This window comes from Diabrotica virgifera, chromosome 7 (genome assembly GCF_917563875.1).
Source record: "Diabrotica virgifera virgifera chromosome 7, PGI_DIABVI_V3a".
Taxonomy (NCBI): Eukaryota; Metazoa; Arthropoda; class Insecta; order Coleoptera; family Chrysomelidae; genus Diabrotica; species Diabrotica virgifera.
The window spans coordinates 163,763,824-163,885,719 of record NC_065449.1 but is presented as its reverse complement, the minus strand read 5'-3'; the positions used below and the strand labels follow the sequence as shown (position 1 = coordinate 163,885,719).

General features: G+C 33.9%; 3 protein-coding genes across 3 annotated transcripts; 1 reads left to right on the top strand and 2 right to left on the bottom strand.

Annotated features, from left to right (window-relative positions):
• Positions 1–3,840: 3,840 nt before the first annotated feature.
• LOC126888851 (uncharacterized) lies at positions 3,841–58,801 on the top strand. Its single transcript, XM_050657281.1, has 3 exons — positions 3,841–4,171; positions 21,077–21,276; positions 55,122–58,801. Exons 1-3 carry the CDS (start codon positions 4,118–4,120, stop codon positions 55,345–55,347), a joined length of 480 nt encoding a protein of 159 aa, XP_050513238.1. The 5' UTR covers positions 3,841–4,117; the 3' UTR covers positions 55,348–58,801.
• A 10,657-nt stretch (positions 58,802–69,458) lies between these two features.
• LOC126888845 (uncharacterized) lies at positions 69,459–76,593 on the bottom strand. Its single transcript, XM_050657270.1, has 9 exons — positions 76,349–76,593; positions 75,832–76,286; positions 75,481–75,742; positions 74,406–74,492; positions 74,275–74,343; positions 70,583–70,873; positions 70,334–70,524; positions 69,923–70,226; positions 69,459–69,867 (listed from the first exon to the last, which is right to left on the bottom strand). Exons 1-8 carry the CDS (start codon positions 76,426–76,428, stop codon positions 69,928–69,930), a joined length of 1,734 nt encoding a protein of 577 aa, XP_050513227.1. The 5' UTR covers positions 76,429–76,593; the 3' UTR covers positions 69,459–69,867; positions 69,923–69,927.
• Positions 71,478–74,242, bottom strand: LOC126888852 (uncharacterized). The gene is made up of 2 exons (XM_050657282.1): positions 73,915–74,242; positions 71,478–71,816 (listed from the first exon to the last, which is right to left on the bottom strand). The coding sequence occupies exons 1-2, from the start codon at positions 74,069–74,071 to the stop codon at positions 71,590–71,592; spliced, it is 384 nt and encodes a 127-aa protein (XP_050513239.1). The 5' UTR covers positions 74,072–74,242; the 3' UTR covers positions 71,478–71,589.
• Positions 76,594–121,896: the final 45,303 nt, after the last annotated feature.

Sequence of the window (121,896 nt, the reverse complement as noted above, 5' to 3'; positions counted from 1 at the left end):
TAAATCGGATGGATGTACATGTGTACAATCCTGTACCATTTTCTATGCACCCAAAATAATAAAAATGTCACTGGATGTACCCAAAACGATAAACATGTCACGATGCTGACTGAAAGGTAATCAATCATAATTACCTTTCGAGCCCTTCGAAGAGCGTACCTGGTTTACCTGCTTTTAAAAGTTAAACCTGGTTAAATTAGGGCAGTCAATGAGGGTATGGGACTCCGAATTCTATCCTACTATATCGATTTACTTGATATTTTCACAATAAGTAGGGAACAGCTCAAGAAACAAAGTCTACCCTATGCCGATGTGTGCTTTTGTCTTGGGGGCGGTTCCCACCTCTTCTCGGGGGTGGAAAATTTTTTGGTTAAATAACTACGGAAGTTGCTAGAGAACCCAATTCTAAGCAAAAACTGTTCTATATTTTTTTTTTTCGAAAACTCAATAGTTTTTGAGTTATTCGTGGTTGAAAATTGGTTATTTTCATTGAAACATAACACCTTTTCAAACGGTTTTTTGCGAATACCTTAAAAACTATGCATCTAACTAAAAAAACTATATAAAATATTTTTGTAGCTTATAAAATAACAGAGATTGTTTCCTTTATGAATCTTCTAGTTATAATACAAAAAGATATATAGTAAGTGAAAAGAGTTTGTTTTCTTAATGCATGCTCAAATCAGTTTATTCAACTTGAAATAACAGAGAAACGGTCGATTTTAGGTGTCGACCAATAATTTTTGTTGTGCTTGAAAAGACCTTTAAAATTTTTTTTTTTTATTATTAACTCCATTGAGTACAACAATCTGCCCATTGGGCATTAAGCATTTGTTATGGTAAAAAATATAGACATGTAGAGAGTTACTCCAGTGAGTAACCTCTTTACAATTTTAAAACTAAAATTTTATCAGTCTGAATACACTTTTGATTACGTTCAGTTGGTTAAGTCGGACGGCAGTTGCCGTTTTAGTCTACGCACTTCAAAGACGTCCCGCACATTTAATTGTCTGGCAAACGCATTAGGATGCACTAACACTCGTTCAAAGTATTTAACACTAAAACGTTGTATGGCTTCTTTCACGGATTCTAGGGGGATGTCGTGTTGAATCACCTCGTTGGATACATAGTATGGCGCATTGACTATGGAACGCAGCACCTTGTTTTGAAATCTCTGTAAGATGTTTGTATTGGAGACGCTAGCAGTGCCCCATAGCTGAATCCCATAAGTCCATATGGGCTTGAGGATGGACTTGTAGAGTAAAATTTTGTTATCCAGAGATAGTTTGGAATTGCGTCCAATGAGCCAATACATATTTCTCAATTTAAGTCCAAGCTGTTTTCGTTTTGTAAAAATATGTTTTTTCCAAGTAAGGCGGCGGTCCAAGTGCATGCCAAGATATTTGGCGTCCTCGGATTGAGGAATTAGACAATTATCAATATATACAGGGGGGCATGTTTCTCTGCGTAGCGTGAATGTTACATGTAATGATTTAGTTCCATTAGATTTGATGCGCCATACTTTCATCCATTGCTGAATTCTATTTAGGTTTGATTGAAGATTCCTTGATGCTGTTGTTGGATCTGTGTGGGATGCCAGGATAGCAGTGTCGTCTGCATACGTTGCAACTGTAGTTGTACTAGATGTTGGAATGTCCGCTGTGTATAAAAGATACAGAATTGGGCCGAGAACGCTGCCTTGTGGGATGCCTGAGTGAATGGGATATATCTTGGTGTGCTCGGTACCGTGCTTCACAAGGAAGTGTCTATTTTCTATGTAGGATTTTAAGAGCTGGAAGTGAGGATAGGGTAGGAGCTTCTTTAATTTTATTTGTAGCCCTATGTGCCATACCTTGTCAAAACCTTTAAAATAAGCAATATTAAATGTCGATTACATTCAAACTAAGCGAGATAAACTGCAAAAAATTTGATGACTTACGTATTTTAAGTAAAAAAAAAGAGAGGAATATTTAACCCCTCATCCACAAGAAGTTAAATGCATCGTTTTCCCTCTACAATACATTTTACTATAGTGTTATTTTTATGTTCAAATAGTTGGGCGGGTTTAACATGAGTGGTTTTTGAAAAAAATAAAAATTATTGAGCGCATTTTTAAATTTTCTTAAAAATCTTCCTGTTCCTCCATGTAACATGTAACTTAAATGCCATACAAAAATGTAGGTTTCTTTTAGATAAACATTTTAATTTTATTTTTCATAACCGTATCTCTTATCATTTTCAAGTTACATGGAGAAAAAGAAGATTTTTAAGAAAATTTAAATATGCGCTCTATAATTTGATTTGACATTTTAAAGCCGCTCAACTTTTTGAATATATAAATAATACTATAATAAAATGTATTGTAGAAGGAAAACGATGCATTTAAATTCTTGTGGATGAGGGGTTAAATATACTTCTCTCATTTTTTTCTTAAAATTCGTTAGTAATCAATTTTTTGCAGCATATCTCGCTTAGTTTGAATGTAATCGACATTTAATATTGCTTATTTGAAAGAACGTTTCAATCACAACAAAAGGTATTGGTAGCACTATACACCTAAAATCGACCGTTTCTTTGTTATTTCAAGTTGAATACACTGATTTGAGATTGCACCAAAAAACAAATTCTCTTACGTATCATATCTCTTTTTGTGTTATAACTAGAAGATTTATGAAGAAACGAATCTCTTTGTTTTTTTATAGGCTACAAAAAAGTTTTATATAGTTTTTTTAGTTAGATGCATTGTTTTTAAGGTATTCGCAAAAAATCGTTTGAAAAGGTGTTATGTTTCAATGAAAATGGCCAATTTTCAACCACGAATAACTCAAAAAGTATCGAGTTTTCGAAAAAAAAAATTATAGAGCAGTTTTTGCTTAGAATTAGGTTCTCTAGCAACTTCCGTAGTTATTTAAGCAAAAGTTTCCCACCCTCGAGAAGGGGTGGGAACCGCCCCCAAGACAAAAGCACACATCGGCATAGGGTAGACTTTGAAAAAGGAGATAAGTTGAGCCTATTCCTAAAATTTGATTAAAATCCATGCAGTAGGATAGAATTCGGAGATAATAACATAGTCTTGCTCTCAATGACTGTCCTAAACCGAACCCCTGTGGTTTTAACACTTCTTGGTTTTCAGACCCTGTCTTTGTGCTATTTAGCATCCTAAATTTAGGATGGTGTAATAGCGAGCTACAGTGACTGAATTTAGTGTCCTAAATCGTATCCTGAATATCGGTCCTGAATTTAGGAAGATGTAATAGCATACCCACCAGAGACCATCCAATAGTTGTAACCCCACCGCCCCCCTCCCCCATTGGATCATCCTGGTTACACCGTTGCTTTTACTTGGTTTTCAGTTCTTCTTAGTGTTATTTAGCTGGTTATATCACGTTAATATGTTTTCTGTTTATTCCTAGTTCTTCAAGTGATTTATAAAATTCCTTGTTTAAAGTCTATAAATATAATAAATATCATAGTCGGTTTCTGGTATTGATAGATTTCCTGTAGTACCTATCGCTTTCAGCAAGAAAATCTGTTCTATTGTGCTTCTTCCTTGTCTAAAGCCCGCCTGGTATTCACCAATTATATATCTTCCACTTTTTTTATTATATTCTTTATTATGCAATCAATATTTTTGTGTCTACTCACTAGGTGATGATTGAATTTTGTATAGGTTAGGTTTAGGTATGTGTAAAATTACTGCCGCAGAGCCGCAGCAAACGTGTTAACAAATAGAAACAGTAATTTTTCAACTCATTACAGAAAACAATTCCTATCCACACAAATGAACTTTGATATGATATCACAAACATACAAAATACCTCCTTATCTTTTATCCGGTGTCAGGTCAACAGACCAATTAAACTTATAATAAAATTGAAATATCATAAGGTGTTTCCTGCGTACGATAGTGATTGAATACCTGACTGCATGAACGAATAATTTACCTACTTTTACTGGTTGTCTACCGTAGAATAATAACCTTGGTTGGTAAAAAACAGCTAATTTAGTAACATTTAAAACTAAAACTAAACAATCGAATTCACTTCATGTAGATGAGTCACTTTCCATTGACATAAAATAGATACAAACAATAATTATATTATTGGAGTATTTCAAAATGTATTTCAGTAGATGTGTTCAATTATTTTTGTGTGTGATATTATTCTATCAGGTAATGTATTAAATATTTTTATATTATCATAAGTGTGGTTTCTGTTGGTTAAAACTAGTTTTTGTTTTGCAATCATATTTTCTGTTTGATTTAAAAGGTTATGTTTACAATGTAGAGCAATGCAATGGCCAATGACCAAACACTACACTTTTACGGGTGGGGTATTTGAAATAATATCATTGCACTATGCGGACCCTTCAAAAAGTAGGCTAAATTGTTTATTAAATAATTTGTGAAAAAAAATTAAAACAATTCAGTTTTTTTCTACTTTTCGTTGATATAACATATCTCGTTGAAGACAAAAAGTTTTGCAATCATATTCTCTTTAAAATAATTAGGTATCCAGATTTAGCCATACGGCTCACACTCCCTCTAAGGGGAAAATTGACTCATCCCAAATACCTACGGTATCAAAAGGATTGAGCTCTGGTGGGACTCTTTCCGTGTTATCGAGCCCTAGGTGACTAGGAATGCAGGTGTATCTCCCAAAAAATTTCGTACACTTCTGCATGGTCTTATAAAGATGTTCATTCAGACCCAGCTTTTTTATGCTTTCGAGGAGGGTCTTCGGAATGACTCCAATAATAGACATAATAATCGGTATCGTCTGGGTACTTTGCATTCTCCATTGCCTTCTTATTTGAATTTCCAGATCTCTGTAATTGGCGATCTTTTCAGTGAATTTACTACGTAGATTATTGCTGTTAGGTATCGCCACATCAATTGGTGTTGTTTGTCTTGTTGTCAATTTATTAACTAGTACGAGATCTGGTCTGTTATGTGCCACTGTTTGGTCTGTGAGCACAGTGCGGTCCCAGTATAGCTTGTAGTTGCCATCCTTAAGCATACTCTCAGGGACGTATTGATAATACGGGAGATGGTCCGTTTGGAGAAGTCCCAGCTTGATAGCTATCTCTTGATGAAGGATTTTTCCCACTGCGTCATGCCGTTCCTTGTATTCAGTTACAGCAAATGCCTGGCAGTCCCCTGTAAGATGTTGGATGGTTTCTTGGGCTTGAAATCCATGTCGGCATCTGTCGATTTGAACCTGAAGGTCTTTGATGATATATTTCAGGTAATTTCTGGTTGGTATGACCTGATCCTGAATGGCCAGTAATGAACCCTCCGTTTCAGGGAACATCTTTCCTGATGTCAACCAATAGAATAGTTCGACGCTGTATTGTCGACATAGTCTTGGTTGACCTCATTGGGATGTCGCCCGTGCAGAGGTTTGCCCATCCAGGTGCGCATTTTTTCGTCTTTAGTGAGGTGGTTTATGCGCATTTCCGGTTCCCTCAGTTTGATCGGTGTTGTGTCATCTACTGCGCAAATAGCGCGATGTAGAGTAGATGTCTCAGCTTGCATCTGAAAATAAGTTCTTAAATTAGCAATTTGTTTATCTAATTGCTCACCTATATCCATAAGTGAAATAATAATAATAATTATTATTATTATTATTGGAAACTCAGTGTGTCTTCAATAATTTTTTCAGGTAGTTATTAAGAAGCCATATAGAACCTTCGAAAATTACCCAGAAAATAATTTTAATATAAATAAACACTACAACACATTTCAGCATAATCGATTAGGTTTTAATAGACTTAATCGACTTACTCGATTTAATTTTCGCAAAATAATTTTGCAATCTAAATTTTTGAAAAAAAGTCTTACCTATTAAATTCAAAATTACTCATAGTAAACAAAAAAAGTTTTAGCTTTCAAATGAAAATTGAATCATTGAAATCTGTTGAATAGGCGAACCTAGGAAATTTCTTAAATACATGTAGGTACAATTTTTATGCGAAAAAACAAAATTTTAGAGAAAAATGTAATGTAATTGAAAATTGAAAAATTATTCCATTTAATGGAATCATTTTTCAATTTTTTTAATTCAATTAACATTTTTCTCTAAAATTTTACCGAAAGTTCAGCGAAAGACGCGTATTTAAAAAAACAATCGGAGATTGGTCCAGTAGTTTATTGAATGATTTTTCTAAGTTTATTTATAAACTTATATTCTTACCTAAACCGCCCTCTTATACCTTACGATTTCAGAAATCAGTTATCTCCAAATCTCCATGCCTTTCGGTCAGTAGCTAGTCTCTTTGACTCTCTCCACTCAATATTTCTTTTTGCGCAAGCCATTCCAGTGTCTACGTTCGATGTTCTTGCTGGCCTGTCTCTTCGTCGTTTTTGTCTGATGGAGCCTTCCTAACCTTCTTTACTGTTCTAACTTCACTTATTCGCGCCATGTGACCGAACTACAACAACTGTTTCATTTCAAGTTTTTTTAAGGCCTATAGGGTAGTCACTATCAGTGCTTGACCCTACTCGCCCATTAAAATCGCCCACTATTATGACGGTATGATTTATTTGGTCTATTTCGTTCAGAAATTATTCCCAGAAGCTATCTGTCAGTTCTTTGGATTCATTTTCCATCGATCTATACCCAATAATAATTATTATTGTTGTATTCTCGTTTTTACTGATATCTATTCTAAGGAGCTGAAGCCGTTCCGAAATGTTTTTCCATCTGGTGATATTTTTATGTTCATTTCTGTGAATCATTAGGGGCAACCCCTGCCCTCACACGTTCTGACTCAGTAACACCTCCAAATATCATGTAGTATGTATTGTCCAACTACCAATTTCTCATTTTAGTACATCCACTTAATTTTCTCTTTGTTTCAGTTAATGCTAAAAAATCCATCTTCGTGTTTTAAAACTCATCAATAAGTTCTTTTTCTTTTGACACATTTTGACTTTGTACATTCCACAATCCAATTTTCCAATACTTTTTTGTTTTTCATTTTTTACATTCATTGTTCTTTCATTCAGTGTTTGTATCTTTACAGTTTAGTTTTTATTTATTTCTCTTAAGACTCGTATCAAGTTCGTTATATCTTTTCATGTCCATAATCTGTGTCACTTTAGTATCCATATCCATCCTAGAATTTGTATTAACTAGCAGTTTTTTGAACCAGTTGCATCTCCATATCACAAATACACAATACATTCTTATTTTTGAACCGGTGTCAGCAGACCAATCAAACTTATAATAATTGAAATACAGACTGTTTAATTTTCAACTAGATATACACACTATAAATGGCAACACTGCTACCCCGTTGCCCACCTAATATCGCGCTGATTTATTCAGTCATTCGTCATTCTACAGTGGCAAAGCAACTCTCATAAGCAATGTTGCCGATTTTAGCAGTTCCTTCATTGGGGTATATCTAATCAAACACTAAACAGTCAGTATGGTGTATTCCACGAATATACGACTGTTTTAGATTATCGCGACAACCAATATTTTAGTGTGCAACATAAGAAGTACGAAAGTATTTTGCTATAATAATTACTCCAATAAACAACAATATAATTTGCAATTTACTTTCGTTCTTCATATTTTGCACAGTAAAATATTCGTTGTCGCGATAATCCAAGAGGGTCGTATATTCGTGGAATGGGGTATATCATAAGGTGTTTCCAGCGTACGATAGTGGTTGAATACCTGACTGCATGGCCAAATATTTTTCCACCTACCTTTACCGAAAGTATACTTTTCCTGACCTGATTGTAGGGAGCAAAGTCGTACTTTTCCTCCCTAGGAAGTAAAAGCACTTTTCCTCCCTAATTTGACTTATACTTGACAGTTGAGAGTTATAATGTACCTACTTGTTACTTTTAGTTCTCTAATAAATTTTGTCAGTTAGTTACATAAATAAATTATTTAAAAATGAAAAAATTACTTGTTATTTGAGGAAGGCGGAAAAATCATATGTATAACATGGGAGTAAAGTGCCTTTTCCTCCCTCGAATGATTACTGATCTCCGCTACGCGTCGGGCAGTAAACTTCATTCTCGGGAGGGAAAGTAGCACTTTCCTCCCTTGTTATACAAATAGCTATTACCTACTTTTACTGGTATACCGTATAATAATCTTGGTTGGTAAAAAACAGCTAATTTAGTAACATCTAAAACTAAATAATCGAATTCAATTCATGTAGATGTAGTCCAGAAAGCCACTGCGCATCCGCTAGGAAAAATATTCTAATTCGGATTTTTTGCACAATCTTACTCAAAAAGGACTCCTTTTAACAAATTTGCATGTTGCCAGGACCAAAAGGTGGTCAAAAATTTTTTAAACGTTTTTTTTTGTTTTTTTTTTTTCTAAAATTATTTTTTTTGCATGGAAAAAAGTTTTTTTAGGTTTTTTAGATCATTCTAAACAGAAAAGGTCTTTAGTGACTTTTCTCTAAAAATGATAGTTTTTGACATATAAGCGATTAAAAATTGAAAAATTGCGAAATCGGCCATTTTTAACCCTCAAAAACTATGTGAAAAACTGAAAATTTTAATGTTGCCAAGGTAGGTACATATTCTTTAAACATCGATTGATGAAATCCCGAAGAGTGTTTTGCAATACAATATTCAAAACTCCTTTGTTTTTTAATTGCTAATCAAGCGTGCGCGGCACTATTTTCCACCGACAGTATGGTGCAAATGAAAGGAATAAATTCGTTATTTCATAAACTGGCGACTTTAAGAAAAAATCCCGAAACAGGTCGATTTTTATTTTTAAGTTATGATATTGTGGCATATATGGTATACTAGTGACGTCATTCATCTGGACGTGATGACGTAATCGATGATTTTTTTAAATGAGAATAGGGATCGTGTACTAGCTCATTTGAAAGGTTCTTCAATTCTCTATTCAGTAATATAAACATTTACATAATTATTAGGGAGCGGATTTATATGCGATCAATTTTGATGAAATATGCGCATATATATGCAGTAAAAAATTACGAAATATGCGCAAGATATGCACAAAAATTCAAAAAATGCGCATTTCGAGAAACCACAAATTTTCTGTTATATTCTATTTTAGCGGGTTCTTTTATAGGGAGGCGGCAATCTTATTTATTATCTTTCAAATAAAATGATTATTTTAAATATATGCAATTTATTCGCATTTTTTACAAAAACTGATACCAATAGTTACCTATTTAAAATAAAACAACAATATCACTATATATATCTTCCATTATAATTCACTACAATGTGTTTTTCCAAATTTTTACGAGGAAACATTTTCTTTGATATTTTTATAACTTGAAAAACTCCTTTCAACGTCAATAGAAGTAAATGGGGCGTATTTAAAATAACTTGTTAAAGCCGAATATTCTGCACCAAAATCAATTTCAAAATTTTCCGTAAAGATTTCGCATAAATATGTTCTCCAAAGTTTTAAAGCCGTTTAAAGACGGATCTTAAAGCATGAATATTTCAATTCCCGTTAGAAAATCGTAAAACTATGGTCATGGTTAAATGTGTAAATTCTCTTAACAATAGGGGATTTAAAAGAATCACCAGAATCGTAGGTACTACCTGCTAAATATAATAAAAGTAAATAAAATTCGGATTTCCCGGTAAACCATCCTGCATCATTTTAGTACATCCTACAATCATTATAACGGCGTACTATAAATAAGTACTTTGTGTAAAGATCGGGTATTTTCTAAGAAAAATGAAAAAGCAGTGAATGAGCCGTCTCTCTTCAGGTAGTTCTCGAATTAATAGAACAGCCTGTGCGGGGAAATATTTTGTGTCGAATTAAAATTTTTTTTTGAACTTAAATGTTTTTAATAGGCACAACATATGCATGTTTTTTTAAAAATATGCAAAATTTAGTAAAGTTCTTAGATATGCGAAATATGCATGGAATATGCATTTAGCATAAAATCCGCTCCCTAATAATTATTTATTCAGGGTGTCCAAAAATTTTTTATTAAATTAAATTATTTGAAAAAACATAAGTAGAAGGACACACTGTATAAATAATTATGTAAATGTTTACATTACTGAATAGAGAATTGAAGAGCCTTTCAAATGAGCTACCACACGACCCTATTCTCATTTAAAAAAATCATCGATTACGTCATCACGCCCAGACGGATGACGTCACTAGTATACCATATATGCCACAATATCATACCTTAAAAATAAAAATCGACCTGTTTCGGGATTTTTCCTTAATCTCGCCGGTTTACGAAATAACGAAATAAATTCCTTTCATTTGCACCATACTGTCGGTGGAAAATAGTGTCGCGCACGCTTGATTAGCAATTAAAAAACAAATGAGTTTTGCATATTGTATTGCAAAAAACTCTTCGGGATTTCATCAATCGATGTTTAAAAAATATCTACCTACCTTGGAAACATTCAAATTTTCAGTTTTTCACATAGTTTTTGAGGGTTAAAATGGCCGATTTCGCAATTTTTCAATTTTTAATCGCTTATTTGTCAAAAACTATCATTTTTAGAGAAAAGTCACTAAAGACCTTTTCTGTTTGGAATGATCCAAAAAACCTAAAAAAAACTTTTTTCCATGCAAAAAAAATAATTTTAGAAAAAAAAACAAAAAAAAAACGTTTAAAAAATTTTTGACCACCTTTTGGTCCTGGCAACATGCAAATTTGTTAAAAGGAGTCCTTTTTGAGTAAAATTGTGCAAAAAATCCGAATTAGAATATTTTTCCTAGCGGATGCGCAGTGGCGTTCTGGACTAATGAGTCACTTTCATTGACTTAAATTAGATGCAATTGAAGTATTTAAAAATTTATTTCAGTAGATCTGTTCAATTATTTTTATGGTAGAGGAGCCCAGGCGGGGATTTTTGCAGTTACTCGAGCGCTTCAGAAAAAAAAACCTTGTACCCCGTAAATATACCCCTACCATATATTGGCTCTTAATACAGAGGAGTTCATCCGAAAAAAAATATAACTTGAGAGAAACTCGAAATCGTCAGATTAAGATAAGATAATGACATAAGTTAAGGACATGCAGAACAGTGTATATTTCGAAAATCTGACCATGTAAATGCATATGGAAATGGGCGAGTCACAAAGTTTCACAAAAAAAAAAAGAAAATATTTCAGAATATAAACATTAGATCAAAAACTAAAAAACACACGTATTCAATATTTTTGAAAAATCTATCGAATGACACCAAACACGTCCACCCACAGATGTGGGGTGGGGGTTACTTTAAAATATTAAACAAAAGCCCCCATTTTTTATTGCAGATTTGGATTCCTTACGTAAAAATACGTAATTTTATCCTAGACATTTTTCGAATTATGGATAGATGGCGCTATAATCTGAGAAAAGCATTGTTGGAAATGAAAAATTAAATAATTAATAAAAAAATGGAAAGTCCCCACTAAAATAAAAAATTTAATTTTTTTAAAAAATTATATTGGCCACCATATTAACGCATATCAGATTTCAATCCGATCGAACATTTATATTATGATACTTTAAATCTTCAAAACATCGTAGTTGGAAAAGAAATCCTATTCCTATGGCTTTGGGAGGGCTTTTCTCGGATTTCCATACAGCAATTTTCTTTATTTTTTTCTAGTCCGAAGTAGCTTGAGTAGATCCACCTAACTAACGCATTACCAAATAAAAAAATGCGTTACTTTTGTTATAATAAATTACTTTATTTAAAACAAAACAAAACTACATATTTTTTCCAATGTTGTAGACTTTTTTGAAAAACTTACCACACGTGTACCTTTTAACGCTCAAAATACAAATGCTATTTTCATTTGAAAGCTGTGTAATTATTTAAACAACCTTTGTTTATTTGATATATTTCTTTTATTCTGATTATATTATTGCGACCTTAAGTTTCTAATTAACAATTTAATTGTTGCTAAATTATTTGTTCGATTTTCGCCGGCTTCTGGAAATATTATCTACTGCAGAAAAGCTTTTATGTCACCAAGTGAATTATTTATAAATAATTAATTTATAAATTTTAATAAAATTCTAATATTTAATTTTAATTTCATAATATTAATAAAATTTTAGTTGAAATTAAAAGATTTTGTTGGGAAAGCCCGGATTTTTCTAAGAAGCTTTTCATCAAAGGAAATCGGAAAAACATATTTCTGTGCAGAATTAAATTACAGTGAATTTTAGTTCAAGTGTTTTTGGTTTAAAGTTAAAATCTTCGGAGTTACAGAGCAATAATTGAAAAAAAAACAAGATAATTTCAAAACTCTAATTTGTTAATAAACAAAATAGCGCACTTTTGTGAACTTTGCAAACCTATATTATTAATATATAGGTATACAATCTTAAGATTCGATTCCAGCAATAAAATAATTTTGCTAAAAAGCTTTTCCCAAAAATGGCCTATTTTTCTATTTTTATACTAATACCCTAACACTGTCTATTCAAGACGGACAAATAGATACTTGACTATTTTAGTTTTTTTTTTTATTTGCTTATTCGCTCCGTGCATGACTGACGCGACACCTAGCGTAGTCGCCTGAAATTTTTGGCGAAAATAATTTGACGTTAAACAGATTATGATGCACATATGACATATTTGACATTAATGTAATATATTTATTAACCATTTTTGATAGTTCGAGTGTCAAATAAACGTCAAATTAAAAAGCGGATATTTGAAAGTTCTATGAAGAAAATATCAATTTTAACGATTTTTCTACACTTTTTCGTTATAGTTTAGTTGTCGGTGTTAACATTAATTAAGTGTATATCGAAAGCAATTAGGCACTGAGTATTATTAGTATCAGATTTCAACATTAGCTGGGTCTATTGAACTATTAATTTTGTGGTGTGTGTGTGTGTGTGTAACACAAAATAGAAATAGATGACGATATGAATATACCACCAGATCGGGAAAGGAAAGAAAGTCAGTATGAAAATATAAATATAAATAATATAAATCAAAACGGCAGTAATAAGGTAAGCCAGGTATCTATTGAAAAAAATTATTATTCAATCATTATTCGCCAAAGTTGTCATATTTCGCCGCTATGGGCGCTGGCATAGTTTCGCCCCACCATGGTCACGCACGGAGCGAATAGGTATTATTTCAAATAGGTATTATATTGTAGTGTTTAGTCACTGGCCATTGCATATTTCACTAAATGTAATTGGAAGGGTGTAACCTTTTAAAATCGGAACTATAGTGAGACGTCGGTCAGTAGGAAGACCAAGTAAGAAATGGATAGAAGAAGTGAAAACCGATACCAAAGAGATTGTGAGAGTGGACAACTAGAACTGGAGGACAGCAACCAGGGACAGAGATGCTTGGAGGCGGATGCTGGGGGAGACCAAGGCCCGAGATGGGCTGTGGTGCGATAGAAGAGATAAAAATAATTCGCGTATTGGACGCTGTAGCCATATCTATTAACGAAATAAGAAGTCCCAGATGCGTAAATCTGAAAACCTCTCATGGAACCAATTTCTAGGTACATGCTTTATCACTACCTTTTACAATTTATAAGACAAAGAGACGACAAATAAAGGAGATGAAAGATACTCTACAATATGCAGACATATTCCGTTCATTCGTCTAGGAAAAGATTTCAACGAAAGTTTCGTGTACTCACAAAAACCCACTAAACTGAGAAAATGGAAGACAGCTTATGTTGTATTTCGGTTCAGAGATTATCAATCATCCCCTTACGGATATACGTTTCAGTCTCCCCTTCAGACCTTATCAGAGAGGCTACCTGATCGTACTTAGATGTTCTTCTTCTTCGTCTGGCCATTTACGTCCACATCTGAAAATAAGCCTCGTCAAGTCTTCCTTTCCATTGTTTTTTATTGTACGCTACTTGTAGCTAATTTTTCCCGGCAGTCCGTTTCAGATCATCTGTCCATCTCATAGGAGGTCTGCCTCTGGGTCTTTTGCGTTGGTATGGTTTCCAGGTTAGAATTGTTCTGTACATTTGTTTAGATCGCTCCTAGCTACATGTCCAGCGTATTCTCATTTCGATTTTAATGATTTTTGTACCAAATCGGTGACTTTGGTTTTCTGTCTTATCCATGTGTTTGTTTTCCTGTCCTTAAGTGATATACCAAGCATTGCTCTTTCCATCGCATGGTGAGTGACTCTGAGTATGTTCATATTCTTTTTTGTGATTGTCCATGTTTGTGCCCCATATGTTAATATCGGAATAGTGCATACATAGTGTGGCCAACTCCAATTCAGTCGAATTCGGGACAAGGCTGAAAAAAATACCTGAATTCCGGGACTTTTCAATGAAAATCGGGCCATTTCTTTTTAATATAGGACCTATCATCATTTTATTGATTTTTGATGGAATTCTGATGTTGGATTTCCATGTAAATATAACCTTGGGTTAATATAAAAATGTAATTATTTTAGGAGACGAGAATTTAAATACAGAAGCGAAAAAAAGTGTACAGAAAAACAGTATAGTTTGAGTTTTGGTAAAACTATAATACCACTATATAAAATGCATACGTTTTGGATGTGGTATGAGTATTTACACTCTAGAAATTGTCGACGTTTTTTGTCCCACCAATTCAATTTGATGTGAATTCTTAGAAGTATAACGTATTTAAAATGTCAAAATAGAATTGTAACAAAATGTTGAAAATTCGGATTGCCCGGAAGCCTTGTCCGGGACGCCGGGACACGACTTCGTAATTCGGGCTATGTCCCGGATTTTTCGGACTAGTTGGTCACACTATGCATACATCAAAAACTTTAGATCTAAGATGTAGTTGAATTTGCTGATTTCTGAGTATGTATATAGTTTAGTTTGCCGAATGCTGTCCAAGCTAACTTTCTTGTTCTTTTTATTTCTTCCGTTTAAATTTCCCTATTTAGTATCTATTATTTTTGTCCTAAGTATATACATTCTTCAACTTTTTCTATAACTTATGCCCGGTTGCACCAACAGTTCTTAGGCTTAAGTCGAGAATATGATAAAAATTAATATAATATAATTATAATATATTACAATAAGAATACCATAATATAATAATATATATAATTGATAATAAGGTAAGAATCTAAAATTATGGTGCAACGTAAGTGATACTAAGGAGGCCCTATCTATAAGTAGAGCTTAGCTAAGCTGTAGCTTAAGATCTGCTGGTGCAACCAGGCATTAGTCATTTATTTGTCATTTATTATTGTCACGGTTTCTTCGGAGTGCATGACTTTTGTTTTGTTTAAATTCATTTTCAGTCCTATTTTAGAAGATGCGATGTGTGGTGTGTAGTTCTGAAAGCATGGTTTGCAGTTCTTGTAGGTTAGTAGCTATCTGGATTATGTCATCCGCAAATTGTAGATTACTGAGGTAGAGGCCATTGATGTTCATTCCCTTATATTAGTATCGTTCGCGGTAACGATCCTGTACTAGTCCAGGATTACTTCGCATGCGCACTTTAAAAAAGAGCGTTCGCGGTAATGGAGTTCTGAACTGCTATTTATAGTCCGAGATTTTGTCAGATTTGTCGTTCGCGGTAACCGAACTGCGAGTTCGGAACCAGTCCAACCGATCCTTGGGATCTGAAGCGAACTCGGAGTCCGAATATGCGCAGTAGGAATTTCAAAATACTTACAAACATTTCTATATTGTTTTGTGCTTTAAACAGCTGATTTGTAGCGGTGTTTACTTTTCATTCTGTGTTTATTTCATTTGTTTTTAATACTGTGGTTTAACTCAAATGTTTAGAAATTTATTGATTGTGATTATCAATAAAATCTTTTTTATATACTTTGATGTATAATTTTTACAGTTTAATATGATCATAAACAAATAAAATATTTTTTAATATGAAGGAATATGTACTAAATACTGTGTGTCTCTTTAAAGTTAAATATTTATTTTATTTGTGATACAAAAATAGCCAATGTAATGTAAAATTTACTACTTGAAAAAATGAATAAAATAACATAGGTAGGGTAACGGATACAGTTGTTGGCCGGTCACTAGTGATTGGCCACTTTCACAAAAATCCGAAATATTAAGATTTTTAGAAAGTATAAGGAAATAAATGTATTTGCATTGCAATTCGGCAACATTGCTATATATTTGGTCTAGCCATTATCTCACTCAGTTAATATTGTCTAGTTGTGACAGCGTGTGTTGTTCGAAGCTTAACAGGTGCATCCAGTTTTAAGAGTTTTTTAAAGAATTTGTTAAGGAAGGCCATTCATGAGGTGAGTTATCTTGGCTAATAATATTGTGTATCTGCTTATATTAATGTTTTGTGATGATTTAGTGGGGGTACATCTTACGTTATCGGTGGTTTTAATGGTAAGGTTATAATTTTTTGGCGGTAAATTTTAGTGGCCAAGCACTGTATCTTAAATATGTCCGCATTATAATGATTGGCCTACCGGCCAATTACTGTACCTACTTGAAATTAAAATATTTATTATAATTTAGGCTCTTTTAGCTTAGTTTGGCCCAACACAACATATTTCAAGCATTTTTTCTTATTTTTTATGGCAATAACTAGTGGTTGGCCGACTGTCAATCACTAAACCACAGGGTGGCCAATAACTGTAATGTGTAATAAGAATATATTTTTTGTCCGGATTCGTTTTTATAAAATTACAATTATTTTAGTTGTTATAAAATTAATGCCAATGCGGGCGATCTGAATCAAATTTGAAACGTCCGTATTGTAGATAACATTATTAGATACTATTAAATGATTTTTATTTTTAGAATAAAAAATGCCAAATATTCGGAAAGATAAAACGTATCAAAAAAAATATACAGAACAAGATCTTCAGTCTGCTTTTCAGGCCATAGAAAATGGCATGAGCCAACGGAAAGCCGCTGAACAATTTAATGTGCCAAGAGCAACACTGCAGTTTAGAGCAAGCGAAAAATTTAATGAAAAAACTAACCTTGGTCCCAATCCTATTCTTTCTTTGGATGAAGAGAATCATTTAAAGAATTGGATCGTAACATGCCAAGACAAAGGTTTTCCAGTAAGAGTGGAAAATATACAAGACTCGGTTAAAGGTTTTCTTGATGCAAATCCACTTGCTAATCCTTTTACTGACAATCGGCCCGGAAGAGGTTGGTATAGATCCTTTTTAAAGCGACATCCAGATTTAAGCTAGCGAACTCCAGAAGCGGTAACAGCAGCAAGTTCAGTTGTGTCTGAAAAAGATATAAGAAAATGGTTCACCGGTGTTCAAGAATATTTACACCGTAAACGTTACATTGATATTCTTCAAGACCCTTCACGTGTTTTTAATGGGGATGAAACCTGCTTCCTCTTGCGTCCCAAAAATAAACTAGTTTTTTGCTGTAAAGGGAAGCAAAAATGTATATCAAATAGAACATCACTCCAAAGTTAATTTGACGGTTATGTTTAGGTTTGCAGCATCTGAAGAAATAACAGCACCGATGATCATTTACCCATACAAACGACTTCCTAGCAATGTTATAAATTCAGTTCCTCGAGAATGGTGCATAGGCTGTAGCGATACGGGATGGATGAAGAATGAAAACTTCTATGAATACATAGGAAAGTCTTATATAAGTACTTAGTTGCAAAAAACACTAAATTTCCAGTCATTTTGTTCGTTGATGGACATAAAACTCACTTAACCATTCAAACCAGTGAATTATGCTCAAAGTTACAAATTATTTTAGTTGCATTATATCCCAATGCGACCAGAATTATACAGCCTGCAGATGTTGCTGCATTTAAACCATTAAAGGCAAATTGGAACCGGGCAGTATTAAAGTTTAGACGAGAAAACCCAAACAAAAAGATACAATTGTCACAGAAGATACAATGACTTTAGATATTCAATCGACATCCGATAATCTGCCTTTAGTAAATCAAGACAACTCATTATATAAAGAAATTGACACCTTAATTGAAAAATTCTTTTTTGGTCAAAAACCCCAGAAAGAAAGGGTAAAAAGCAAACAGAACGGTTGCCTTTCGTGCTCACTTCTTCAGATCGTCAAAATGCAGAGAGGCGTAAAATTGAAGAATTGACGCAAAAGCAAACAATAAAGGTAAACAAAATAAAGAAATCAAGAAGAAAGTAATACAAAAAATTGCCACAAGAGCCAATTCCCAGAGCAAAAAATGTCAAAGTGTTGTGAAATAAAGAAAATGTTACACTAAATACAGGTAATATTGTAGATACAAATACTTTTAAATTAGACACACTTCTAAATCATACAATTAAAAGCACTACTTTGAGAAGTGGAGTTAGAGTACATATACCAGAAGTGATTAACGCCAAAGAAAACCACGAACTGCCACGGAACCAATTTCCTGATTCTGTAGAGGAAAACGCTATTCTGCCCTCAATTGATAACGTATCTTTTGATGTCTCCAACAATAAGAATTCATCAAATTTGAGGAATACTTCCCAAAGCAAATGTACAAATTTGGAAACCAGCAAAAAAAACGTGCTGGTGAGTCGGCTAAAAGAAAGTTGTTTCTCGAAACAAAGGGATATCCAGAACATGAAAAAATACAAATTCTCTCAGATAGGTATATTGGTGAAACAATCAGACAACACCAACATATCTGTAAATAATAATCTTTTGTATACAGGATTGTGCTATTCTTGTTCCTAAAATATTTCTAAATCAAAAGTTGGAATAAAATGTTTATTTTGTGTCAGAGGCTCCCATATTGGTAGTTGTGTTAAAAAACAACAAGAAATTGAAAATCTAAATAGTTTTGTGTGCCCTAACTGCACAAACAAAAAAAGAAAATTAGGAATTTTATGAGTGGCCAATAACTGTAATTCTATATGCCAATAACTATGTTTGCATGGCCAATAACTGTGTAATTTTGTATGTTTTTAAATTTGTGTTAATTTTTTATGTACATTACTATTTTGACTAAAATAACCTGAGTTTTTATCAAATTTGATGTTTCATTGTTATTAAAAAACCCTTACAAAATATTTCACATTAAAATATATAGTCCTGTCGCCAGGGGGGTACAACGGCCTCGTTAATTCAGATGGACTTACTCAAGTTTTTTTTATGTATTTTGACCCGTAGAACACGAATTTTTTGGTAACAGTTGATCCGGATGTCGATAAGATTGTTATAGACCAAGAACTTGAGGAATCAAATAACAGCGATTTTTGGCAAAACAAAACAATATTTTGTATTTTTTGGGCCATTTTAAGTAAAAAATATTTCTACAAGTTTTTTCGTAGGATGCACAGTTTTCGAGATAAACGCGGTTGAACTTTAAAAAAATCGAAAAATTGCAATTTTTGAACCCGAATAACTTTTGATTAAAAAATAAAATAGCAAGTCTGCTTACCGCATTTGAAAGTTTAAGTCAAATTATATCGGTTTTGATTATTTGCATTGGTAAAAATTTATTTTTTTATTGTTTAACAAAGCTATAAACACGTAGGGTTTCCCGTGCTTTTACATGCGTTTTAACGCATGTAACGTAGAAATAGTCTTGATTGCACTAGTACCTATTCTACCTACTCGTTCGATTTTAAATGAGAAATCATAGAAACATCACTCACGCACTAGTTGTTTGTAGCTTTGTTTAGCAATAACACAATAAATTTTTAGCAATGCAAATAATCAAAACCGACATAATTTGACTTGAACTTTCAAAGGCGCTAAGCAGAATTGCTATTTTATTTTTTAATCAAAAGTTATTCGGGTTTAAAAATTGCAGTTTTTCGATTTTTTGAAAGTTCAACCGCGTTTATCTCGAAAACTGTGCATCCTACTAAAAAACTTGTAGAAATATTTTTTGCTTAAAATGACCCAAAAAATACAAAATATTGTTTTGTTTTGCCAAAAATCGCTGTTATTTGATTCCTCAAGTTCTTGGTCTATAACAATCTTATCGACATCCGGATCAACTGTTACCCAAAAAATTCGTGTTCTACGGGTCAAAATACATAAAAAAATTTTGGGTAAGTCCATCTGAATTAACGAGGCCGTTGTACCCCCCCTGGCGACAGGACTAATAACAATTTACAATTTTAATTCAATTTGAAATCCCTTAAGTGACCAATCACTGTACCCGTTACCCTATATCTATGAAATCTTTATTAGACGAGGATAACCTAATATAATATTGATAAACAATATAATGTGGACGTTAATGTTAAAATACTCCATGTAATTATTAACAATACAATAAGTAACAATAATAATAATTATTATAGACAATACCAGTAACCAGTATAAAGGGAACACATTTTTTTCTTAGAAAAAATATTTGGAGAATGTTTTAATATGGTCTCGTAGCTTATTAGAACCACTAAAACTTATAACAATAAAATATTTAAAAAACTCTAACAAGAAGTAAAACCACTTCTATGTAAATTGGTATATTTATACCATAAATATACCAATTTACATAGAAGTGGTTTTACTTCTTGTTAGAGTTTTTTAACTATATGGTATACAGCCAACCTAGGGAACTTCCCTTTTAGTTTAGTGAATAAAATATTTCATTATACCATGCCTATTCATACTATAAACATATATCTGGTTGATCTAATCTAGTAAAATGTTCATGTAAATCTAAATTAAAATAACAAATTCATCAAAATAAGATGGATACATAAAAACTGGGTTATAATAGTGTTATGGACTAGTTCTAAATTCGTTCGCGGTGTAAATCAATCCTAAACTGATTCTGAACCGCGCTTGCGTACAACGCGAGTACTAAGAGAATTCGTAACTAGTCCTGCACTTGTACAGGATTGTTACCGCGAACGAAGCTATTTCCAATTTATGTTTTTAAAAACGTCCTCTAGAACTAAGGTGAACAGTTTGGGTGATAGAGTGTCTCCCTGTTTGACTCCCCTCTTTAATGGTACAGGGTTCGTGCACTCATTTTCATTTAGGTAGTATGTAGCTGTAGCTTGGTTCATAGTTTCTTTTATTAAGTTAATACACCTGCTGTCTATTCTACAATTTTTCATTGCGTTTATTACTTAGATGTTATCGCAGACTAATTTTTACAGTTACTCCATCAAATAATGGCATTTTTTCATTAAGAATGGTTAAGAAACGTATTTGTTTTTGTAATCCAATAATTATTTTAGATATCATCCATCAAAGCTCAATGCGTAGGTCGCTTTACTATTGAAGATGAGGAAGATAATGATATTTTATATCGATTTATGGACACCTTGGAAAGGTACACTGGACTTTCTGGTGATTACCAGAAAGCGGTGACTGTGAATTGTCCACGAAACGGAATCTGTGTGGTGAATCCCCAAGGTTCGGCCATTTGGGAAGCGAGGTAAGTATATGAAACACTTAGGCTGTGGTCTCCAATAAATGCCGTAGGTTACGTACAGCGTCAAGCAAAATTCACCGGCAACTTCATGTAGTCAATACGAAACATAGACCATGATTATCAATAAACAGGCGAATCAGATATTGTCACCAATAAATGCCGTAGATTGGATACAGGGTTTTTCGATCGCCGCCAACAACATTCCTATCGCTTTCGTTATCAGTCAAGTGCGATATTTCAACTTGTTACCAGAGAACGGGAGTTCTCGCCAGTGGCGCACACCTACACCCCCTACACGCGACACTATATATACACGAAATTTTCTATTTTCTAAATCTGACTGAATTGAAAATTGGTCCAACTCCCATCTTAAAGTTCAGGAACAGACTCACCCATTCATATGTCAACCATCCATTTTGGTCTAAGGGTGTGGATTTTACGGCCCTTCCTATTTAGGGTCTGTTTTTCGCTTAGTTCCCCAAAACTCCCAAAAACTTCGAAAATTTAACTCCGGCCTTTACGGCTTTTAATAGAAGCGATCATTACCTTTCCAATGCATGTCTAATTTTGAAAATCGGTTATACCGTTCAAAAGTTACCGAGCTCAGAAATATGAGTCAATTTTTGTAAAGGGATAATGTTTGTGGATATTTATGTATGTATGTGTGTGGAAAAGTTAAACCGATCTGAATTTTTTTCCTGTATTTGAAGAGGGGGTGAGGGCCGATTCAGAACCGGTGTAGTTTGTGAGTTTTGACTACCCATAAGCCAGCTATAGGACTTGGTAGGTACAAAACGGCATATATTTTGGCTGTATATATCTTCGGTTCAAGAAAATACAGGAGAACAGTAAATACACCAAATCAATAGAGTTGAGTTAAGCTTTCAAATGGTGTCTAAGCTGTCAGGATCAGACATACACACGGCTCAGTATAGCCGAAAAACTGAAAAACTAAACTTTGAAAATTTCAACCTACGAATTACGCCAATAACTGAGCGTTTGTAGAAGGACTCTAGACGAATCTAACGGTGTATACCTTATATCCGGGAAAATTCGAATTTTTAAGTTATAGGCTTCATAAGTATGATCAAATCTATTTCTTATGGGAAAAACTGTTTTTCAAGCTCAATAATTCCTGTAATAGCTTTAGTTATCATACTTGACCTTAGATGCATAAGATACTACTTGTCAATACGTTCCAAACTCATGTTTAGTGAACAAAATCGGTTAAGCCGTTTAGAAGTTCTTAAGCTACAAAAGTATAATCCAATTAACGATAATTCCCTAAATGGTTTATCTAGTTGTAGTGGTTACGACACTAATTTGATCTGGCAACGGGCAATCCGAGTTCATTTACCGGCCATCCCAATATTTTTTTCGTGTACATTCGATGGACACTAGATCATTTGGGAGATAATGCGACAAAGGCGACCATTTATAAAGCTTAACGTGTTCTCGAGAAACATTGCATTCAACTTTATACATACTTACTTACTTACTTAAGCCGTCCTCTTTTACCTTACGGTGTCGTGGTGAACTTTATACATTTAATTTATAAATAACTTTGAAAAACTCCTGATACAAGAATAAAAAACCGCTAAACGCCGTAAAAATGAGTGGCACATACAATATTCCAGCTACAAAAGATCTGATATGAATATTACGTGGCACGAAAATGTATTTTCATTTTGATGCAAAACAAAATTCTAGTTTTATTTTAAAAGATGTTTTCATAATATTTGCTAAATTTGAAGTAAACGCGCAACAAAAAAGTTTCAAAATTCAAACTGTATCAAAGTTACTCTTTTGTAGCTCGTTTTACTTCAAATTGGTCAAATATTATGAAAAAATCTTTTAAAATAAAACTAGAATTTTGTTTTGCATCAAAATGAAAATACATTTTCGCGCCACGTAAAATTCATATCAGATCTTTTGTAGCTGGAATATTGTATGCGCCACTCATTTTTAGGGCGTTTAGCGGTTTTTTATTCTTGTTGATAATATACGTTGCAATGCTCGAAAATAATGGTAGGGGAGCCCAAGCGGGGATTTTTGCAGTTACTCGAACGCGTCAGATTGTTCGATGGGGAGAAATCTTGTACCCTGTAAATGTACTTCTACCATATAATATTGGCTCTTAATACAGGGACTCTTAAAATCTGGGAGTTCGTTAAGGGGGGTCCGAAAAAATAATCTATCCTTAGAAAAATTCAAAATCGCCAGATTAAGATAAGGTAAGTTAAGTACATGCAAAAGAGTGTATATTTCAAAAATCTGAAGATTTGAGCGGGCGTAAGGAAATAGGCGAGTCACAAAGTTTCACAATAAAAGCGAATATTTCGCGAAATGAACGTCAGGTCGAAAAACTAAAAAATACGTGTTCAATATTTTTCAAAAATCTATCGAATGATTTTAAACACGGCCCCCCACGGAGAGGAGTTGGGGGTAAATTTAAAATTTTAAAAACGAAACCCGCGATATTTCGCGAAATGAACATCAGATCGAAACTGCAAAATACACGTATTCAATATTTTTTAAAAATCTATCGAATGGCACCAAACACGACTCCCCACGGGGGTTGTGTTTGGTGCCCATTTGGTGTTTACCCCACGGGGGTAAGGTGAAGGTTACTTTAAAATCTTAAATATGAGCCCCCAATTTTTATTGCAGATTTAGATTCTTTACGTAAAATAAGCAACTTTTATTCGAGACATTTTTTCGAATTATGGATAGATGGCGCTATAATCGGAAGAACCCATTATTGGAAATGAAAAATTTAATTAAAAAATGGAAAGTTCCCACTTCATGGAAAACTTAACTTAGCTGTTTTTGGTTTTAGGACCTAATCTTCACAACCCAATAGATCCCCATAACGCTCGAGTAACTGCAAATTTTGCATACTTTCCTCTCCTACTATAACTAAAGACGCTGCTTCTAATATTTAAAGTCGCTCATAGCAGACAGACACTGCGTTCGACATCCAATAGAGACCGTTTCCATTATATATTGTATAAATCATACATACGCAACCTACTGCGTGACAATGTAGGCAACTATTCTTTATTGTATTAAGCATACAGACGCGACCTACGGCCTGACTCTGTACGCAACCGACGGCATTTATTGGAGACCACAGCATATAGTGGAGTCACTGAAGGTTTTCACCTCCGATTTCGTTGAACCTTCATCGATTTTCAAGAAAACTGGTGAGTAGTTAGAAGATACTTCAAGAATCAAAGGTGACATAATGCCAACTTGCGCTTTTACCCCGGGGGTGGATGCCACCCCTTCTCGCGTGTGAAATTTTTTTTATTAAAAATAATACCAGAAATCGATAGAGGGGCAACTTCTAAGCAAAATTTGTTATATAAAGTTATTAACATAAATCAATACTTTTTGAGTTATTAAATATCAAAGATTTTATTTTTTCTTACAAAAATGCATGTTTTAAAGCTGTTTTTCACGTATTACTCAAAAACTATAACCTTTTGTAAAAAAGCTATTATTACCAAAATTAAAGATAATAAAAAATTTAATACTCCCCACTTAAAGAACTAAACTAATGTTATTTCAAAGTAAGTTATGGGTAATTGAATGTATATTTTTTTCGACGAGTACTTAAATCTAAGTATTCAAGCTTACGTAACGGTGCATTTTATATAGTAGGTATATTTGTTAAGCACTTGTCAAAGTATTTCGGAATACCTATCAAATGAGCTCCAGTAGAAGTTAATACCATCAAAATTAAGCAAGTTATGATGAAAATAAGAGAACCCTTTCGATTTTTTTAGGAAAAAGTGAAAAATAAAACATACGCTATTTCCACAAAAATTAAAATTTGTAGTAATCCTCACAAGAATTTCTTTAGGTTAACATAGTTAATGATTTCAACAATTTTGACCGGTTTAAAATGCATATTTTTGAAAAAAAAATTTTAAAAAATCAAAATTTTTAAAATTATCGTACTTTTCATTTTCTTTTGATAATAACTCCAAAAATACTCAATACACGTAAAAAATCATATACAGGGTGTTTCATTGGGAAACGGAAATACTTTAATGGCAAATAGAGATCACCGAGCCGGTTTTAGATATACTACATTTTTTGCCCTACCGACTTTTATAACCGAGTTACAGGGTGTTTTATCGATTATGCCCATTTCTTTCCTAAGCCATAACTTTAGAACCACCCTGTATATTTTTTTGATATTTGGTAAACGTATGTCTCGTTCAAAACCCAAACAAACGACATACTAACCATAAGAAAAATCCAGGTCCGGATTAACAAAAAATTATAAAGTAATTGTGACCTTAAAACAACACCCTGTATATTCAAATTTTGAAAATCTTTTTGCATATTTGAAAAGAGTACAAAAAAGTAAGTTTAATGGTCCACTTTAATTTTTCGGCCAGACAATTGTATAACTTTAATTTTGAAATTATATTGAATTTTTTAAGTACTCTGACATTAAAAAGCAGATATTATTAACTTTTACTTAGAAATTATTAAAGTAAATGAATAAATACTCATTTTAAAAATAATCAATACTTATTTACCACATTGGAACGACCCAATTACTAATCACAAGAAAAATCCAGGGCCGAATTAACAAAAAAATATAAAGTAATTGTGACCTTTTTGAAATGAATTTTGAAATCATATTGATCAATTCTGTCAAGGTGACCAAAAGCTGACAGAAAAATTCTGAACAATCCCAATGTAATTAGAAAATCGATTCGAATTCTTTAACGAGCAAGGAAATGCATCGAACAAAATGGCGGACATTTTGAGCAACTGTTATAGTTCAAATATTTTTAATTTATGTTAAATTGTTCAATTGTTTTAACGAATTTTTTTTTTATTAGATATAGCTGTTTTTTTTTAAATCCTTTACTAAATCATTAAAATATCCCAATTCTCGCAATTCTAATTTTTAATGCTGTGCATACAGCTACAAATCCAGAGAATCCATGAAGCCAGCGTAGTAAATAAGTATTAAGTATTTTTAAAATAAGTATTGATTCATTAACATTAAATTATTAAAAGTTAATAATATCTTCTTTTAATCTGAGAGTACTTTAAAATTTCAATATAATTTCAAAATTGATGTAAATTAATCAACGGCGCAAAAAATTAAAATGAACCTTTAATCACAGTTTTTTTGTGCTCTTTTAAAATGAGCAGACAAATTTTCAAAATTTCAATATACAGGGTGTTAGTTCAAGGTCACGATTACTTTATATTTTTTTGTTAATCCGGACCTGGATTTTTTTGTCATTGGTAATTGGGTCGTTCCAATGTGGTAAATAAGTATTGATTATTTTTAAAATGAGTATTTATTCATTAACTTTAATAATTTATAACTAAAAGTTAATAATACCTGCTTTTTAATGTCAGAGTTCTTAAAAATTCAATATAATTTCAAAATTAAAGTCATAAAATTGTCTGGCCGAAAAATTGAATCGAACCATTCGAAGACAGTCAAGACAGACAGTTCAAGATGTTCGAAGACAGTCGTTCGGTGCGGACGTGTTTATAATCGCTCTCAATTTACGGCGATATTCTCAGTCTTACCGTAAACGATATTGTTTAAATTTTCACTACAGCAGAGTATTGTTTTAAAGTATTAGTTGGTGTAGTTTTTCTGTTTGCATATGGATTTTGAATGTGAGTAATTAATTCATAAATTTGATGGTTATAATTCTATTTCAAGTCAGAAATCAAATACACTAATTACTGTAAAAAGTTCGTCTAGTTTTTACTTAATAGACTATTAATCGTTTCTGGTTAAACGATGCCAATCTGTGTACTTTGTACTCAAGGAGTCACCGGCAAATCACCTGGTCTGAAATGTTGTGGTGGTTGTCAGAAATTCTATCACGCTAAGTGTGTTGGTTTAACTAAATCGGATGTCTCACGCTTTCAGACACCAGGTTTATCTTGGACGTGTACTAATTGCAGAGGGACAGTTGATAAGAGGCGTTCGGTCATTGTTGCTGATGAAGATTCTGACTTTCCTTTAGAAGAAACCTCCTCGTCACAAACGTTGAAAGTTTTGCATAGTATTCAGAAGGATATGGCATCAATTAACATAAAATACGGAGATTTGTTGCAGTCTGTTAATTTTTGCAGCGATTCAATTACAACTTTTGACAATACTATTTCTACTCTTACTAACAAGATTAAGGAAATTGAAAAGTTGACAAAAGAAAATTTAAATTTAAGGGATGAGGTCAAGTATTTAAATTTTCGAGTGGATACACTTGAGCAACAGTTAAGAGCCAATGATGTTAAGATATGCGGAGTTCCTTTTAAAGATAACGAGAATGTTTTAAAAATAGTTTCCGAAATTGGTTCGGCTATCGATCTCCCTATAACCGAAGGTGATGTTGACTCTTTTTACCGTTCCTCAACTTTTCGTACAGATCTATATATAAGCCTATTATTGTAAAATTTTCTAAAAAAATTAAAAAGGATGCATTTCTGGCTGCCGCAAAAGCAAAACGTCGTCAAAATGGTAGTTTTAGGGGATTGAAAATAGCAAATATATCTTTTTTTTTTTGGAAGGTGAGAATCTTCTAAAGACCGTCTGGGAAGGTGTCCCAGGTGTGTTGGATTCAATCCGCCACGCTTCACCGTGCCGGATCGCCTACCAACTAAACTCACCTCCTCTTTCTCCAGCCGACGGGTCTGGAACCACTCTTAGCGAGTATATACACTGACCCATCGACCTTACTCTTAACTCCCCCCTGGCACTTTTCGCGTGCATTCCGCAGACTTCCCACACACACCTCGCAAAAGAACGGTCAGTGAAGACGACCGTCCCGTGCAACCCATGTGTGGGTGAGGCAACCGGGGTGCCCCCCATCCAGCATGAAACTAGCAAGAAGATACCAGTCGGCAATTACTAGTAACTCCAAGCATTCATGTTTTCATTCACTCACACGCACTGTCACACTTATACCTTATAAATTATTACGTAAATAGACTTCCCTATGAGTAATAATGAAAAACGATTATAAAAAATTTTTGTATACGATATTGTATGTACGATATTAAATAAAATAAAGAAAATTAATAGGTAAAATCGATAAAATATTTGTATAAATAAAATTAAATAAACAAATAAATAAAATAAAGTAAAATAACATGATAAAGCAGTCAGCGTAGGTTGGATGTAAAAGGTCCTTCCACACTGGCTGCCCTCTACAACACAAACACGTTAAAAAATAAATAATATGGGTCATCCTGCTTGCAGTCGCCTCTCTTTTTCCTCTTTATGCTTCATTGTTTTTGTAACAAAGGCAATGACCAGGTCGAAGTCACTCTTGCTACTGATAGCTTTATCCATAAGCTCGTGAGGCTCGCCTAGAGAAGACCCCAGACCCAGTTGCAGCTCGGTACGCCCCGCACGGTATGCCGGGCATACGAATACGACATGTTGCGCGTCATCCACCACTCCACACTCGGGGCATAGATCGTCCGCGGTCTTCTTTATACGATAGGTATATGATCTGAACGATCCATGTCCCGTCAAGAACTGTGTAAAGTAGTAATTGACGCGCCTGTGTCTGCACTCGTACCACCTTACTACATCCGGAATCAGAGATCTCGTCCAGGCTGCCTTTTCGACCTCGGCTGCCCATTCCCTCTGCCACATCTCTAAACTTCTGTTTCGTTCTTGAGGTCCTGAACCAATTGCCCCGTTACCCCTCTGATACATTCGGACTCTTTCTCTGGCCAGAATGTGCACCGGCACAGAACCAGCCACAACCTGTAAGGCAATAGTTGATACGGTTCTGTACGCGCTACACACCCTGATCAGAGGTTTTCTCTGTACTCTAAGAAGCATGTCTTTATATTTCTTCTTCTCCAGGGCCTCGTGCCATACTGGGGCCCCATACAGTGCGATGGATAAAATTGATTGCAACATCACCGCTCTTTTATGAGATACAGGACCCCCTATATGAACTTGCTTAACGTGGAGGTCCTTTCTTCCGCTTTCCGACATGCCTCTTGCACGTGTGGTCCGAATGTCCGTTTGTCATCAAAAGTAATTCCTAGATATTTAACTGTCTTCTGGGGTCTTATTTCGGAGCCTTTGTACTCAAACACTATATCTTTTCTATCTCTCGGTCCCCTCAAGATTATCGCTTCTGTTTTCTCTACTGCTAGCTTTAGGTCATTTCTTTCTATCCATTCCGCGGTTGTCTTGATTGATTTGTTTACTCTCTCTCTTATACCCCAATTCATGTCGTCTTCTACGAGTAGAGCCAGGTCGTCCGCGTATGCAATTGCTCTTGCTCCTCTCATCTTATTTACTTCTAGTACCCCGTTGTATAGTATGTTCCATAGTGTGGGTCCCAGGACCGACCCTTGGGGTACTCCTGCGGTCATTTCCATCTTCTTTTTTTTTATATGCATACGGTTCTTTCGGACAGATAGTACTTTATTATGTTGGACACATAATCTGGAGCCCCAAATTCGACGATTCTGTCTACTATGAGGCCCCAGTTTGCTGAATTAAAAGCGTTTTTTATGTCCAACAGAACAAGGACCACCCATCTTTTTTTGCTTGCTCTAGCCGCGTCTCTTATCCAGGTCGCGGCATCGACGGTCGATCGACCTTTTCGAAATCCGTATTGTTGTTGTGATAATACTCTCTCATTTTCCAACATGCCTTCCAGCCTCCTCTTGATAAGTCCCTCGTAGAACTTACCAAGGCAGTCCAGGAGGCATATTGGCCGATAAGAGGATGCTGAATCGGGGGGTTTCCCAGGCTTTAGGAGCAGAACAAGGTTCGCTTCTTTTAGGTCCCTGGGAAACTCTTGCTTCTGCAGTAGGTCGTTGCATATTCTTCTAATCAAACCTGGTTTCTCCGTTGCTATTATCTTAATTGCCTCTGGTGGCAGCCCGTCGGGGCCGGGAGCTTTCCCCGTCTTCATCTCCTGACCAGTGGTTTTTATTTCCTCTTCCGTGAACTCCTCCACCATCGTTGGAAAGATTTTTGTAAAAGTTTGAATGTCCTTAGTGGGGAAGAGGAGTTCAGCCGATTTCATCCGCTGGTCCTCGTCCAGTTTATATGGGGCCATTATCCTTAATGACTTCATGGTAATTTTGTAGGCATCACCCCATATATCCTCATCCAATGCTTTTATCAGGGTCTGCCACTTTTCCTTTTTTTCTTGTTTTATTTTTTTATTCAGTGTTTTCTTTAGTTCTTTGTAGATTTCTTTGAGCTCGAGGTTGCCCTGGCTTCTCGTGTAATTCCTTCGAGCTCTGAGGCATCTTTCCCGTAGACCTTCTATCTCATCCTTCCACCAGTAAGGGGATTTTTTGTTATTCTTTTTCTTCACGGTGGCCAACTTTGCTGCATTTTCTAATGCTCTTCTCAGTTGGCCAAGGTCAGAAATCTCTTCCTCATTGATCTTTCTGACCTCCGATAGGTATGTGGTTTTGTTAAAATAGATTTCGGTGTTTCCTATCGGCCGTCTTACTTTCCCTTTCACCTTAACCTCGTACTGGATGTAGCGGTGGTAGGTAAATAACTGGTCGTCGAGGACATCCCATCCCTGTATTCTTTTGGATAGCCCTTCAGTTGCGATAGTTACATCAATATGTGTCTGGCTGGCCCCTCTTACGAAAGTTGGTTTATTATTATTTAAGACTTGGAGGCCAGCCTGGGCTATCCATTCGTTCCAAAGTTCCCCCTTTTTGTCATTTATGGGGGAACCCCATAACCTCGATTTAGCATTGATATCCCCGGCGACCAAGATTTCTTTTTCGCTTGTGGCGGCGCTCATTATCTCATCTACAATAGTCTTGTATCTTAACATAGGGATGTTCGGTGATATGTAGCATGCCAGGAGGCTGAAATCCCTCAGTTTGATGAGTATGTGATTTCCGCCCCTGACAATGCCCCGCACCCCTAGATCCCTATTTCTCATGAGCACCGCCACATTTTTTCCTTTATCTTGTACCCATCCACCGTCCGATGTTATTTTTTTGTTTGGTTCGGGGACGATGAGCAGGTCAGTTTCCAGCTTGCAGGCTTTTAAGTGGACAAGATCGTGCGCTCTACGTGCTCTACCCACGTTCACCTGCAATATCCGTATACCAGGTTGATCCTTGAGGTCCGTTTTGGTTCAGTTCCCTAGAGTCGTCCCTGCATCGGATTCGCCTTTTTTGAAAAATTAAAATAGTTAAAAACTAGAATAAATAAATAAATAAATAAGTATAGATAAAATGAATAAATAAAATAAATAGGTAAAATGTGTATAAATAAAATAGTTAGGTAAATAGAAATAGTTAAAACTGTAACATAAAGTTAAAATAGGTAATGTAAATAATAAAATAGATCTATAAAATAATAAATTAGTAATTTTAAAATTTATATAAATAAAATACAACCTAGGTGGGCTGTATATGGGCCCACCCTCGTTTTCCAGGAAGTCTATTTCGTTTTTTTTATTCGTTTCTTGGGGGTTCTCCCTCATCCCCCCTTCCGTACACTAGGGCTCGATAGGCTGGACAGGCCATCCTGTCCATTCTATGCCCTTCCTCTTTGCAAACTGAACAATATGCTTTATTGTTACAGTTTGCGGCAGTGTGTCCTGTTTTCAGGCAGTTATAACAGCAAGCCGCCCTGCTCTCCTCTTTACGCTCGTAGGTACTGTGGTCAAACTTTAGACACTTAAAGCATCTCACTGGGGCGTACCTCTCCATTACCGGGCATATTGTGCCGTATCTCCTCAGTTTTTCTCCTTTGGAGGGTCGTACGGCCATTGTGGCCACCTGTTCCCCGTGTTTGTTTGTCCTTAGTACTTTTATGTCAATTTCTCCTTCCGGGATGCCCGTATAGCTTTTGATCCCTTCTCTCAAACTTTTCTCACTCACTCCTGGGTCTAAATTAGCCATAGTAAAGAAATTTTCCTTTCTCCTTATCGTTGTATTTATTCCTTGCATTTTGTTGTTAAGTTCTGCCCTCAGTTTTTGTGCTGCTCCCCTCCCCTTTAGCTTTACTAGGAGATCCCCCCATTTGTTCTTTTTAACCTGTCTACTTGGATCCCCATCTTTCCTATGTCTATCTTATTCTTCATCTCACTTAGTACCTCGTTGTATTTTTTTCCTTTGTCCATTTTTATAAGGAGAGCTTCCTCTTGTTCCACTTTCCTCTCTGCACCGAATTCCTTGCCTCTTACTAAAATCTTCCAGGATATAGTTTCTCCATGTCCTACATATTCGAGGGCTTTCCTTATAGTCTCTTTATTCAGGTCGTTTGCGACTACGACCCTCATAACCTCTGGGATTTCGTTTGTTTCCTTCCTTATTTCCTTTATCGCCTTTACTGCCATATCGTATGCGTCTCCCCCCTGTTCTTTTTCTAATCTGGCAACGAAAGTATACCATGTTGTTTTTTTATTTGCTTTTCTTCTGGTGTTCTCCAGGTAATTTATTTCTCCCTCTTCTATTTCTTCTAACATCTCCGCTAGGTCCTCCCCTACGTCTTTAATTGCGTTTTCTACGCCTGCCTCTTTCGCGTCCTTTTTTTGTAAAAACTAGACAGTTCTTTTTTTCTACTGTTTCCAATAGACCCGCTTGTTCCCACATTGTCTTTTCATATAGTTTCTCTTCCCATTTAGTGTCGCATATGCTCATAAGTTTTTTCCCTCTCCCCATATTTAAGGCCCTTTTGATTTTTTCTTGTTCTTGTTTCTGCCTCTCTTGCTCCACTTTTAATTTACAGTGGTCACATTTTAATTCGTTTGGTGTTTTTTCGTTTCTACTATCCTCCTCCTTTTTGTTATTGGTGGATTTTATAATCCCTATCAATTTTTTTACATCGCTGTCCATCTCCACCTTTTCTTTAAGCTGCTCGCTTAATTTAGTGAACATTTCTTCGAGTTTTGTATTTAATTCCTCCAATTTCCTATTTATTTTTTCTTGTTTGGATTCATTTGTAAACCGTATGCTCTCCTCCAGCCTTTCCCTCTTGAGGTCATTTATCCTCTCCATGCTTTCAGCTTTCCTTTTTTTGATGTTTATGATCTCCCCATCCTGATATTCATCCAGCAAGATTGTCGCCAGCACACTTTCTTCGATACTCTGCCATCCTTCTTTAATGTTGTCTTCTTCTTCTTCCTCTGATTGTTTCTCCCCTATCTGTTCTTCCTCGTTTTCACTATATTCTTTCATTTCCTCCTCTACTAATGTCGACTGCTTTGCAACAGTTGACCTATTCATTTTTTGTTGCCCATTGTGTCTTCGTACAAGTTCCCTCTCAAAACTATTCATCATCTCTCCTTCCAATTCTTTTTTAAGTCGTCTTGCGACTGTTCTTCCCTATTCTTTTTTCAGTTTCCGTTGCATTGTCCATATTATCTCGCCGATGGTCGTCATTGTTGTCACCTGTCAGTTTTGTTTTTTTTTTATATTACTCATAAATGGTCCCACGAGCCGGGACGTGCTATACGTCTGGCGCGGCAGTGCGCCCTTACCGCGCTAAGGCTTAGGTACTTCGGGAGGTCGACAGGTATCCCGAAGGGATCGTTTGTGATGCTCTAACCCTCGCATCTCTCATATCTTTGGCACGATACCTTCCACCGTGATAGTGGGGATTATTTTATTGAGGTTTACTCCTCTAGGCTTTTTATCACGGTTGCCTCCGGACGCAGTGGCAGTCTGTATTCACAGGCTACCTGGAGTTTCCGCGTAACTGCTGCCTGCCCTGTTACGCGGGATTTGGGATGGATGTGTGGTGGAAAAGGTACATTGGTGGGGTAAGACATGGCGGCTACACGCAGTGGGTATGTCGAAAAAGTTTTCGAATAGAGATTTGTGATCGAAGTCCAACGGCGAAGGCCCCCGCGAAGTGTTTGGGCCCACTATCGACCTTCGGTCACAATGCTGAGGTGGACGAGATTAACTTTTAGGGACTAGAGTAGCCGTAGGGAAGTTGGAGGGTGAAATACAACTGCTGAAGGCGAAGGCGTCGCAGACTGCTTGCCTCAGTTGCGACGCCTTTTAGCATCCAGCGGCGGTGTCCGGCGCCCACCCGGTGCACAGTCGCTGGACGCTGGGACTGTTCTTGGTTTCACCGATCGTGCTCCCCTCACAATTTTAGGGACCACCACCGGTTACTCGGCTCTCCCACCGTCGTCGAGGTAAAAATACAATCCCAGAGAGAGAGCAAATATATCTGACCAATTATATGTTAATGAACACTTGACCCCTAAAAATATAACACTTCTACGAGATACGAAACTAGCTGCGAAATCAAAACAATACAAATATATTTGGACAAGAAATTGCGTCATATTTGTGCGAAAGGATGATAGATTCCGAATTATAAAAATTTCATGCGATGGGGACATCGAGAAGTTGGATTAAACTACATATTTATTTTTTTGACATTGTTTTTTGTATTTTTTTTATGGATATGGCTGGTGTTTCTAATCTGTCTTTTTTGTATCAAAATGTTAGAGGATTAAATTCAAAAGTTAGCATTGTATTTCGCAATATTCTTAATTGTGAACAAAACATAATTTGTTTAACGGAAACGTGGCTGAATACATCAATTTTAAGTGAAGAAATTTTTTCTTGTTATAAAGTGTAGAGACGGGATAGGGAGACAAGTTCTTCTAGCAAACTTACGGGAGGAGGTGTTCTTATAGCTGTGTCCGAGGAACTTACTAGCTGTTCCGAGGAGTCTTGGTGTTCTGAAGCAGAAGATGTTTGGGTCACCATCACTCCTCGGAATAAACAAAAAGTACACATAGGTTGTGTTTACATACCTCCCAGAGACATGGCTGCATTAAATTTTTTTTGTAATAAGCTTGTTGATATCTACCTAAATAATATTAATGATATTTTTGTCATTTGTGGAGACTTTAATCTCCCTGAAATTAAATGGTTACTATATGGGAATGACCACTGCAAACCAAGTAATTATAATGATCCTAGATCAAGCTTATTAGTTGACACCATGTCTTTGGTTGGTATGGTTCAGTACAACCCAAATGTCAATAAATGGGGTAATACTTTAGACCTTATATTTAACAATAGTTTTTTGATAAAAAATGTATTTTTGTCTACGAATCCACTAGTTCCCGAGGATAAATATCACAATACTTTAGAGTTTGATGTAGATATTCCTTTTAATATTTGCACTAGGGTTTTAAACCAATCTCGAAGAAATTTTAAACTCTCGAATTTTAATGAAATTAACCGTCTTTTATATGCAGTTGATTGGAAAACTAAATTTAAGTTAAATGATATAAATGAAGCTGTAAATTTGTTTTATAATATTATTGATAAAATCATTGATTTGCATGTACCTACATATCCTAATTACTATAAAAGATACCCTCTTTGGTTCTCTACTTCTACAATAAAAGTTATTAAAGAAAAGCTTAAATTTCATAGTTGATGGAAAAAATACAACAATAATTTAGATTATTTAACCTTCAAAATTTTACGGGGCAGATCTAAATTCTTAATAAATGAAGATTATAAAAAATATTTAACTAACGTTGAAACCAATATTACTGAAAATCCTAAATACTTCTGGCAATTTGTAAAAAATAAGAGAAATTCCAATAGTTTTCCAAACAGTTTGCTTACTGCTCAGGGCTCTACTACTGACGCACAGAAAATTTGTAACGTATTTTCTGATTACTTTGCTTCTGTTTTTGTACCTAGTAATGTTAGCAATTTTGGTAATATTTACACTAACATGCCTTTAAATATCTGTAAATATACTATTACTCGCGAAATTATTGAAAATAAACTTGAAAATTTACCTCATAAAGGGCCTGGACCAGATGAGCTACCTACTGATTTTATTAAAAACTGTAAACAATCTCTAACAGAACCTTTATTTCTGTTGTTTAATAAATCACTTAATGCCGGTCAATTTCCTGATAAATGGAAGAATGCTTTTATTATTCCAATTCATAAATCCGGAAATAAAAGCAAAGTTGAAAATTACAGACCTATTTCTAAGTTAAATATTTTTAGTAAGGTATTTGAAAGTATAATTTCTGATTTTCTTTATTATGACATAAAAAACTTACTTAATATTGAACAACATGGCTTTATGAAAAACGTTCAGTCGATACAAACTTATTCTTATACATTGAATACATACTTCAAAGTCTAAATGAGAGAAAAAGCGTTGATTCAGTTTATACTGATTTCAGTAAAGCTTTCAATAAAATCGATCATTCGATTTTTGTTTTGAAACTATCTGAGATCGGTATACATGGTAATTTATTAAGATGGTTTGACTCATACGTCAGAAATAGATCACAACAAGTAACTTTAGGAGCTTTTAAATCCAATGCTGTGATCACTACGTCAGGAGTGCCTCAGGGGTCCCATTTAGGTCCTTTACTTTTTAATTTATATGTTAATGATATTTCTGCCTGTTTTAAATTTGCTAAATTTATTATGTATGCCGACGATTTAAAGATATATCACTGTATTTCATGTCCTAATGATAGAATTCAATTTCAAGAAGACTTAAACAATTTATCTGATTATTGTGTAAGAAATAACCTGTTTTTAAATGTTTCAAAATGTAATTATATACATTTTTCTCGCAGCACGCCTGACTTAAACTATAACACATATGAAATTTCTAACTGTGTATTGCATGCAGTAGAAAGCGTTAAGGATCTTGGTATACTTTTGGAAGTATATCTAGAACCGGTTCGGTGACCTCTATTTACCGTTAAAGTATTTCCGTTTCCCAATGAAACACCCTGTATATCTAAATTTTAGCTTTTTCTGTTCCAAATACATTATCCTTTTACTATTCCCGTAGAGTAAAAAATAACCGAGATAAAAACGTTTAATATTTCAATTTTGCTGCGAGAACCATGTAACCGGGGCAATTTAACCTTTTATTTTGAAAAAAGTAAGAGGTTTAAAAGACTAATTTTGACGTTGTTTAATAGCTCTTGGAATCAACTTTTAACTAGTTTCTAGGTGAACCTCATATCTTAAAAATTAACGAAGTTATTTACAAAAAAAAAACAATAACATTTTTTGGAAAAGTTTTTAAAAGATACATTTTGAAACATTTTTGGTGCATAAATTTTAATGCTATCAACTTGTTCGAGAGCTTATTTGATAGATATTTTTATGAACTTTGACAAATACTTAATAAGTTTATGTTATAGATTGCACCATTTTCCCGGTATTTAAGCTTGAATACTTAGATTTGGGTACTCGACGAAAGAAATATACATTCAATTACCTATAACTCACTTTTAGTTTACATTGAAAGTTATTTCTAGTAAGGAGTTTATTTGATTTTTTATTAGCCTCAATTTTGATAATTATAAGTTTTTTGCAAAAACTTGTAGTTTTTGAGTTATTTATGAAAAATCGGTTAAAAACATACATTTTTCTCACGAAAAATTAAAATCTTTGATCTTTAATAACTCAAAAGTTTTGATTTATTTTAATAAATTTATATAACAAATTTTTCTTATAATTTGTCCCTCTATCGAATTGTGGGGTTATTTAAAAATAATAATTTTCACCCCCGAGGAGGGGTGGCATCCACCCCCGGGGTAAAAGCGCAAGTTAGCACCATATCACCTTTGTTCCTTGAGATATCCTCTAACCACTCACCAATTTTCATGCAAATCGATGGAGGTTCAACGAAATCGGAGGTAATAGCCCATATCCACCTTCAGTGACTGCACTAATAAGGTTTTCAAAATATTGATGAATTAAGTATGTGCGTATTGATCCGAACATTTTTTTTTAATTATCAGTGTCCAACTTTATTACATCATTAAGGATTATTGTAAAACTAAGACAATAGATTTGAATAATGTTGCTTAACGCCTTGCTTGTGCTAATTTAATAATATTCAAGTCCTGAGAAGTTCACAAAAAAGAGTTTTTGGTGAAATTTTCTTAAATAAATTAAGTTATGTATGTGTATAAGTAAAATAGAAACATGCAGGGTGTGCCATTATTCTCTTCTGCTTCTTCTTCCTTCTTGTATTTAGGCTTTAAAGCCAGTTTCTTCTTCCATATTAGCCTCCTAAATTGTTTAAATTATCGCACCATCATTTTTTTGGTCTGCCAATACTTTTTCGTCTATTTGGTGACTTATCTCGTGTTATTCGTACTATCCTATCCTCTGCCATTCTACTAATGTTCCACTCCTGTTTCCGTTTTGTCACCCATCCATTTATGTCTTCTACATTGCATGATCTTCTTATGTTTTCGCTTCTCTCCCTATCCAACACACTTTTTCCTGATATTCGTCGAAGGATTTTCATCTCTGTTGTTTTTAGTAGTCGTCTCGTTTTAGATGTGTCAGGTCTTTTCTCCGCCGTGTATGTCAATATAGGTCTAGTTGCTGCTTTATAGATCCTTGCTTTTGTGTCTTGTCTTAGGTGTTTGTTCTTCCAGATTGTGTCATTAAGAGATCCCACCGCTTTACTTGCTTTTAATCTTTGTTGTCGTACTTCCTCTTCAACGTCTCCGTAATTGGTTATGTCTTTAGTCAAGTGTCATTTTAATGGTCATATTGGGTTATGAGCGCGAAGACTGGGTGAATTGAGTAACTCAGAAGCCGCCTTCACGCTCACAGCCACTCCCTAGCCCGGATAAAAGAGGATGGGCCAGTTTAGCATCCTACCCATTGAAAAAGAAAACAAGGATCAAAGAACCGATATAAAGCCTCGGAACCCGACGGAACCTACATTCTCCTGAATGCAAGATCCCCCATCTGGAACGACAGAGCTACGAACCGAAACGGACGACTACTAAATAGATACATAGAAAACAATGAAGACACAATAGCAATGGGCCCAGAAGAACCTACCCACTACCCAGGAAATGGACTTCCAACCCATATCGACATAGTTGTGCCCAAAAACCTAGGACTGCAATCAGAATTAATTACGCTGGACGAAGGATCAACTGACCACCACCCCATCCTACTAGAGATCAGAACATGGGAAGAGACAAACCCACCAAAGAGAACAAAAAAGAAAATAAAGTGGACAAACTACAAAAGACTAGTAAGTGAAGGAATAAATATAGTGCCAGTGATAAACAATCCAGAAGAAATAGAAGAAAAAGTCCTAGAGCTCGAAAACATACAAGAGGCAATCAGAAGCAGCACAACAGAGGAAGAAGTCGAGATTTACATGGGAAGGTTCAAAGACATTCCACAAGAAACACAAGATTTGATAAGGGAAAAAAATAGAGCAAAACAAACAGCAAAAAGAACAAGAAATCGAGTAGACAAATCCTGGGCAAATATTTTAAACAGAGAGGTCAAAACGGCCCTACAACTCCACCGTAGTAAAAAATGGGACAACTTTGTACAAGAGACGGAAGAACAAGACTCAAACATGAAAAATGTTTGGAAACTCCAGAAAATGTTGAGAAGCGACAGAAAACCCATCCCCCACTACATGGAAGACACGGTATGGTATACACCATAGAGGATAAAGCAGAGGCGATGAGGGCTACACTCGAAAGAGAATGCGACCTAAACTACCACTAAGACGAAGACGACGACTTCCTGGAAGAAGTTGAAGAACAAGAAGAAGGTCCAGAAGACCCAGAGGACTTCATTCCCCCAACATCACCGGAAGAAATCAACGAACACATCAAAAACAGTTCGCCGAGAAAAGCGCCTGGCTTAGACGAAATAACAAACAGAGCCCTAAAATATTTGCCCAGAAAAGCTATAGTGTACTTCACAAACATAGTGAACGCGATACTAAGATACAAGATATTCCCAAACAGATGGAAAGAGGCCCATGTCATCATGATCCCAAAACCTGGCAAGAACCACACATTCCCGCAGAACTACAGGCCAATCAGCTTACTTCCAGCGATCAGCAAGATAGTGGAAAGAATCATTCTAAGCAGACTGCAAGCGGAAACGAACAGGCTAAATATCATCCCAGAAGCTCAATTCGGATTCAGAGCAGAGCACTCCAGCGAGCTACAAGTACTCAGACTAACCGAGTACATAGCAGCTGGTTTCAACGACAAGCAGTACACTGGAGCAGCGTTCCTGGACGTAAGTAAAGCGTTCGATAGAGTCTGGCACAAGGGGCTCTTATACAAAATGCGGGGTTACGGGTACAGCGGGGCGATGACAAGACTAATCTCGTCGTACTTGGGCGGCCGGACTTTCAGGATTCGGATAGGACAAGTCCTGTCCGAGCTCGGAAACCCGGAAGCTGGAGTACCCCAGGGAGCGGTCCTGTCACCCCTGCTGTACACGATATACACCGCTGATGTACCTAGAACACCAGGTACCCTCATGAGCCTCTACGCCGACGACACAGCGATAGCGGCCAAACATAGAAATGTAGATATAGCAGTGACCAACCTGCAAACAGCGTTAGAAGAAATAGAAGAATGGAGTATAAAATGGAAGATAGCCATCAACTCAGATAAAACGCAAGCGGTTCTATACAAGAAAGGAAGACAACAGCCAGAGGAACAGCTGACGGTGCAGAACAGACCCATCGAGTGGAAAAACGAAGCTAAATACCTAGGAGTCATCATGGACAAAGGATTAACCTTCCAAAAACACGTAGAAGCCACAGTCCGGAAGGCTAACATAGCAAAAGCAACACTAAGAGGACTCACAGGCAGGAAAAGCAAACTAAGACTGAAAACAAGGTTAAGACTGATCAATAGTATAATCCTACCGGTATTAACATACGCGTCTCTCGCATGGGGACACGTAAGTAACACACACAAGAAGAAGATCCAAGCAGCCCACAACAACAGCTTGAGGGAGGCCGCCAGAGTCCCAAGATATGTAGCTGAAAGATTCCTGTACAGAGAACTCCAACAGGTGAGAGTCGCCGAAATCATGACAGATAAGGCAAGGACCAAATTCGCGGAACTGGAGCACCACCCAAATTACATACTGCGAGAGACGCTAAGGTATGATGAGTTCCACCGATGGAAGCACAGACGCCCGAAGCAACAAATAGTGGGATAAGAGTACAAAAGTGATAAGTGATAGTAGTGAGTTCGTAGCTCGAAAACAAGTGCCGAAGACAGCGTTACATACGAAGATCAAGTACCACGACCGCCTCTAAGGTAAGTGAATTTTAGAAAATTACAGAAGGGCATAAGCCCCCAAAAAAATATAAATAAAATAAAAAATGGCGAAAGCCCCAAAAAAATTATAAAAAACCATAAAACACATACAAACTCGAGCAACGAGTCATCGGGCGGAGCCCACTAGGGCTCAGCACGATGACTCGGGGCCCAAGCAAGCAATTTTTAGTTCCGCGGATAAGTAAGAAAGAAGATAAAGGCATAGAGCGCATCACGCTGGCCTAGTTTTTTGCATTCGATTAGGGTACCACAATGGAATCTTATTACCCAGGATTCCATTGTGAAGAGCATTTGGCTACGATAGTTGTGCCCCCATCGCGCATCAGCGTGCTATGGGGGGGAAAGGGATGGCCTGGGGCATTGGAGCGAGGTGGGGTGATCCCTGTATATACTCGGGTCAAAACACCTCGCCCCAATGAATTGTTACACCCGAATGTACTCTTTCGAGAGGGTGGACATTCCCACAGGTCGGGTTAAATCAAATTGCTTGCTTGCTTGCTTGGAACGTACATTCTCGATCCGGTCGTCGAAGAGTAAGGTCACTGCTAGCACACCCCACTCTTACCGACGAACAGCGAGAAGCCTGAGAGCACCAAGTGCTGAAGAAGCGGCGCACGGTTAGCCCTAAGCGATTAGTTTGGACTCAGTGTGAAAAACCAACGACGCTTGGCCGTGTAAACCAAAAAGGTTTGCGGGGTTTCAGAGGAATACTCTGGCCCTGGGCTCGAGCGAGTTCGCTCGCCCCGAACTCTACCTAGTGTTCACATACGGCTCCAAGAACAAGTGCGAGTAAGGGGGCCAAACTAACCGCGAAAAAGGCTTACAACGAGGGACCCACCAGCAGCAGGGTAAACTGCACCCATCAGGTAGATATAGTCACTATCTAACGCCGGAAAAGCACGGAGGGGTGGACAAGCCACCTTTATCCCTGGGGTTTACCCCCCAGAACACCTTGAGGCTGAGGTGCCCTCCGATCGCTAGACTTGCATCCTCTCAATTGTCATGCCTTCATCAGTAAGGTCCGTCAGTTCCACCCGGTCGCTTCGTCCTCGGACGACGACCTCGACAAGCGTTGCCACCACCACTACCACCACTACAGCCAACCAGTTTGCTTCCTTGCAACAGGAAGGCACTGTACCCCCATCCAGAGGCTACAACCGTCTCACGGCGGAGCTGGACCTCGAGACGCTTAGCGCGGAGATGCAAATCGTCCGCGATAAGTATCGCGAGGCCTACCTCCGCATCGAGCGGTACGACGCCTCCAACCCCCTTCTGCAGCGATATGCACACGATTTTCCGCCTCTAACACCAGCACAGGCTGGTCCTCAGCGTCAGAGCGCTCGGAATAGGCAGGGTGCTATACCAAAAATTCCAACCCAACCGTCTAAACAAGCACCCCAACAATCTCAACAACAACCCACGCAACAGCAACCCTCTCAACAACAAGCATCCATCAGCGCTTCCAACAATCCTGAACCCAACGATTTCGTCTTCCAAAGAAGACAACTAAGACAAATGTTTTATGCCAATGCCGCAGCCAATCCACGTCCCAAAACTCAAGCCAGAAACCAAAATGTCATAAACGCCATAAACGATCCTACACTGTCCGAATATCTTATCAAAGATCTCCCAAAAGATCTGTGTAACAAACGCACCTTCTTTCGGCAAATAAATGCCACCACTCTCTTAGCCAACAAAATCCATTCTTGTAAAGTACTCTCTCATGGCATCGCACACCTTCGACTTTTCAATCCGATAAATGCAGGGTATATAGAAAAAGCTATCCACACAGCAACTGGCCAAACCATGGTTACGGTTCACAGCCGTAGCAGAAATGCTAACACTTCCACTAAAGAGCCCACCTACCTCCTCTGCATTACTGGTATCGACGTGGATTATTCCGAGCAGGAGGTCACCGACTTGCTCACAGAACAACAATTCCCAGTCGAAAGACTGTGGAGAGTCAAAGCCTACAAAACAGGCAAGGACTCTAAAGTGATCAAGGTGGTGACCAAATCCTTGGAGAAATTCACGTCAGCATTGAGCCGAGGCATAACTCTCGACGGTGAAATTTACAATGCCGAACTTCCACATGGCTCCGACCCTACAATCCCCACCCCAAAATATTGCAGCAAATGCTGCATTAACGGACACTCCATCGACGAATGCCCTCAAAAAGCATTCGTCTGCCCCCACTGCGGCGGCAACCACAAATCCAGCGCCTGCACCAAACAGCAGGAACCCAAATGCCCGAATTGCGGCGGTGACCACCCCGCATACTCCAAAAAGTGTCCACAAAGACACACCATCCCCTCCGCCCAACACGAAATACAGCCACTAACGATCGAAAGATCATTCCCCCCTTTCGAACTCCCAACAGAAACAAAGAACATCTTGTCGATTCAGACTGCTCTGTTGCTGAACTTGTTGCCCGAACTTCGTGAACATATCGCTGCAATCACGGCTAATTTAATTAGCCAAGTCTACGACCACTCGACAGTGGTCCACGGGTACGGGAGCAATGTCACGGTGACATTCCGCTCCAACCACTAAAACCCTCCCTTTATGGATTTAACCCTAGGCACAGTCAACTGTCAGGGTCTCTCCAAAAAGAGACCCCTCATCAAGAATATCCTGTCGAAGCACAACATCCAGATCCTCGCACTCACAGATACTCTGTCGAAAAGCGATCCACACTTCGCAGGATATCCGATCATCCATCGAAGCCGCTGTCAGGTTTCACGTGGGAATGGTATTCTCGTGAAACACGGAATACCGCACACCACACACACATTCCCACAAAATTTTCGTCCACCTGATGTGGACTTCCTGGCAATTGACGTGCATATCCCCAATAACGAAACCCTCACGATAGTCTCTTACTACAAACACCCGGGTCAGCCACTCAGCAGGCACTTGCTTGAGTATTTTTCAACGCTTAGCAAGGCCGTGCTGATGGGTGACCTAAATTGTAGACACACTCAGTTTGGTGATCACCGTTTAAACCCAGAAGGCATCCGCCTCACGGATTATCTACTAGACCTTCCCATTTCAAGAATCACCAACACTGAATTCACGTTTTTGAACGCCAATGGGGCCTCTATTGTCGACCACATCCTAGTTACTAGTAACATTCTGGATCGGTTCGGGGATAGATGCCACATAGGCGATTCAATAACGTCAGACCACTTACCTCTTCTTGTCGACACCGACATACTAATTCCAAAACAACCAAACCCTCCAAGATCTATAAGAGACTATCGTCACGCTAACTAGACTGAATTCCAAAACTTCATCACACAAAATCTCCCTATGTTAGGCGAACTCGACACTAACGATAGTATCGACACCAGTGCAACCGAAATCGAGAACCTCATCACTGAGGCGATCACGCACGCAATTCCACTCAAACAAATAACCTATACATCACCGGCACTTCCACAATACATCATTGCCAAAATCCAACAAAAACGACGTCTTCTACGTCAATACAAGGCCAACAGAAATCCACTAATCAAAACAGAGTACAACCGGATCTGTGCCAGGATAAAGAGGGAGATATCTGTCCTAACGGCTCGCCGGTGGGAAGATGCTACCTCAAAACTGGACTACAGAGACGGAGGTAAATTCTGGCAAAAATTCAAAGTCCTAACAAAACAAAAACTATCTCAACCATCCCATCTGTTGGTCAACAATCACATAGTCAATTCCCCAGAAGGGAAAGCAGAAGCATTCAGAAATTCGCTTCAAAACAATTTTCAAACTCCAGATAACCCGAACTTTGATCGCATATTTAAATTCAACACAGAATACATTGTAAATGTTACTCTCAACCACTACATTCCAGTCTATGATCCTATCATGGACCCCCTCACAAACAGGGAAACGGAGAGCTTTTGCCAAATCGGCAAAAACAGCGCTCCCGGACCTGATGGCATCAACCGAAGGTGCCTCAAAAAACTTCCAGAGAGTATCATTCCTCTTCTAACTAAAATATTCAATGCATGTCTCAAAAACAGCCACTTTCCTACTCCTTGGAAGGTGGCCAACACCATCATGCTTTTGAAAAAAGGCAAACCCCCAACCGACGTGGAATCCTATAGACCAATTTCATTAATCAATACTCTGGGTAAAGTTCTTGAGCTAATCCTAAAAGAGAGGCTCAATGACTTTCTCGAAAACCACAATATCATACCAAAATTCCAATACGGATTCCAGTCAGGTAGATCTACTAAACATGCATTAATAGATTTCACTACCAAAGTTACTCAAACCATCAACGATGGTTCATTCGCCATAGCCACATTTCTCGATGTGCAGAAGGCTTTCGACCAGGTCTGACACGACGGGCTTGTTCGGAAACTTCTGGACATCGGGCTACCATTGCAATTTACCAAAATTGTACACTCCTACCTCCACAACCGTACTGTCAGAGTTAAAATAGGCGATCAAAAGTCCACCCCCTTCACTCCACAAGCTGGAGTTCCCCAGGGTTCAGTCCTAGCACCGCTGTTGTACATCATCTACAACAGCGACATCACTAACCAAAATATCCCAGGTACTCGGCTGTTTCTCTATGCAGACGACACGACTCTGCTCTCAACAACCTCTCGATACAACCCAAGACTCCTCTTCAGAAGAGCCCAGGCTCTGTTGGACGGCGTCGGCGAATGGTGTTGTAAGTGGAGAGTCACGCTGAACGCGAACAAAACAACAACAATTGTGTTTCGCGCCCCTTCTGTGTCAAATAGAATCATACGCAATGAAGACGACCAATATCCACTGAGACTGTTGGGAGAAAGGCTTGTTGTTAGCCCGACTGCGAACTATTTGGGAGTACTGTTCACCAGGACTCTCAACTGGGACGCAGATCTAAAGGCAACTTTAGATAGGGTAAGGAACAGGGCCAGACTTCTCAACGCTCTCTCGGGAAAAATTGGCAAGACACACAAGAAGACTCTCATTCACAATTACAAGACCTTTATTCGACCCGTCATGGAGTACAAATCATGTATCTACTCTCTTTGTTCAAGACAAAAACAAGAGAGGTTGTTGAGAACAGAACGCAGAATCTTGCGTAGATGCAACTATGAGCACTGGCGATATCCCTCAAACGAAATCCATAACATCTCGAACACCCCCAAAATCACCGAGAGAATAAACTCTCTGAACAGGAACTTCACAATCAAAGTAATCAACGGCCCCCCTTCCGACACACAAGAATCTCTCAAATGTTCCTGTTCATCTTCCGGCCACGTACTCCACCGAAAGCCCAAACGCAAAAAGATTCATGTACCGTCCGCTCTAATGCAAACATGCATTGACGAGCTCCCGGTGGAGTACGAAAACATCCTTGAGGCTACCCCGTTAGCCTACCGTACCCACCTCTAACATTTCCTCTTCCCTACCCCGAACAGGGAGAAGTTGGTTTTTTGCGGTTTCCCAACTTCATTGCACAATTATACCTGTTCGTTCCAAGAAAATAGCCGCAACTATTTTCTCCACTCGAACGCACACTGTCCACGCTGCGCTCAAAGCCACCTCCTGACCGCCGACGAGGGACGCAGGTTCGCCTGTCGTTGTACAATGGTTTCTAGGGAGACTGGTCGAGAGCAAAGCACGGACAGTACACGTAAATGTCTATGGAACCAACAACAATCCATCAAACTTTCTTCTCTGTTGACTTCTTAGCCTTCTGGACACCACCGTCCGGCATAACCCAGGATCCAAGAACACCAGGACACGGCGCTTGCCCCAGTGTGTTTTTCGGACTGTTTGCTTTTGCTGCCAACACAATACATTCACCTCAAACCCTGAAGAGGACAAAATCCTAAACGGGGAAGCACATTGAACGCATTTCTTCTAAACATTATCTAGACAAGCAAATCAAACAATGTGGCTGGCTGGCTGGCTGACGGAACCTAAGCCATTATTCCCAAATAATATAAAAATATAATGTTTTGTATCATTAAAACCTCAACTCTAATTATTTTATTCTTTCCGGTTTAGCCGGTTAAAATAGTGAAAAATGCCCCCAGCGATATCCCAAAAATAAGAATTAAATTTTTTTTGTTTTTGAAATTTTTAAACTTAAGAACTAATCCGAACAAAATGCCAAAAAATATATATTATTTATTGGGTGTCAAATTATCTCTCTGATTTGTTTTCAAAAAACTAAAACTTTAGTAATCAGTAAAGAACCAATCAGATGCAAAATAGAAATTGATGGTATCAGTATTGAACAAGTAATGGAAGTAAAATACCTTGGAATTACATTGTCAAGTTACGGAGACCTAGACAAAGAAGTGAGAAATCAAGTACAAAAAGCAAATAGATTGGCAGGATGCCTTAATAACACTATATGGCGAAACCGACATATTAACACTGAGATGAAGTCAAGAATTTATAAAGCCCGTGTAAGACCAATAATGACATATGCATCAGAAACAAGACCCGATACAGCCACAACACAAAGACTACTGGAAACGGCAGAGATGAGAGTACTGAGAAGAATTACAGGAAATACACTGAGAGATCGAAAGAGGAACGAAGATATTAGAAGACAATGTAACGTACAGTGTATAAACGAATGGACACTAAATAGAAAAAAAGAATGGAACAACCATATAACCAGAATGGGGGAGACACGTGTGGTCAAAATAGCACGAGATAAATCACCAATCGGCAGAAGAAGTATCGGCCGACCGCGCAAAAGATGGAGCGAAAACCTTCCATAGAGGTATCAATCCGCCAATGAACAAGCAGAATTGCTTATAAAGAGGAAGAAGAAGAAGAAGATTTGTTTTCAGATTTTTATAAGATGGGCATCTGATTCAATTTTAGAATCATTATCTGCCTTACGTTCCTTCAAGCATATCCCAAAAAAGATCAAAAATATATTTATAGCCCTAGACATGAACATTATCTCAAAAAAAAATCGAAACGTATATTTTCGTGTTTTGGCAGTAACTTCGATGCTAATCACCGTAGAAACTTCTTTTTTCTTTTAGTTTGTAGGTTTTTTGATTGCCTATAATAAGTATCCTATATTGCCTATATAATCAGGTCAGGCCATGGAGTTGGGGTGTTTGCATTGTAAAATGGCGTGCACCCTATCCTCCATGCTATGGCATGCTGGACGAGCCATACAGCCTGTAGTCAACACCCCGAAGTATGAGCGGGAATACAAAGTGTACTAATACTCATACGCTTATGAAACGCACCTGGCGGATCATAAGGGCCTTCACATTTTACTCTTTTTCAACTAGTCTTGAGTAAAATGTCTTTAATCTTTCCTATCGGCCTCTCTTGGCTACCTCTTGTTCTTCCGACCCCGAATGGCTATTAGGTTTCCGAGGGCAGACGGGTCACTATATTTCTTTCTACTACATACCTACTCTTCACCGAATGATTGCCGGTATAAGCAATCCCCCCACTTACTGACCAACGGCTTCGGGCGGATGAGTTGGTAAGTGGCAGGGCACTCTTTTGTCCTGAGACTGAGAAATCGGTCTCGAAGGCGGATGAACCCTACAGAATGGTCAACGGTATAAGAATGCAGAAGGCAACGGGAAACCACTGCATTAAAGACTCGTGGAGTATCCCTAGAAATCGTCATGGCTCACAGAAATGACAATCAACAACCTACTAATCATGGTTCTCGGATGCCAAGATTCGGCAGGGGAAGAAACAACAGTAACGACAGGGCTTCCCAGGCCGTTAGTCAGCGAAATCCCTGTTCACTAAATATATACAAATCCACCTACAAAATCGCTACATGGAATGTAAGAAGTATGTATGAACCTGGGAAACTGAAGAATATACAGCAAGAGATGATGCGACTAGATATCGATATATTAGGAATAAGCGATACAAGATGGGTCAGCTCTGGCGAACTCAATACAGACAATGGACGAATATATTACTCTGGAAGCAGCGACACCCAACACAGATATGGAGTTGCTATGATCCTCAGCGAAAAAGTAACGAGATCAGTAACAGGCTTCGTTCCGATGTCCGAAAGAATAATAATGTTGCAGTTATTGACAACCCATGGAAAAATGAACCTAATCCAGATTTATGCGCCAACTGCTGACAAAAATGAAGAAGAAATAGAAAACTTTTATAGCGAACTCCAGAAAACATTACATCTCACAGCATCTAGAGACATAACAGTGATCATGGGTGATTTCAACACAAAAATTGGCGAAGGAAAATGCTACCCTAATGTAGGATCATATGGGCTTGGCGAACGAAACGACAGAGGAGATCGCCTAATAGAATTTTGCCAGGAGCATAATGTTATAGCCGCAAATACATTTTTTAAATTACCTAAGCGACGCCTGTATACATGGAAATCACCAGCTGACAAAGAGCACAAAATTGTCAGAAATCAAATTGACTACATCCTAATAAAGCACAGATATCGAAACTCAATTCAGGCAGTAAAGGCATATCCAGGAGCAGACGTATACTCTGATCACAGTCTTCTTATTGCTAGGTTCAACTTCAACTAAAAAAGACGCAAAAAAGCCGCAACAACAATAAACTTAACATACAGAAACTAAAGTCAGAAGAAACAAAAGAAAATCTGAAACACGAAATCAACACAAATCTAGACAGAAACCCAGGAAATTATTGCAACGTAGAACAGCTGTGGCAATTCTTCAAAACCTCTATATTAGAACCAAGTAAGAAAGTACTTACTACAACCAAATGTAAGAAAGAAGAATGGATGACGGAGGAAATTCTAGAGTTGATGAATGAAAGAAGAAAAAACAAAACCATTAATAAGACCCGCTATAAACAGCTTCAAAACCAAATAAGAAGAAAAATTAGGGAGGCTAAAGAAACCTACTTCTCTGAAAAATGTAAAGAAATAGAAGAACTGCAAAACACATATGACAACTTCAACCTACATAAAAAAGTCAAAGAACTAGCCGGAATAGGAAATAGAAGAACCTCAAATATATTGCTCGACAAAAATGGAAATATTATAATGGAGACAAAACGAAAACTACGACGATGGAAAGAGTATATCGAGGAACTATTTCATGACCAGAGAGAAGCTAGTACATCCGTAGATAGCCAAACGGGAGATGTAGGCCCAGAGATAACCAAATCAGAGGTTAGTCAGGCAATAAACTCTATGAAAACCAATAAATCTGCTGGTCCAGATGAATTGCCTAGCGAGCTGATAAAGTTGGTCAACGAGAAAAACCTGGACATAATAGTAGAACTGTTCAACGCTATCTATACTACAGGAATCATCCCCAGAGAAATGTTGACATCAGCCTTTGTGTGTTTGCCAAAGAAGGTGAATGCAAAATAATGCAGTGACTACCGAACCATAAGCTTAATGTCACATACCTTGAAAATTCTATTGAAAATTATCCACGCCAGAATACACTCTAAACTGGAGCTGGATATTAGTGACACTCAATATGGGTTCCGCAATGGTATGGGTACCAGAGAGGCATTATTCTCCTTCAACGTGCTGACACAGAGATGTTTGGATGTTAACCATCCTCTTTACGTCTGTTTTATAGACTACAATAAGGCGTTTGATAAAGTAAAACATGATCGACTCATGGAAATCTTCAAAAATAAAAACCTAGATGAAAGAGATTTAAGACTAATAACACACCTCTATTACAATCAGCGAGCAATAGTAAGAATTGAAAAAGAAACATCTGAAGAAATGGAAATAAAGAGAGGAGTCAGGCAAGGCTGCATACTATCACCTCTATTATTTAACGCTTATTCTGAAGAGGTAATGCGAGAAACTCTGGAAGATGAAACAGTCGGCATAAGAGTAAATGGAGTCTTAGTTAACAACATCAGATATGCAGATGATACAGTAATAATAGCCGATAGTTTACAAGACCTGCAAAGACTCATGAGTAAAATAGTAAAGTGTAGTAGGGAGTACGGACTCTCTCTCAATATCAAAAAGACGAAGTTTATGAAAATTAGTAAAAACAACCATAATACTAACGAAATCTTGATAGTAGAGGGCCAGCAGATCGAAAGAGTAAAAAAGTACACTTACCTAGGAACACTTATAACAGAAAATAATGACTACACTGCAGAAATAAAAGTCAGAATCGAAAAAGCACGTTCTAATTTTATAAAAATGAAAAAGGTCCTATGTAGCAAAGATTTAACATTAGCTCTTAAAGTACGCCTAACAAAATGTTACGTCTACAGTGTTCTATACTATGGAGTGGAATCATGGACGTTAAATGTAGAGACAATGAGACGACTTAACGCCTTTGAAATGTGGACCTATAGAAAAATTATGAGGGTTTCCTGGGTAGATAGAGTTACAAACAATGAAGTACTGAGAAGAATAGGTAAAGAAAAGGAAGTTGAACTTACAATTAAAGAAAAGAAGCTACAGTATCTCGGACATGTGATGCGGGGCGAGAAGTATGGCATCCTACGACTCATAATGCAGGGAAAGATAGATGGCAGAAGAAGCATCGGAAGAAGACGAATTTCATGGTTGAAGAACCTGAGAGAGTGGTTTGGATGCAGCTCGAAACAACTATTTAGAGCTACTGCCTCAAAAATTAAAATAGCTATGATGATTGCCAACCTCCGTAGCGGAGATGGCACCTGAAGAAGAAGAAGATAATAAGTAATTTTACAAAATGTTTGACGTCGAATTCAGATTTCTTAACGCTTTTGAAATATTTATACAGGGTGTTTCGAAATAAGTGTGACAAACTTTATGGGGTAATTTTACATGAAAAAATAATGACTGTTTGCTTTAAAAACGTATGTCCGCCAATGCTTCGTTTCCGAGATGCCGTGTGTTGAAATTTTTCTTACAAACTGACGATTTATTGATGGGTTGATTAACGTCACATTATCGTCACCTTTACCAAATAGAGATCGAAACAGTGGCGACGCGTGACTTTTTCTGAAGTGTTACCAAAACCAGATGCAAAAAATCTTATTTAAAAAAATGAAGATATGGCTAAATGTATATATACACTCACCGGCACAAAATTCCGCCACCCAAAATTTTTGATTAAGTTTGACAATCTATAACTTTATTATTTGTACTTCGATTTTCAAGATTCTTGCACGAGTTTGTAGGTACATGTATTGATGTCAATTGCTATTATTTTGGTAACAAAAATTTTTTGCTTAGATGACATTATACGGGAGTGAATGTAAGCGTTGTTTTTTCTCCTAACTTTAAAAACTTCTGTGGAACAATTGGAGGGCTGATTTTGTTTCAAACCCTTTTTGTATTATCCTGGAGATATCACTAAGGTCTTGTTTTTTGAATTATCTGAATATCTCTTTTCTTGTAGGAGCTGTAATTAAAAACATTACTTTGAAGGTTTATTTAATTAAAAATATCAAACGCACTAAAATTAACAAAACAAAACAAATTTAATAAGAAAACAAAACAATTCAATAGCGGTTATGTCCACCTCTTGCAGCAACGACTGCTCGCAATCTGTTTAGCATCTAATAAAGATGTGTTTTCCTTGCCTGGGGAATAGCCCGATATTCTTCTACTAGGGCCATAAATGTACCAAATTTTCTGGAGGCCTAGGATGACGGCAAATAGCTTTTTTTTTATCCATCCCATAAATGCTCAATATGATTGAGATCTGGGCTGCATGCGGGCCATTCTAATCTTATCAATCCAACCTCAATTGTATGAGTCAATCAGTGTTTTTATTTACAAAAAATGGTACAGCTCTTACAAGAAAAAAGATATTCGGATAATTCAGAAAACAAAATGTTGGTGATGCCTCCGGGAACATATGACAGGACTATGAAACAAAATCAGCTATTCCATTTTTCCACAGATTTTTTTAAAATTAGAAGAAAATACAACGCTTCTTTTCACCCCTGTACAATGACATGCAAGCAAAAATTTTTGTTACCGGAATAATACCAAACAATATGAATACATGTACCTACAAACTGGTGCAAGAATCTTGAAAATCGGAGCACAAAAATAATAAAGTTATAAATTGTCAAACTTAATCAAAAATTTTGACAAAATTTTTGATCTTTTTTGGCAATTAATGTTAACAATTCCCCGTAATTGCCTCGATTGTCAGAGTCGTCGCACTCAAAATGATCACGAAACGCTAGTTCTTGTTTGGCCCAAAAACATACAGTATCTCTTATAAGTGTGCTAAAGATATACCATATACCTATCTATTTTTGAACAAACTCATTATGTTTAGCAATATTTGCTTTAAAAGCTTGGTTAAAAGAACTTTTGATTTTTGTTTTGCCAAACTGAATCAAATTGGGTATACATCTTACATGTAGGTAACGGAGAAATTTCATGTCTCATTTTTAAAAATCTAACACCATTTAAATAGTGAACCTGGTCCACCCATTTTTCTGTAGAAACCAGAAGACCTGGCCAACAATACAGTATATTTTTCTTGCAACGATAATATAACCAAGGATTTTCACGGTACCAACTAAATTTAAAATATCGAACTACTTTTGTTGATTCCTTTTTTAAATTGTTTAACATAGGTCTTTCATTTTTAATAATCTCATTTTTTTCTTCAAAATTATACAAGGAGAATTACTTTTCAAGTAGTTGATCGATTAAGAAGCGACACTCATCTATGGTTAACTGCACGCACACTTTTTATAGGTACTGTCACCAATATTAAATTTGGTAACAGCCCTACTGATACACAGCGCGCTTATGCCGTCGCTTCTTCAAAATTTTCAGTCACTAGCCGGTCCCGAGCGCCAGCGTGCGTATATAACCATTGTCACCAGAAATGAGTCTGGTAACAGAGTATAATAAAGTGCAACGGAGTAACATAAACTCGCCAATATTTTCGTGTCTACGAGTAGTTGGCTATTTAGTGAGTTATTTACTGAGTTAGGTACTATTACCACATAATATAGTAATATATTTCTATTGGTAAAAATACTGGTAAATAGAATTATTCATCGTCATAAAACATTTATTTGCAAGATTTTTAACTGTTACCAATGGTAACAGTGGTTACATGGACGCTTCGCCAGTGGATCGAAAGTAATGTGCTCATATTTACTTGTGAATATGTTTCGTTTTTATTAGTTCGTTGATCTCTTTTCTTTGTCCCCTGATCATTCTTCATATTTCTTTTTGTATTTCGTAGAAGTCGTATTCCTTCGGTTTTGAGAAACTCTTTCAGTGTTCCCTATTTGTTTGTCTGAGTCTGACTAAAGTATTCGTTTCGTTTCTGATTTATTTATATGGTTGTATGCATGTTTTGTTTGTTTTGTTCTATGTATAAAGGCTTTCTTCTTTTCTTCACTTCCTTTCTAAACCATGGGGTTTTCTTTTTTGATATGTTAGGTTAGTATTCGTTACTTTACTCTCTAGAAGTGATTCTGTTGCTGCGTTAATTATATTATCTTTGATTTTTTTTTTCAAGTTTCCTCGGTGCTCTCCTTTTCTAATATTTCAGTCTTAGCAATCTGGTATTCTTTCTCGTTTTCAAATATATTATTCTTATCAATTTGGTATTCTTTTTCTGTATCTATAAGTATTTGGTGGATTCCTTGACTTTTATTCTTCAAATAATTATAATGGCTTCCTTGTATTATATAAGTGTCACTTTCGCAACTCTCTAAGATGTACCTATGTAGTTGATAATATTCTAATTTAAGATAAAACGACCTAGAAACTACTGAATGAATTTGACTAACGGTACCTATCTATTATTTTAGATTAGAGTTTTATACTCCATATGTCCTAAATTCTTCCGGGACCCATTCATCTACAGAGACATTGGATAGCTGCATATGCTACAGTAGAACCAACTATGAATTTCAAGATTGTCTGATAAATGTTAGACAAAACATGTTATTGGATCTAGATACAAAACTGGTACCAACGTTCAGACGTATCGTAGAACAGGACAGGTGTGCTTTATTTAAGGAAAATTGTCTGTAATCCATAAAGTATTCTAACAACAAATTGTCGATAACAAAGAACTTGTGATAGTATGTAAAGGGTCAGCGGGAAAAACGATGAATGTCAATTTTTGGTCATTTTGCGATTTTTGTGCAATCTATTAGCTTAGAAAGAGTACTATCAACCTGTGAATGGCCCAGGGGAAATTACGATGAGAATTGACTTGAAAACACGACAAGATTGGACACAAGGGGGAAAACAATGAATATTTATGTTATGTAACTTTGTTTCTCATTTTACTGAAAATGCTTCCAGATAGACATTTATCGTTCTTCCCCCTGACCCTTCATGTTGAGTAAGAACTAAGAACTAATATTTTGTGTTTATTAAGTTATCCTTATTCGTAGAAATATCAATATTTTTAATCTAATTTGGTAAATTTGTATTAAATTTTAGAAAATATCGTCGTCGTCGCGGCAAAAAGTCAATAAGTCCAAAATAAGAGATCTGAGAAAAACAACATTTTAGTTTTAATTGTTGTCTAAAATTCATCCTTATAAAAGTCAAGGAAATTACCGATGCAATTTTATAAGTCTAGTAATGCTTTGAGATGTGAATACACTATGTTATTTGAAATCAATGGTATTTAATGGACTTAGTGATTTCTGGCAAGTTGGTAAAAGGTAAATTTGGTGAATTAGTTAAACACATTATGAACATTATTTATTACTTAAATTAAAGTAACTCACTAAATAAACATATTATAGAAATAAAAACTAAAATTCAATGAGTTTAAATCCGCTGTTCGTCTTCGTTTCCCTCTGATTCACTATCGCTATAAATACTGGGCTCAGTATTTCTGTCAATGACTAATCTGGAGGTTGGCGGAGACGAATACCAAGCATGGAACTCCGAAGGAATAACGTCGGTATTGCATAATTTCTGTAAATCATTAAATTTTGCTAACGAAATTGGACACATACCTAGGTAAGCCTGTTGAAGTGATAGGGAGGCTTGTGTTGGAGGTCTTTCTCGTCCATAAATACTTAGTTCAAAGTAGGGACCGTAGTGCTCGTAGCGATATTTGATGATTCCTGGATATTCCCTCTCCACTCTGAAACATTTTATTTGCAACCACCTAACTTTTTCACCAGATTTATTTAATTTTGTGTTTTATAACATATTTTTCGCTAGTAGTTTCCAGTTAATAAAAGCTGAATATTGTAGCTCATGGACTACATAAGTGTCCTACTTTTTCATGCCTCGTTTATACCTAGCTTTGACAAAAATATTTTTCCAGTCATGAAACGTGTGTACTGCTACATACCTCTTTTCTCTCTCTATGGCGCTATGCATACTGTCGCATTCTATCATCGTATATCCTGGCTCTAGAAACTTCTGCTCGAGAACAGTAATATTGTGGCCAGATAACACATGAACAAAATAATGCAGCATTGCGATGACAAATTGAATCCTGTTTTGTCCCCCACAAGTATCGGAAAACAATTATACTTCTGTGACTCTCGCAGGGTGGTTTTTTAAATAGGGATACAAACATAACGCAATTTCTAAGCTCCCTCTGGCATCATTAAGTTCAGTTCAGGTAAAACAGTGAGCATTATTTGGGCGAGCTCCTTCATAAATGCATAAATTAAAGACAGGTAATTTTCTACTGTAGTGTAAGGATGATATATGATATATCACTACTTGGTATTTGCAGCACACTTTGAAGGTCAAAAGTAGCAGTGATAAAACCAGGATTTTCAGTTGCTGTTTTCTTATCACATCCTTTTCGCGCTGTTTGTGTTTGTCATAGGCTTGCTGTAAATTTATTTTGTCCTCACCTGTTGCTAATTTATATCTGTTGCATCGGGCACACTGATCTTTGCGCGGTTTAAAGAATGACAAGTTATATTCTTTACCAAATATTCTTTTTGTACGTTGCCAAACTTTTTGGTATGCGAGCACTTTGATTACATAGTTCTTTATACAAGGCATACAATTTTCCGATAGATAATGTAGCTTACAAATACATTCTTTTGATGACTTTCTGCAATAGTACGATTCTGTTAGTGGAAAACTTTCGATATGATTTTTAATAAAGTTAATATATCTTCGGTTGTTTTATTGGCAGGTACATGTCTACCTCTTTTATCATCGCCTTGAAATAAGCCTGTTATGTTATTCTTACCCTCACATGCTTTGTTTAGAGGACCATTACTGATAGAGAGAGTCTTTAGAAAAAAAAATTGACACACTCTAATTTGAGCAGCATTTTTTTAAAAATAAAACATTTTGCTTTTCGTTCGTGATTTGGTACATTTTTGTCGAGGCCGTTGTCTTCTTGGTGCATGTAATTTTACATTCTATAAAATGAAATATTTTTTTCGATTATACGATTCACAGTTCCCTGTACGTGGAACACAATAATTGCATCCTTTCTTCTTTACTAAAATTGTCTGTGCAGTGTACTGTCTAATATTGTTTCTTTTACCTATAAACACAAATTTACAAACTATTTTGAAACTAAGTTTACCAACCTCCTACCTTCAGAGTCGTTTTAGAATTTTCGTTGGTCATTGCAAGATTAGCAATGCGTTTTCTTTTTACTAGATTTCATTTTCGATTTGTTTATTAGCACTTCACTATAAAACAATTCGTAAAAAATAATTTACAAAATTTTTTTACTCCTAAAAAACAAAACAGTAATTACGATCTACACAAATCAACATGTGCTCACACTTCAGTCGAAAAAATGAAAGATTACCCATGAACGATCACATCAATCACTTATTTTGTATCTGCTGTCTTTTTCTATAAATAACAAACGTTTGTTATAGAAAGAGACAGGAAATACAAAATAACTGATTGATTTATCGTTCATTACCTGATACTCTTTACTATAGAGCTTTTCATTCACAGTCATTTGTTTCGAGCTTCTGTCATGTGTCACATAATATTAATATATCTACGTCATACGTTATTGGTGTATACCAATGACACAAACCAAAGACGTATGACGTAGATATATTAATATTATGTGACACATGACAGAAGCTCGAAACAAATGACAATCGATGAAAAGCCCTATTAGTATCTGTCGCATCGTAATCAGGCAAACATTATTACGTCCAGTTAGTGACTTCTGCCCGATAACAAAATGGTAATTTTGGACTTAAGTATATTCAGTGCTTTAGGCAGCCAACTCTACGTGCTTTGTTGGACTTCTTTATATCTGCCAGACTATTTTTTTTTTGCTTGAAAAATGGCTTTGGTCGAGCCAATTAGTGTTTGTGATTAATTGCAATGAAAATTGCAACTGCCAGACTAGGAAAATTGATATTGTGAATCGATCAGTAGACTTTACTCAATTTTGACAAAAATGGACTTAGTGAGTTTTGCGTGATGAGGACGATATATTCTATATTTTATATATTATTTGTATTTGAACCTTTTTATATAAATAAAGAAATGTCTGATATGAAAATAATAATGCGTAGGTATGTACCACACACCAATCGTCTCCACTTCAAAATGCTTAACAACATTGCTCGCTGGTTACTTTTATACAACCACTTGTATACAATCACTTGATCAATATTATACTTGATTCTTGTACTTGATCAATATTATAGAAGTATACCAGGTGGTTAATGGCCAAACGGGCCGTAGGAAACTCAATATGAATTTCTAAATTGTTTAATTCCTGCTTTCCTAATTATGTTACCTACATCAAAAGTCATGAGAAACTATTTGTAGATAGTAACTGCAATCTCTATTATAAACAAATGTTAGATTTGTTCTACGAATTAAACACATTCCGAAATTTTGCAAAAATATAGTAAATTTGTAGCACGCCTATGGATAACAAAGGCAAAAAATACGTAACATGACAAATTTAACAAAATATAAAAATTTACTTGGTGCTACTTAACTTTTTGATATACCTCGGTAGCTCTAAATCTTCAGAGACCTAGGGCTGTGGATTCTTAACCCTTAAGATCCTGAATTAATTTATTTAGAAAATTTAATATTTTTTTTAATTTTGATGTATTCAGCAGAAGGTTTTAACACAAAATACATACATTTTTTTTTCTTAATTATTTTTGATTTTTTAGAAAATTGCCGTTACATATATGTAACGCTAGGAAGATATAGGAGCAAAAATATTTAAAATATTTCCGATTATAAATTTCAAAATAACAAACAAATACAAAACTAGATAAACGAAAAATCATAATAAAGTTATTATAGATGAAAATCTATGTTGCACTTGATGCACACTCCCACATTGCACTTGCAACCCATGGTACGCATATATGAACTAGAGCATTCATCTGCAAAACATCTCCTTTTCTTATCAGGAATATAGGTCAGAAGGTGATCAATCTTATCGTATCTTATATCTACGACTACTTTGAACGAAGATGGCCTGCCTGTATCTTTTGGTTTGGTACCATACTTAGTAAGATACGATGTTACTAGATATCTTCAAAATTCTAGTTGCGGCATAGGATCATAGCATCTATTATGTCCAGTTATATCCAGCATCAATGTAAATAGACTATTATGTCCATAGTTATGTCCAGCATCAATGTAAATGCAACCACCACCATTTTTTAGAACAAATTCCTACTTGGTATCTAGCTACATTCTGGTCAATAAGATCAACTTCAACTTTTCTTTCACTAGTTATTTAGCTTTTGCTGATGATCTGAAAGGCTGGGCCTCGTTAATATCATCATATATTTCGGAATCTCTTTCACTATTTCGTAAAACAAATTCAAGAGGTGCTCTAAGAATTCTCTAGGACAGCCTGTTAAAATCATTATATTCCTCATTACCAGACTCCTCGTCTGTAAGCACATTCAATTCTGGGGATTCAGTACCTATATCTATGTATATAGCATCAACGTCTAAAGTTTCAACGGCATCAAGCATCTCCATCGCTTCTTGAAGAGAAAACCCTTTTCTGGAACAAAAAATACGTTAAAATTCTAAAAGTTCCGATTTTTACTCCCATATGTTCCTATCCTAGCGTTACATATATGTAACACCAAAAATTAAAGCCATTTTTTACAAAACCAGGATAAAATTTCCAGAAATTTATATTATCAATAAGAAAAGACATTAATTGATTCTCAATTGAAAACACATTAAACAAAGTATAATAACAAAAGAATAGTAAAAATATACTTACTCAACCTTGAGATCCTTTTTTACCATAAATAATAAACACCGGCACATAAAACACTCAACTAAATAAACAGGTTATATCAAATCCTCGAACCAACTGCTGAAAACGAGTAAACAAGTGTCCCTTGAAAGTCTTGCATCACCATCTAGTTAAAACTAGAATCAAGATTTTAGCGGTTTCTGCGTTACATATATGTAACGCTAGGAGCTTAAGGATTAATAGATGTTAAATAAAATTGAAACTCAATTGCTCGGGGGGCGCCATAATTAAAAAAGGAAATATCCTGATATGTTTACTTATAAAAAAATATAAAACTAAGAATGCCGGTTATTTGAAATATCTGTACTTAGCGTAGGCTACTTTCATGCGTGATTACTTTATAAGGACTATAGATATTGGTAAAGAAAATCTAGTAATTACCTACACATAATTCTTACTTTATTGAAACAAATAAAAATTCAGCAAAGTTGTTATCAAAAAAAAATAATAAAGTTTTCATCAATTCGCGAGAAAACGTAAGAGTTTAACAATTAAAAATAGCGCAAGTACCTTGATGTGTTCTTTATCCATAGTCCATCCATGCGGCAGTTACGGTGTTAAACATTTTCCTGATGTTACGACACATTTTTTGTCACGCACATAACGACACTCAATTTTACAGAACAAATTACAGGTATTAATTATATTAGAGATGAAATTCCATTGTTCGTTTATTGTATGCAACACTTGTATTATATTATTATTATTGTTATTAATTAAACTTGATTAAAAGAAACGAAGAACTTTTCGACAAAAGAAAACTAATGGATGCGTTGAATCCATCACTAGGAACACAAAATACGGTTGAGAATTTACACTCTCCACGACCACAGCAGCCACTTAAGCCTACTTCGGCTCTGGAACAAAAACTTAAAGAAACTGTAGGGGAGAGTTGGACAAAACCGGGTACCACTCCAAAAACCGTCTATATCTTTTGCTATGTGAGAGTAGCAAATGTTTGATGCAGATTGAAATGTTCTCAAATGACTTAAGTTTGATATGCGAATGTCAATATTTAAAAATATTCTTAGATTTTTAATTTTTTTTATTTTTATAAAAATATTGCAAAATACCCGGTTTTGTCCAACCGGTATGATAAAACCGGGTAGTAACTTAATTACCATGTAAAAAGACCAATGAGCAGAAACTAAAATTTTTATTAAAAGTATGTGAACAAAAATCGAAAATCTATGAACAGAAGTCACAAATATAAACTTAATCTACATCATCATAGGCACTACAAGGGTCATAAGCCCATTTGGTGCAAGACACACATTTTATCCAGCCTTCCTTCGCATTATAATTTGAAAATAGTTAATTGTAATATAGACACGCATCGTCATTATTATCTTCTCCCTCCAAACTCTCCAAAATTTTGTTTTTGGTGCAGCCCTTTTTACCACGTTTTTTCTTTTTTTTTTGTCCAGTTCATTTAGTTTTAATTTTTTAACGACTGGAGATTTTTTTAATATCTCCTAGTAGCTTTTTTACTAGTTAACTAAAAACAAAAAACCACTGCAGAAACTGGAAGTAACAACAGGTCTGATAAAATCAGGTACCCGGTTTTGTTGATTTTCGGACTACCCGGTTTTGTCAAACTCGTAAACAAGACATTAAATGTTATCTAAATTTTTAAGTTATGAAATAATATTCAAAATTTTTGGCCCAATTAAAGGTAATATACTAGGTTACATGTATTAAATTTTGAAATAGCCATTAGCTATTCATTAAAGGAGAAAACAGCTATAAACTTACCTTAAAAATCGAGTTTTTTGCGTAAAAAAACAGGCGAGATCTTACTGCTCCAGCACTTACTCAAATGAGGTAGAAATGAATACACACGACTGTTGGTGTTAAAGGCACACTAACAATAACATTGTCTAATAACTAGCAGCAGACAGTTAGAAGAATTAAGGGGTACCCGGTTTTATCAACCTACCCGGTTTTTTTAACTCTCCCCTACTAAATGCAAGCAACTAATTTTCTCCATCGATCTACTATCAACAATTTTCTCCGTCAGCAAGGCAAAGAGCCTGCTGACGGAAAGGCACAAACTTTTTATTATAGACTTTATTAGAACTGATCTCTGTTCTCGACTACTTAGAACTGAGATCCAATATACTTCTAACTCTCTGTACAACCCAAAACTCATTCCATCTCCCCATGTTTTCATCCTACTCAACCATGTCCGGTTTTACCAATCAAAAAGTTAGCCAATTTCCACTTTTATTTCAAAACGAATAGAAAAGGTTTAAGCAAACTTTAACCACGTCTTATAGGGCAATAACTTATTCTCCCGCAAATAGGAGTCAATCAACTAAATTCTGATGATTATATATCTCAGCCCAACATTCTCACGTTTTTCGCTGATTTAGCTTTTTGCACAGCTGGCCCACTAGATACCAACAAGTATATTATATAAACAACTCAGAGCGATTTAATCTTCATAAGATAAACACAGACTTCATAAGACATCCTGTCATATTTCAGTCACCAGAAACAATTAGCTCTTTGTCGGCGAGCTTTCCATAAAGCATCACTGAGACACTCAAAGACAAACACGTCATATTATGCATAAAGGCAGACCGTTTTTCTCAATATAGTAAACAACTCGAGGCACTTATCTACGCCGAATTCCTGAGAACATAAAATCAATCCAATATTGTGAGAAAACGAATTACGTAATACTACAGATTCATGAGAAATGAAAAATAATCACACATTTCCACGCAACAAACAAACACAATTTCTGAAACGGATTTACCATACAGGGTGAGCAACAGTATCAGGAATTCAAAAACGTTAATGCCCTTTGCACCCGTTACAAATTTGCCAAAGTATCATTAGACCAATCGTGAAAGATTTGACCCTAAACGCCATACGAACAAACTTCATTTTGCTGAGAATATCAATTTTGGGACACCAAAAAGATACAAAGAAAGTTTGCCGCCACTACTCCGACTTCCCCCTAAAAGTCTACACAAAAAAAAATCGAAAAAATGGCAAAAATCGCGCAATTTTTATTTATTAACAGCTGTATAGAAATTGACTTCATTTGCGACAAAATGCAAACATTGGATACGAAAGCTGTTCATTTGACCTTTAAAACGCATTTTGATTTATGTCGATAGGATACTCTAATAAAAAAAAATCGAATTTTTACCCTCGAATTGATACACATTTTATTTAACAAATTGATTTTGAATGCATAACTAGCGTTTAAAATCGTCGGTCGCTTCCGGCGTTGTTTCAGAGAGAACGGTGCTTTATGGGGTCTTATGGGGAAGCCGGGGGTAGTAGAGGCAAACTGTTGTTTTGCATCTTTTTTGGGGTGCCAAAATATTTTTGCAAAATTCAGCACGTTCGTATGATTTTTGGAGGACAAATATCTAACGATTGGACTAATAGTGTTGTCGCCAGGGGGGTACAACGCCCTCCTTTATTTAGATGGACTTACCCAAGTTTTTTATGTACATATTTTGACCCATAGAACACGAATTTTTTGGGCAACAGTTGAGCCTGATGTCGATAAGATTGTTAGAAACAAATAAGTTGAGGAATTACATAACAGCGATTTTTCGAAAAACAAAACATTTTTTTGTATTTTCTGGGTCATTCTAAGTAAAAAATGTTCTTACAAGTTTTTTCGTAGGATGCACAGTTTTCGAGATAAACGCGGTTGAACTTTCAAAAAATCGAAAAATTGCAATTTTTTAACCCGAATAAATTTTGATTAAAAAATAAAATAGCAATTCTGCTTACCGTATTTGAAAGTTCAAGTCAAATGTCAAATTATACCGGTTTTAATTATTTGCACTGTTAAAAATTAATTTTTTTATTGTCAAACAAAGCTATAAACACATATAGTCCAGGGCGCATCTGTTTTGAGATGGACGTTGAGAGGTGACTCAATTTTTTTGCAGAAAATGCTTGAAAATAACTCAAATAATAATATTTGAGTTATCATCCCACTCAATATGGTCCGGAACATTGTTTAAATAATCAAAATATGAACGAAAGTTTTTTATGTATTTTGATCCGTAGAACACGAATTTTTTGGGTTACAGTAGATCCGGATGTCGATAAGATTGTTATAAACGAAGAGTATCGGGAGAAAATCATGGATGTCATCAAGAAATGATTTTGAGAAAAACGAATTTTAAAGTTATAATACTATTTACGACAAAAAACATCAGTTGAGTGGTATTAAAGATGAACATAATGGTAGAAAAATTGATTGATAATACGAACTAATGTAAACAAAGAACAAAAGTCAAATTGTTTTTAAAAAAATAAATAATTAGCGCCGTAATGTCCACTTTTTAACGAAGAAAACAATGGATGTCACCAAAAGCAGGCGTTTAGTCGCAGTGTTGTTCCTGCTTTGTTCTTGTTTCTGATTTGTTTTTTGGTTCTCTGTTTTTCATCAAAAACAGAATAAAACATTTTAGTTAAAAAATTGGTCTTAGCAATAAAATATTTCAGCTTTTATTTGATTTTCTGCTTCCTTTAGTTTTGTTATATATTATCTTCTTAGAGACTTCATTACTGAAGGGCGTGGCGTTGGTTGGTCTCCATTTTGTTTTTTTGAAAATTAATATTTTCTTTGATAGGTAGCCTAAAACATAATTTTATAAAAAAGCATTTACCTATCTTTCGTTTCAAGTCGGCAGACTGGCTTTTCACGGTTGGATCATGTGTTGTCTTGTTTTTGCCACTCATTTTTTGTTTACATGGCTTCTTTTCATGAGGAATTGAGACATACATCTCTTTTGCATCTCGAGACTCGCAGAACTTACTCTTTGTATTTTTCATGGTTGAAATACGACTGGTTACGCAAATTTAATTCCGATTCTTTAAGACTAAGATTTTTTTGACTGAGCGGAAGAACAAATTGTATCTTAATGCATCTCAATGCAACATAGTGAGGGAGTTAGAACTGATGCACAATATTTCCTTTATCTTTTGCATTACGACAAAGCATTTCTTCAGATATTTATTGGTAAAAATATTGGTCCACTCTTTAACAAGATCTTGAGTTACTGAGATGACAAACAATGGGAATGGTTTTACGCGAGAATTGGATATAATTTCTTCCCAATCTGAAGGCATTTCTGTTTTATTTTTGAGGTTTATCAGTCTCATATTTTTGTCCCTCTCACAGATTAAGTTACGACAATGGACCGCAAACGTTTAACAATAGTTACCATGTAGTGAATAAATCTTATAAAGGTATAGTTTTTATTTCGTCCACCAGCTCCGTCACAATAGATAATATGCCAAAAAATATGCAAGCGGCGCGCAGTGCTTGGGTGACAATAATTGTTTTCATCCAATAGATCACATGCATGTAGGAGGCGCTGGCGTCAGGGTTTGGTATTAAAACATAACCCTATTTTATTCTGTCATTTATTTACATTGTTTTGGTACTCGTTTCTTAGTTGTTTTGTAATTCTGTTAGTGATTTAAGTTTTAATAAGTTATTTAGGACATTTTTTTAGTTTTAATTGTTAAGTTAATAGTTTATATATAATAGTTTTAATAGGACATTTTTTAGTTTTAATTGTTAAGTTAATAGTTTTAATTGTTTTTGGACACTATCACTATGCCTTACAATTGTTGTGTGCCACAGTGCAATTCGGTTTCGAATAAAACCGAAAATGTAAAATTTCATAAATTCCCATCGAATAAAGATCTACAAAAACGATGGTTGATTGCTATCAGGTCTGGAAAAAGGATTAGAAAACATACAAAAATCTGTTCCAGGCACTTTTCAGATGAAAATTATACAGTTACAAGTTTGGGTAAGTTAAAAAATACTTATTTTAATTTCTTGCATTACTATTGTCTTGTTTTTTTAGGACAATGGAGGATTCTTAAAAAAGATGTGGTACCTTCTTTGAATTTACCAAAAAGAAAATTGGATACTCAAGTGAAGGACTCTGGGAGAAGTAGAAAAAGACTCTGTACAACAGTATTGCCACTAAACAAAAACAATGAGCAAGCAGAAACTGATATAGTGCAAACAGAAAATGAATTAGTGCAGAGTGATACACAAAAGTATGGTTCAGAGACACCTTCTACTGAAAATCCATCAGTGAGTTCTAAGACATCTATTAAAACCCAAACAGTCATTACATTAAATAGATGTCAGTTAATTGCATACGAGTTTTTGTCGGAAGAACAGTTAAAACATTTTACTGGCTTTTCAAGAAAATTGTTTAGGTTTTTTGTTGAAGAGTTTGGAAAATCTTACATTAAAGTTCATAGTGCACTTTCAGTGGAAAATGAACTCTTAATAACACTCATGAAATATAGACTTAATATGTATTATTCCACATTACAGAATTTTTTTTCAGTAGATATTCGAACTGTCCGAAAAATATTTGTTAAGTGGACCAGGCATCTGTTCACTTGCTTTAAAAAAATTAACTTTTGGGATATCTCAACAACGTCAGAAGACCAGTACAAAATTATTCTGGACTGTACTGAAATACCCATATAAAGAAGCACCGATCCTATTATCCAGCAGGCAACGTATTCTACGTATTGTGGAACAAATACGTTTAAAATACTAATAGCCTGCTCAGAAAAAGGGGAAATTATATATGTATCTGATGTTTATGGAGGCTGTATTTCAGATAGAAAGATTACAGCAGAATGTGGAATATTAGAATTAATTCAAGAAGGAGAATTTGTTTTAGCTGACAGGGGTTTTGACATATCCGATCTGTTAGAAGAAAAAGGAGTACATTTAAATATACCTCCATTTAAAAAAGGAGCTCAGTTGTCAGAAGAGGATATAATAAAAACAAGGGCAATTGCCAATCGTAGAATAATTGTCGAAAATGTTATAGGATTGGCAAAAAAACATAAAATACTGCAAGATAGAATTTCTTCCAAATTATTCCCATATGTCAATGAAATAATTTATAACTGTTTCATGATTTGCAATTTTAAAAACAGAATATGTAACATATGAACATTTTGGCATGCATTGGTGCCACACCTTAACTTCCCCTAATATACTCATTTCTGATTTTATCCTTTTTTGTCACTCCACTCATCCGTCTAAGCATTCTCATTTCCACTGCATGCATTCACTGTTCCTCTTTCTTTTTCACTGCCCAATATTCAGTTCCGTACATCATAGCCAGTCTTATGGCTGTTTTATAGAATTTTCCCTTCAGCTTCATTGGAATTAGTCTAATATTTCCTTATCAAATTTTTTTATTATCATCAACTGAGATTTCTGTTGTAATCTAATGACCACAATTATGTAAATATATAATATACTCTACATTTTAAAAAAGTGTATAAATATTGCATTACCAAATAAGTACTTTTAGTTAAAGAAATGTTTATGTAATAGATTCTAGAATTATTACAGTCTCTGCTATCAAAGTAGTAAAATTTTTGGAATATTGTATATAGAATCCCTTCTCTTAGTAATATTTCCTTATTAAATGTTTTAGTATCACCAACTGAGATTTGTGTTGTAATCTAATAGTCAAAATTATGCAAATATGGGTATCTATGTACTCATTATATACATTTTAAAAAAGTATAAATATTAGATTACAAAATAAGTAATTTCAGTTAAAGAAACCCAAATATAATCCAGATTCTAGAGTTACAGTCTCTGCTATCAAAACATTAAACAATACATAATATGGCCTTGGTAAGACTATACATTTATTATACTCATATTGGGTGATCTAATATTGTAGATGTTATTATGAAATATTTTAAAATTTTATTATTGAACTAATAAAAATTTTCTTTTTGATGATGTTCAAATGGTTTTTATCAATGTTCATAGAACATTGATATTTTCGTGCATTATCAAATATGGAATATGGGTAAAATAGTAACGTTAAAGTTTTCGTTTTGCCTCGTTTTCCTGTGCTTTCTTCTTCTTTCTTTTCTTTTCTCTGGGCACTGCTCTTAGACAACTTGCCAGCTCGGTAGAATATTGTTCCAACAAAAATCACAAACTAGTTCACGGCTGGTTGAATTCGCACATGCGTATTGTGCAGCAGTCAGAAACTGTTATGAACTAGTTTGTGATTCTTTGTATGAACAAACCTAATATATTGCTTCTCCATTTGTCTGGCATTTGAAAAACTTTCATAATTCTATTAAATAGGTCTGTAGCCAACTTGTTTCTGTCTCTCACAATGCTCTCCATACTTCCCCAGAACTATAGATATACCTCTAATTATTATTTACATATAACATTTGTGATTTGTTACTATTTATCAACTGTAATTTGTTTTAAAATTGCAAAAAAATTAAGACTTAAACAAGATTTGATTTGCGTTATTTTATTGGTTAACTATGAGACAGAAAAAAAATAGTTATTTATTGACAAAGCAAACAGTTACATATTATACATATATTTGGATGAACATTCACTAACATTTTAAAAATATGTGAAACACTGATGTGAATCTTTTTTAAAATTATGTAGGTACCTATAGTTCATTCGCTTTCAAGATGAGCTAAGACATCAGATTTGTGGTTTTTCATGTCACCGCAGCTTGTCGTTGGTTAGCAATTAATTTAATCATTTTATTATAAATTAATTTCTAACCAACGACAAGCTGCAGTGACATGAAGAACCACAAATCTGGTGTCTTAGCTCATGTTGAAAGCGAATGAACTATAGAATGTGGATAGCTAAAGGTTTATTTACTTGTTTACAGTTGTAGTTCAAATTAAAAAAAATCGATAGATTTTATTATTGCAAAGTTGAAAAATGTTTACCAAATTTTGTTGCAAGCCACTTGAATGTTGTTTGAGATCTTCTTTTGGTAGTTTTTTCTCAAGAACTAAAAAATAACATGAAGTTATCAAGCACACCATTTTGTACATGATAAGTTTTGTTTAAGGTGAAATAAACATACACATAGACTTCTTAAAATTTTTATTAAAATAGATAGATACAAGTTTATCCATTTCCACACCACAGTATTCTTTAGAGAAATGCTGTAGGATAAATGGCGCGTTAACTTTTTTATTATAGTGGAAAGTTTTGCCAGTAGCCTTATTATACCCACTGACTTCAAAAAGTCCAATAGATCACAAAATAAGTCCTTAGATATGTACTGGGACATTTTAGAACTTTTTTTCTGATCTATGGAACTTTTTACAAGCTGATGATAAATGAACATTTCTTTAAAAATGTATCAGAATAGTTCATTAATTAGCAACTTTTAATGTGTTGAATGCCAAAAACACTTTATTTTCTTCTTAGAACACAACTGTTTAATATAGGTAAATGCCCAGCATTGTTCTTTTATCTATCCATAACCTAGAATCTAGAACATAAAAATACATCTAAATAAAATATAATACTTGTGTTTTATTACATACTTATCCTATTCCATTTGCTCTTTCTCTGCAATGCAAATTTGATGAATCATTTTTGAAAAATAAATTCTCTGCAATTTTTCTAACAAGGAATTTGCAAATATTTTATCAAATGGTGTAACAATATTGGCAAAAGAATTTGAAAATTTTGAATAGACAACGAAATCACATTCTGCCAAATTAAGAATAGCCATTCCCAACTGGATTTGTCCATAATATGGGTGTTTCCGTTTTAAAATAACTTTATGATTTTCAATCTGAAGGTAATCACAATCAACAATTAACGCTGCTGAATTTTTGGTTTGACCTTAAAATTATAAAAAAAATATAATAATAAAAATATCTATATATGTACATATATAGATATTTTTATATACTCTAAATATATAAATATAGGTACAGTAAAAATATTACCAATAACAGGACATTTTATTTCAAGTAGTTTATGAGGTCTACCATCCTTCATTATTATTCCGTCTGGAGAATATCCCAACCACTGATGTTTCTTGGCAATAATGAAACCAGTTTCTTCCACTGTGTATCCAGTACTCTTTATATAGCATAATCTTGCCTCCTCCTCAGTTGAGATTCCATATTGCATAGCTCTAAAATAAAATGTGTAACACTTTAAAATGCAAGCAAGTAATATATTATATAACACACTTGTTTGAAAATCCTTTTGGCCAAAAATATTTCTGGATCTTATCGTTCCAATTTTCTTTAGAATAAGTATATAAAGAATAGCACCGAGAACCACTTATTCTAAACTGTCTTTCTTTATTCCACAATTTTCTGTTACCCATAGATTCAATCGCCACACTTTTTATATCCACATTACTCATTTTGTTATATATTATTTGGCAACATTTTTTCTCAATACTCCAGTCGGGAAGACACTTCAAAGTGACACTTTCATTGGAGTGCGTAAGAATTACATCCATCAAGTCTTCCAGTCTGTGAATAATAAACAAAAATTAATTGACATAACAATTCATATCAATTCTGGATCTCGGAGGTAAACTACATACACTGTCATTTTGAGCAACTGCGTTTAGCATGTGTTTGCAACAAAGTTTAAAGAACTGAGGATATTAATAAAAATCTTATATATCCAATAATTGGTTGAAAGACAATATGACCATGTTTTAATGATAATATATAACCAATTTATATAATCCAACTAATAACAAAAGTGAATAAAAGGAACTTATTCAAACAACAACATGTCGACATAGGGCCGGTTTCACCATCGACAGCAAATACAAAATAAGTGGTTGATGTGATCGTTCATGGGTATTCTTTCATTTTTCCGACTGTATATTATGATATACGTTGTTGCTGCTTATATTTTTGATCGTTGTTAGACATAGTGTAGGATGTTCACATTTATATTTAAAATTTAACTGCAAAAAGAATACCTATGAACGAACATATAAAACACGCTGTATTTTCCTGTCACCGTGTCATAAAGAAAATTGTCCAGTGCAAGTACATGTAACAATAATTATTACAGGTACTTGCGCTGGCCAATTTTTTGTGTGACACAGTGACAGGAAAATACAGCGTGTTTTTATATATTTTATACAATTTATACTAATACTTATGCATAGGGATTAGCCTGTATAAAGAATATTAAAGCACATTTTCCAAGGTATGAAGCATAATATTTATTAATTCCAATTTGGATTCCAATTCGGATCTTTTGATTTCAGTTCTATTTCTTTTAATTTTAATTCAACCAATTCCTTTCTCCTCACAATTTCCAAAATTTCTAATTTTTTATCTAATACAAGATTTTTATTGTCCTGCATTTCCTCGCATGAAGGACATTTCCTTTTACTGCCTTTTGTTGTTTTTGCAGCTGCTGGCCCACCTTGCTGCAATGAATCTTTCTCATCTGCAAAAAACAATGAATTTTTATTATTTGTATAATAAACTTTAATAATAAAATTATTTAAAATGTGTGTTTACTCAATTTCCCAATAGGCTATTCAACGCTTCTCATTTGTTTTGGGTACTTGTTAAATGTCATATAATATTAATCTATATATGTCGCACATCTTTGGTATGTATAATTGGTATATACCTACCAGGTTTAAGAAGATTAACTCTTGCTTGGGCAGCCTACGGAGCTCTGAGAGACATATTTAGGAGCAGTATACCGATCGGTTTAAAAAGACAAGTGTTTGACCAATGTGTGCTACCGGTAATGACATATGGAGCAGAGACACTGACTCTAACCAAGGCAACAGCGTCGAAAATGCGGGTTGCTCAAAGGCGCATGGAAAGATCCATGCTGGGCGTAACTCTACGGGATAAAATAAGAAATGAAGATCTCAGACAAACAACCGGTATCGCAGATGTTGTAGAACGTATCACCAGGCTCAAATGGAACTGGGCAGGACACGTCGCCAGGCTGAAAGATTCAAGATGGGCACGAAGGCTGATGGAGTGGAGACCAAGAGAAGATAAACGAAGTAGAGGAAGGCCGCCTACACGATGGACAGATGATATCAGGCGGATTAGTAAAAACTGGCAAAAATCAGCACAAAACCGTGAAGTGTGGAAACAATTGGGGGAGACCTATGTCCAGCAGTGGACGTAAATTGGTTGGATGATGATGATGACCTACCAATAATATATGATGTAGATGTATTAATATTATATGGCATATGACAAGTGCCCGAAACAAATGAAAAGCGTTGAATAGCCCTGAATTAAAAATATGTCTCCTTTAATATATATCCAGTGATGAGCTCGCTAATAACCGGCAAAATAACGCAAAAGATGAAAAACATAGATATTGAGTTGTGAGATAAAAAGAAATGAAACTAGTGGAGGAGAGAAATTTATTTAGAAATAAATACCTATAAATTTACATTCTTCTAATAATCGTTATCATTATTAATTGTTATCATTAAAAATTAAAACAGTCACAATGGCAGTTGCCAAACTCATCCGATATGACTAAAGGTGGGAAACAATAAATAGAATATAAATTTATAGGTTTTTATCGCTAAATTTTCCACCTTCGCTAGTTTCATTTCTCTTTGTCTCACAACTTAATATGTTTCCCACCGCTTGTGTTATTATTTTTCCTATATACCTATGTCCAACCTTTGATTGCAAGACAGCAATTAAGAAGAACCTACCTGAAAAGTTGTTACTTTAAAAAAATATATTTTACTCATATTTATTTTTTCTTTCTTAATATTTAATAGAGATATATTTCCTTATTAAATGTTTTAGTATCACCAACTGATATTTGTGTTGTAATCTAATAGTCAAAATTATGCAAATATAGGTATCTATGTACTCATTATATACATTTTAAAAAAGTATAAATATTAGATTACAAAATAAGTAATTTTAGTTAAAGAAACCCAAATATAATAGAGATCCTAGAGTTTCATTACAGTATCTGCTATCAAAACATTAAAAAATACATATGGCCTTGGTAAGACTATAGGTTATATTATACTCATATTGGTGACTGTAGATATTTTTATTATGTAGATCTAAAATTTTAGTATTGAAATAATAAAATTTTTCTTTTTGATGATGTTCAAATGGTTTTTAATCATAGAACATTGATATCCTCGTGCATTATCATTAACCAACATAGACCATTATATCAGCTCACTTATACACAGAACTTATATACAGAAATATAAGGTAGAAACCTAGAAACTGATGGTGTAAACTTGATTGACAGTTAGCAAATCAGTTGATTTACAGTCTGTTGGTGCAACAGGGCATAAGTAATTTTGCCAATTTGCTAAAATTGGCAAAAAAAAATTACTAAATAGTTAATAATTACTAAATAGTTAGTAATTTTGCTAGTTTTGGCAAAATTGGCCAAAAAGAAAAACATTACATACTAAAATTAATAGCCAGTTGTGTCAGAGTTTAGCGAACAGAATATAGCTAGCTTCTCGGACCCTTAAACTGAATGTTGTGACTGGGATTTATAGTGTTTAAAATTATATTATTACCTTGTATTATAATTGGTGTTAAACCGGTGGACGTACTAGGGACATCCATCACAGGAGGTGCTCGGGACTTACTGGGGATGTCCATAGCAGGAGGTGGTTGGGACGTACCAGGAATGTCCATAGCAGTATGTGGTTGTAACAACTGTATGGCATCCATAGCACCAGGAATAACTAACTGTGGATTACAAATAGTTATTGAAACGCAATAAAATTTAATTGACTAATAAATCTTATTCGACGAATAACTATTCACCGATTTATTTTTTGTTGGTGAAACCGACCCATAGTGTAGTTTACCTCCGAGGTCCAGAAGTCTTCTAAATATTTTGTTAATATATTGTACTGGTTACCATCACCAACCTATGCTTTAAGTCCAAATTGTTGAGACTCTCTTCACGACAAGCAAAAGCAGTTAAATCAGTACTTACACTAAAAAAAAAATAAACCAAACATTAATACAAATACCAATATTATAATTTCCCAATTACAACCTCTCTTTACTTGGTCCAGGTTTTGATTGTAGATCAAATTCATGGATTTGCATTTTATCTTCAGTTTTTTTAATGCCATTAACATAACTAAAAAATTGAACAACTGTTAAAACAATTCATATGAACATAATATGTTCATATGAATTGTTCATCATTTAATCAAGACTGATAAACAATATATTAGGTCTGGATCCCACATACCAAAAAAACATTGATTAATAGCAAGCTGAAAATTTGTTAATAGCTTAAGGGTGTCTAGTAGGGCAAATTTTGATGTATGGGAACACTGGAACAGGGGAGTTTTAATTGGGGAACAGGTTAAAAATTTGGAACGTCAGACTACAAAAACGTCCCACTTTTTTGTCGGAAAGAACTTCCAATTGATTTGTTACCCATTCATTAAACTCTCATGCAAAAATCAGACACTGCTATTTATCACCAACTAGGCATTTTAATAAGTTTGACACGTAGAACATGTCATGTTCGTTGTTCACCAAATGACGTTGGTGATAAATAGCAGTCTGATTTTTGCATGAGAGTTTAATGAAGGGGCAACAAATCAATTGGAAGTTCTGTCCGACAAAATACATGGGACATTTTCGTAGTCTGATGTTCCAAATTTTTAACCTGTTCCACAATTAAAACTTCCCCTGTTCCAGTGTTCCCATAGATCAAGGTTTGTCCTACTAGACACCGTTAACATATTAACAAATTTTCAGCTTGCTATTAATCAACTTTTTTTGGTACTCAGGATCCAGCCCTATATGCTATTATAAAGCAACATTTGGTATTTCTATCGAGCTATGTATCATGATTAGAGTATAAGTCAAAAATGACAGTTTTAAAAACGACTCTTCAGATGTTTTATTACCACTGCTGAAATAACTATTACAACTAAATATCAAAATGGTGATGAAATATGATTCATAACTGTAGTAATTAACTATTTTACTTTCTATTTTGATAATACCTTATTAACTATAAAATTCAATGGTATTTTTATGACTTATACTCTTATAGTACCTAGCACCTTACATTTTTTCTTTCCAATTTAAAAATATGCAAAGATACTCACCCAACTGAATCATGCATATGTGTGTACGAATGATCAATATCATGGGCCAAGTTGACAACCTCTCTACTATTTGTTAAATTGCAAAATATATTTCTGTTAATTAAAGAATTAATTATGTGGTCCGTATATGCCTGTGATTGGGAAACATTTGTCTTTTCTACATTGTTTATTTGGAATATTGACATGTGGGTAATTCCCCTTCCAGGAGGCTTATTCCATGTCTTACTTTCTGATGTACACGACACCAGTTCTTGTACTTTTCCTAAAAGATAAAAATGAACACTAGAACGTTAGTTTAACACTAACACAGCCATTAAAAACATATTTAAAAAAGACAGTTTGAAAGTTTACCTGTTATAGAAAAATGTTCCAAAGAGAAACACAAGGCTCCGATATGTTTGCAAGCCGCAGAATATCCAGTGCCAGCAGGGCAGCTGCAAGATGACTGGCAAATTTCCAATTTGTTTTTTCTAATAACCATCTCCAAGTTATAATCTGCTGTTTTTTTTTGCTCCGCACAGCACTTGCTTAAAATGAACAACAAATCTTTGTCCTCAGCAATTTGGGTATACTTAATAAATAACTGCATTGCCAATATTCGACCCTTTTCTTTGCCCTTTTTAGCCATTTGCTGTTGAAAAAAAAAGTCTATGCTGGCTTTATTAATTATTTTTAGCCCTTTAAATGAATTTGTTGCAAGGGGTTTAAAAACAGCATGACTTGGACAGGGTATTGGCGTTTTAAGTTCAGGCTTCTTTAAATTTAATAAAGAAGCACCCAAGTTCTTTTCTTGCCATAACCATAAACTATATACAAAAAACACAAAATAGTATAGAGCAGAAACAAAATGTATACTAGGTTTACTTACCGTCTTTCAAGTTGTTTTCTAGTACCTGTTGTTTTGGCACCAAGTGATGATAACTTTTTCTTCAACGTTGAAATATCCATTATCCAAAAATGTTCAAACGAAATATTAAAATAACTCACAAATTTCACAAATTTTAAACACTATGAAACTATGGCTGAAAATACGCAAAAATGTATTGAAATATATATCTCAATAATATGAGGTTAGGATTTAATACCAAACCTCGATGTAAGCGCCCCTTACGGATATTTTTTTAACTGACTTATGGCATGTGATCTATTACGTCTGGACAAATATCGTTTTCTCCCGCCATGGTCAATTTAGAAGGCTTAAAATCTCTGAACAGTCATCGTTGTCTACCGATTTAAATTAATGGTGCGATAGTATTTATTAAAATCTATATGACTACGTATTTAACTAAATTTCACCCATTTAGTGACATCCACGGTTTTCTCCCAACCTCCTTCAAACAAAGAACTTGAGGAATTACATAACAGCGATTTTTCGCAAAACAAACTATTTTATATTTTTTGGGTCATTCTAAGCAAAAAATTTTCTTACAAGTTTTTTCGCAGAATGCATAGTTTTCGAGATAAACGCGGTTGAACTTTCAAAAAATCGAAAAATTGTAATTTTTGAACCCGAATAACTTTTGATTAAAAAATAAAATAGCAATTCTGCTTACAAACCGCATTTGAAAGTTGAAGCCAAATTATATCGGTTTTGATTACTTGCATTGCTAAAAATTAATTTTTTTTTATTGTAAAACAACGCTATAAACAAATAGTGTTTTAATGCGTTTTAATGCACGCTACGTATAAATTGACTGTTTGTAGGCGCGCCTACTCGTTCGATTTTAAATGAGAAATGCATTGAAAACATCACTCAAGCACCATGTGTTTATAGCTTTGTTTGACAATAAAAATAGTTATTTTCCTAACAAGTGCAGAAAGTCATTCTTTTCCGCACGCGATTGCAGTTTGCCGAACGACGCGAAGCGGGAGTTCGGCAAGCAGTCGAGTGCGGAAAAGAGACTTTCTGCAAGAGTTAGGAACAATACTTTTTCTGAGAGTCTTTAAAAAAGTACCAAATCTTAATCAATTAATTTAATTAATATGAAAATACATACACAAATTAATTCTTTGACAAGGTTGTCAAAACCAAACTTTCAATATAATTAGTTAGCATGACGACGATCTTGGTTTCCATGACGATGATTTAAAACGACTGTTATTATCTACCGATTTGACTTTCGAATATTATGTCAAAATAATTTTATTTCATCGAATTGTCGCGTTAATTTCATTAAAACTGGAACACAATAAGATATATTTGAAATAAATTAGTAAATAATATCTAAATATTAGTTTATTTCATGTATTATAATTACTTTAAGGCCATATTAACATATCTAAATTAACACGAGTGCGGAAAAGTAAAAACCGCGTGCGGAAAAGTAACACGCGTGCGGAAAATTGAAACTTTCTAAACTAAAATGCGTGCGCGAAAGTAGACATTTTTGCACGCTCGTAGAAAAAATTAAACATAAAATAACATTAAAAATAAAAAAACAAAAATATTGCTTCTCTGTTATATTTGTCTCGTCGAAATTCTAAGATTAAACAAATCATCTGGGAGTTTTTAAAAAGGACTAAGAGGAAAATTTACCTTGCACTGAATGAGTCCGGTTGAATGTGTTTAGCAATAATTATTGTTCGTTTTATGTTTATACTTTTGTAATATTGTCTCCCTGTGAAATTTTATTAAGTAAATTTTACAGGGAGGTAATATGAATAAAATTGTATAAAAATTTATATTGAAACATTTAAAAAATAAATAATAAAAAAATAATATGTATACAAAAAATAAAAAAAAACAGAAAAAAAGAAAACAAAAAAATAACAAAAAATATTTAAAAACAAAAAAAAAACAAAAAAGAAAAAGAAAACAAAAAAAAACAAAAAAGAACTTAATAAAAAAGTATAATAAATTATAAAATAAAAAAGAGAAAGAGATTAAAAACACAAAGAAGGTCTAAACCTCTGCGGTGTCGAACCGGGTTGAAGCCTTAGTGCTGTGTTAAAAACGCTGGACGGAAGGGCCGCCCGAGAACTTTATCGTACCGGTCTATTATCGTTATGGTACTAGATACTGGAATTCTATAAAAATAACAAAGTTACTCGTTATTTTGATATTTTAGAAACACCTACTGTACTTAAAAGTATTTTATGGTTCTACGCATCATTAATTCCTGCATTTGAGAAAATGTTCGATGCCATATTTCGGGGACACACTATAGATGTGTAGATTATTGCATAAATCAATAGAATATTATAGTCATACTTTCATTTCAAATTAGTTCATTTTTCTGAGAAATTAATAGTTTACAATATTTGCATTTCATTCTATTTCGATTACGCCAGTCAATGCGCGAGATTAAGAACAAGATATTATCTCCAAATTCTATCCTACTGCATGGATTTTAATGAAATTTTGGGAGTAACCCAATCTCCTAATTCAAAGTCTATCCTATATACTATGGCGCTTTTATCATGGGGGAAGTTCCCACCACTTCTCAGGGGTGAAATATTTTTATTTTCGAATTACATGGAGAAAAAGGAAGATTTTTAAGAAAATTTAAAAATTCATTCTATAATTTGATCACATTTTTTACAAAAACCATTCATTTTAAACCCGTTCAACATTTTGAAAGTAGAATTAACACTATATATATATATATATATATATATATATATATATATATATATATATATATATATATATATTAAAAGGTATTGTAGAAGGAAAACAATGCATTTAAATTATGGTAGATGGGGAGTTAAATGTATATACTTTTCATTTTTCCTTAAAGTACATTAGTCATATATTTTTTTGCACCATATCTCGCTTAGTTTGTAAGTAACCGACATTTAACGGTGCTCGTTTTAAAGGCCTTTTCAAACACTACAAAAGGTGTTGGTAGCATTATACACCTAAAACCTACCGTTCCTCTGTTATTTCAAGTTGAATACACCAATTTGAGCATGCACCAAAAAACAAACTATTTTCACCTACCATATCTCTTTTTGTATTATAAATAGAACATTTACGAAGGAACGAATCTCTTTATTATTTATAATCTAAAAAATGTTTTATATACGCCCGGTTTCATAATCAGTTAAAGTGGACTTTAAGTTTTAAGTTGGTACGCTTGTCAATGCAATTCATATGGGTAAATGTCAACGTTAAAGTGAACTTTAGTTAATGTTCACTTTAAGTTGATTATGAAACCGGGCGATAGTGTTTTTAGTTAGATGCATAGTTTTTAAGGTATTCACAAAAAATCCGTCCGAAAAGGTGTCATTTTTCAATGAAAATGGCCAATTTTCAACTACGCATAACTCAAAAAGTATTGAGTTCCAAAAAAAAAGTATAGACCAGTTTTTGCTTAGAAATAGGTTCTTTATAGCCACTTTACACGATGCAACTAATTGCGCAATTAATTGCACAATTTCTTGCAGCAATAGAAATTGCATCGTGTCATACGCGAATTGCACAGAAAAGCTGCAACTTCTTGCAGCAATTTCTTGCTGCAAGAAGTTGCAGCTAAATAGAACATGTCCTATTTTTCATGCAATTTTTTCTGCAATTTGGTTATATTTTTAGTAACTTTTAAGGCTACACTGTTTGTTTTGACATTCTGTCATCCTAAATTTCAAACTAAACAATTTTTGACAAAACTAGAGGAACTTTTTACCAATTTCACGCTTCACAGATAACATTATTCTGGTGGATAACTTTAATTATGCAACATAGGGATTAAAGAAACTATATTCTATTTTTATTTCTTTTGTATTTAACAACTTGTTTCCTTTTGTAAATGAATAATGTATTATAGGTACATATACTTGCATTAGGTATTAATTGATTTTGTTATACATAACACATATTATAGTTTTCTCAAATTATAATCTAACATTTTTAATCTAATATATCCGATAACCATAGAGGTATCTGATAACTCTACTCAAAAAATTGCATTTTTAATTTATAAAAACAACATAACCTAAAATTTACGTTATGTCAAAGTTTCTGTCCATTTCATGTCAGTTTATGCAATTACTTGCACCATTGATATAAAAACACCCAGGATAGAACCTATGAGCAAAATTCTGGCGTCCAAAGTACCTGATAAAAAGTAGCTAATAACTTGACATAACAATTACCGACTCTTGGTTTCCGGAATAATTTCTTGATTTACCAACAGGAATGCATTAAATTATTGACTTAATATTTCCTTAATACATAATGTTACCTGTTTTACAATGTATTTTACATTAAAATATGTCACCAAATAAAATATTTATTATTTATTAACCACAAAAACACCTGTCAACGCCAACTTCACGTCAGAAATTGTAAACAGTATGTGACGTCAGTTCTGTTGCAGATCAGATGCATGTAAAATTATACACAGTTAGACCGCTTGACTTGCACCGTGTATTGCAGAAAGCTAGTTGCAACTTATTGCAGAAGTTCTTGCTGCAAGAACTTGTGCAATAAATTTCGCAATTACTTGCATCGTGTAAAGTGACTATTAGCCACTTTCGTGCTTATTTTGACCAACAAATTTTCCACCCCCTTGAAGAAGTGGGAACCGCCCCAAGATAAAAGCGCCATAGTATATAGGGTAGATTTTGTTTCTTGAGCTATTCCCTACTTACTGTGAAAATATCAAGTACATCAATGTAGTAGGATGGAATTCGGAGCCAAATACCCTCATTGACTGCCCTACAATAATGCTCTGCTATGAACGCGTGAGAGAGGACACACATAAGATTATAGCAAAATTTCTATTTACCGTAACTTTTCGAGTTTTTGAGCTACAGCAATGAATTTTATGTCATTGGAAAGGTAATTTTGCATTCTTTCAAAATATGTTAAAATATACAGGGCGTATCTAAAAAAATTAAGATTTTTTATTCATTTCCGGTTCAACCGGAAGCTATATTTTTGGTAAAATTTATTGTGATAATAGATAATAAAGTACCATATATGTTTGCAAAATTTCAAATTTTAGTTTCTATTAAGAAGGAAGTTACGGGCACTCGAATATTTTTTTATAAAAAATTCATAACTCCCCTCCTATGGGGAGTTAAGATATATGACTAATGTCATTAAATTTAGTGATAGGATATCAAAGATATATCAAAAAATAAAAAAATTCCTTGGAGCCGTTTTTGAGACAATCTAGTTCAAATTTATGTCAAAATGTGACCCCTTAAATATAGGCAACCCGTAACTTTTTCTGAAAAACGATAACATCCTTCTTATAGCCCCATCTTTAGACTATATAACGACTTTTTCAAATTAAATTTATCTTCAACAAGTTTTTAGATAGATAGGGAAATGTGTCGGGTGGGCGGTCGGCCATTTTGGCCGCCATTTTGAATTTGGAAATGTCAAATTTCGTATTTAGATTAACCTATCAATGAGCTAACTTTGAGTTAAATTTCATTCGTTTCGGTCAAAATTTGCAAAAATGGACCCTAAATAACCCCCCTATTTCGGCCCCCCTTTGAGAAGTTTTTTTTAAAAGCTTAGTTTCTCGACAAAATTCTCTTAAACTTACTCATACCGAATTTCATCAAAATCGGTCCAGTAGTTTTTGCTGGGCGGTGGCGACATACGTACGTACGTACATACTTCCGACATGTTTTTTTTATTTGCTTTTTAGACTCAGGGGGACTCAAAACGTCGAAAAAAAGTGAAATCTGAAAAATTTTTTTTTGCACGATCCTATAACTTTATCTATTATACTATACTACGTATATAGTACGATAAAGTAAAAAACGAGAATATAAATTGTCCTGGATTTGAACCCGCGACCTCTCGATCTCTGGTCCAATGCTCTACCAACTAAGCTATCAAGCCCCTTGTAAGTGACGTCTCGAATATAATTACACATCACGGTGACAAATACATCAAATGAAGTATAAAAATGTTATACATAATAGATATTTTATTATCTTACTATCGAGGAAGACAAATCCAAAGTTACAAAAATTATAATAAATAATACATTTACTAAGAATACCTACTAACATATTCTTTTAATGACTTATTTGCGCTGATACATATCTACATTACTTAAAAGATTAGCAACGAACCATCAACGAACTACATAATACTGTTTGTGTGCCCATGCACTCTTATAAAATTTCACTCTCGATCGTAAAGAAATATTACTTCAAAAAATAGCGGAATCCGGTAATCTGTTCACGAAAAAATCAACTACATATGAAAATGAGCATAATTGTTTATTTTCCTAACTTTTGACGAGCTGTTTATTTACTCTTCACAAAGAAATATGTGTATAATTTAATAATTAGCAATTATATACATACCTACATAAAATAATTATTTATAAAACGCTATTCATAAACCTATTAATTCTTTAACATCATTAACTATTTTTAATGGGAAATTATAGACAAGGCGAAAACGGCGGGTTCGCCGGAGAAAATATTCCCATGCCTTTTTTTGCATAATCACGTTCGTAAGACATCCCAGAATAAGGTTCAAGAAGTCGCCCACGGGAAAAGTGATCCAAATTTTTTTTAACAATTTTTTTTTCATCAAATTTTAAAAATCAATATTTTTGGCCCGTACAAATTTTGTTTAGATTTATTGGATCATTCTGGTTAAAAAAGATCTCTTATAATTTTTCTCTAAAGTTGATCGTTTTCGAGGTATAAACAATTTAAAATTGAAAAAAATGAAAAATGGCGATTTTCAAAGCTTAATAACTCTGTTAAACGTTATTGCTATGAAAATCAGAAAGTGACTAAATCAAAGTTTAAAGCACCCCCTACAAGATCCTGGAGAAATTTTTGTCATTATTTTATTACTAAGCTGTATAAGGTTCAAGAAGTCGCCCACGGGAAAAGTGGTCCAAATTTTTTTTAACAATTTTTTTAAACAAATTGAAAAAATCAATATTTTTGGCCCTGACAAATTTTGTTTAGATTTTTTGGACCATTCTGGACAAAAAAGATTTCCCATAATTTTTCTCTAAAGTTGATCGTTTTCGAGGTATAAACAATTTAAAATTGAAAAAAAAAACGAAAAATGACGATTTTCAAGGCTTAATAACTCTATTAAAAGTTATTACTATGAAAATCAGAAAGTCACTAAATCAAAGTTTACAGCACCCCCTACAAGATCCTGGAGAAATTTTTGTCATTATTTTATTACTAAGCTGTATAAGGTTCAAGAAGTCGCCCACGAGAAAAGTGGTCCAAATTTTTTTTTAATAATTTTTTTTAATCAAATTGCAAAAAATCAGGATTTTTGGCCCGGACAAATTTAGTTTAGATTTTTTGGACAAATAAGATCTGTTATAATTTTTCTCTAAAGTTGATCGTTTTCGAGGTATGAGGGTCATTCCATTTCAAATCACTCAATTTTGGAGCAAAAAAAATTTCGGACCTCCGATTTGTCTGAAAATTGGTATGTAGCTTCTGCGGGACGTAAAAATAAGATATTTAAGGTCAAAAAATCTTCTTCTTCTTTATTTCTCAAAATGTTATTTTATGCGATTTTACAGTGATTTGGTGTTTATTTATACAAATTTGCATTTTCTATCGTAAAGTATCAATGGAAAACATAATATTTTAATAGAAGGGACTCAAAAATGTCATTATATGGCATTATAGCAAGTTACTTTAATTCAAAACAAGCTTTTGATTAAATTTTATAGTGTAGAAAACGTTAAAATACCGTTTTTTACATTTTTCTCCATTCCCAAAATACATCACAATCGATTTGGCTGAAAATTTGTCCACAGATAGACAAAACATAGGACTTTAAGTGGTGAGAAGGATTTGAATTATATTACAATACCAAAAATGTTACATACAATATTATAGTCAAAAATATAGGCGTCTACTGTAAGTACAATTAACTCGAAAATATCGACCTCACGACAAAAATTGTTAAAAGAAGTTGTAATAATTGTAAACACAATTTATTTGGAACAATTTCAGTTCCTACCATTTTTGTCGAAAAGTTAAAAGATGGCGGAGATATTGAGCAAAACAGGTTCTCCTTTAAAATCAAGATGGCGGCTAACGTAACGGAGGAATTCATTCATGATTTTAAATTTAGGCTACTATTGACTCCCCTAAAGATCAGAAAAATAAAATTTTGGGCAGCTCGACATTCAAGGTTATATGCTATCCCGACTGATGTATTTTGGGAATAGAGAAAAATGTAAAAAACGGTATTTTAACGTTTTTTACACTATAAAATTTGGTCAAAAACTTGTTTTGAATCAAAATAACTTGTTATAATGCCATATAATGACATTTTTGAGTACTTTCTATTAAAATATTATGTTTTTCATTGATACTTTACGACAGAAAATGCAAATTTGTTTAAATAAACACCAAATCACTGTAAAATCGCATAAAATAACAATTTTGAGAAAAAAAAGAAGAAGATTTTTTGACCTTAAATATCGTATTTTTACGTCCCTCAGAAGCTATATACCAATTTTCAGACAAATCGGAGATCCAAAATTTTTTGCCTGAGTGATTTGACATGGAATGTAAACAATTACCATAAACAATTTAAACTTGAAAAAAACTAAAAATGGCGATTTTCAAGGCTTAATAACTCTGTTAAAAGTTATTATTCTTTTTCTCATGATCATCTTTCAGTGCGTCACAGTTTTTCGATTTCTCTCTAACGCATTAAATTGTATGTGACAGAAAAAAAGGCACGTCTGGGAATACTTCGGTAATTATTCTAGTTCGGTGATTATTCTAGTTGTCGATAGATGGCGCCATAATCAAAAAAGAATTATTTATTAAATAAAATAATAATATTATCAATATAATCTGTACAATTTATAAGACTATACAAATGAAAGAAAATACCATTTTATAAATGCAATAGACACAATTGATTTGGTTTTATTCCAAATTGAAAATAAAATTTGACAACTGTCAGATTTAACTAAAATGTCACGTTAGAATAAATGTCATAAATATGTATTATCACGGACTTACCTTTTTTCTATAATTTGTGACGCACTGAAAAATGTTCATGAAAAGGAGAATACTATGAAAATCAGAAAGTGACTAAATCAAAGTTTAAAGCACCCCCTACAAGATGCTGGAGAAATTTTTGTCATTATTTAATTAGTAAGCTGTTATTTTTAATCATTAACAATAAGCCTTAAGATCGCATTGACGCAACTGTAAATGTGAGTGCGAGTAAGATACACTACCGGAATGGCATCTCTCTTGCACTCACTATAGACGGGCACCTGATAGGTGCAGGCGCTCATTATTATTACTTAAAAATAACAGCTTAGTAATAAAATAATGACAAAAATTTCTACAGGATCTTGTAGGGGGTGCTTTAAACTTTGATTTAGTCACTTTCTGATTTTCATAGTAATAACTTTTAATAGAGTTATTAAGCCTTGAAAATCGCCATTTTTCGTTTTTTTCAATTTTAAATTGTTTATATCTCGAAAACGATCAACTTTAGAGAAAAATTATAAGAGATCTTTTTTATCCAGAATGGTCCAAAAAATCTAAACAAAATTTGTCCGGGCCAAAAATATTGATTTTTGCAATTTGATTAAAAATTTTTTTTTTTTTTAATTTGGACCACTTTTCCCTTGGGCGACTTCTTGAACCTTATTCTGGGATGTCTCACGAACGTGATTATGCAAAAAATGTCATGGGAATATTTTCTCCGACGAACCCGCCGTTTTCGGCTTGTCTAATAAGCCACAAATTTACTAAAAAAATGTTTTTATTAACGTTTCGACGGTTAAATCGGATCCTATTTGGACGTTAATAAAATCATTTTTTTAGTAAAATTGTGGCTTATTTCCCATTAAAAATAGTTAGTTACAAAAATGCCACAAGAAAATAGCTTCAAAACAACATTGTTTAACATATTTTAAAAATTTAAGTATTTCTTACCTTATATACCTAGAATAATATCACCTAAAAGTAACACTAGAACAAAATCAAATCAAAACTAAAAATATGAAATCAATTAAAATTAACACACAAATTATATTATTAATCTATCAAAAATATAGAATTACAATTAATAATTAGGGTACGCTTAAAACTGATTTAGCAACAACTTGTCAAAGCGAAAAGAGGCGTAATTCTGACGTCACTCCATAGCTCACTTACACGGCGGCGAACGGCACACTCCTAATTTGAGGCTTAGAAATCGAAAAAGCGACCATGGGAGGTGAATGGCAAATTTTTATAATTCTTTATATTTTCGAGGTAGCTGAATCCGAATATGAAGTTTATTTTTATCTAGAATTGGTGGAACATGTTCAAAAATCAAATTTCATGTAAAAATTCAAAAAATCAATTTTGATGATTTTTCAACTTTACCTCACTGTATCTTTGGTCGCTGTAAATATTTCCTTTTGAAAATTTTATTGTGTCATTTTTTAAGTATTTAGATACCAACGAGCTTTGTCTAAAGTGTTTAAACGAATTCAAAAAGGAGTTATTAATTTTTAAACATTTTGTCGTCAGATTTCGTTAGTTTCATGTTTAATTAAAAAAGTTGAGCGACGAAGTTTTTAGCTTATAATTTTAACCAATACAGTATTAAAATACAAGTGATGAAGAAGTTTTCTGAAAAATTTCCAGTCAAAATATGTAATAGGAAAAAAGTTATATGACTTTAAAAATCGCACACCTAGTGTTAGGCAAGCGGCAGCAACCCCTAAAATGATGTTATACCGACCACGAAAATCAACTTTAAGGTGAATGACAAATTTTGATGATTCTTTATGTTTTCGAGGTCGCTGAATCTAAATATGATGTTTATTTCTATTTAAAATTGGTGGAACATGCTCAAAAATCAAATTTTATGCAAAAATGCAAAGAATCAATTAAGATGGTTTTTCAATTTTAACTAGATTTATCTTTGATTGCTTTCGAAAATGTTACTGTATTATCTTTGAAGTAATTAGACAACAATGAGATTTGTACAATATGTTTAAACTATCCCTTTTAAGCGCCATATTGGCTAACCTTACAACGATGCGATCGACACAAACGCCAGAGGTACGTTTGGCATATTCACCAATGTTATATCTTGATTGGACATAAGCGCCATTTTCTAGTTTTTAATTTATTTCAGACAGTATTTTCAGCCACATTAATGTTCATAAAATATTAAAATTTGAAAAAAAAATCACCAATTTTTTTGAGTCACTGTGCAGATAAGCAGAATTGGTAAAAATAAAAATAATCAGTTTTTTGGCTTTCTTGAAAAATCAATTTATTGTCGTTTATGCCGTTTTGGCTTGACAGCGTCGATCTAACGGTGCTCGTTTTAAAGGCCTTTTCAAACACTACAAAAGGCGTTGATAGCATTACACACCTAAAACCTACCGTTCCTCTGTTATTTCAACTTGAATACACCAATTTGAGCATGCACCAAAAAAGCAAACTCTTTTTCACCTACCATATATCTTTTTGTATTATTAACAGAACATTTACGAAGGAACGAATCTCTTTATTATTTATAATCTAAAAAAATGTTTTATACAGTGTTTTTAGTTCGATGTATAGTTTTTAAGGTATTCACAAAAAACCGTCCGAAAAGGTGTAATTTTTCAATGAAAATGGCCAATTTTCAACTACGCATAACTCAAAAAGTATCGAGTTCTCAAAAAAAAAGTATAGACCAGTTTTTGCTTAGAAATAGGTTTTCTAGCCACTTTCGTTATTTTGACCAACAAATTTTTCACCCCCTTGAAGGGGTGGGAACCGCCCCAAGATAAAAAGCGCCATAGTATATAGGGTAGATTTTGTTTCTTGAGCAATTCCCTACCTTCTGTGAAAATATCAAGTACATCGATGTAGTAGGATGGAATTCGGAGCCAAGTACCCTCATTCACTGCCCTATAATAATGCTCTGCTATCATCGCGTGAGAGAGAACACACACAAGATTATAGCAAAATTTCTATTTACTGTAACTTTTCGAGTTTTTGAGCTACAGCAACGAGTTTTATGTCATTGGAAAGGTAATTTTGGATTCTTTCAAAATATGTAAAAATATACAGGGCGTATCTAAAAAAATTAAGATTTTTTTTTTATTTCCGTTTCAACCGGAAGCCATATTTTGGGTAAAATTTATTGTTATAATAGATAATAAAGTATCATGTATATCTGCAAAATTTCAGATTTTAGTTTCTATTACAAAGGAAGTTACGGGCAGCCGAATATTTTTTTATAAAAAATTCATAACTCCCCTCTTATGGGGAATTAAGAAATCTGGCTGATGTCATTCCATTTACCTAGAGGATGTCAAAACTACATAAAAAAATAAACAAATTCCTTGGAGCCATTTTTGAGAAAATCTAGTTCAAAATGATGTCAAATTTTGACCCCTTAAATATAGGCAACCCATAACTTTTTCTGAAAAATAATAATCTTCTTCTTAGAGCCCCATCTTTAGGCTATATAACGACTTTTTCAAATTAAACTTATCTTAAACAAGTTTTTAGATAGGTAGAGAAATGTGTCGGGTGGGCAGTCGGCCATTTTGGCCGCCATTTTGAATTTGGAAATGTCAAATTTCAATGTCTAACTTTGAGTTAAATTTCATTCGTTTCGGTCAAAATTTGCAAAAATGGACCCTAAATAACCCCCCTATTTCGGCCCCCCTTTGAGAGATTTTTTTTAAAAGCTTAGTTTCTCGACAAAATTCTCTTAAACTTACTCATACCGAATTTCATTGAAATCGGTCCGGTAGTTTTTGCTGGGCGGTGGCGACATACGTACGTACATACGTACGTACGTACATACGTACGTACATACTTCCGACATGTTTTTTTTATTTGCTTTTTAGACTCAGGGGGACTCAAAACGTAAAAAAAAGTGAAATCTGAAAAAAAATTTTTTGCACGATCCTATAACTTTATCTATTATACTATACTACGTATATAGTACGATAAAGTAAAAAAACATAATATATTTATTAGTATTAAGTATTAGCATTTAGTTTTTTGTCAATTTCATTATTTGTAAATTAATTTAAGTTGGTTAGGGCCATGAATGAAAGGTATACCTGCCGGTCAATTTAATGTTTCCACCCCCATTTTTGTTTTTTTTTTGCTTTTTATTGATTTCAGAATCTACCTATGTATGTATGTGCGTGCATAAGTATTATATGTGCGCATATGTACGTAATTTCATTATATTTGGAATATTGTAGCAAACAGTAATTTAGTATCAATCGTGGCTGAATGGATCAAGCAATCCAAAGCCAATAAGGAAAGAAAAAAAAGTTTACAATTCTACACCCCCTCCATTTTATAAAAGTGGAGGGGAATACCCCCTCTAGAAGGTGAAAAATATACATTCAAAATAAAACCGGAATTGGTTCGGTACTAAAAAAATGACTAATTCTAAACAACTTTTCTTCTATGGAGTTTTTTTACTAAGTTAATGCTTTTCGAGTTATTTGGGAGTGAATATGTTCATTTTGAACAAAAAAAACATGTTTTTGGGCGGTTTTTCGGAGATAACTCAAAAAATAAGTATTTCATCAAAAAGATATATTATTAGCAAAAATATAGCTTATAAAGAATTTAAAAAAATGATGTATGCATGAGGGCATCTGATCGACCTATGAGGGAGCAGTACGGCAAGGGATAAGGGCTTGCGGCTCGGTGATACTCCCCCATAGATCCCTACCGAAGGGCGTTGACGCCTAAAAACGGTGTATATACATATACATGTATGCATGAGATCTGTAGATCCAGTAGAAGCAGAGTTGTAGCTAATGAAAAGTAGGTTCTTCTTCGTCAAATTCCAAATTGAATATTTTAATGTGAAATAAGCCAAAAACGGAGCACTTTTCGGGAAAACTTCATTTTAACTTTTTTAAAGTGTTTAAAAAAGGTTTATTTTTATTTTTTTTAACTTTTAACATTAAAAGTAACTTAGTTACGTTCAAAATATTGTTGATCCCTTTTATTTTTTCTTAAAAAAATCGCGAAAATCACCCTCTAATTAGCATCACAAATAAATTTTATAATTAGCACTTTTGACAAGTTGCTTTGATGTTGTGTTATTTATAAATCTGATCTGTAAGTTTCATCGGTTTAAAGTTCATATTTTTGAAAAAGCTGTAAAATGGCTTGAACGAGTAACTAATCACGAGTTGAGGCAAATTTTGAACAGCCATAGCATACCCAATTTTTGTCTAACAAGAAAACAAAAAATCAAGAATATTCAGAAAAGCAAAACGTACATTTTAATATTTTTTGAGATGTTTGGTATTACTAATAAGTTTTAAGTTAATTCCATAAAAAATTCCATTTTTTTTTCGAAATTAAAAAATTTTATATTTTATACCCAATTTTTTTTTAATGAGCACTTTGAACCAATGACATTTATAGATAATATAAACAATACATAAGTAAAGTAACTCGTGAAGCGGTAACGATTAATTTTATTTGGCAAGCTAATTAGGGGGTGATTTTCGCGATATTTTTACCAAAAAATAAACAGGACCAACAATATTTTGAGCGTAACTCACTTACTTTTAATGCTGGAAGTTTTTTTCTAGAAGTTAATGCTAAAAGTTGTAATGAATTTTCCCCTAAAAGTGTTCCGTTTTTGGCTTATATCACATTGAAATATTCGATTTGGAATTTGACGAAGAAGAACCTACTTTTCAGTGTCTACAACTCTGTTTCTACTGTGTCTACCGACCTCATGCATAGGTACACCATTTTTTTCAACTTTTTAAAAGCTATATTTTTGCTAGGAATATTTTTTCGCTAAAATACTTACTTATTGAGTTATTTTCGAGAAACCGTCTAAAAACATTTTTTTTTTGTTCAAAATTAACATATTCACTCGCAAATAACTCGAAAAGTATTAACTTAGTGAAAAATCTCTATAGAACAAAAGTTGCTTAGAATGGACAGCCTAAGTCTGACGTCACAAATGTCACAAAATTGGGAGGAGCTTATATTGGCTCCAAACAATTTTGTTTGTAACCTTAAATGTTCATAAGGATTTTTTCATTTATGTGCTTTGTGTGGCAAAATAAGACTTCATTTAGGTATTTCGTTAAAGAAACGTGTTAATTAAGAGATTTTTATTCGTTTTTGCTCAAGTGGTTTTTATTCCTTAGTGATTGAAAATAAACATAACCTCAAAACTGTTTACATTCTAATCATTGCATTAAATTAACTCACCTGGGCAAAAACGAATAAAAATCTCTTAATTGGCACGTTTCTTTAACTAAATACCTAAATGAAAAGTCTTATTTTGTCACAAAAACCACGTAACCAATAAATTAAAAATTCCTTATGAGTGTTTAACATTATAAACAGAATTATTTGGAGCCAAATATAAGCTCCTCCCAATTTTGTGACGTCAAGACTTAGGCTGTCCATTAGTAATTATATCCAATTCCGGACTTATTTTGAACGTATATTTATTTTTTCACCCCGAGAAAATATTTTTCACCTCGTATTTCCCAATTTTTGTAAAATGGAGGGGATGTAGAATTGTAAACTTTTTCTTATATAGTAATAGACAATTATTTCAACTACCTATTCTCAAATTTTCATTCTAACTTTATTTTTTTGGAGGTTTTCGTAAAATGTTATGTTCCCTGAGCGGGCTAATATGTTTATCTCGCGTTTTGGTAATAACATAAATTAAATTGCTAAATTAAATGAAATGGAGAACGTGGATATTGAACTTTTAAATGAGCTTGCGCGTTCAAAGCCCTGCTTATATAGTAAGGGTGATAAACATTTTAAAAATGTAGCAGCTGTATCCACAATTTTGTTAAATGCACACAAATTCCAAAACAAATATAAAATATGTATTTCCATAAATCCATAACGTCCGGTTTCATAATCAACTTAAAGTTAACATTAACTAAAAATCACTTTAAACTATTACAATTCCATCGATAAAGGTGCCAACTTAAAATTTAAAGTCCACTTTCACTTTATTTTGAAATCGAGCGTAAATAATGTTTTGCCATTTGACAATCAGAATACCTGTCTTGTTACGTATAGAATAGAATAGAAATATGCTTTATTGTCACTGAAAATTATACAATTTTATGGACAAAGCTTAACATAGATTCACGAAAAAGATATACATAACAATAACAATAACAAATACAATTTTATAAAATTAGACAAATCGTCAATAAAAAAAAAATATATAAACAAGTTAAAAAAAAAAGTGAAGTAAAAAAAACAAAAACCAATATATTGCAAAATTACTATAAATTGCAAAATTGAACCTACAACATAATATAATAAAACACAAACAAATGAACTAATAAGTTTAAGCTGCTGTATGTGACACCCAAATATAGATAAATACACTTTAGTTACTTGTACATTACTGTGATTTCTTAGTTAGTCATTAAGAAAATCTTCTACTGAATAATATGGTCTTTTAGATAAATGAGCTTTTGTCATTTTACGGAACTTGAGAAAGGATGTTGCAGATTTAAGTTGTAAAGGGAGATGGTTGTATAGTTTTTTTGCGGAATATAGTATAGATTTCTTTACTAACTCAGAAGACGGGATCGGTAAATAGACATCAAAAGTTGAATTTCTGGTGGAGTAGTCATGATGAGGCCTTGCTGGAAAGACATGCATGTGTTTACGAATTAAGCAAACAGTTTCTAAAATATACAAAGATGGAAGGGTTAAAATTTCGTGATCTTTAAAGTAACTTCTGCAATGGGTTGTTCTTCTGAGGCCAAACAGATATCTTATTGCTCTTTTTTGTAATTTGAAAATAACATCAAATTGGGCAGCTGTACTAGACCCCCAAAAAGGAAGACCATATCGAAGATGAGACTCGAATAAAGAAAAATATGTTATTTTAGAAGATGCTAAATTGAGTTCCTTCGAAACAGATCTTATGGCATAGCAGGCCGAGGCGAGTTTCTTACTTAACAAATCGATATGAAGGGACCATTTGAGGTTGCTGTCTAAAAGAATACCAAGAAATTTTACAGAATCAACGGTAGAGATCTGGCTGCTATTCACAAGCAGGGGTTGAAGAGCACCTTTATATGATAATGCTACCGTTTTATCCACGTTAAAGGAGAGTAAATTAGAGTCAGACCAGGTTTTTATCGTAAGAAGATCAGAAGTTATAGTTGCATGAAGAGTTGCAATAGTTGAGTTGCTCCAAGTGATACTGGTATCATCAGCAAAAAGAAAAATTTTTCCATCGATTTTTAAATTAGTGATGTCATTTATAAATATCAGGAAAAGTAGAGGACCCAATACTGAACCTTGTGGTACTCCACATATAATGTTTTTGAGACTAGAGTCAGTATCATTTGCTCTAACCAATTGTTTCCTATTATCTAAGTAAGATTTAAACCAATTCAAAGAAATACCTCGAATTCCATAGTAATTAAGTTTTTTAATCAAAATGTTGTGATTTACACAATCAAAAGCTTTGGAATAGTCACAGAAAACAGTGGCAGTATAAAGATTATTGTTTAGTGCTTGGTAAACCTCGTGAAGTACAGAAAACATGGCATCAGTTGTACATTTATTAGTTAAGAAGCCGAACTGATTTTGTGATAAAATATTGTTATCAAAGAGAAAGGACATAAGTCGGGTTTTTATGAGCCTCTCAATAATTTTGGAGAGTACCGGTAGTAGGGCAATAGGTCTATAGTTGCAGGCATTAGATTTTTCGCCACCTTTATGAAGAGGAATAATAATGGCTGTCTTTAGGCACTCTGGAAATTTACCGTTTTCAAAGGAATCATTAATTAGTGACACGAGGAGTTCTAACACATTATCTGTGAGATTTGAGAAGATTTTTATGGATAGTCCATCAGTACTACAAGATGATTTGCTTTTGATACTATTGATCGTTTGGATCAATTCAGATTTATAGATTGGTCTTATAAAGAATGAATTCGAGACAATTTCTGAATTAGGGAGATAGGAAATGGGATCTTGTTGAGACTGAATAGTGGATGTTATATTTTTACTCACGTTAATGAAGTATTCGTTTAGATTTTCAGGGTTTGGAAGGGCAAATGTTTGAGCTGCGTGGGTTTTGTTTCGAAGATTGTTTATTATGGACCAAGTTTCTTTTACAACACTTTTGGAGCTTCCCAGACGATTTTGATAGTAGGCTTTTTTAGCTGATTTGATGAGTTTTAAGTATGTGACTCTGTAATTGGTGATATATTGAGTGACAGAGACGTTGGTAGTAAATTTCTTGATATAAAGTAGTGAACGCATATTTTTTGCTGATATGCGGATACCTTTGGTAGCCCAGGGTTTGCGACGTTTTGGCTTAATCGTAATTAAAGGAAATGCCTTATTGAAGATACAGACAAGCTTCTTCAAAAAATCACTGAAATTATAGTCCACGTCCGTAGAAGGAAAATGCCAGTCAGAAGTTAAACATAAATTTTGAAATTTATGAAAATTCCGAGCGGAAAAAATCCTACCTAAACGCCGGGTTTTCGAGGAGGGTTTGCTGAAGATGTTAAATTTCGTATATACTGCTTCATGATCCGATAGTTCCGCATTAATAACTGTAGAGCAAACATCAAGGGGTGAGAAATCGGAGACAATATAATCAATTATGGTAGATGTAGTTTTTGTAATCCTTGTAGGAGAATTAACGTGCATGGAGAGACCATATGATTCAAATATGTTGACCAAGAACATTTGGGTAGCACAAGCAGCAGCATAATTTATGTTGAAGTCTCCGCATATAATTTTTCTGCTTTTGTGAGGCAAGTCATCTAACAAATTTAGCAGGTTCTGAAAAAATAGTTCCACGGAAGAGTCAGGTGATCTATAGATGCAAATAATGTAAAGATTAAGATTTTTATTAAAAACTAAGGAAAATTCAAAGAAGGCTTCATTCAACAAAAAGTCATATTTTGTTATCAGAGAAAAATCATTGTTTGCAGAAAGAATTAGGGTGCCTCCATGAGCTGAGTTTGGACGATCATACCTAGCAATTGTGGTATAATTCTCTACAAAAAAAGGCTCGTTGACTGCAAGCCAGTGTTCTGTAACAGCAACTATCTGGGGAAATCCTAATTCCTCTAGAAACAAAAACAATTCGTCAGTTTTATTTCTTATAGAACGAATATTAATCAGAACCATACTAAAGTTGTCATCACTAAAATTATTCGAGGTTTCTAGTTCCTCAGAACACGTCGTATTATTTAAAAATTTCGTCTTGGAGAGCTAGTGGAATAATAATTTCGGTGACATTCCCTTGATTTTTGCAGGTGAATAATTCTTTCCGAAGTGAGAAAAGACCTAAAAGCAGCAAGATCAGCGTCTACTTCATCTGCACCGATTCCATAAGCATCGTTGAATTCTAGAAGAATTTTTCTTAGATCTTCATTCTTAGTCGGAAGTCCTTCGGAAGCCAGAAACAGTTTAACACTTGTGTTGGTATACCCATCATAAAATACTGATGCAGGTTGGTCGTGTAGAAAAGCAAGATGAATTTTAATGGCCTTCAAGATATCCGGTTCCCTTAATCTGGCTAAAAGATATCGACTATTCGAGTTATTGGTCAATCTAACTCTTGGTGGGGTCAAAGGATCCAGATTTATCGATGGTTCTAAAGTATCCTTCTTAATGAAATTAATATGAGAACGGAAAGGATCTTTAGATTTGCACATTGCAATGGCCTGCTTGTCTGTCAGTATATTTGTGGTATCAACTTCATTCTTGTTGTTACCTGGAATGGTAATTGGATTTTCCAAGTTAACCGTGCTTCTGATGTTCTTCTGATTTATATCTGTCTCAGATGAAATCGTTGGTTCGGAGTATAAGGATTCTGTAGACCACTTAACGTTTACACCCGGTGGCCAAATTTCTTTATTAAATAATAAGTCAATAGATGTTTTAGACTTAATACCTATTTTGAATGAGGAGCCAGTATCTGAGTTGGCATCTTTAAGGAGGGCGTAACATCTTATAAATTCCTTGATACCTAGCTTCTCTTTAATGTAATGAACTACTTGTATAGGTGTGTATATTGGGGCTAAGTTGCTAATGACGACAAAGTGACATTTATCTTGTGCAATTTTTGTTTTTTTGACTGTATTGGTTTCGAAATGCTGGGTGTCTTCAGTTTGGGTACTTGAAGTGGCATATACTATGTTTTTCTTCGATACCTCTTTCTTCGTTGGTATAGTAGGTAGTTTGTTGGAAAGATTCCACATTTGATTAGATATTTCACTGATGTGTGAAGAGAGCCTCTCTAATCCCAACTTTATCTCAGATGAATGTGTATCTTGGACTTGTATTTTAATCGTGTCATTTGAACAGCCGAAAAAAACTGACGATATATTGAAAATATCTTGTTCCATCTGCCTTATGGATTTTAAAAGATACTCAGGATTTAACAAGTTATTTAATTTATGAATCTCGTCAATTTTTTTTGTAAGATAGTCTAATTTGTCGTCATTTTTTGCTAATAAATCATATGTCTCTATAAATACAGGCAAATTATCTGTGAGTTTTTTAGTAACTTGAAGTAAGGCGTCAAAGTTCTCTTGTGGTATTTGATTTTTTGTTAAATTTGTTACTTTTTCATTTAAACATCTGAGGCTAGGTGAATCACATAATGTACAGAAATATTTTAAATGGGCATTTTTTGGATCTAGTAATTATATTTATTTTTAATTTTATTTGTTTATTTATTTATTTATTTATTTATTTATTAAATAAGTCTTCTAATTTAAAATGTATAATATATGTCTGAATTGTCGATATAAATGAGTCAGATTAAATAAATTTAGTAGCATTTTGTATTTTGACAACGGCACCCGATTTGGGCGTCGAAACGTTAATAATTTTTTTTTTCAATTTAATTGTGGCTTATTTCCCATCTAAATAGTTAATTACACAAAAATATAGTAAATATGACAAAAATTGGTGATGCAGCCATATAGAAAAAACAAATATTAAAATAAGATAAAGCACATAACAAATATAAATCACCTAAATTACAAAAAAAAAGAATGTATGTGTACTTTGTACGCACGTAAGAAGTTATACTTCTACTATTATGATTTCAACGAAATTAATATACTTTAAACAGTTTATTTATATTTTATGTAAATATTAAACTAATTTTAATACTTACTACTTTTCAAAAAATTTTATTAAAACAATACCAAAAATTAGAAAAAAATAAAAGCACAGAAATAAAAGAAAAATAAAACACACACAAACACATTGAAAAATGCCACAAAAATGATTTCTGAACAATAATTGCTGGAAAATTTTTAACTAAATACGTATTTTCTGAAAAAAAATTATATAATAATATATCTACAATCATAAAATGTATAAAAAAATAATAAAAGTTTGTATTGGGGATTGAACCCGCGTACATTGGCGCGGTTAGTTTTGAAATTCAAGCATCTTTAGATTTTGGCTACGGAGACATATGCATCATGTTGGAAGATAGACCAACTGAACGTTTTAAACTTTTGACAGTTCTGAATTTCACCAAATTAGTTTGAATTTTGTGGAATTGAAATATTAAAATACAACAAAACATAGAGTAAGAAAACAGTATTGATAGAAAATTTGTTGGTAATCAAATTATGTAAATCAAAGCATTACATACTAGGACTGTAGGTTTATTTTACATTTTCCAAATAGGTACCACGCAACCAAACGACGTTTGATAACGTAGATAACACGTCATAAAAATGACCAATTGACGTGTTTCTATGACGTAGTACTGACGTTGAAAATCACGTGTATTTGTCTCATCGATTTGACGTCATAATTGTGACTATTTTAAAACGTAATCGTATCTACGTTTTTTTCACGTCGGTAAAATCACGTCTTTAATACTTTCAAAAAGTGACCTCTTTCAGATGTTTCAAAATAGTATAAAAAATAGGTACATAACATGAAACCTATAGGCCTACGTCCCATGTGTCGAAGATATAAGTACTACCACTTGTTTAAGATCGCTTGTGCGCTAGGCTAGAAGCATCATTAATTCTGCATGATTGTACCAGCCCTCACATTTTAGAATTTTCACTAGTTATATATACCTACTTACTGTGTCAAAACTGAAACAACATATATATAAAACTAATAAATAATTTATTAGCAAGTTATCCAGCATACTAATATCTTAATTTAACGCTGTCTTAATATCTTCATTTAACGCTTAATTAAAAACAAATAAACATAACCTCAAATAGTTGTCAAGAAGAATTACTGCATTAAACTAACTCACTGAGCAAAAACACATAAAAATCGCTTAATTTACACGTTTCTTCAACTAAATATCTAAATGAAACGTCTTATTTTATCACACAAGGCACAAGCCACGTAAACAATAAATGAGAAATTTCTTATGAACATTTAGCGTTATCTATACCCAAACGAAATTGTTTGGAGTCAATACAAACAAACAAGTTCCTCCCAATTTTGTGACGTCAGACTTAGGCTGTCTGAAATTAAAACGTTTTTTTAACGTAATTTTAACGTCATTAATCTTACGTATTTAAAATCACCTACAAAAGACGTCTATATGACGTAATGTTCAAACACGTGTTATATTCAACCAAAAACTGACGTTTCCTCAACGTTATATGACGTCACTTGGTTGCCTGGGTAGGTACCTATGTAATTTTTTATTACGATACTGAAACATTTACAATTACGTACTTACCTGTTACTTTTAAAAACTATTTAAAAAGTCACTACAATTATAATCTTACTTTTTTCTCTGCCCTCACAACAATAAAAACTAATATACACAACATTTGTTTACCCATAACCGACATATTGAACAAATATTGACAGGTCATTGTAATTACCCAATCAGAGCACGTTTAACGTTTCAGCTGCGCCCAGGACCAAGACTTTTGATGAATTCGCGCGCATATAAATTTACTCCCAACGCGCCTAAAGAAGTATAACTTAAAAAAAAATTACACAATGTCTACAAGTATTTTCCGAAGCGCACAGCAACAAATTGAAGTCTATTTTATTTCCATTTTAATTGCACAATTTTCAGATGATCTAGATCTAACGACTCTAGAGGGAATATTAAAATCAATTAGAGACAGTAGATCATTGCAATTTATTTTTGAATTCAATAGTTTATGTAGAAACAAAACATCAGCATAAGTCTTCTTCTTCTTCTTCCTTTTTTTTGGGTTTCGATTTTTTTTTAATCATTTACCCAGTACATGTTATTGGTTATGCGCGTCTTGCTCAAGGCAATGCACAACCAGGTGTCCTGTCAACTTCAGATCTATTTTTTTTTGGTCCTATGTGGTCCTTGTCCTTCTTCTTGTTTTTCTGTAGATAGAGGGGGAAAAGTGTTACAACATTTAAGGTTAACTTAAGACTTTTCTCGTTTGGGGGTAGCTTCCAAACATTTTCACATAGGTTTAGGGCTGGCTACCTTCGGTTAGGATTAAGGATTTTAAGGATACAAATATAATTTTTGACATTTTAGGAGATTCCCTGTATTTTCTGAAGTATTTATTTATTGTTATTGTTATTATTATTATTTTTTGAAAATTCTATAGATCTACTTGAAAAAATTTGATAAATTTATTGATTATCTTAATAACTTTATTCGAGGGTTTATATAAAATGCTCTGTAAAGATATTGGACTGTCTATTCCAGCTTTTATTAGTTCTAGATACAAATCCATATCTTTATGTTTATTTATGGGGCACTCAAAGATGATGTGTACCAATGTTCCCATAGTACCGCATTCGCATATCGGTGTTTCCGTTTTGCCTATTTTGTGGAGATAACAAGGAGTTTTGCAATGTCCACTTCGTAAACGATTAAGGTTAGTAATATTGTTCCTACCCAAATATCCACATTTGTTATACCAAGGTTTTATAGGGAAACTATCCTGCCGTCCATAATAGTCCGGATATTTACCTTTAATTTGGGAATACCAGTTATTGTAAAATTGAGTCAAGATGTTCTTTTTTGTAACACAAAAGATATCTGCGCTGATGTTTTTTACATCACATGGTACTCTTAATTCTCTCCCAATATTGGCCAAGCTATCTGCCACCTCGTTGCCTTTAATCCCCTGATGTCCCGGTACCCATTCTAATCCTATTGAAAATCCCATATTATTTGCATCTACCAGTAGTTTTTTGGTCATTATAGTTACATAATCCATTTGGTCCCATTTGTGACTAGATATTTTGGATAAGGCACTTTTTGAATCTACAAAGATCACTGCTTTCATGATTTCCTTTTCAATACATACCGACATGGCTTTGTATACCGCTATTATTTCAGTTGTGCAGATTTGTGTGTAGTTATGGAGTCGTGACGAATATTTATAATTGATGCTTGGGATGTAAATTCCAAATCCCGATTGATTTGTTTGCGGGTCTATTGATCCATCTGTATATACGTGGGTATGATTATTATATATTCCACCATATTTAGCTATGAACTTTTCGTTCGATTCAATTTCATATTTTTCAAATTCTAGACTTTTAATTGTAATGGGGTATAGAAGAGTTTTTCTTTCTACCTCATATATAGGATTGATTTTATATCTAATTATGTTTTTTGTTTTTTTGAGTATATTTGTATATGCTAGTGAGTAATCTGGTATGACCTTGTTCCTCCAGAATCTATTGTTTGCATTTATTGCTTCATTTAGCTTATTTAGACTCTTTACTATGATATTGTTTTTTTCCGGCATTTGTTTGAGTATATATTTATGTGCTAGTATCTCCCTTCTAACTTGTAACGTTGTTACTGAACATTCTGCTTGCAATATTAAGATGGGTGTAGAACGTAGACAACCCGTTACGATTCTCAAGGCAACATTCTGTACTTGTTCCAACCTCATCATCAAACTTTTACTGCAGGGGTTTAAAAGATTGGCTGCGTAATCTAAATGAGATCTAACTATTCCTTTGTATAAACTCAAAAGAATGTTCGGGTCAGCTCCCCATTTTGTACCACAAATTGCTCTCATGACATTTATTCCTTTGTTTGCTTTAGTTATCATGTCGTTAATTTGAATTGTCATATTCAAATTGCACTGTAAATGAAATCCCAGATACTTTATTTCATTTTTCCATGGAATTTCCATATTTTGATATATCAAATGTGGGAAGTTATAAGCCTGACTTCTTTTTCTAAATATTATTGCTTTTGATTTGTGTGCTGAAATTTTAAAGTTGTGTTTCTCAAACCACTCCTGTAAATTTATTATATGGGTATTTAAGGAATTAATTAGCTTGTATATATCAGATCCTTGCACCAGAATTACAAAATCATCTGCATATTGAAAACACTCCATCTCATGGTTAATTAAATCATGTAGGGATCTAGTATAAAGATTGAATAATATTGGACTGAGTGGAGACCCTTGAGGCAATCCAGTGGATGCTTGCATAGGGCCTAATATATTATTTGATTTGTCTTTAACGTAGATATTTCTGTTGAGCAAAAATTGCAAGATCAAGTTTGCATAAGTTATTGGGATGTCATACTTTAATAAGTATTTATATAGCAAATATATATTGACTGTATCATATGCCCTACTGATATCCAAAAAAATTCCAATTGTATTTAAATTTTTACTAAATCCAGTTCTAATATAATTAATTGTTAAAGCTAAGTTGTCGTTGCACCCTTTGTTTCTTCTGAAACCTAACTGCTTAGGGCTTAGTATCGATTTTTTTCCGTTATTAGTTCTATTCTTAATTTAATTATATTTTGCAAAATTTTGCCTACACATGACTCTAGAGCTATGTTTCTATAATTATCCTCACATAAAGGGTCTCTATTGGGTTTTAAAAAGGGAATGACAAGGGTGTTTTTCCATTCTTGTGGAAAACCTGTGTTTCTTTTAACTATTTGATTAAATATTTTTGACAATGCATCTAGCGCCACCAGGGGAAGTCTGTTTATCATGCTATATGTTACAAGATCTAAGCCAGTAGCCTTATCCTTTTTATTTATGACACTTATTATTTCTTGCTTTGAAATGTCCTCCACATCCTCGTTAGTTAGGGTAACCGTGAACTCAGGATCTGTTATGTCAATTGCCAAATTATTTAATATGTTCTGAGCTATGTTTTTGTTGGGAAGTTTAGCAGGGATTACAGCATTTTGATATGTGGAGAATAGCTTAACTGTTCGCCATATTTCAGATAGAGGAGTGTCCCTTGTCAATCCATTGCAAAAGCTTTTGAAGCTATTTCTTTTTTTTTGTTTTAAATATTTTTTTACTGTATGCAAATATTTTTTTGATTTCAATATAATTTTCATTGCTTGCTTCTTCCTTATATTTTTTAATTTTTTCTTTTCTTGTTTTTATTAAATTGGAGCATTCCTTATCCCACCAGGGAGGGCTTTTCTTTTTTCTTATAGATTTTTCTGTTTTCAAGAGAGGTATTTCCTCATCACTCACCATTTCCATAATTTGTGTAAATGAATTATAGTCTTCACACCCATTCTTCATCAAGTCTTCTATTTTTGAAGCATAATTCTCCCAATTGACATTCTTTGTATTTCTTTTATGACTTTTTTGTGTTACTATATTTTCATTTACAATTGCGATTTTGCAAGAAGTTGGAAAATGATCACTGCCTCCAGAATCCTCTAACACATCCCATTGGTATATATTTGCAATTTCCGAGGAAATTAGTGTTAGGTCTACCGCTGAGGCATTCTGTCCAGGTAGGGTAATCCGCGTGGGTCTCCCATCATTGCAGCAAACTAGATCCAAATCCTCTAAGGATTCAGCAATTATTCTTCCATTAACATTAACAGACACTTGACTTCCCCAAAGTGCATTATGTGCATTCATATCCCCCATTAAAATTTTATTTCCCCTGATTTTATTTATGCGTCCAACCCAACTATTTAAATTTATTTTTGCCCTAGGATGGATATAAATGTTAATAACTGTAATGTCCCAATCTATTATTTTTGTTGCTAAAATTTGAATTTTACTAACATTATTATTATACCTATATACTATTTTGTGATCCAGACTATTATGAACCACAGTAGCTAGGCCACCATAACCATCCCCTCGATCCAACCTATGTATTTCATATCCTCTTAGATAGAAATGATGATTATTTTTTAGCCAAGTTTCATTTAATAGAATTAATTTGGGTCTATGTTCGCTTATGAAATATTTCAGACTGTTATAGTTACTGCTTAAACTTTTTATGTTCCATTGGATAATAAGTGGATTCTTGATATCCATCTAAATCTAGCAACTTTTGGTTCGATGAGCTTTCATGTATAAATAGCTGGTTCAAGTAATTGATTATATGTTCCTTATGTTTCCAATCTAGTTTTTTTAATATCGCATTCAGTGTTTTTTCTGTGTCCCTCTCTAGTTGCTCTGTACGGGAACATCCAGGAGTCTCATTGTTTACTGCACGAGCTCTCTCTTCGCTTCTCCCATTTGGAGATAATAAATATTGATTGTGTACTTCTTTATTGTATGTCTTATTTGTTTCATTAGCCTTTCTTTTATTTTTGTTTGAGTTATTCTCAATTTTTCTACTAAACAGGTGTTCAGGGTTACTCTTTACATTTTCTATCCATCGCATATTGATGGGAATTGTCTCTAAATTATTTGTTTGAGTTTTATGTAATGTTGGGAATTCCTCCTGGCTCATTCTGAATATATTATTCTCTTGCGATTTTCTAGTAGAAACATAAGGAAATCTCTCGCATGCCTCGTAGTATGAAAGATTGTCCAGAGACATGACAGCCTTAATATTCCGCTGTCTCACATACTCTGGACACTCCTCATAGGTACTTATATGAAAGCTGCTATTACAATGTAAACATTTCATCGAACAATCCCCTTCATGTATTTTTTCCGCGCAGTTTTTGCATTTTTCTCCCCCTCTACAAAGATTTTTTGTGTGTCCAAAAAGAAAACACCGATAACATTGAACCACTGGTATCATGTATGGTTTTACCCTAAAAGGGATCCCATATATATTCACTTCCTTCGGGATTACTTTTCCCGAAAAGGTAAATGCGACCGTTTCTGTATCAATATATTTCTCCTTGTCATATTTAGACCTTCGTTTAAATCGTCTTATTTCTAGTACTTTAATGTTGACCGAAGCCAATCCCGAAAATTTGATTAGATCTGCATCAGATATACTAGTATCTACATTATTAACGACTCCCCTACATGTTACGTTATTTGCCGGAATAAACAATTCATATCCATCATTTCTGACCACGTCATTTAAAACAAATTTATTAGCATCCTCCCATTTCTTGAAAGCAACGCTAATTCGATTTTTTCCTTTTTTGCTAAGTTTAAGTACATTCTCGATTTTTTTGTCATTTATGTATTTTGCTAATTTCAAAAAACTATAATTACCGACGTTATCGCCTTTTGACTCCATAAATACCTCAAAGGGACCGGTATCAGTGTACTGATAATAGAAATGTTTTTTTCCTTTTTTTATTTCATTGTTATTATTAGTGATTGAATTAGCATTGCTATCAAGCAATGGTGTATTATTTAAACTACTATTATTTTCAGTGTTTTCTATATTATCTAACATCTCCTCATCACCGGGGGGGGTAGCCCCCCCGTAGTATCCCCATAATTAACCGTGTAATGCAAAGCTGTCTCTTTTTTACCTAACTAGATAATGTATAATTTATTTTATTCAAAGAAAGTACAGGAAATTTAGGAATTCAACAGATAGGAAATTTGTTAGTTACCTCTATTATGTAGTTCCTATTTTGTTTTTGCCGCCTGCGTTTTTTTTGAATTATCACTTCCACACTGAACTGTCACACAACCGAACGTTACGAAAGCTCATACAGAAGTCACAAGTCACCCCGCATAAGTCCGTTTGGAAGATAGCTTAGGAAGTTTTAGGCCCGTATTCATAGTCGGTACTCAAGTCAGCGTCGATGCTTAAGGTCGACCTTGAACAAATTTGTGTTTCATAAACCGTACTCAACGTGAAATGCGGTCTTGAAGAGCCAAAAAATGACACTAATGACAGTTGAGTCTCAAGTCGTCGATGGACCTACCTTAAGTACGCGTTTCTAACTTGTTTATGTTTGAATCTTGATTGAATATTAATTTTTTCCAATTCAGTTCCACTTCCAATCCATATTTTTTCGTTTTTCTAATTACAATAAAAAATGTATGAAGAAGTTGAAGAATTTTTAGAGTTTGTTGATTGTGTTGAAGAAGAAAATCGCCCGGAAAGTATACAAATTCGTGATAAAATTATATCTAAAATCCAATGGAGTTTTAATATTGAATTTCATCAGAGCATTAACTTAACAACAAAGATTGTATGCTACTTAGAGGAATATACCAGTTTTTATGAGGTTGCCCATTTTCCTAATGTACAGGTTCTCGAAGGGAGATTATGTATTTTGTTTTCCAAGAATACAGTTATCAAGTTATGACATCTTAATAGTTGATCCAAGTGCATTAGCAGATCGAAGAGCTAAACTGGAAAGTAATTCTGTGTCTTTCTCTTGTTCTACACTCAACTGGAATTTGTTTATTTATTCTGTGAATATATTATTGAATCCTTGTATTATGTTAGATACATTCGTTTTAGTTTATTTCTCAATATGTATTTTTATATTTTATTTTAAAATAAATGAGTATGAGTTTCCCTCCTTTTAAATAAATGTTTATTTGACAAACCTTTCCTGACCAATTATAAAGTTAATTGTGCATGTAAACAGCAATATGCAATATACTATTTATGCAGATGACATTCTCTTAATAAGAAAAAACTGAAGTTGGTTAGGAACTTGAGTGAAGCAAGAAAAATGCATGTCTATAAACGAAACCAGAACAAAATATTATATTGAAATGTGTGGAGAGATAAAATAGAATAAATTTGTCACACTAAAAACAGGAACAAACGCATACATAATTCTGGACCTCTGAGGTAAACTACACTATGTCATTTCGAGCAACTGTGTTTGCAACAAAGTTTAGAACACTTAGGATGTTAATAAAGATCTGATATATCCCATAATTGGTTAAAAGTGAATATGACCATATTTTAATGATAATATATTACCAATTTGTATAATCCAACTAATAAAATAAGTGGATTAAAGGAACTTGTTTAAAATAACACCATGTCAACATAGTGTAGTTTACCTCTGAGGTCCAGAATTGAAAATGCCAGTACTTGGCATTTCAATACAAGTATTTGGGAGTGACAATAATTGATAAATATAGAAGAAGGAAGAAGAAATAGAAAAGATACTTCTAAACGGAAGCATGGCTGAGGAATATCAGAGATTGAACTTGTTGAATACCCAGTAAAAATAAGCAACGGCAAATCTAGGGGATTTTTGTTATTGTATGATGTAGTTGGAAACAATGTTATATAAGTGTCAGATGTCAACTGTAAGCAAAAATAAGTGTCAAGGAAAAATAAATGTTGATTTTGATGTTTAAGTTATTTGTAGAATTATTGAGTTTTCTTTTAAAATAAAACTGACTAGAAGTACTTCGGTGTTTAATTAACATCCACGCAATTCTGCAAAACATCAGGTTATGGCCCAGATCACTTGTTTCGTGAGTATTTCGCCAGTAAAAAAGTCAGTGTTGAAGAGCCTGTGTCGGTAGTTTGCCGCGGCCAACGAAAATAAAAAAAAAGAAAAGCTGAAAAAAAAGGTGAAAAAGAAGCTCGAGTATATATACATAAAAAAAGAAAAACATAAATCCGAAAAATGGAAAATTCATCGGCTGCGTTGAAACTTAGTGGTGGTGACAACTGGGTAGCCTGGAAATTTCAAACAAGGGTAGTGCTAAAAAGCCGTGGTTATTATGACATAGTAATAGGAAAGTCTGTGAGACCGAGCACTACTGGAGATGACCAAAAGAAATGGGATGCTAGTGATTCAAAAGCACAAGAATTTATAGTAACCAGAATAGAGCAAGGCCCTATGACACACATTTTATCCTGTGAGACCTCGAAAGATATGTGGACAAAGTTGAAGTCTGTCTACGACAAAGAGTCAGAGGTGAGCATTCATTTAATGCAACAAAAGTTTTTTCTCTTGGAGTTTTCATCAGGTAAAAATGTTGCCTCATTCATATCACAGCTTGAAGAGATAAAAAATAAACTAAAGCAAGCTGGTGAAGAGCTGTCCGATAAAATGGTCATGACAAAAATACTTATGGCATTGCCAGAGGAATATAAGCATTTTCGATCCGCATGGGAATCCGTACCATCTGATAAACAAACCCTAGATGAACTTACATCAAGACTACTTATCGAAGAAGAAAGAAGTAAGTCAGCACAGGGCAGCACAGCATTGGCGATGAAAAGTGATACAAGCAGAGAATTTAAAGGGCAAAAGAAAACCAGATTAAAGTGCCATTTTTGTGGCAGAGGTGGCCATATTGCGAAAAATTGCTTTTTCAAGAAGAAAGAGAGAGATAATAATAGCCAGAAAGACATAAAAGTATGCAGTCAATGTAAAAGACGAGGACACAACTTACAAGAGTGTTGGTTTAATAAAAATAAAAATGAAAAACAACAGACAAGCAGAGAAGAAAATAAAATTGACAGTAATGCATTCATGGTATATACTGGGAGTAAGAAAAATAAAAATGAATGGTGCTTGGACACAGGAGCTAGCGAACATATGTGCTGGAATCAAGATCTGTTTGAAGAATTGATAGAGATAAGCTATAAAAAACAAGTAAAAGTCGGAAATGGAGAAAAATTACCAGTTAAAGGTATTGGAAAAATAACTCTATGGGCATTTAATGGTAAGAAATTTATAAAGTCAACCCTGTCAGATGTATTATTTGTGCCAGATTTACAATTTAATTTATTCTCAGCTGGATGTGCCTTAGATAAAAGTTATAAGATGTTTTCAAACAATGAAAAATGTGAATTTTATAATGACAAAGGAGAAATAAGAGCATTGGCAACACGGGATAACAAATTATACAAAATGTTATTCTCACAAGAACAAAACACTGAAACCTTTGCAAATATTTTAATTTCGGAACGCACCCCTAACGAAAACTTGTCTGACGGTCAAGTTCAAGAAAACAGCTGTTTAGTAGATGTATTTTTATCAGAGTGTAATTCTGCAAAAACAACAGAAAGTTTGAGAGTTTGGCACTGCAGACTAGCACATCAAAATACTACATATGTGAGAAACTTTTTAAGGCAAAATAACATTGATTTTATAGACGAAAAATTCGTGTGTGAACAGTGTTTAACAGGTAAACAACACAGAATACCATTCAAGTTAAGTGAATCAAGAGCAAGTGAGCCATTACAATTAGTGCATACAGACGTATGTGGCCCTATGGAAGAAGAGTCTTTAGGGGGAAATAGGTATTTCCTGTTGTTAAAGGATGACTATACAAATTATAGGTACGCGTATTTCATGAAAAATAAATCAGAAGTTAAGAAACACCTTAAAAATTTTATATCATTAGCCGAGAGAGAGACAGGCTGCAAGATGAAAAATTTACGATCAGATAACGGTTTAGAGTTTATGAACCAAGAAATAAAGGAGATGCTTGACTATCAAGGCATAAAACATCAGAGATCAGTAGTGTATACGCCTCAGCAGAACGGTAGGGCTGAGAGGGAAAATAGAACCCTAGTTGAATCAGCCCGAACTATGATACAAGGGCAAAAGTTGAATAAAAACTTGTGGGCAGAGGCCATACATACAGCAGTGTATGTTTTAAACCGAACAGGCCCTAGTAGCATAAAAAATGTGACACCTTATGAATTATGGTACAAAAAGAAAGTCAATAATATTTCTACACTCAAGAGTTTTGGTTCTAGAGTATCAGTGCATGTCCCAAAAGAGAAGAGATTAAAATGGGATGCAAAAAATATGCTTGGTTTCTTTATTGGCTACAGTGAGGATGTAAAAGGTTACAAAATATTTGTCCCAGACAAAAATAAAGTTGAAATTCATCGAGATGTCATATTTTTGCCCGAGAAAACCATAGAAATAAAAAATGGGGAGACAGACATGAATAAAAACATACAGATGATATGTGAGGAGATAAAGTCAGAAGAAGATGACAGTGAAGCAGAAGAACCTCAAAATAATAGAGAAGAAAGCAGTGAGAGTGACCTCGAAACTGATAGCAGTGTTGAAGATGTGAATGAAATAGAGCAGGAGCATGGATATGACCTGAGAAGACATATAAAAAGACCCTCAAGATATGATGATTATGTTCTGGATGATGACGAAATGAGTTTGTTGACTTTTAGTGATGATGAAGAACCCCAGACGTATGATGATGCAGTGGCCAGTAGTGAGTGTAAAAATTGGAAGAAAGCTATGCAATCAGAAATAAATGCGTTGCTAGAAAATGAAACATGGGAGTTTGTGCAAAGTAGTGATGGTCAAAAAGTCATTGAGTGCAAGTGGGTGTTCAAGAAAAAGAAAAATGAAAATGGTAAAGTAGTGAAATATAAAGCTCGTGTGGTAGCTAGAGGTTTTCAACAAATTGGTATGTTTTTTAATGATATTTATAGTCCAGTAGCAAAATTACCATCAATAAGGATTTTCTTAGCCATGTGTAATACTTTTGATATGAAAATTCATCAAGTAGATGTTTGTAGTGCATTTCTAAATGGGGATATTAAAGAAAATGTTTTTATTTCACTCCCAAAGGGATTTAAAGAAAAAGAGGGCACTATTTGCAAATTAAGAAAGTCCTTATATGGTTTGAAAAGTTCACCTAAAAATTGGAATGACAAATTTCATAATTTGATGCAAAATTTGAGTTTTTCAAGATCTGAATATGAATATTGTCTTTATATTAAAGTAAATGAAAAAGGTAGGATATACATTTTGCTGTATGTTGATGATTTGCTGTTGGCAGGTACAAATGATCAAGAAGTTGAGAAAATAAAATACATTTTAAACAAAAACTTCAAAATGAACGACTTAGGTCAAATAAAACATTTTTTGGGTATGTGCATAACTCAAAATTTGTCTGAAGGCAAAATAAAAATTAATCAAACTGTTTACTTAAAAAATGTTTTGAAGAAATTTGACATGTCAAGCTGCAAACCATCAACAACACCAATGGATAATAATTTTCACCACGATTTTCTCAAACGAAAAAAATCTGAGAGCATAGAGATAGAAAAGAAATGTAGAGTTGCTATAGGATGTTTGATGTATGCAATGTTATGCTCAAGACCAGATTTGTGTATAGCTATAGGTATATTAAGCAGGTATCAAACATGTGCAAGTAACGATTTGTGGGTAGCAATAAAAAGAGTATTGAGATATATTCAAAGCACAGTTACTATGAGTTTGATATACTATAAACATAAATATAAACAGGAAAATTTGATAGTAGGGTACTCAGATTCAGATTGGGCAGGTGACCGTACTGATAGAAAATCTACATCAGGATATGTATTCAAAGTTTTTAATTGCACGGTGTCATGGGCATCACGGAAACAGTCTACAGTCAGTTTGTCCTCTACTGAAGCTGAATATGTTGCACTAAGTGTATGTGTGAGTGAAGCATGTTGGCTAAGATACTTAATGTATGATTTAAAAATAAAACCTGATTATGTAGCGGTTCTAATTCATGCAGACAATCAAAGCGCTATAAGGGTTAGTAGAAATCCGGAATTTCATAAGAGACTAAAACATGTTGATATTAGATTTCATTTTGTACGAGATAAAATTAAGGAAAATATTGTTGTATTAAAATATCTTAATACAAGTGACCAACAGGCTGACATATGTACAAAACCATTAGGTTTAACTCTGTTTAAAAAATTTAGAGAGTTGCTAGGTTTAGAATAAAAAATTAATTTAGATCTAGGAGATTTACCGTTGAGGGGGGGTGTTGAATACCCAGTAAAAATAAGCAACGGCAAATCTAGGGGATTTTTGTTATTGTATGATGTAGTTGGAAACAATGTTATATAAGTGTCAGATGTCAACTGTAAGCAAAAATAAGTGTCAAGGAAAAATAAATGTTGATTTTGATGTTTAAGTTATTTGTAGAATTATTGAGTTTTCTTTTAAAATAAAACTGACTAGAAGTACTTCGGTGTTTAATTAACATCCACGCAATTCTGCAAAACATCAGAACTAACCTCAGCGTTGAGTAGATATTTCATATTACAAAAGATAGAGAACCGTTTAAAGAAGTGATTGCCAACCTTCATTAGAACACAGCACAATAAGAAGAAAATGAAGCAGAACAATGGTATAAGATTGAAGTCAATCTTATACCATTGTCAAGTATGTAGGGCAGCTATAATTCAAATATGTAGGTATATGAAACAGGCATTTGACCGGTGGCTTCGTATGATTGTAACAATTGGACAATAAATAAGAAAGATGAAATGAAAGTACACATCTAGAAAAGAAAAGTATTGTAAGAAATTTTTAGTGGATTAAGGCACCAGAGTTTTATTTGCTCAGTAAGAAATAAAGGAGATCTCCCAGTGTTTTCTCTATGCACATACTTTGAATAATATTTCATCAGTACCCATTACTCCCCACCAAGAATAAAGTAATATCACAGTATTTTGTTATACTGGGGTAATATTTACAAATATATACTTTTGTGTTGTTATTTGGGTAAGATTGTTAATATTTTATATCAATATTGTTTTTGTTGCTTGGTACAAAATCCTTCTAATAATTTAAGTTTATCTGACTCATTCATATTGACAAATGACGATTTTATTGAAAGATAGTTTATTCGATTACATAAAATCAAATTTAACTTAAGAATATCCATCAGAAAAATCATAGCATGTGATTTGTCTTTAAAAATTTAAACATCAAATAAATTTAGTTTCAATCTTAAATTGTGACTTATTCCCACGGAAATTGTAAATAACATTTTATATTAAGTTCCAATGTCATGGTTTGTTCCTTAGTTCTTTGTTTTGTAGTTAAGTCTGATGAAGTATATAAACAGAAGAAAGCTGACACTATTATAGGTTTGTTCTAGCAAACAGTCAAACTAGTCAGAAACTGTCAACAAACAGTTGGTCAGTGAGAAAACAATACAGTCACCAGTGCTATCCCCTCTACTCGCGCTGGTCCACTATTCGCTGATGGTTTCAAATCGTTTGAAACTGATGCTAGAACAAACCTAATAAAACGGTAGGTACATACTATGAAGCACCCAAGTTTTTCCTTCCTTTCAGTGAGAAATAAAGGGTATCTCCTAGTGTTTTCTCTATGTTCTTTGAATATTTGATTAGTACCCATTACTCCCCAACAAAAATAAAGTAATATCACACTATTTTGTCATTTTTAGTGGGGTAATATCAATATCCACAAATAGCATTGACATTTAGAATTTAAAACAGTTTCATGTTTTCAATATCATACATTTATCTTGAATACCTACATTAACTCAAAAATAAAAATAGATACATATTAGGTATATTTATATTAACATAAGTATAAACAGAACATTATTTACATGTAGGTACCTACATAAAACCATTGTTTTGTACAATAGATCCAAATGTACAATGCAATCATTTATCACAAACACAAAATAATAATGAAAACTTGAAAACTATGAGATTACCGATATACCGATTACCAATAACCTCTGAAATAATAGCACATTATTGAATTAGAAAAAATAAAAATGTTATCTTCCCACCCATACAATAAATTTTATTGATCTTGAGCATTTAAATAATTTATTTTTAAAAAACAAATTATGTAAATAAAAATATTGCAAAGATAATTGACTAATTGACAGAATCTGCATTTTATTTGGTGTCCTATGTCAAATTTAACTAAAATTCCCTAGATTTCAATGCTTGAGCACAACAGACACGGTTAAACACAGTATAGGTAATAAGTGCACTTTACATCAACAATAAATTGACCAAGTTATTCAAGGCCAAATTTGACGTGTTCTCAAAGCACAATTTGACATCCATGTTTGTTCGTTATTAACTTGACGCCAATAAATTCGTGAATTTCTTGAAAGCAAAATTTTCTTGTCCTCAAAAAAATTGAAGGAACTTGGAATAAATGTTGTAAAAATGTCAATATTTTCAGTAGTACCAATGCAACGATTTTTTTATTAGAAGCTTTTGAATGTCGTTTGTTTCTTTGTTTGAGTAAAGTGTTTGATTTGAAACAGAATAGAATAGAACAGATTAATAAAATAAATAAAATAGAGAGATAGATTAGAATAGATATATAGTATAAAATAAACTGAAATAGAATAGAGTAGAATATAATAGAATAGATGTAATATATATGTAGATACTTACTAATAAAGTATTTGATTTAAAACAGAATAGAGTAGAATGTAACAGATTAAATGAAATATATAGATAGATTAGAATAGATATATAGTATAGAATAAAGTAAAATATAATATAATAGGTGAAATGATTGTGAAAAGCAATAGTTTTAAGTACCTAGGATCGGTATTACAGAGTAATGGAGAAATAGATGGAGATGCATGCAGTAGAATTAGGGCTGGATGGATGAAGTATAGATATGGAGATATAGACAGACGAGATTTACGAATTATCATCAATCTGTATTGGAATCAAAAGGCCAATATAAAGATAGAAGAACAGGAGTCCGAGAATATTGATATAAAGAGAGGAGTAAGACAGGGTTGTGTTCTGTCGCCGCTACTGTTTAACTTGTACAGTGAAGCCATATTTCAGGAAGCGATAGCGGAGCTAAGTGATGGAATCTCTATAAACGGAACAATAGTAAATAACATAAGATTCGCTGATGACACCGTTATAATGGCAGATACCCTGGAATCACTACAAGAATTGCTAAATAGAATTAACGATTATTGCATTCGATACGGACTAAAAATAAACAAGAAAAAAACTAAATTTATGATTGTCTCAAAAACAGAACATGGAAATGAAAGGTTAATGATAGAGCAAACCCAAATAGAAAAAGTTAAGACATACAAATATCTGGGAACCTGGGTTGATGACAAAAATGACCAAAGCAAAGAAATTAAAGTCCGAATTGAAACTGCAAGGCAAGCATTTATAAAAATGAAGACACTGCTTACAAACAAAGACCTTCAGTTGCCTCTCAGATTGAGGGCTCTAAGATGCTACATATTTTCTATATTGCTATACGGAATGGAAGCTTGGACATTGAAGAGACAACACATAAGAAGAATAGAAGCGTTCGAAATGTGGTGTTACAGAAGAATATTGAAAATTCAGTGGGTTCAAAGGATTACCAATGTTGAAGTGCTACGACGTTTAAATAAGGAGTTAGAAATTATGAAAAGTATAAAAACTAGAAAACTGGAATATTTGGGTCACATTACCAGAGGAGAAAAATATGAGTTGCTGAGAATTATTATGCAAGGAAGGATCCAAGGAAGAAGAGGCATAGGAAGAAGACGCATCTCCTGGCTGAGGAACCTTAGAGAATGGTTTAACTGTAGTTCATTACAACTATTCAGAGCAGCAGCCAACAAAGTGACCATAGCCATTATGATATCCAACCTCCGATAGGAGAGGGAACTTTAAGAAGAAGAAGGATGAAGTGGAAAGAAGCGAGTGGTGTGTTGTGACAGAAAAATTCCAATGAAGCTGAAGGGAAAATTCTATAAAACAGCCACAAGACCGGCTATGATGCGCGGAACTGAATGTTGGGCAGTGAAAAAGAAAGCGGAACAATGAATGCATGTGGTGGAAATGAGAATGCTTAGATGGATGAGTGGAGTGACAAAGAAGGATAAAATTAGATATGAGTATATTAGGGGAAGTCTAGGTGTGGCACCAATTGATGCCAAAATGAGAGAGCATAGGTTAAGATGGTTTGGTCATGTTCAACATCGAGACGTTAATCACCCAATACGAAGAATAGCTGAAGTGCAGATTCCTGGAAGGAGTAGGAGAGGAAGACCAAAGAAGACGATAAGGCAGGACATGTTGGTAAAGGGGATTAACATTGATATGACTCAAGATAGAATTGTGTGGAGAAATGCAATTAGGGAAGCCGACACTGCATAGGGATAAGGCAAAGAGAATGATGATGATGATAATAGGTGTAATGTGTAGATACTTATATAGAATAGGTTTGAAATAGAGTAGAATATAATAGAATAAAGATACTATATACCTACATAGATACATCCCTAATAGCACAAGGATGTCCTTCACAGACTTTAGGGAGGTCCGTTTTCGTCCAAGGAACGTCCTATTTTGGTTTAAATGTCGCGCTACCGAATGTCTGTTGGACGTCCACTTAAGGTCCGAAGGGACGTACATTGGACCTTAATCGGACGTAAATTGGACCTTAACAGGACGTCCTATTTTGGTCCAAATGCCACGTTGCCAAACGTCCAATGGACGTCCACCTAACGTCCGAGGGGACGTTCAGTGAATGTCAATTGGACCTTCATAGGATGTCCCAGTTTGGTCCAATGTCTTGCTGCCGAACGTCCATCTAACGTCCTGAGAGGACCTCCGGTGGACGTCTAGCATCGATATTTAGACCTGTGGAGAATGTATGGTGGGAAATAAAAAATATATTTTTAAGGAACTTATATTACATCTTATATTAAATTACAATTATTGGATATTACATTATTTACATTAAATTACAATACACTTCTCCAAGAAATTAACGCACCACCTTAAAAATAGGGCATTTTTGATGTCTCGAATTTTCTAAACCTGTTGTCTCATCTGAGTGATTTTTTTATAATATAGCCTAGGCTATAGGTTACATCCTTAAGCTTGTCATGCACTGGTAGCTATACTGTAATACATGTATATTATATCATATCGCTCTCTATAGTAATGAGTGAGCCTGCAGACAGGGAACTAATGGTTCCGTATGTGCAGGCTCACTCATTACTATAGAGAGCGACGTGATATAATGTATATTACAGTATAGCTCCCCGTGCATGACAAGCATAAGGCAGTAACCTATAGCCTCAGGCTATATTATTATAAAAAAATCACTTAGATGGGACAACAGGTTTAGGAAATTCGAGACATCAAAAATGCCCAATTTTTAAGGTGGTGCGTAATGCACTGTATATATAGGTAAACTTATATACAGGCTGTAACAAAAATAAAATTTTTGTGTTTATTTAGTTGGCTATCTATTATAGTGTACAATCATCTAGAATATTTTGAACAAACTAAAAACATGAATATATCATCGAAAAAATAATAAAAAGGTCTTAAAATGCTTGGTTAGATATTAAGATCTAGTTAAAAAGAAACCAAAAACTGTATATTTTCTACAGAACGTAGATTATGAATTTTTAAGCCAGCTAATCCCATTTATTATACAGGGTGTCCCGAAAAGATTGGTCGTAAATTAAATCACATATTCTGGGACCAAAAATAATTTGAATGAACCTAACTTACCTTAGTACAAATATGCACACAAAAAAAGTTACAACCCTTTGAAGATACAAAATGAAAATTCGATTTTTTCGAATATATCGAAAACTATTAAAGATTTTTTATTGAAAATGGACATGAAGCAATATTATTGCAGTAACATCTTAAAGAAAAATTATAGTGAAATTTGTGCACCCCATAAAAATTTTATGGGGGTTTTGTTCCCTTTAACCCCCCCAAACTTTTGGGTACGTTCCAATTAAATTATTTCTGCGGTACCATTAGTTAAACACTGTGTTTTTAAAACTTTTTTACCTCTTTCTATTTTTTCGATAAAGCTCTTTTTATCAAGATATGGCTTCTTTTTAAAATGGTTCAAAATCAGTGTTGCCAATCGCATTTCTCTAGATTATCCGATGATCGCTCGAAAAATATCCGATTTGTTACGAAAAGGTACGCTAGGTCAAAAATTATTCTGTTTTTAAAATCAATGTTGCCAAATGTTATTCTTTTAGTCCTCTTAACAACCATCAAATAACAAAATCCGTTGTTCGTACGCCAATCAGTTGATTGTAATCAATTATCATTATCATTATGATAATTAACATAATTAATTGATTAATTAATTATTAATTATCAATTAACGTAACAATTATTAACATAATTGATTAATTAATCAATTAATCTCATAATTGTAATCAATTATGTTTTCAGCAACCCAATGAAAGTTAATCTATTGGATTCTCTGTTTCACAGTTTAAAAATTTTCGTTTATAGACGAAAATCTCGTATCCTAGCTGATTACCTAATTCATGTATGTAAATACTATTTACTTACACTATTATTATATTATTCGTGTTTTGTATTATGGTAAGTGTTAAATTCTAAATAAATAAATAAATCTAAATATTTCATTATTTGGATCGTTATATTTATTATAATTATTTAAGTAAAAAAAACACTTTTAAATATTATTTTATTAAAACGTAATAACTACCTAAAACTAGGTACTAGAAAAATAAATAATAAATAAATCAATACAAAAAAACTACAGCTACATTAATAGCATAGGCGCAAAATTTCTGGTCAATGCTTTTAAAATGCAATATTTTTTTCGAGTCCTGAGAAAGCTAATAAGTATTATTTAAAAATTTAAACGCAGAATGAAATATTATATTATTACCGAGGGCCGAAAGTCCCAGAAGACTTCTATAATTTTTATTCTAATAAGTTACATGGGTGAAAGGAAAAGAGAATATTGAGTGTGATTTTTAATTTCAAATATCTCATTCAAAAGAAACATTTTCTTTATTCTAAGGGACTTTCGGCCCTCGGTTATAATGTAATCTTTCAAATACAAATGTGTATTTCAAATAAATGAATACGTTTAAAGATTATTGGTCCGAAACTTTGCGCCTACGCTCTTTTAACAACCAAAGATTTATTACAACTAAAACAATAGAAATGTATTTGACAGTCTTGTAGTTATTAAGATATTAAGGTTATTACCCATAATACCCGTGGTGCGTTCAACGTTTAATGCCCGACTAAATAATTTTTATAGGCAAAAAATTTGAAGAATTTTTGAGTGAATTAGTAGATATCTAGATATTACTAGTTTCAAATAAGTAGATTTTTCTACAACCACTATTCCAAATGCATTCTTCTGCACAATTTTAGGTTAACAAACTTAATATTTTCTCACAGAATAACTGACAGTAGTGTGCAGAAAAGTGACGTTTCTGTGCCGGAAAGTTCTTTTCTGCATAGTATCATTACATTTCTCGAAAAAATCATAAATATAATTAGGTATAACATGTTTTGATGAATTGGTTTTGTTTAAGATATTAGATTTGACAGAACTTTACAAAAAAGAACCGATTTAACTAGGTACATCTCATGTCCGAAAAATCTGGAAAATTCGCTATTTTAACACATTATTTTAGAATTTTCCATTTGGTATTCTACAAATGACTACCTTATTCTGAGTAACGTTATATATTTTGTGTACATCTGTGATTAAAGTGTAGAAAAATATATAACCTGTAAGACAGGTGATATTATTCTTAATTATCGAATAGAAATTAAATTATTTATTATTTACTAAATTATTAACTATTTTATTTTACAATTTTATTCTTAATAAACATTTTATAATTATCAATTAACCAATAAGGATTTAGCAATCTCAGCAAGATACGTCAAATGAAGTAAGGCAGTGCATTATATTGTTTTCATTATTTGATTTGGTCTAAAACAAATTCATTATTATATTTCAATATCCACACGTTAGTAAAAATTTTTACCCACCTTAACATTTTTTATTAACCATTTATCGATTTATCCATTATTGGGACCGTGCAAGTTCGGCAAAGCGACCCCTATTTCTACGCTCTGTACTATTATTCGCACTTTTAATTATATTGGCCAATTATATGGTCCTGGTTACTGGATAATTGTCAAGGCCATAGTCCAAAAAAATAAAAGAAAAAATAAGATTCAGGTTATGTTATGAAAAGTATAAATAAAATTAGTTATTAAAATGCAGTACTGCAAGCAAAATACAATTAATTAAATTTACCTTTATATAATAATTGCATATCATATCAATATTGTGGAGCAATATATAATTTTCCTGCTTCATTGACAGAAGGTATGAAATATAGGTCAATTTGACAATTTCAATTGACAATATGAATTGTTTAAGAAAGTTGCAATATTTCTCCGCGACTCGCGCAGGGTCGTTTCTCATTTCCCTTTCCAAGTACTTGCACACCGCGAATAAAAAAGTATTTTCACAAACCAAAACTTATTTCAACAGACGTTTACTTAAGGCTATGGGTACATAATTCGCAAATATTTTACGTGTATCCCTACTTTTTCTGTCTTTACACGGCAAATTACGCGTAGTAAAATTCACACTGGTATGGATATGTAAACATTACTAGAATGTCATTCTACTTGAAAATGTCATCATTAATTTAAAGAGATGGGTTTTGAATGTTCTTGGATAACTGTTATTTTTATAATTGGAAATTATTAATTCAGTTAATAAATGTGATAATTTTTTCACTATGTATTCAGTGATTGTAATAATTTATTTGTGCAACAAAGACTAATACTCAATCGAGAAAAGAGGAAAAGTGTTAAAGTGATTTTTTAATAATATATTGTTATGGAACGCTTACAATTTTGAACATCTTTAACAACAAAATACTTGGACCACAGAATATATTATCCTGATGTATTCTCTGCTTGGATCTTCCACAAATAATACACAATAAATAACTTTTTATTAAGTTCACGTCTTAAATCAATTATTTATCAAATACATTATATTTCAATAATATTTAATCAATAACTCAACATATCGGTACTCACCGGAGGGACCGCAGACGTTCGGAAACAATTAGCGTCTCTTTGCAAAGACAATGACGTCGACTTTGCAAAGTAACAAGACACTTACTCAACACACACACTACACATTACTCCCCTGACTTAGTAATAAGTTATACAATTACGTGGCTAAAGGTTCTAGTTCTAAACCAAAGCCAGAATCAGAAAACAAAAAAAAAACTCAACATATTCCCGATGCAATGTCAAATATTTAAAATTGTCACTGATTGTCAGTGTCTGACTGACAATATATGCTGACAATATTATATTCGGCTGACTGCGTTGTAAGACAAAGATAGATTTGAAAAATATTACCACGGCATTGTGTTTATTTTTTTCGAATATTGAAAAAACCAATAAATATTTTTGAAAAATTTAAACGCAGAATGAAAGACTAAATTATTACCGAGGGCCGAAAGTCCCTTAGAATAAATAAAAAGTTTATTTTGAATGATATATTTGAAATTTAAAATCACACTAAATTTTCTCTTAGTTTTTCACCCCTGTAACTTATTAAAATAAACATTATAGAAGTTCTCAGGGACTTTCGGCCCTCGCTAATAACGTGATCTTTCATTCTGCGTTTAAATTTTTCAAAAATACTTATTAGTTCTCTCAGGATTCGAAAAAAATGAATCCCCATTTGAATAGCATTGCAGCCGAAAATATGTACCGATCCTCTTAAGATCTGCACTACATACAATGAAAATAAAACTAAATCGTGGGTGAATTTGCTTTCATAGGCTTAAAAACTAAAAACTCATAACTAACATCGGACGGCAGACGGTTTTTAGGATTAGTATGTCTTAAGTGCACGCACTTGTGCATTTAAATTCTAAACAAAAGAATTGGCACATGTCCCTTTTGTCAAAAGATGAAAAATATCGGATGTCACTAACATTCATCCAGTATAAAAAATTGGGTCGAACCAAAGAAAATTAATATGTTGTTGGTGTTGGGAATATATGGATGAAAAAGTTTTAGTATATGGTAGATACACTGAAAAATATCCGCAAATATCCGATTTATTTAAAGATACGAAGAAGATACGACAACTCTCAAAAAGGTACGCAAATCGGATAATTATCCGCCGATTGGCAACACTGTTCAAAATATACCTAAAAATGTAAATCATAAATAAATTTTCATATTATTAGTCTCTACAATCGTACTTAACCATATACAAATATGTGGTGGATTTGACAAATATTCAAAATATCACGATAAAAACTGACTTCAAAAAAGTACTAAGAGGCAAAAAAGTTTTAAAAACATTGTGTTTAATAGTACCACAATAATAATTCAATTGTAACTTACACAAAAGTTTGGGGGGGGGGTTAAACGAACAAAACCCCCATAAAATTTGTATGGGGTGTCGGGTGTCCAAATTTCACTATACAGTGGAACCTCGATTATCTGTCTCTCTATTAACTGTTAACCATTTTGTAAGAGAGACTAAAAACTTTTGTTACAGTCACCTCCTGTTTTCATATGATATTTTTTGACATGTTTTGTAGTAAATTCAATTATCTATTTACTACAAAACATGTCAAAATTTACATGTGAAAACAGATGACCCTAAAAATGGTTTTTCGTCTCCTACAAAATTCATGAAAAAGCAGATAGGAGGTATTGTCACATCACCGACGATATACCAGAAGTATATGTGGCCATACCAAATAATACATCCTTGATAAATATAAACAT

Bases quoted from the DNA above. Each gene is read 5' to 3' on its own strand.
- LOC126888851 (XM_050657281.1), top strand. From the start codon at position 4,118: ATGTATTTCAGTAGATGTGTTCAATTATTTTTGTGTGTGATATTATTC. The intron at 4,172-21,076 runs GTAATGTATTAA...TAATTATTTTAG, and splicing joins GTGTGATATTATTCTATCAG to ATATCATCCATCAAAGCTCA. The intron at 21,277-55,121 runs GTAAGTATATGA...CTATTATTTTAG, and splicing joins TCGGCCATTTGGGAAGCGAG to ATTAGAGTTTTATACTCCAT.
- LOC126888845 (XM_050657270.1), bottom strand. From the start codon at position 76,428: ATGGATATTTCAACGTTGAAGAAAAAGTTATCATCACTTGGTGCCAAA. The intron at 76,287-76,348 runs GTAAGTAAACCT...TTTTGTATATAG, and splicing joins AGAAAACAACTTGAAAGACG to TTTATGGTTATGGCAAGAAA. The intron at 70,525-70,582 runs GTGTGTTATATA...ATTTTATTTTAG, and splicing joins CCAAAAGGATTTTCAAACAA to AGCTATGCAATATGGAATCT.
- LOC126888852 (XM_050657282.1), bottom strand. From the start codon at position 74,071: ATGGATGCCATACAGTTGTTACAACCACATACTGCTATGGACATTCCT. The intron at 71,817-73,914 runs GTAATAATATAA...TGTTTTTTGCAG, and splicing joins AACACCAATTATAATACAAG to ATGAGAAAGATTCATTGCAG.